The sequence below is a fragment of the Phaethon aethereus genome (genome assembly GCF_964289735.1).
Source record: "Phaethon aethereus genome assembly, chromosome: 5".
NCBI classification, from domain to species: domain Eukaryota; kingdom Metazoa; phylum Chordata; class Aves; order Phaethontiformes; family Phaethontidae; genus Phaethon; species Phaethon aethereus.
The window spans coordinates 3303295-3444073 of NC_138579.1; the positions used below are offsets into that span (position 1 = coordinate 3303295).

At 44.4% G+C, this 140779-nt stretch overlaps 8 protein-coding genes across 8 annotated transcripts in view; 5 read left to right on the plus strand and 3 right to left on the minus strand.

Moving 5' to 3' along the window:
• LRR1 (leucine rich repeat protein 1) overlaps positions 1-597 on the plus strand; it is a gene marked incomplete at both ends in the record, with an annotated part of 8236 nt that extends 7639 nt beyond the window's left edge. Inside the window, one exon of the mRNA XM_082000250.1 lies at positions 345-597. Coding sequence (XP_081856376.1) covers positions 345-597 — 253 coding nt within the window. The remainder of the gene's footprint in view (positions 1-344) is intronic.
• Positions 598-6746: 6149 nt separating this feature from the next.
• MGAT2 (alpha-1,6-mannosyl-glycoprotein 2-beta-N-acetylglucosaminyltransferase) lies at positions 6747-8057 on the plus strand (the record flags this gene model as incomplete). The annotated part of the gene is made up of 1 exon (XM_082000858.1): positions 6747-8057. One exon carries the CDS (start codon positions 6747-6749, stop codon positions 8055-8057), a length of 1311 nt encoding a protein of 436 aa, XP_081856984.1.
• A 2712-nt stretch (positions 8058-10769) lies between these two features.
• DNAAF2 (dynein axonemal assembly factor 2) lies at positions 10770-25587 on the minus strand (the record flags this gene model as incomplete). The annotated part of the gene is made up of 3 exons (XM_082000982.1): positions 23917-25587; positions 13505-13651; positions 10770-11342 (listed from the first exon to the last, which is right to left on the minus strand). Exons 1-3 carry the CDS (start codon positions 25555-25557, stop codon positions 10770-10772), a joined length of 2361 nt encoding a protein of 786 aa, XP_081857108.1. The 5' UTR covers positions 25558-25587.
• A 2057-nt stretch (positions 25588-27644) lies between these two features.
• Positions 27645-47459, minus strand: POLE2 (DNA polymerase epsilon 2, accessory subunit; the record flags this gene model as incomplete). Its single annotated transcript, XM_082000948.1, has 18 exons — positions 27645-27716; positions 27837-28013; positions 29795-29903; positions 30307-30384; positions 30482-30541; positions 31750-31804; positions 32004-32093; positions 34174-34346; positions 34936-35008; positions 36030-36075; positions 36463-36537; positions 37103-37186; positions 38371-38445; positions 40449-40542; positions 41753-41830; positions 42876-42951; positions 45256-45356; positions 47392-47459. 18 exons carry the CDS (start codon positions 47457-47459, stop codon positions 27645-27647), a joined length of 1584 nt encoding a protein of 527 aa, XP_081857074.1.
• A 3587-nt stretch (positions 47460-51046) lies between these two features.
• Positions 51047-79729, plus strand: KLHDC1 (kelch domain containing 1; the record flags this gene model as incomplete). Its single annotated transcript, XM_082001052.1, has 13 exons — positions 51047-51148; positions 54988-55058; positions 57635-57752; positions 58718-58836; positions 60650-60728; positions 61625-61708; positions 63749-63832; positions 69995-70053; positions 73834-73946; positions 74701-74773; positions 78969-79053; positions 79392-79444; positions 79555-79729. The coding sequence occupies 13 exons, from the start codon at positions 51047-51049 to the stop codon at positions 79727-79729; spliced, it is 1215 nt and encodes a 404-aa protein (XP_081857178.1).
• Positions 79730-82246: 2517 nt separating this feature from the next.
• KLHDC2 (kelch domain containing 2) lies at positions 82247-95293 on the plus strand (the record flags this gene model as incomplete). The annotated part of the gene is made up of 13 exons (XM_081999935.1): positions 82247-82962; positions 83822-83901; positions 84924-85041; positions 86503-86618; positions 88900-88981; positions 89074-89157; positions 91176-91256; positions 91334-91392; positions 91755-91864; positions 92332-92404; positions 93562-93649; positions 94835-94887; positions 95170-95293. The coding sequence occupies exons 1-13, from the start codon at positions 82807-82809 to the stop codon at positions 95291-95293; spliced, it is 1224 nt and encodes a 407-aa protein (XP_081856061.1). The 5' UTR covers positions 82247-82806.
• Positions 95294-96931: 1638 nt separating this feature from the next.
• Positions 96932-121594, minus strand: NEMF (nuclear export mediator factor; the record flags this gene model as incomplete). Its single annotated transcript, XM_082000983.1, has 33 exons — positions 96932-97062; positions 98183-98262; positions 98355-98398; positions 98496-98602; positions 99468-99500; positions 100132-100326; positions 100408-100485; positions 100810-100957; positions 101335-101384; positions 101470-101512; positions 102382-102631; positions 102777-102897; positions 103391-103449; positions 103837-103894; positions 104525-104637; positions 105371-105433; positions 105839-105942; positions 106581-106669; positions 107194-107257; positions 107741-107926; positions 109688-109896; positions 110277-110354; positions 110672-110734; positions 111798-111873; positions 111964-112034; positions 112570-112646; positions 113601-113687; positions 117921-117988; positions 118202-118350; positions 118436-118561; positions 119434-119536; positions 120187-120255; positions 121536-121594. The coding sequence occupies 33 exons, from the start codon at positions 121592-121594 to the stop codon at positions 96985-96987; spliced, it is 3198 nt and encodes a 1065-aa protein (XP_081857109.1). The 3' UTR covers positions 96932-96984.
• Positions 121595-137439: 15845 nt separating this feature from the next.
• On the plus strand, positions 137440-139469 carry ARF6 (ARF GTPase 6; the record flags this gene model as incomplete). The annotated part of the gene is made up of 1 exon (XM_082000797.1): positions 137440-139469. One exon carries the CDS (start codon positions 137440-137442, stop codon positions 137965-137967), a length of 528 nt encoding a protein of 175 aa, XP_081856923.1. The 3' UTR covers positions 137968-139469.
• Positions 139470-140779: the final 1310 nt, after the last annotated feature.

Consider the following 140779-nt stretch of genomic DNA (forward strand, 5'->3'; position numbering starts at 1 on the left):
TGTCTCATTATTTTTAATCTTTTTAATTCTCTATCTGTAATTCTCTATCACTGTGATACAGGCTGTTACAATTTGTGTGAACTCCCTGGTTCTTGTTGCAGTGTCTCCTGGAGTTTAGGCCCTTGGTACTAGGGGTCAGTAACATGGTTGCGTGTTTTCAGTGACTGTCTTGGAAAGTGGTGGTTAATTTCTAACCAGTCCAATATTGCAGGTGACAAAATTTAAGACTTGCCTTGTCTATGATCTCAGAAAGGTGTTTTTTCCAACTGGTGCATATGGCATGTCACTTGAGTGACATTGGTTAATTTTGTAGTGAAATCATACTTGCTCCTCTTATTCAACAGAATCCCTTATGGTTGTCATCTCCTTCCTTCTCACCTCTGTGAAGATCTGGAAGTGGCTAAAACATGCCAGTGTGGAAGTGCCTGTCTGAGCAGCTTCATTCAGATCACCGTGACCATGAATCTCCATCACGTAGCTCACACTGTGGTCCTTGTGGATAACATGGGAGGTACGGAAGCACCCATCCTCTCCTACTTCTGTTCTCTAGACTGCTATTCCCAGTTCCTGGATAGGTACCTGCAGAGTAACGGGTGACCATTAACGTGCAAAAACTCTGCCTGAAGTTCTGTCCAGTGACAGAGGAGCCTGAAATTGTTCTCTGCTTGTTACCCACATGTGCTGTCATAGGGCGTTTGCCACTGAGAGCAAATTGTCAGTCTTGCAGTGAGGGGGCACTGTCAGCCTGATCCGGTGGCCTGACTGTTCCTCCACCACTAGAGTCTCTCTTTGGTTGGAATAAAAAGTGATGCTTAGCTTGAATGAATCTTCCTTAGAATGTATTTTGCTTTCTTTTTCCTATTACTGTGACTTTGTTCAGAGTATCACGACAGTTTTCTTTGTTTCATGGCGTAAGTGGTCTCTTCTTGCTAGGAAAAGGAAGGCGAGCTTATATCAAGCTGCTTTGCTTACATACACTTGAGGCTCTGAACTCTGCCTACAGAAAATGACTGCATTGACTTTATCACTGGACTGGACTTTTCCTGACTTGTTTACTGTAGAGCAACTTGGTAGGCTGCTATGAGAAGAAATTACGGTGTGAGCAGTTCAAAACTGGTCATGTAATTCCAGGTGCTTCTTTTTAAAAAGTTCTGTTATAGCATTCTGACTCCAAGCGGGGACCAGCACTGCTGTTTTTTTTACCAGACCGAATGTTTTTGGTTTTATCTTTGTAATACAAGAAACGTCTTTTTCTAAATATGTGACCTAAACTTTGTTTCTTAACTCTCACATTTTAAAGATCCTTGAATTGTTCACTGTGTCAAATGATTAAATTTTGAAACCCTTCTATATACATGTGAACTGTGTTTTCTCTAATGAGTTTTTCATCCAGTGTATTCTAGGCATTAGCTCCTGGCCCTTTTTCTGGTGAAGATAACGAAATACTTGAGAGTATCGACACCTTTTTTTCATGTCTTCTCAGCTGGTCTGTGGCTGGGGTATTGAAACAGCATGGAACAAAAGTCCCTTGAGAAGTCTTTAGGCATCCCATGCCCTGGAACACATGATGGCTTGGAGGGAGCATGTTACACTTATTTTTGAAGCAGTGTTGACTGCCCAAGAGTGAATTACACATTTTGCATTTCTTCAGGTCATAGAAAAACACACTGCTGTGGCAATTATATGTAGTTTCAATGGGAGAACAAGACATCTGTAGTTACCGAGTGTAGAACGGATCTGAACAGGGCTTCAGGTGACAGCTAGATGCGATGTGCAGTGTGAGGAGCAACCTGAAAGGCGGCAGCACACTTTGGAAGAATGTACTGGCTTGCAGGTATCACTTAACATCTCCCACATGAGCACAACCTTAATCTATGTTTTAAAAATCATCAGTCTGAAACCATTTTACTAATCGGAGACATTCACAGCAGAAATAAATATAGAAGCACGCCTACTGAAGGGCTTTGCTCTGACAAGGCCAAGAGATGCATTTTCCTGAGGAAGAGGAACCTTTATTCTAGAAATACGAAGTGTCACTAGAACTTTCTGCAAATATCAAAATAACTCGACTGTGTTCTTTTCACACAGTATTTGTAGAACAGTAACTTTTAAGCAGTTACAGGAAGATTTGGATGAATCATTCCTTATATGTTGCTGTTCAGCTACAGAGAACTTGTGAAGGAGGAAACCAAGTGTGCCTGTTTACCTCCACACCGATCTTCAGAAAGCACTGCAGAGCTAACCCTGGGAGGTTTTAAATAGTCACATGCTAATGTTGTTGCAAAGGGAGAGAGATCTTGTCCCGATTGCAACAGCCTGAAGATTACTCATTTGGAAAAATAACCTTTTAGGTGGAGTGCATGATTAAGAGGAGGGATGTGGAGTAGACAGAGAAATTTGGCCTCCTGTGGGAGTCCTCAGGAATTCTGGATGCAGATGTGTGGGTGTCTATGCAATGGCCAAGAGCCTTCCAGGGGAGCCAGCTGTGCTGGGCGGAGGAGGAAACCGCACCTGCGTGACCCAGGATGGGAGCAGCCTGCTAGTGAGGGGAAGGCTGTGAAGTCCTGTCCGAGCCCTACTGTGCTGGGAGGAGGGATCAGCTGGGCGGTTAAAGGCCAATATGAAGAGGAGTGCAACCTCCCTCGGCGTGCAAAGGAGGCTGTGAACTGTGGGAAAGGGCTTCTTGTGGAGGAATACTTTGCTGTCAGCTCTGCATGTACTGCTGCGAGTTTTTTTTTAAATCCCATGTGTGTATACTGAAAGTTGTCACCAAAACTGACTCGTCTTCCCTTAATCCCCTGAAATTACAGCAGCTGACACAGCATCGAGGAGGGTGGTAGGCTGCTGGAGCCCTGTTCTGCAGTTCTTCCCCAGCCATTGCTGCTTTAGTACCAGATCACCTTCTAGCAACGCAGCGACGTACCCAGCATGCTGTGATCTTGCCGTCTCCACAGAGGTCAAATGTACAGAGGAGCTTTCTAAACTCCCTGCTTTCCCACCTTCCAACAAAAGATGAAGAAAAGGGAAGTCTTGTGCAGCCAAGCAGAGGAGTCTACAATATCCTTAAGTTCCCTTGGGAATCCTTTCCAGCCAAATTCATTTTCTCAGCATCTTGCAATCCTCACAAACAAGCTCTCTCCTTGCTGCAAAGCGTTTCTGTCTCAGTAGGGTGAATTTCTCCGATTGCAGCTCCACCAGACAGCAAGGTGCTTGATGAGTTAGTTGGGGTTTGGGTTTTGCTGTCTGCAGAGGGATGAGCCGCCGAGGCAGCTGCTGCAGGGCTCCGTGCCTGCGCTGGCTGCTGTCAGCCAGCCAAGAGGGTGGCGAAGGAGCCAAGAGCCAAAGCCGTTCTTCAGAGTTGGGTAAAGCCAGAGCAGAAATCGCCCCTTTCAGGAGTGTCTTCTCCAGCAGTTTGCCTTGCCTGCCAGCAAGACAACTGTGGTGTCTCTTAGTTCTCCTTCAGCTCCCTTCTCACCAGCGTGCTGGGCTCGTTTGGGGAAAAGGGCAATTAGCAGGTGTGGATACTGGTGTAGACAGCAAAAGACAGGCACAGTTCTGCTGTCTTATATTAGAAGTGCAGGAATGTGTGTGACCCAACTGCTGCATCTAAGGTTTTTCATAGAGAAAGTGTGACCGGGGAAAAATTCTCATAAGAAACTGTTCTACCTCATTTATCATACTTGTGGGGAACACTGCAGGGCTATTTGCGTGACGTTTCCTATTTTTAGCAATGTGATCCGACTGAATCAAAATGACTTTGTTGCAGAGCCCAGCCTCTCTCTTTTAAGGATTGTTCTTTTTTTTAATGCCTCTCTTGAAAGATCATTTGTGCCTGGGTGATTAAAAGTAATTTGCTGAGTTATGCAAAGCTCAGCTGTGGTCAGCAAAGGTCAAGCTGTGAAACTGTCATTAAAACGTGTCCTGAACAGAAGCTCCGGTCCCTTCTGTTAATGTTGTGCCCAAGAAGTTTAGTGTTTGCCTCGGACAGTGCAGAGTTGAATACTTGTGGGGCTTAGTCTCATCGGATTAAAGGAACCAATGGCTCTCGCCCGGAATTTGAGGACGCTGTCTAACGCGAGACGCTTTTAATCGCAATTGAAACCTGTACTTAACCCATCTCATTGGGGGGAAAAAGCCTTGACAGCAGATCTCTATTTGATACTCCTGAATGCTGCTGCAAGTTGGGCTAGCAGCAGAATGGATCATTCTTTAATTGGACTGATTTTGCTGTGCTGATGCCACTTTGCATTATCCACGCGCTTTGCGATCTTTAATGTGTTTATCCGTACGCTGTCTGTGTGATAAGGAAACTGTTCCCCCAACTGGACAGTGTTTCAGTCACCCAAGTTTTAGCCACAGCTATGCAAGATGTTAAATCTGGCTCTCTGGAGTGGAGGCCACCTTCTTGGGGCAAGAAATACTTAAAATTATGGAAGTAGGTATTGATGTTAACCCAGGCTAAAAAAAAAAAAAATACACTGTGTGTATCAGTACCACCCTGGGCAGGAGGAGGAGGTGGTAGGAGCCTCCTGAAAACAGCATTTTGGTGCCTGAAAGGGATGAGGTGCAGTAGAGACCCTCATAAACATAAAACCTGGGGCAGCTCTGCAGCCCAGGGCAGAGTGCTTGTGAAACACGGGGCCGCTGCTGTGGGCAGATGGAGATGGTCAGAAATTCCCAATGTGATACGGGTGGGCCATGCCAGTGCTGCAGTTTGCTCCGCAGCCGCGACGGGTCCAGGGCCTCCTGGAAACCCGTGCTGGGGCTGCCAGGCACGCCCCCCCCCCCCCCCCCCGCCCGGCTTGGGGATGGTTGTCAGGTTTGTAAAGCTTTTGGAAGGAAAAGTGGCACGATTGCTGCGAGCGCAAAGTGGAGCCATGGCGGGTAGAGCTGTCTTCCTCCTGCAGGTCCCAAGGATGCGCGTGGGGGACGGTATCTGACCCTCAGCGCCACGCCATGGCACATTGCACGAAATTGTCACCAAATTTTGCAACTGGCCCGTACCCACCGAGGAGAGGGGCTGAGATTAACGTATGAAATTACAAGAGTAATTCTTGCAGTTATTTTTAATTGTAGAATTATTTTATTATAGATTATTCCTCTAATTCTAGAATGGTTGTCTTATGATAAATTAATCTAATTCTGGGAGGATTGTCGTTTTATATTCTTGTAATTCTAGAATTATTATGGATTATTCTTGCAAATCTAGAATTATTATGGATTATTCTTGCAATGCTGTAATTTTCTTGCATCTTTGCAATTCTAGAATTACGTTCTTATATGCTTGCAAATCTAGAATAAATTTATTCTTGCAATCCTAGAATTAATTTCTTATTCTTGCAATCCTAGAATTTCTTATTCTTGCCATTCTAGTATTTTATTCTCTTATTCTTTCAAATCGAGAATGATTTTATCTTACCCTTGCGAACTTGTAATTATTTTACCTCATTCTTGCAATTCTAGTGTGATTTTTTAAAAAACTTATTCTCACAAATCTAGAATAATTCTCTTGTATTCTTGCAATTCCAGATTACTCGCTTCTTACATATTATTCTCGCAAATCTAGAATAATTTATTCTTGCAATCCTACAATGAACTTCACTCATTCTTGCAATCCTAGAACTACTTATTCTTGCCATTTTAGAATTGTTTAATGTTGTTGCTGCAAATCTAGAATGATTTTGTCTTATTCTTGCAATTCTAGAATTGTTTTCTTACATTATTCATGGTATTATAGAGCTATTGTATTCCTGCTATTCTAGAGGTTTGGGGTAGGTTTTTTTAATGTATTCTTCTTGTTATTCTGTAACTTCTAGAATTGTTTTCTTGTGTTCTTGCCATTCTAGAATTTTTCTTGTTTTTGTTTTCTTGTATTCTTGAAATTCTAGAGTTACTTTATTCTTGTACATCATTCTTGCCAATCTAGAATAAATTTATTCCTTCAATCCTAGAATGAACTTACCTCATTCTTGCAACCCTAGAATTGCTTATTCTTGCCCTTACAGAATGAATTTCTTATTCTTGCTTTTCTGGAATGATTTCCTTACATGTTATTCCTGCAAATCTAGAATTACTTTCTTTTCTTGTATACTGTTTTCTTGCAGAACTATTCGATCACCTTCTCACCGCTCTAATAGGTAATTTTACTTTATTTTAGGTAGAAAAAATAGAAACTTAGTAATTAGGAAAAATTAGACATTTTAGTAATTAGAAAATTACTCTAAACTAAAATTACCTTTTAGTCTTCCACACCTAGAAGGATTTTGTTCTTACCCTCCTTGCAACTCCACAACCCTTTACCCAGGCCCAACGCGCCCACCGCCCCCCGTACCTCCACTTCTCCTCCCCCCCCGCACCTACAACCCCCTCTGCCTAATTACTAACACCGCCAGCCCCCCAATTACCGCTGACCAATCAACGTGCACTTTTACAAAGCAAAAGCGGGGGAAGGGAGGCCGGGGCCGGGAGGCGGGCGAGGCTGCGGGCCGGGATCTCGAGCCCGTCCCGCAGTCTCGCCCGCCTCCCGGCTGAGATGATGGCGGAAGCCGGCGGTGAGTGACGGCTCTGACGACCAATAGAACGGCGGCGGCGCTGACACCGGCGCCCTATGGCGTGCGGCGACGTGGGCGCGTAGGGTGGCGGCAGCGCGCGCGCGCTGCCTGCGGGAGGAGAAGGCAGTGGCGGCGGCGGCGGCGGCGGCGGCGGGGAGGGCGGCGGGAGAACGGCGGCCGCCGCCGCCGGGAAGGATGCGGCTGCGGATCTACAAGCGGAAGGTGTTGCTGCTGGCGTTGGCGCTGGCAGTTTGCGCGTTGGCGCTGTGGGGAAGCGGCGGCGGGCGGAGGCGGCAGCAGCAGCGGGGCGGTACCGGTACCACCGGAGAGCCACCGCGGGTCAGCGAACCGCCGCCGCGCCGCCCCGTCGCTAACGCCTCGGCTGTATCTCTAGCACCGCCGCTGCTCACCGAGAACGGGACGCTGAGTTACCGCTCGCTCGTTTACCGGTTGAACTTTGACCAGCCGGTGCGGAACGCCGGGCGCTTCCCGGTGCGGTCCGCCGCCGACGTGGTGCTGGTGGTGCAGGTGCACGATCGAGCCGAGCACCTGCGGTTGCTGCTGGAGTCGCTGCGGCGGGCGGCGGGAGTGGAGAACGTGCTGCTGGTGTTGAGCCACGACCTGTGGGCCGAGGAGCTCAACCGGTTGGCGGCACGCGTGGACTTCTGCCCCGTCCTGCAGGTCTTCTTCCCCTTCAGCATCCAGCTCTACCCCCGCGAGTTCCCCGGCCACGACCCACGCGACTGTCCCCGCGACGTGGGCAAGGCAGCGGCCCTGCGCCTGGGCTGCATCAACGCCGAGTACCCCGACTCCTTCGGGCACTACCGTGAAGCTCGCTTCTCCCAAACCAAGCACCACTGGTGGTGGAAGCTGCATTTCGTCTGGGAGCGGGTACGGGCGCTGCGGGAGCACACCGGGCCTGTCCTTTTCCTGGAGGAGGACCACTACCTGGCGCCCGACTTCTACCACGTCCTCAAAAAGCTCTGGGCCCTGCGTGAGCGGGAGTGCCCCGAGTGCCAGATCGTCTCCCTGGGCACCTACAGCCCCGTCCGCGGCGGCTTCGCGGGCCGCGCCGACAAGGTGGAGATGAAGACGTGGAAGTCCACTGAGCACAACATGGGCATGGCCTTCGGCAGAGACACCTACCAGAAGCTCATCGAGTGCACGGATGCCTTCTGTACCTATGATGACTACAACTGGGACTGGACTCTGCAGCACTTGACTGTCTCTTGTCTTCCAAAGTTCTGGAAAGTGCTGGTTCCCGAAATCCCCAGGATTTTTCACACGGGGGACTGTGGCATGCACCACAAGAAATCCTGCAGACCGTCCAGCCAGAGTGCCAAAATCGACTCTCTCTTGAACAGCAACCAACAGTACCTGTTTCCCGAAACGATGAGTGTCAGTAAAAGGTACTCTATGGCACCCCTTTCCCCTCATGTGAAAAACGGAGGGTGGGGAGATATTAGGGACCACGAACTCTGTAAGAGTTACCGCAGACTTCAGTGAGGATCGTTCTCGCAGCCTTTTTCTTTTTGAGTTGTTCCATACTGTCTTTTACAGGCACACACGTGTATAAAAAGCATTTATGAGTTGGTTTCTGCTTTAATATGAATAAACATTCTTGTAAAAGGTGTCCCAAAATAGTAATCTTTCATGTTCGGCAACCATGTTCTGGAAACGGGCTACTTGCTGCCACCGGGCCGCGCAGAGCAGCATGGCAGGCCCGCTGCAGAAAGTGACCACTGCCACGTTTACTGGGAGGAAGAGAAAACTTGTATTTAAGTGCATCTTTTCTGGTGCTTACAGTGGTCTGCTGTGGGGTCTTTCCCCCATCAGGGGCAGAGCGGTGCTGCCCATGCACCGCGCTGGGGGTGGTGAGGAGCCAGTGAGGGGGACCGAGCCCTCCCGAGCTCCGGCCCCAGTGGGAGCCGGGCTCCACACGCTGCCGCTGCAGCGCTACCGGAACCCCCCCACCCCCTGGGGTCACCTCATGCCTGATACCTGCGGTTTGGTTGCAATATGTTGATGAATATATGAAGGAAAAAAAAATATCTAAAAATCATTGTTTTTACTACAATGTAGATAAATATACGATTTTTTTAGTTCTGCCAAAATAAAATTCAGTTGTTTTGTAATACCAGTGAAGTTCTTGATTCTCACAAAAAGATGATGTCATCTTGTGTTACTAGAAAGTCAGGACCAGGGCGGGGGGGGGGGGGGGGGGCGTGCCTTTAATCCAGAGGGCTGAACACATGCAGTCACCCGTTCTAGTAGTGTGCGTTTAACTTCATTAAATTTTTAATGATACACACTAATTGAGGCAGAACAGAGTAACAAATGCATGGCAAGACACCTCTTTTGTTTGGATCAAAAAAAAGTTTGCTTTCAAATTAGTCAGCTGTGTAAAGTGACCAGTAAAAAAAAATAGTGCTATATAATGGAAACACGCTGAACTGGAGCTGAAAGCCATGAATGGGAGATAGCAGAGCCCTTCATTAACATCAAATGCTTCCTCGCCAGTTTTAAGTCTAAAGGGCTGGCAGCTGTAACAGCACTCCACTCTGAAGCACAACTGGTAGTAGTTGCACCTAAGCAGCTTTTTGTAGAACAGAGAGGTACGCTAAAGAAATAAAACACTATGCTAAGGTGACAGACATGCAATATTTAGAGGTAGATTCCATGCCGAGAGATTTCGGGGGAGGGAAGCATTTTTTTAATTAGAGAAAATGGGGTTGGTGCTCTTAGGACTCCGGCTACAACAGTTACTTGTGAATGTACAGGCCTGTAGCAAAGCTTTCCTTTTACTGCCATTTGTCACCTACTTTACAGGTTGCTAATACATTGGTTAAATGTTCATTTGAGAGCATGCCAAGTTCTGTGAAATACTTTTAAGTAACATGCAGATGTTTATTTTGACCACCATAAGATGCCTTTTTTTTTCCCCAGGGGTAATTTAACCACCATGATTTTGTACCAGCTTTGGTACTTGCTACCTTTGTGTAGTTTGACAGAGGCAGGGCTGATGCTGCAAAAGCTGAGCCTGTGCTTCAGCCCTTCGCTACCTCCCACAAGGAGCTGTGTGACCATGACAGAGCTGATCAGGGTTAAACTGAACCCGGCAAACCACTCATCCTCCTTCACCTGGGTTGGTGGTGTGCTGCTGTAGAGGGCAGGGCAGATGCTTTTGGCAGCTTATGGCTTCCGCTGAACTTGTAAAAGTAAAGCTTACACCACGTACCCCGCACTGCAAGCACTCGCATTTAACGTAGAAATGTAAGAGTAGCTCCAGAGCAGCTGTGAAACAAGTCACATTTAACCTTCTTCTAAATCATAGAATGGCTTGGAAGGGACCTAAGCACGTTTGTGTCTTGTACAACTCAAAAGAAAACAGAAGTTATTTCAGAAGCAGTGAGAAAGGGAACTGAAAGTTTATTATTATTAGATACATTCTTTTGGTTATCACGCTCCAGAGAGAGGGACCAGCAAACAGCTGAACCTCATGGGGAACTGTTTTTGAAAAGCAAACCTAATCTGGATAAAGTAAATCCATTTTACAAATTGTAAATACTTAGTAGCAGACATGCAACAAGAGAGGATGTTTTTATTGTGCAATTGAATTTGTTCAGTTGACAGACTGGGGTATGTTTGGATGCTGTGTTCTGAAGTAATGTACTAGGATGGAATACATGGTATAAATGTTGATTATTTCTAAGAGACTAATTAGAACTTCCCCATGCAATTAGAAATTTCATTTGATTGCTAAAAAACAGTGCAAGTGTAATCCTGCAATTATCACAAAATGAAAGGTTTGAAAAATTATGAATACTGCTCATTTCTAGGTGGACTGAACACAGCCATTCCTGAGGGAGCCATTAGAAAAAGGATATATACAAATACTCCCTGTAATGTAGCAAGAGACTAAGAAAGTTATGTAAACAATAAAGATGCATTTTCTTCTATGAGCTCAGATTCACCCTCAACTTGTACTTACTTACAATCCTTCTTGTAAGTAAAACTATTTGAGCCCATACATGTGATTAGAAAACTCAGACCTGTTAACTTCAAAAGTTATTAACAACATCCGTATTCTAAGTTGACATGTAAACAACACAGTTTTAGTTGGAACCTGTTTTCTACTCTTATCCCTGAAGTCATAAACCAGCACATGGAAGTCATGGTAAGCATCAAACAACAGAAGGAAATCCTAAAATAATTAAGTTAGTCCAATTCATACAGCAAAGAATTCTGAAACGTGACCAGGCAGCGCGTTACGTGATCCCTAACGATCTGCATGCTCCCATCCTGAGTGTTCACTTCTTGGAGAACTGGGGAGGCTGCTCTGCTGTCCGAGCTGCGCTGGCTACCCAGGGCCAACACCGTAGGCTCAGCCGCTTCATCCCCTTCCGCTTTCGCCTGCCCCTCCAGCAGAAGGCCTGCTTGTTCTTCAGAGTCTGCAGCCCCAGCCATTGTGCCTACTGTGACAGCACTTTCTAAATCTGGTTCCTTTCCCCTAGATTTGCCAGGAATTGCTGAACTGGTGTCAGAAGGTTCATGCTGCAAACAATGCTGTGAACTACAACCTACTTTTCCTATTGTTTCAGCTGTTGCAAAAGACGTGGAAGTTTTGTTGGTTTCTGTAGCATGTTCTCCTTCAACCGTGTCAGCTGGGGTACAGCTTGCTTCTGCCTTTGTTTGGGGGTAGTCGCCGTTTGTCTTTTCAGCGGCGAGATCTCCTCCTGAGCCGCTAAGTGTTTCTTTTCCATCCCGTTCAGAATGGACTGCTTCCTGCGGCTGTCAAGAAAATAAATGAATTGTTTTATAGTTGGAATAGACTGGGCACACAAAACTGCTGTAAAGACAGGCCAGAACACTTGTTTCTCCAACATCTACTTCCAGAAAGCCAAGTCAGTACGGTGCTGAGGTTTTCCTGATCTTGTACCGCACGTGGGAATGAGTGGCAGGGAGGTTGTTTGCCTCCCGAGGGTTTCCTCTGCAATAGGAAATGCTGCTGGGCAGCTGCCAAGTGGCCACAGCCTCCATCGCAACTAACAACGGGGAAGACCAGCAATTCACCACACCCAGGCTGTTTTCTAGAACTCAGAGGCCACAAAAATCAGCCAAGGGATCTAAACTCTCATTGCAAGAAGTGTGCTTTAACCTTGCAATTAGGGAAATTACCATCCTGTCATATGTGAAAGGTGTAACTGGTAAGTAAGCGGTCTTTCTCAATCGGCCTAAGTGAGTTAAATCCAGGAATTGCTGCAGTTTGCCTCAGGAGAGTATGAACTGTGAGACCCAGTGCTGTCTAAATAGCAGTTACCCAGTTCCACCATTATCTATTGACTGCTTTAGAAAAAAACAGCTGGTAACTCATATGTGCCTATCAGTTCATAGTCAGGATCAGGCAGGCACCTGTCCAGGAGCAGCTGGCTTCATGGATTCAAAGACTGAGTCGCTCTCTCAGGCACCCAGCGCTCTCTGTCCCTCAAACCACTGCTCACTCCAGCAAGAAATAAAAGAAACACCAGTAAGTCCTTCCCACCACTGGATGATTCTCCCACATGAATGTGTGAGTGATTTAAGACATTTTAGCTTCCCTTTCTGAGGCACAAAAACATCCACATTTGCTCTCCAACAACCTGGATTTAAATTTTATATACAATTCACACTAGCTACAAAAGTTAAGCCTATCAAGTAATGCTGGAGCCACTATCCTTAGGGTAAACTCCTCAGTCCTCCAGCACAGTTCCAGAGGTCGCATGCTTCCTCCAAACTTGCTTTCCAAGAAGCCATCTACACACTAACTATATCTGCAGTCTCCGATTTGTGGCCACAGAAGTAACCTGATTGTCCCTGCATATTACCTTTCCACGCTTCCTTTAAGTAAAGTTTTAAATGAAATTCTGATCCAGCGTCTACCAAGAAACCCCAGTCGGTTTGGGTGCTTTACCTCACATTTTCCTCTTTACAAAACTAACATTTTGTTTTCTTCATCTGTCCATCTCCTACTTTGCAAAGGAAGGTCATTTTAATCCTGTGGCAGACCTCAGAAACAGACTACCTTGCATCCTTTCTATAGACAGGCGACTGAGGAAGAAGAGTAGCCTGAAAGAGACCTTAAACATTACAAGCAGTGAATCTGAGACCAGTGTTTAACATGAATAGTCCCGTGTTTAATTATCTACACAATAGGAAACCACCAAGTATTCGAACACGGACCAGACAAATTGCTCAAGGTTTTTTCTATCTGTGTGACAAAGCAGAGAGTGTGAAGCAGTGGCCATGACCAAGCACCCTCTGTCCATCTGGAGGAGCCCTTTCCGATTCCCGCTCTCAGCAGCCAGGTTCTTTGCCTCTCTACTCCCTCCTGACCCCAAGTCCCTCCAGGTAAGTCCACTTCTGGACCAAACACCTGGAAAGATGTCTGTACAAAAGACTGCATGCTTTAACCGTGGGCTCCAGTACATGAACCCAAACTTTTGGGTATTTGAAGGATGTGGATTATCCACTACTTTATTCTGGTTTTGTTCTGATGACACCTGCCATGATTTGCTTGCAGCACGTTGTCATAGCTCTGACCCAAAAGCACTTGGGGTCCCTCTGAATGAGGGGTACTAGGTAGTTACTTAGTCATTTTTTTCTTTTAATACCAGTGAGAAATTTAGTGTGTGCATGCCACGGAGAAAGCACCATCTTTAATGATTATATCACAGTTCTGCATCTTCCCAGTGAAATACAGGGGGGTTCAATCCCTTGGTCACATTAAATGGCACAAATGTGAACCTGTGTTTCCAAAAACTGACATTTATACTCACAAATACACCCTATTCCATGGTTTCCTCTGCTATATCAAGACAAAACAGGAACAAAGCTGTTTCAGTGAGATTTGATACAATCTTGCTGAAGTACATAATTCAGTCAGCAATAGGTACTACTGCCAGAGAGATCCTTACCTTCAACATGATTTGAATTCTGTCCTCAGTAACATCAAGCACTTCAATTAACGGCTGACTTTCCAGTGCCGACTGGGAGCAAAAGGAAGGGCATAAAACAGTGCCTAGAAATGCATCAACGTTTTCTTCACTGATAAACAATCTTTCCTAAAGAAAAGAAAGAGCTGGTTATGTTTTTTTCGTACTATACTTCAGCCTTACTGGAGCAAGAAAGTCACTCCAAACAAATCCAGGACACTGATTCACAACAGGCGAGTTTCACAGCACACTCGGGTCTCAATAAAGAAATTCTAAGTCAGACATTCGGAAGTAATGAGGTGGAATGAATTGAAGACCAGTGCTTAGCTTATTTCGATTTAAAGTACAATCTGCATCATACACAAAGATAAAAGAAACATGTTTTCTCTCTTCGACACATGACTAAAATACAGATTTAGATTCCCTCTGAGGAATGACTTGCACCAACATTGTTCCACTGTCCTCACCTGTCTGAACATCAGGAAGGTATTAGGCTTTTATGGATTTGTTTCACCGTTTTACTTTAGGAACATGCAAACACCTCTTTGGCCTGTCATCACAGTATCTTTGAACCCTCAGCCTTCAAGATCAGACCTTCTAAAGCGAAAGCTATGAAACATGCATGGCTATATCCGTTTCACATCCATCCACGGAGGCTTCTCAGATCTCTATTTAGGAAAGCGTAAACACCAGTTGGAAGAAACGGAGAGGTATCCACAGTTGAAGCTGACAGTCTGGGACATGTTTTGAGGCTGTTAATATGCAGTTCGCAAACAATGTGAAACACGTTGCTACAGGTTGAAAGATTTAAATCAGTTACAGGTAATTAAGGTCCTAAAATATATCCTGGAGGGGCTGTTTCGTAACAACTACAGAGCTTTCCCTGTCCTCATATTCTTCCTAAATCATCTGCTGTAGGCTGCAGGTAAGGACAGACATTGGCAGAATAAAAATGGTCTACACTGGAGGTCTATTCTTATGTTCTGTGAATTACCTTTCCTGTTTAACAATGAACTGTTTCATTGGAAATAGCAGGGAAAAGTTGCAAACCTTCTACTTTAAGTCATACTTTTAAATTTCTCGGTCCAGTTCTACCCTCTTGTCAACCTAATGAAAGTTAAATTCAATTATCACTGACATCTTGCAGACTGAGAAGCAAAAAGGCAATTCTGCACATTTTTTGCCCCCTGTGGATGTAGCCTTATGCACTGCCAGATGCCGCACTGTGTCTAAGGTACAAAATTTAACTGTCATCTTGAAAAAAAAATTCTGTATTGGAAAAATAAAACAGCGTGCTATTTTTTCACTATTTAAATTAGAAATCACACTGTGGAAAGTCGTAACATACCTATGGCTGGTTTGTCAAAACCATAGGACTGAATTCTTTTTCTATCTAGAAAGATTACAACCCAGGCGAACATCCAACATCGGATGCTGAGACCGTTTGTGGAAAAATTAAACTACAGCAGGGTTGCCCGACAGAAAACCGTTCAGTAACACACATACTTATTGCATTTTTGTATAGGAAGCCTAAAGTACTTATTCCCTCGTGTTGCTTCCTTTCTTGCCCGCCAGAGAGGGACCCTGCCAGTGCTTTAGGCTTGCAGAAATATTGTGCAGAGTTCAAGAGGAGGCATCAGAGTAAAGAAACAAGGCAGGGAGTACAGATGCAAAAATCTGTGTGGCACTGGAACTCCCACAAGCTCATGAACTAGATGACTGGCAAGGCCTTGGGCAGCACAGGGGATATGTTTCCACCTCCACAAGGTATCGCTTTGCCCACACAACACAGACAGAACAGCTCAACTTCCCTTCTGCGGGGTTTTCGGCATACTGCCGAGCGCGATGGCGGTTCAGCCCATCCTGGTAGCCTGCCTTTGCTTCCAAGGAAAGTGCAGCAAAGCACTCTCTGCTCCAGCACAACAACTCTCCTCACCCAGCTGAGAAATTTAAGCCACCTGCCAGTAATTCACCTTTAGCTGACACCTCCACTCCTTCACACTCCACATTTTCATTTTAAGAGCAAGAACATTTTCCTAAAAGCTGGAGGCTCACAATTTGAGTGAGGGTAAAAGAGAGACCATTGTTTGTTAGCGTTTTTCCTGCAAAATAACTGCTACAAGATCTCCGCATCTCAACACCCCCTTGGGAAACAAACCACCATGGGTTTTGGGTCTCAGCAATCTTGCTTCAATTCTCTGATATCTTCTGGACTGCTTATGACTGTGAGCAAGTCTCTTTGCCTCCATTTTTCTTATATAAAATGGGGAAAACAATCCTTTTTCCCCCTCTAAGCCTGCATTTGTTTTGTCTAGCAAGAGCATAAGTCTTTTGTGACAGGACTCTCCTACTGAGCATTCGTGCTCTTAAAGTTGGTGCCTGACCTTGTATACGTCCATAAGCAGCATAACAAAAAAAAGAAATCACAGGTACAGGAATCAAGAGAGCAGATGCCTGAAAACCCACCAGGTAATGGAAGGTTTTCTGTTGTGTCAAAATATAGCAAATCGCATCCTTAGATTGGTTTATCTGAAGCTACTTTAACCACGCCACTTGCAGACGCCGCAGAGCCGTTGCCTCCAAAGTCTGCGCCGTGGTGAAACTCCTGCCAGGCAGCAGCAAAGGGAGCACTCTGCGGCAGGGCTCAGCACCCGCCATCCCATGAATCACAGGAATGGCTTCACGGAGGTTATTTCTGAAATAGCAGGAGATGGTTTACATGCACCAAAGCAGAGATACATTGAAGAAAACTGGGAAGACCCTTAGGAGAGGAAGTGAGGTTGAGAGCGCTCCATACGGAACTCCCCAGATCAGGGGTGCGAATGCCAGCGCTGCCTACATGAATCATGGCTACGAGAACAGAGCGACAGCCGTTTATCCTCAATGCAAAGACAACTTTGCACGTCAGCAACAAAACAAATCTTTCTGAAGGTTTTCTCCCAGATTAAAAGCAAAATAATTTGATTTATTCACAGAAAATACTGTTAAAAAAAACTGAATGGAAGGTCTGTTGATCAGTACTTTACACGAGGATAAAAAGTAACTGCTCGTGATGATGTTCCTATCATTTTGACTAATTACTATAAAGCAGTTTTAGCAGGTTTCATACCAGCTCGACACCATATTCCCAGAGCACAACACTTATATTTCAAGTAAGTATTTAAAATCTTATCACAGCACTACCCAGTGGCCTGCCATAAATCACAGTACCTTGTGCTGTACGCACAAGCAATGCTGTTTGTTATCAATATAATGATTATCATTAGCCTGTTCAGACAGCCAGCAACTGTAATTCAGACTTTGCATTCACGGTGAGTATATGCTGAGGCACTTATATTACTGCATATCTTATCAAAGCACAGACCTTGGAAAAAAATGATTTATGAATTTATTTTAAAGCCCATTTGCTCTGGCTTGGAAAAGCAGCAGAGGACAACCATCTGCAGATGATTTCAATGACCCTGTAAAATAATTCTTCAGTTTAAACAGTTTATTTTCTGATATTTATGATACTCTTTTAGCAACTTAGAATTAAACTTGTTTTTCCCTGTGCATACTGTCATCTGCTGTTTGGTACACATTCGTTTTTTCCTGTGACTAAACTGAGACCAAATTAACATAAACGTTAGCAGGAATGACTTTGGTTTCTAGAACACTTCATCATTCGAAACCATCCTCGTATCGCACAGCACGGACAGTGCACAGCGGCAGTGGCTGCAACACCGGCAGACAGCGCACAAAGCTGGTGCCCCCATGGCCGCCCTTAACACTCACATAGTTTGTTCTGCATTGCTTTATCCAAACTCGTAGCCAGTTACCATCCAGAGTTACCTCCTACGCAGGCTGCAACTGTTTTAGAAGTGGGACTGATTTCAGGCTGAAATGATTTGCATGTCTTCTGTAATGAGAAGCTGATGCCAATATGAAAAAGGACTTGGATCTAGGGATCTCCTGGCCTCTGGGTTTGTAGGGTTCCATTGCAAACCAGCTCAGCACGCGAATGCGAAGCTTGAAGTTTTGGTGAATGAAAGTACTTGTACGGGGGGTGAAAACTTTTATAAAGTATTCATGGCTGCAAAGATTAAACAGCTCAAAAGCAGCTTTCATGAGGTTAATCAGTAGGTTAATAATGTTTCCTGACATAACTGTTTTGTGTAAGTATGTTATTCCCATAATGCAGCTGCCATTTAAAGGCTATTCAGAAATTAGTTTGTTTTATAGCAGAAGCAAACTAATTATGTGTCTTAATGTAGTTTGGGAAAGAGATTGCTTTGAAAAAAATCAAACAGTAAGTTTGTTCAGTGCTCCATTTCTGTCGTCCTCTGACCTCCCAAAAAACTTGCCAAGAGTCCTGAAACGCTGAGCACAGAATTAACTGAACCAAAAATAAAGCATAACAGTCCTAGTTTCTAGCATCATTTTCTAAGAAGTGACCCCTAATTATTACATTAACTCTTTATAGAAGCTTGGAAGTTGAAAATTATAACTCTGACTTTCAAAGAAAGTGTGTAACACAACTCAAAACAGCTTGGAAATAAGGGCAGACCCTACATTGCAGCAGTAAAGCTAGCTGGACTGCCCTAGCCAGCTGAGACCCAGCACTTCTGTTTGGGCTTGTGAGCATACCGCAGCATCCGTTCAGCTCTCCGGTACAGATTTCTCCCTGAAAGGTGGCATAGGCTTAAAACCTCAATGTGTCTTATACTTCCCAACACAGCTCTCTAGGTTTCGTGCTTGGTTGACTCTCAAACCAAGAAATAGATTTATCCACAAGAGCCCTAATTCTGAGATCACCGAGCACGAGGACAGCCCCAGCAAGGCCCCAGGCAGCGTGCCCACGGGAGCACATCTAGACCACAGCCTTTTCCACATGCTCCCAGTGCCGGGAGCAATATAGCTCTGCCACCTGCAGCTGCAGAAAGGTGACTTCTTTTCCAGAGAATATGTGGCCTCTCAGCAGCCCCACACCAGGCGTGTGTCCAGCGTGGCTGGAGGACATGGGATCTGCCTGAGCGTGATAGATCTGACAGCACAGACAAGACAAATACCATGTTCAATGAGATAATGAGACAATTAATTACAAAGACTGACAGTCCCTCTGTTGTAAAGACAACTAAAAATAATATTGTTCCCATGGGATTTTTGGGTAAACAGGTCATAGTGGGTGTTTGTCTTGGAGGACCTGCCCCACAGCATACCTGTTGCCAAAGCAGACTTAAGTGCAGGGGTTAGAAAACAACATGTGACAAGCGAGCAGAGGTCATAGGGCTTCAGCATTATTTACTGGCTGCGTTCTGCAGGAAAAAGCAACAAGAGCTTCAAATGGATCTCCTTCACAAGGTGCTGGTGGCTGTGCCAAGCAGAAAAATCACACCTCTTTTTTTTATGCTCAGTAACACACCTGTCTAAAACATCTTCCATGAAGGCATCAACATTCACACAAAAGTTAAGCAAAGCTCTCGTATCGCTATGCAATTTCCTTTTAGATACCTATGTTAAGTAACCCTCATGTTCATGCTTAGTTCAAACCATGAACTAATCAGGAATGTTTAGTATAATATTTTTCATACCATAAATGTTTAAAAACCATAATCTCACTGCATAGTAACGCAGAGGAAACATTGCTCCCTGCTGTTCTCTGAAGCCCTGTGGGGGTTTACATGAGTTAAATCTTAATCTTCTCCATATCAGAACATGGGCTTTTATTACCAAAGGGACAGGCTGACTGCAGCGATTCCCTCCCCGGTGAGGGGTACCCCACGAGGGAAGCACTGATCAGGAGAGTGAGCACACATTCTCTAAACAAACTCATTTCAGTCCACTGAGAAGGGCAGGAAGGGTGTGGATCAGCATGAAAGGGAATTATTACTTTAACGAATCTTTTTCTAATCACATGAAAATGAGTACATACGACCCAAAAACTGCAGGCAGAATTAATTATCTACCAAACATGTTTCACATGCTAGTATAACTGAGCCTCCAAGTCCCAGTAGTTCAGATACACCCACCAGAAAACCGTTTTTTATTTCTGTTAAGAATTGAGCATTTAACTCCAGGAGACCAGACATTAAAAGATGGTGCTTTACAAAGGCATGATTTCCATAATTTCCCAACTCCAGCTCTGCCGTAAACCAGGACATTCTGGGACATGTTCTTGGAAACCTTGCCTGGCAGGCTTACAAATTTTATTAATGGTTATTTAATTCTCAACCATTCTTTTTCATCATTTACTCCCCAGGCTCCGCTGTCTCAGAATGAAAGGGAACTCTCTGACGCAGGAGTTTCCTGGGCCTCAGCTCCAAGGATTTAAACAAACGGAAGTAAGAAATGTCAGAGGCATTAGTGGATGAGCTGCAATAAAGAGTAACAGATGGAGCACAGCCCACAGCTGGTCCTTCGAGGCAACGAGCAGAGGGTGAAGGCAACTTTCTCAGGTCACAAGTCTCTATTCCCCTGGAAAAACAGGGCCTGGAGTGAGCCCTGCAGAAAGACTAACACCGTGTGGTTTCTCATACAGTGATTGAGCCCAAGGGCAGTGACAAAAGGTAACTTTTAACCCCTAAAATATGGGACCCTGGTCCACAAAGTCCAAAGTCACAGGATCTTTATTTTTATATGATTTCTGCTCACCATAACAAGTGTGCAGACGTTATGGTTTAGCCAAGGAGCAAAACTACTCAGAGAAAGAGAAGCAATGGCTGCATCCGCTGATAAAAAGTTAGGGCTCAGAGTCAGCAGAAAGCTGACTACCTATTGTATGGGAAAGCGGTAAAACCAACACAACATCAAGAACTACCAAACAAAGGAATACTTGCAATGACACAGTTAAAGTCCAGGGAGGACTGTTGCACTCTAAAGACTTGCTGAAAATAAGCACTTGCTGGGGTGGGAATTCAGACTGCTCAGCATCTATGGAAACTGAGCTCTAAATAGATCATATTTCAGCACAGGGATTGAAACGTAACTGTGTACAAAAGGAAAACCAGTCCCTGAAATTCTGTTTCAAGAATGGTGTCCTAAGGACGAACTCAACTCATTTTTCTACCGATATCTGTATCAGACCAATTTCCAACAAGAAAAGAGGCCAGTGCGATAACAGGAACATCACAAGCATGCAAGGCAGGGCTCCACAATTACTGGCACCGTTATCGTACATGTTGATCTGGGCAGAGGCGCACAGGCAATCAAAATCAGGCAATCCACACTGCACTACATCATAGTCCAGAGACGAGGCTGCCGACGAGATGCATTCTGCTCATGCGGTGAACAATTATCATAACACATTTTCCCAGCTGTTTGGCAAGTTAATGGCAGACAACTGGTGAGAAAGGCTGAGAGAGTTGGGGTTGTTCAGCCTGGAGAAGAGAAGGCTCCAGGGAGACCTTATTGCAGCCTGCCAGGACTTAAAGGAGGCTGATAAGAAAGATGGGGACAGACTTTTTAGCAGGGCCTGCTGCAACAGGACAAGGGGTAATGGTTTTAAACTAAAAGAGGGCAGATTTCAACTAGGTATAAGGAAGATATTTTCCACAATGAGGCCCAGGTTGCCCACAGAGGTGGTAGATGCCCCATCCCTGGAACCATCCCAGGTCAGGTTGGATGGGGCTCTGAGCAACCTGCTCTAGTTGAAGATGTCCCTGCTCACTGCAGCGGGGTTGGACGAGATGACCTTTAAAGGTCCCTTCCAATCTAAACTGTTCTATGATTCTGTGAATTACGCAGGCAGTGTATCAAGGTACTGTAACAGCTACCGTAGCACAAGCTATCGCCAAGTTGGTCAGATTTCTGAAGTAACTAACCCAGTGAGGAATCTGTTCCGTGAAACAACACAGAAATCCTTGGTGTCCAGTAAGAAACAACTTCCCAGAAGACAGCAGAATAGGAGTATCGTATCTGTAAGAAACACTGGCCTCTACTTTTGCCACACACTTATCTTCTGGCAATGCTACTGTGGGAGAGGAGATTACAAACAAGCAGACATCAGCATGACTGGAAAGCACACCATAAAATTCCTGCTCGCCTAGGCCACTGAAAGCTCTCTAAAGTAATTAAATAGGGTGCTGCTACTGTGTATGTTCCTAAAACACTCTTCTATGACTGATGCAACTCCTTGCAGATCTCAATGCAAGAACCGTAACTCTGATTTATAGAAAGAGATTCAAAGCAGAAAAACAGCAGAGAAGACAGCAGACAAATTGAAGAAATCAACATAAGTAGAAGAGAAGCTACCACGAGCAAATAGTTAACGGACAGAAGACAGCATATAATAGTAGCTCTAATTAAATATTAATTTTTCTCACTTCACTCTGAGTGACTGCAGCTATCAGCCCTGGCACAGGCACCTTTGGGAAATAGAACAGTTAAAAAAAGCAAACAGAACAAATGACTTCAGATTATTTCAGCTGCTGCAATTTGCAGGGCCGTTATCCAAAAGGACTGCACCCCAGAAGAAATCAATCCTTTCTAGTCTGCGACATGAATGAGTGGCTGGGAGGCCTATGACTAATGCCAAATCTCCTCCTCCTACTCCACCCAAAACATTTTGCAATATATAATGAATTCAGCACATTCAAAGATTTTTTTTTAACTCAAAAAAAAGTAATATCGACCAAAATCCCATTACTGCATGCCATTTTAACAACTTTCAATCAAAAGATGTTCCCCCAAACATAATAAAGAATGCACATACCAAGCACTTTCAATCGTTAGACTGAAAGCAAAGCATGAAGAAACGTCCATCAATCACAGTACTAAAGAGATACTGCAGCAGAATTTCCTGTTCCCAAACTGAATTTTCAGGTATATCCCCATGTAGAGTCACGGAAAGCTGTTGTTTTCCCTAAAAAACCTGCACTTAGGTCTGTACACCGTAAGACAACAAGCAAGTGCAGACACCAAAACGCATGATTAAAGAGACGGATATTCAGAGTATCTGAAAAAGTGGATAAAATGCCTGTAGTTCCTACCCCACACCTTCTGTACCTATACAGAAAACAGGCAATAATTCGCACAATGGCTTATTTGACGTTACATCGGCACCCAGTACTTGATCGCACCAATTAACAGTAGTGCTGAACGTTTCATGGCCCCGCTTGCACAGACTTGCGGGCTCCTGCTCCAGTAAAAGTGAAGGAAATCCACTGCAAACAGTTCACTCTAGGTGTTCTCAATAAATTAATTTTCTTCGATACTTACCTGAAATAATCAGCTCCTCCTTCAGAGGAGCTATCACAGAAAAGGTATGCAGCCTGCTAAATGGGAAATAAAATGTGAAGATTCAGCGGCACAAATACTAACCAGATAAATCACTCTCAGAAGCATGAAGTATTTTCTGATTGTAGGGATGGAGCAATTAAGAGATTCCAAAACCATCATCCCAGTGGATATAATTTAAGCCTGCCCGCTTTCTGGACTTGCACTCCCATGGTACATGATCCAAACTGCAAAGGACTTTATTGTTCTAAAGACAAACTCCAAATCACATGGCTGAAAGGTTACACAAGAATTGTGCAGTCTTACTCCCTGCTCATGGTAAGTTATTTGAAACTCTGATCTTACAGAATAACATAGTTCTCTGGAAAACTTGTGTGAGTGCTTCTTGACAGCAAGAGGGCCCCAAGGTGAGCAATCCCTTTGCAGGGACACTGCCAGTTCTCAGCAGGCACTGTCAGCCAGATGCAGCAGGAGTGCCAACCTCCCTCGCTACAGGGAGCATCACTGCCTAACGACCCATAAAATAATAAAACATCTAAACTAGAATCATATTCAGACTGGTATGAAGATGAAGAAATACCCCAGCAAAATGGCAGTCAACCGCAGCTCACAGTTCCAGTTTGCTGTACTACTCTGGTTGAACTAATGGGTGTTCCCGTTGCTGTAAATAGGAGCTCTGTCCTGACCTACAGATACAGGTACACGCCACTCACATGTCTGCATTTCATGACACTATATACATGTGTGTATGTCTGGTGTATTACAAACATCTCCTTTCCTCATGTGAACAGGCTACAAGAACAATTTACATGGCTTTAAAAGCTAACGCTAAGGACACAGGGCAGGCTCTGTTTTCACTCATCATCAGAATTTCCCTCAGAAAAGAATTAGCACAGGAGGCAGAAGTCAGTTCAATTCCAAGGACAAAGATGTCAGCTCTGCGACATGACCTTCATACTGCTCCTACAAGACTAGCACTAACTAGGTCGTTCCACTCACATCCAGTAACCGAGAAGCGGTTTCCGTCACTACCAACATCTTCTGAACTCAGACAGAAAACCTAACAGCTCCCCGAGACATCATTCATAAATGAATCCCAACAGCAGACGTCACACACTGCAGCAAAGCGGTGGTACTCTGGGTAGCGTGACGCACCAACCCTGCCAGTTGGAAGCTGTTACCTGCAGAGTGGAGGCGTTGAGGCCGAAGCAGAACTTCTCCCAGAGCTCAGTGCTGCCGGGGGCCTTGGCGAGCCTGATTGCAGCGTTGTGGGCAGACACGCTAATGCTGGTCTCGGGGGATGCCAGCCTGTTTGCGGGAGGAAACTGTAAGAAGAGGGCATAGGCGCCAGCATCACTGGAAAAGCAGAGGCTGTAGTGGTTCTTGCCCATGTCTCCACTGATGCTCTGAGGCTGGATGCCGGGCACATGCAGAAGCAGGGTGAGGGAGGCCTCATCTTGCCGGCACTGAAAGGGAGGGCACACGGCGGCGTCAGGGCTGCCGGAGCCGCGGGGAAGAGCCATGTGGCCTGGGCTGCCGTCTGGGGCCGGGCTCTCTGGAGGGCACGGCGGGGTGTCCCCGCCGCCGAGGCCGGCACTCGGAGTGGGGGAGGAGGCGGCGGAGCGGGGCGGTGGCCTGTCGCCGCCCGCGGGTGGCTCGGCGGGGCACTGGGCGGGCTCCCCGCCGCCGCACGTGCTCTGGGCCGCCCCGCCGCCCGCCTCAGCCGCCGGCGGCTCTCCCAGCCTCTCCGTGCCGGGCTCGGCCTCCTCCAGCGGCTCCCCACCCAGGCCTAGCGGTTCCTGCGGGCCGGGCCGCGGCACCACGGGCAGCGTGACCAGGAGCTGCCGCTGGGCCTTGTTGAAGGCGGCGCGCCCGCGGCCCTCGTCCACGTCGTAAGGGAGGCGGAGGCGCAGGCGGTAGGCGGGACGCTGCGAATCGAGGCGCAGCTCTCGGCCGCGGATCTCCAGCGTGGCTTGGGCGGCGCAGCGCAGCAGCGGCAGCTCCACCGTCACCACCAGTTCCTGCGGTACGGGGCTGGGCGCCGAGTCGCGGCAGCACCGGTAGTCCTGCAAGTCCACGTAGGAGCGGTGCCGGATGCTCCAGCGCGGCGTGGTGGGGCCGGCGGGCCGGGCCGCGGCGGGGGCAGCGGGCGGCGGCGGTGCGGCGGCGGGCGGGAAGGGGAAGGGCGGCAGCGGGGAGTCGCTGTCGGCGGGCGGCGGTGGGGCGCCGCCGGGCAGCGGGGTGCGGATGACGGGCGCTTGCGGGACGCCCTTGTACTTGGTGCCGCGGAGCACAACGGCGTTGGCGCGGTCAAGCTGCACGGCGCAGTGGCGCTCCACGGCCTCCAGCGCCGTGTCGCTGAGCAGGCGGCGGAAACGGGCGCTGCGGGCGGCCAGGCGCAGCGCCGCCGGGTGAAAGACCACATCGTAGACCTGGCGGCGGCGGCCGCCGCAGCCCAGCTCCTCGCGGCCCGGCGCCAGGCTGTAGGGCAGGGCCCAGCGGTGGCCGCCGGGCTCGGCGCGGGTCTGCGGCGCCCCGACGTGCGGGTTGCTGCAGACGTTGAGGTAGCAGCGGCGGGAGCCGGCCTCGCTAGTGCGCAGCACGTAGCCCGCTGCGGGGTGAACGAAGCGCACCTCCATGCCGCGCTCCCGCTCCAGGGCCGCTACCTCCTCCTCGTACAGCCGTCGCTGCTCCGGGTCGGCTAGCTCCGCCGCGTATTCGGCGAACAGCGCCCGAAACTGCTCGTCGCGGAAGGCCCGCTGGAGCCGCTCTGCCTCTTCGGCGCTGAGCTCCAGCTCTTCCAGCCGCCCCACGCCCGCCATGGCTCCGGCCGGGCCGCTCTAGTTGCTGTGGAGACACCAAACAAGATGGCGCCTCCGGGCTAGCCGTGCTCGTTGCTATGGTGATAATAAACAAGATGGCGCCGCCGGCCCCTTCCGGCCAGTTGCTATGGAGACACCAAACAAGATGGCGAGCCTTCCCCCCCTGGTCTTCCTCAGACTTGAACCCTTTCCACTTCCGAGCCCTCAGTCCCGGCCCCGCTCAGCTTTCCCTTCCTTTTGCTTCAATGGCTTCGTGCTGGCTCTCAGCTCTTGCCCCTCTCTTCCACAGGGGTGGCTCTCCACCATGTCCTCCTCATCCCTCTGCAAGGCCTGTCCTCCCCACCCTGTCCCACATCTCTGAGCTGGCACTGCCTTCCCCTCCTAGCCCATGCCCGGGGAGCGCATTCAGAAGCGCTCGTGCGGTCTCTCCTGCGGTTTGTGTTTAGACCCTCAGCGCTTCAGCTCCCACCTCTTGTAGCTGGCTTCCACCCAGAGCCCATGGCCCTGTCTGTTCTACACCTCATTTGGGCACTTAGGTCGCATAGTTGCGATGCCCACAAGCGGCTGGAGCACATTTTTGCTTAATTTCATCAAAAAGGGACGAGGTTCACATGCCAACAGGCCACTCTCCGCTGTAAGACAAAGCAACTGCTGCTGCAGAAGTTAGCACTACCAGGCCCTGACTCTTTCCCACCTTCCTGAGTGCTCCTTCTGCAAGATTTTCTCCTCCCCCTCTTCTGCAGAAGTTTCGAAGGACCGTGTCCGTTCCCCTTACCGCTCCTCGCCCTGCCTAACAGTATCCGCAAACAGATTATACACTGCCATTAGTAAGTAACACCTCACATATCTCTAGACCTTTCCAGCCCTAAGAAAAACCCTAGCCCACATTTCCAGTATCTTCTGTGGATTAACTAGCTCTCAGTTTAACTCAGCATGGTCAAAGACAAAGTTCTCTCTATCTTTAACTTTTTAAAAAAGATATTTTGTGTTTGATATACATGCATTTGGTTCTTCCAGTTGCCCTATTTTATTACGCTTTTCCAATTAATCTTCACAGTGACTCTATTAGTTGTCTAAACACCAGTATCTTCTCCTGTAAAAGTTTATTTGTGTACAAAATACACCATTTTTGTCTTTGACATTTATTATAAACAGTAATATATCATAAAATCAATCCATCTAAAATGAGTGCTACAGCTGGCTTTGCAAAGGCTCACTCCCTTTTTGCAGTCTCACAGAAATTCAGAGACCCTGAAGCTTGCTGAAAATACAAAACAAAAACAGTATTTAGTTTTTTAAAAACTACTTCACAATAAATAACATATTCTATTTCTTGATTTATGAAACACTTGATAACGTTTTAAACTATTTAAAGACCTAAAGCATCTCATGGTACGATATTTTCTATATTCAAGTAAAGATTACATGGGTCGATCTATTAGCAATTCCCTCGGGGGGGGGGATTGTTATACACGCCTGTTTGAGAAAAACACAGGTTCTGCAACAAAGCGTGAAACTGAATCAAACAAGGTAAGTTTGCACTTTTCCCATTGGGTTGTATCATCATCATTTCAAACTGAGGCAAATTTTCACCAGAGCTCTTTAATACTTTTTGGTGTTGCAGCTGGCCTTTTTTCCAGTCACTGGAAGACCACAGTTGGAATGAATCAGTACAGATTTAAAATTCATTAAATCAAAGCATGAAAGTGGCTTCTGGGATCGATGATGATCACAAAGTGAATGAAGAATCATTCCTAAGTGTAATTAACCTATGTAACAAGCATCATCTCCAGAAACAAATCTGTTTCCCAACTGGGTCTCAATTATTGAAAATCATGTAGTACAGTCTGTCTTTCCTTTTACTTTTGGATCATGCTTCTCGTCATTGTTATTTGACTAATTTCTAAATTTATTATTTCAGTTCTAGGCATTTGTATTTCTTACACTGCCTAAGTATGAAGCGTAAGTCTATGTTAACTGCTAGAACACTGACATTCATTCTGTTTATATAATTGATTTTCTGTGTTCTACCTGATAATTAGAAAGTCAGCAAGTAAGAAGGTACTTCCTTTTAAAGGAGAATATGTTTACCTGTCTTCAACTGTCTTGTTGGAGGGGTAGAATACCTTGAATGAAAATCTACTTCTTGGAAACGAACCCTGTAAAGAAAAATGTATATACCACACCTGTGTAAGTAAAATACTGTACAAATAGTAAGAAACACACCTGAATGTGACCGCTTTCCCTTCTTATTTTGGTAAAGCATAAGGAAATCTTACAGGATTTATGCAAAGACAGTCAGTGTTGGTGACAGTGAATGGGTCGTATTTATCTGCAATGACGAGCATATCTGGCACAGGATATACCCTCAGGGAGTAGTCATAGGCCCAGTACACAGGGCTGACGTACAGCGGAAGTGGCGTCAGATGCCCCTGTGATAATATAGTCTTTACAAACTGCAAGATAAACATAAATAGTTAATTCGAACCATTTTCAACAAGTCAAACTCATTCCTGCAGACGCTAAAGCCCTGTTAATAAAGAAGCTTTGAACCTGGAAACGGTTTTTGTGTATCTAACTCCTCTGGCTATTAACGATTTCTAGAGTAAAAGAGCAACTCTCCTACAACAGTCAGCTGCTGGGTTTTTTGTTGTGGTGTTTGGGGTTTTTTTAATACACAAAATCCTTTCTAACATTTGAAGATGTCAAAACTACTTCATCAATCAGACTCTCCAACAAACTACAGAATCTGCCTACCTGTTCTTCTAACCCAGGAAGTACCAACACTGCCATAACTTCTGTTTTTCCCTGCCTCAGGGCTTTCCTCGCAGTCCAAGTTAACCACAAGACCCAAACTTAAACACAGTCTTTTCCCTGAACTGTGGAAATAATTTGATTCCCAAATTATTTCAATTCCCTTGGCTGTTCTGGGAGTTGCCCCGTTCCAGACACCAGCTGCCCCCTTTCATTTGCGCCCCTTCTTTTGCTTCATCTGGCAAATTCTAGCCAGGGTACTTTGGTTCCTGAAACTCTCTCCTCAAGTCCTTTGAAAGCTTTTATTATCTCTGATCAATTATGTAGCTGCCATTAGGCTCCATTTTTTCCAAAGGGTCAGAATCACTACAGTGACTTGGTGAAAGAATCTGCTGTTTGAAGAAAATTATGTATGAAGCATAGGCCCAGTTATTCCACAAATGCTGTACAAGGCCTAAAGTCAGTATTAATTCAGTCTAACAATAAAAAAATTTCTCTCTTCTCATTCATCTTTTTACACTGATAGCTTAATTAAAAAACTAGTGACAGAAAACACAGAGAAAAACTGAAGTATGCAAAAAGCAACCCAATACTCTTATCTGCAGAGTGTTGCAATACATAATTCTACATTTCCTTCATAATTCCCTCCCTTCCAAGAACGGGAAAGCCCTGTATGAGTACAGGTGAGTACAGGGAAATGATGGCTTGCAGTGTACACATACATGCATGCAAACGTGCACACCAAAAACAAGGTGCATCAGTGCCTGCAATCCCTATGTTCACAAAGAAACAGAGCACTCTCGTGATGGAGCAAAGGAAGAAAAAACTATAAGACGTTTCCCAGTCAAACAAACAAAAAAACTATAAAATAAACAGCAAGAGGCTCCATACGTCACTGCAATGAGCCAGTACTGCCTGGATCATTCTCATTCAATTATATCTGTAAGTTCCATCAACTCCTGCTGTGCATTCATTAACTAGAATCATAACTCAAGAGTGCTGTGGTGATGTATCAAAAGCAGGATTAAGACTTCAAGTGAGAAGGCAGAAGAAGCAGATGACCTTCTGGAAAAGTGACATGCTGCTTTTACTGCAAATGTCACTGGTTAATTGATCAAATCTTAAAAAAAAGATCACTTGTATTAAACTTTGCCTTTAGGAATCAATGTTTCTTGGTAAGACATTCATTGCTGGTGCACATACACCGAGAGTCAGCTGCTACAAAGTTCTGCGTTCAAGGGCACCTGCAAGTGGGACAGTCAGAATGACTCAATGCCATCAATCACTATCATGGTCTCAGTTATTTTACTCTCAAGATGAAAATTAAAGTAATAATACTAAATGTCTAGATCCTTCTTACAGTCCCTCTTGGTTACTCTTGCAATGTGTCATGAGAATGCAGATCAGAGCACTCTAAATGCAGACCTGCTGATTAAAAAAGAAGTCAAGGAGATCTCAGCAAGAAGTGCTGAGCACAACTCACATGGCTGGGAATATCCATGTTGCTGCTAGGGAAGCGGACACAGTTTCTGCACATTTTGTTTACCAAATCTTCACGAAAGATAATTATTTCTTGTGTGCAATATTGAATCCTAAATGGAAAATATTAATTAAATTAAATAAATTGAGGTGAAACTAAAAGATAGGGAGCTGCATTATAAAGTTGATCTCCCTCTGATACAGCAAAATGAAAAAGCACATTTCAATTAAAATACTACTTTCCCATCTTCTCTTCATTCTCTTCAGATTCAGAAAAAACATGATGCTTTTGATATTCGCTATCAAACTTTTAACACTATTTCCTTTCATCACTAATTCATGTATTAATGTATTTAAAACTAGTTACAATTAATGCGAGCGAGGAAGTTAATACTTCACAAATTTTGGAAAATTTGTCTTAAATTTTTCAATTTTTGAAAACTGCATCTGCACATAAATTAGTCATTCAGTAAAAAAAAAAAAAATAAATAAAATAGCAGTAAGTTACACTGTTACCTGCAAGGATTTGTGGTGAAAACTGAAAATGGCACCAACTGCCTAAATTCCTCAGTAATATTTTCAGCCAGGGGAGGTCTAAAATAAATAGCAACATATGTATCGATCAAGACTCTTACCATCTTTAACTATTTAACTCAAAATTCCAAAATTTGAAAAAGAGAAGCAAACTGACCTTGGTAAAATAGAACCAGGACCAGGGTCTTCAGGGCCAGGAACAAACACAAATCGACTACTGTAAAAAGTTCAACATATCACTTTTATACAAAATGATCCTGGAAGTACCTAAACATTGGTTATATACTGCTGTTACTCCACAGATGCGTGCAAATACCCTAGTCTGGGGGAAGAGATGACAGCTCTTCCTGGCCTTACAAACCATGTAAATCATAGCTAAGGCATAAGATACATAGCCACTCCTCACGAAAGTGGAAGAAACCTTAAAAACTGTTCACCATGCAACAGGGACTGACTGTGGGAAAGGAGACAGACCAGGTTGTGCAGCCTGGCTCAGGGCTCAGCAGTAATGGGCTCTAGGATCTCATACAGGGACCTCAGATAATCCAGCAGCGGCGGACCAAGAGAGCCCCACCGAGACACAGGACGGAGGATGAGTACAGGAGATACGCTTGCTGACATCTCACACAGAGCTTAAGAGCCACAGGCCATTCCTGCCTTTGGGGCCCATTCTAAGAAATAGCTCTACTTAGGAACTGCTGTTAGGAATTCAAAGATCAGAAGCCAGAAAGGACAAGCCTGGCTGCCTCCCTGTTCTACTTTCCTTGGTATACTCCAATCTCTGTAGAAGGGATTTAGTTCTCCAGGCCTGGAATGGGGCTCCCACAGAGTAGGGACACAAGAAGGGCTATATAAACAATTCCTTTGCAGGACTGTGTTGCTTTGGTTAGTTTTCAAACTAACAGCCATGGAGAACTGTGTATTCAAGGATGAAAAAGATAGAAGTGAGATGCCTCCATGTAGGCAGTGGTCATGTTTCAGATGACATTTTCTGGGGCTGGTACAAAAGGCCTGTAGGTGCTAATTATCAGCATCAAGACTTCAACATCAGTTTATAAAGCAATACTGCTTCAGCAGAACCCTGCTAATTTCAAAGGAATTCCAGGGAAAAAGGGCTCACCCAAATAGCACTTCTGGGGAAACATGAGCCATGTTTAATCCTCATGGAAAATGTTCCAGGGAAAGGGAGTTCCATCTTTGCTCACTCAACAGCAGCTTCCATGACCAAGCTATTTTAGATAAAATCAAAACCTTACGTTGCTCCCAAAACAAACTTACAGGCCTGTTAGAAGACCAGCTTGCTATCTGATCATAGCTGGCTCACCGTAATGAGAGAACATTGTACATGTTAGTTTCTTAAAGTAATTAAAGCAAACGTTTCACAAAATAAACAGATTTCCCTTTTCATAGCACTTTGCCGTATACCTTTTATGAATGCTGGGATATTCACATATAATATCTGCAAGAGCCTTCAAAGAACCTAGAGTCAGGAAAAAAAAAAATCTATGATACACCACCTGGTTAGACAATAAATACACATTATATCAATCACCCCTATACTTCAGTACATTAAAAAACGTGTCACTTAGAAAATAAGGGTTTCTTTTCTACTCTCTTCGTTTTGCCATCATTATTTTAATTTAATGTACATGTCCGACTGTATACAAAGACTTCCCTACCTTTGAGTGACTGAATTTGATTTTTTCCATACGGTGCAGATGAAAAATTCCCACAAAAAAAAAAGCAGGTTGGAGGTGCAGAGGAATAACCTGGGAAAAGAAAGTATCTGTGAGTATAACATCCATTCACTTCAGTATCTGTCTGTCATCATTCTGCCTCCAGTCCACTCTATGAAAGGCAGAAACAGAAACAGCACTTCAAACTCTGCTACTATTAATACACCTGAACTGTTTTCTTGATACTGGCTTTTGTTAGCTTAAAAAGGATGATGGCAATGTACAAATGTCACTTCAAAGGAGCCCTCTGTTATTTACAGACCCACTTCCAACAACATTGTTTGTGTGTATCCAACTAACTATTGACCCAGTCATATAATTACACAAAGTACAATTATACATATACAATAACACAATTTAAAAATGCATTCTTTCCTTAAAGAGAAAAATAGCGACTAGGTAGCAATGGATTACTATTAAACTCCATGCATCATTTCAATTCAAGGGCTCTACCAACATTTAATTCGCTCTTTGACATTATAAAGCTACAGTAGCTGAAATTGCCTGAGCATTTTAAGAATCTGATGAATCCTCTCAATATCACTGATCACCCAGAAACACAAGCTTTATAGCAAAGAGTGAAAAAAGAAACCCGATTCCCATCCCTAAAAGAAAAATAAAAGCATCTACTCAGGCATTCATCTCACACTCCATGTTACTCTCCATCTTTGCTAACACGCAGTAGTACCAGACTTGTATTTATTCACTATTTTTCCATCCAGTTGGTAAATAGGACAGAATTGTTTATACCAGAGAAATGTCTTAATGTTTTTTCCTTGCTATTCCACTCAGCTATTATTTTTAGTTTATAATTATGAAGCTTATTACTTGCCTATTGGAAAAAAGTCTCAAAATAGTAAATGCAATGTACGCATCTCTGTCAGTTGAGTTCCGTGTATTGACCTCACTGACCAAAGTCCCTTTATTACTTTAGCATATGCAATCCTAGGTCAAGCTCAGTTTGCTTCAAGGATCTTGCCAACTTTGATCAAGATAGTAAACTGATTTCGTAACTTGTGTTATAATTTGCATTCAATTTTCTTTAAGTGGTGAGTAGCAGTTTCCCACCCTTAATTTTATGTCACTTATTTTTAAGGTAGCCACCCTCTCACACTTCCATTCTACCTAAGACAGACAGGACAAGCTGTTCCAAAACTGCTCTGGAATACAAAGAAGCAATTCACTGATCTCACAGATGCTTGCTATCCAAATGTTGTCAACATTACTAATGTAATGATGCATGGAAGAAACAGTTTGTATTTTAACAGTAACTAACATTTTTGCATTGGTGGAACCAGAAAGTATTTGAGGGACTGCTGATCTCTGATGAAGTAAGAAGTTTTCTTTAAACTAAGCCTAGGAAGAGCTTTCATGAGCAAGGGAAACATTCTTGTCACAGCACGTAAAATGGCTACTGTCCAAAACAGTATTAGTACTAAGTGATTTACAAAAAGGAAGTGTCAGCTTGCAAAACTATAATACAATCCAATTTTTAAAGCTGTTAGAGAAAGATCCAAAAGAAATATAATAGCAACCATGAAATGCAAATAGCTGCCACTAAAATTAGAGTAAGACTCCAGTGGCTTTGGGCTTGGGTTCAGTGGGATCCTACAAAAAAAAATATGCAACAGATGGGCTTATTCTACCTTTCTCAAAATGGAAGTTCATCAAAAATGCACAACACAGTAATAACAGGACTCCTGAAAATTGTTGCCTGACTTTTTCATTTAAAAGTATACCTTTGAAAAAAGGCACAAACCACTGTCTTGCTGTTAGTTGTACACTGTCCAGCTTCCCCTGCCTGACAGGGATGCTCACATGAGCAACCACATCATGCTGAAGAGTTCTCAAAGCTAAATCAGCACAAAACTAATCCCCCAAAAAAGGCAATTAGTTTTCTACTGGGGTATTCCCTGAATTAGCTTACTGTGGGATCAGACTTCCCAGCCCATGCCAAGGAGGGGACAGAGCCACAGCTGGGGACCAAGGGCTACCTAGCCATCAGACTGCCTTGCTGCACACATCAGCTCCACCCACCAATGCTGCTGAGGACTAAGGAAAATGGTAAAAATTCTCTAAAACAAGGCTCAGAGTCAAAGCAGTTGTCACCTACCCGAAAACATAGTGTGAAGCTTTTCCAGTATTTCTGCTTGGTCCAGCCATACATCAGAAAGAAATACAAACATGGCATCTTCATTTTCATCCTCCAGCTGCTTTAGTTTTGCAGAAGCCTTTAGTGATGCTGAAGAAGGCCCTCCAAAGAAGTTTACATTCCCATAGAAGGCTCTACATCATTAAAATATTCAAGTTAGTTTGGTTTGTTTCCAAAATCGTTAGTAGTTTTGATTATGACTCATTTAAGCCATTTTAACTGTTGTTATTATTATGATGGGTAGCTCTGATGGTATCCATAATCATCTAGTACTTCATGGAGAAATAAATAAAGAGAAATGGCAGTCACCTAGATATAAAGCAGGGGCGCTGCTCTGCCACAATTTGACAGATAATTTCAGGGTAGTATTTATCCTGGGTTATTTCCCACATCTATTCTTTGAGCAACAAGGAATTTCTTATTACCATGTAATAGTTACCTAGTTTTGCAATTGAGAAGGGCTTAGATCTCAATTGTTATTAATATGCAGAACCCAATGGCCTTTGGAAGGCCTCTTCCGCTAATACAACAGGCTTTAGTACTGGTCCAAGTAGACCAGCAAGTCACAGAATTGCTTCCTTACAAATGTATTTATTTTGAAATATTTTCGGGAGTGCAAAGAATAGCAGACTTTAATGTCACAGAAATAATAAAATAACAATGTGCTTACTTAGAAACCCATAACAAAATATAGAGTGAGGCTGCCGAAAGTCAGTTTTATACCTAGTGGTAGCAGAAGGCTCAGTGGGCGGAAATCCAAAAGCGTTCACATGAAAAACTTCATCTTCATACCAACCTAAGAGATTTTTTGAACAACAAAATAACCTTTAGTTTTTCTAACAACATCATGCCCTAGACATTAGTCAGGCAGTTGGCAGCTGTGCCGCATAGCTAGTCCCAGCCTCCATCATTTCCTCTCTTGTGATAGCACCAGTCCCTGCACTGTTTAGTGGTGAACCAGACCAGGGAACTCTCTGGCTGAAAAACAGGCTGAGCAAGAAACCAACTATATTTTTACCCCAGTCACTTCTTTGAATGGATTTTCTGCACAGCCACATAAAGAACCTTCTCAACCCAACCGAGTAAGAATGTAGGGGAACAGGAATCATTTTTGCTGGCCCTGCCCCAGAAGAGTTTCCATCAAACTGCACCCTTTCCTGGGAACTGCCCCAGCTGTTAGAGGAACAGAAGTAATAGTGTGATACTTGTACCCAGTACCATTCTCGCTCTTGACTTCTTTTTAGTTTATTTCACAAATTTTAAACATAAAGTACATTATTAGAAAATAGAATGGGATTATGTATATTGCACTGAGTAACAGCCTACAAACAGAAATGTCCATCATTTTGCTTAAACATCTCCAAGGCTCCAAAACTGCAAGCCCTTACATCATCCTAATGAAAGGACTCACCAAAGCCCCTGAAGGACCAAAGCTTTGCCAACAGAAAGCAGCATTTTCAGATTGTTAAATTATACTGTCTGGCTATTCTAGTCTGTCTGCCTAATCTAGTCATATCCCCTCCACGCATGTTGGAGCCAGGCTAACTAAGGCCAATCCTCAAAGCTGCTACAGATACTCGCATCCCACCAACATCACTGAAAACCACACGTTTCACAGTGCTCTGTTCTGTGCCTACAGACCCCACAACCTAACAGGAAAGGCTTATGGCCAAAAATCTCAGTCACAAACACAGCTCGTGGTCAAACCTCATCAACGTGAGACTTGTCTGTTCAGCCACACCTGGCAGATGTGTAACTGGAGCAACAGCCATTAGCAGAATAACTTATCACAAGCTAAGAAAAATAGTCTGCTTTACCTTCTGCCAAAACAAAGCATGATTCAGTATATAAACCACTGTGGAACTGGTGCAGAAAGGTTAAGAAATATATTTTTCTTAGATCAGGACTCCTAAACTAGTTCTTTAGCCAAAGATTGCTTTCCAGCTGGTGTCATACATTTGGACACTACTGAAAGTTCATAGTAAGAGCCAGGCAATCACCTGGTAGCTGAGCAGGTAAGCTCATAAACAGCCTGCAAACAGGAACATGCTCTGCTTCCACTAGGAGGAACACTAACCTTGTCCTAACGGTCTCTGTGAAGGGGCACTGAGCTGCAGCGACCAAGTAATTCGAAAAGAAGAAAAAAAAAACAGAGCTGCAATTCTCAATACATAATTTCTAATGGTCAGTACTGATTTAATATTCAATCTGAAATTCTCCAGGACTGTAGGAAATTTCTTCAACTCTGACATCACAGAAAAAGGATATGGCTTTACTAAGGTCTAGCTGGACGACTCCTGTAGGGTCTTCTAGGAAAAATTTCCCCTAAAAAACAGTATTAATTAACAAAGCAAAAGATAGCCAAACACATAAATGCTTCAATCAGAAGCATCTATCAGTCAGTTTTCTAGAAATAATTTAGCCGTTTTTAATATTGTAAGCTTAGAACACACTGGCAGGACTGAAAACAATGCCATTTATAGTAAGTGTATCTTGGCATCTTCCCTTTGAGCTGCTGCAGTTTGGATTGCTGGTGCAGTCCTCCCTTAAAATCACAGTCCGATGCAATGGCAAGTCCAAACACAGTCATTGGAAGCACCAGCACTTCAAGAAGAGGCATGCCTAGAAAATGTAACTAGTTCTGGTTGCTGACATAAAGCATTACAAAATTCTGTAGTAAGGAGAGAAAGACATTTTCCTTCACAAACTAGCATGAACTGCTGTGGAAAAGTCTCTTCTTTGGGAATGGATCTTGCACCACTGACACTGATGGGAGTTCTGCCACTGACATATAATGACAGGATAAAGTGAGATATTGAAGCCTTCTCATTTTCTAATATAACACTGAATGAATGGTGACCTAGATACTCCACAATAAAAAGCAACCTACCTCCTTGAGCTGAGTTATCATCCCAAGCACAATCACTTCTCCCACTTTAGCCGTATTGCCCAGCAGAGTTTCTATTGTTTTAAGCTGGAACCAAAGGCAAAGAATCAAATAAGAATTAAATCAAGCTCTCCATATATCTATTCATAAGCAAGCAAGACAAAGCAGCACATGTTTTTACATAAATACACAAATGAGCTATGAGAGAATGCAGGCTCATTAGAAAAATCAGGAACACATTTCTGAACATCAAATGTAGCACAGTTTAGGAAAAGATTTCCAATAATGGCTGCTAGCATAAAGAATTGCTTAGTAAGTAAATATTTATTGTGATTACTTGCTTACAACTGGATTAAAACTGAAAAGAAGTGGCAATTTCTCCTCTTGCCTAAGAATGTCAATTGTAGTAACTGGATCCCCAGCACAATCCAATCTGAACCAAAGGGCCAGCCTTCACTCATACAGTACCACTAATTACTTTTATCAAAGAACCTTAGATGGATGACAGAGAATGCTGCAGAGTAATGCAGGTGACATCGCACAGCATGCTGTCTGCAGTTTCTGGACAAACTTATTTTGGTCTGTCAAGCTGCAGTTAAGAGCGATGATCCTACATTACCAGCATAAGCAATGTGTTTGCCACTGCTGACAGGGAGGACAGGAAGCAGCCAAGGGAGAAAGATGCCTGTAGAGCCTGGAAGGAAATACGGGCTGGACTCTGCTAAGGTCAGCTGTTTTTTTCTACATGACGGCGTGCTCTGAACTGGGAGAAGCAGGAAAGCTGAGCAAAGCAAAAGCTGTTATTTGGTACTCAGCGACACACAAACACACACATTCATCTTTTTAAAAAAGATGTAGGAACTACAAAATACAAGGGAGAGCATTTAATATGAGAAAGCTGAGATGGGAACAGAACAGACTAAAGTTATGACCTTACTAAATTATAAGTTTGTGAATTTAGTGCTTATGAAAGAAAGAAGCAGGGAAAATATCCCCAAGCAGAGGGAAGCCAAGTGTAATAAGCTGAATAGCTAATGTCCTTCCACCTCAGGAAGCCACATTTCTCTTGCTTTTCAGTGGCTTGGTCATCATGCTGATCTGAGCCAAATAACTGCATTTTTGACACACAGGCTAAAAATTATCAAAAATAACTCATTTCCATTGAATATCCCTATAGGATGTAAACCTAAGATGTCACTGGAGAACTATTACTGCATTAAGATTTAATGCAAGTACAGCTCCTGTTGCAAGAAAAAAACAGATTTTTTTACCTGGAATTTGCTCCTACTGTCATCAGGATGAGCAACAACTGCTGAAGGAGTAAACAACTCATGTCTATGAGTCCTCTGCAGAAATCAAAATTGAAGTAATCCAGTTTAAAAATAAATGAGCACTGTCAAAAACCCAGTTCATTACAACGACTATACAAAATACTTTTTAAAGTTCTCTTACTCTATTTTATCCATCAACGTTTAACTGGTTGAGCACAATCAGTTCTTTTGACAAGAATTTGCTTCTAAGAAACAGATGATCAGTAACACTGGAAAATAAAACTAAGACCAAAACGTAACAGCAAATCTGTAATGCTTTTAAAAGAAACTATTTCTGACTACCTGGAAGGAAGGGGTGAGAGAGCAAGGGAAGGTAAACTGTATTAAATGCTAACTATGTGGAAAAGAGCAGGTTATGTCTTCAGGACAGGGCCTATTAAAAGTAAGCACTTTTTTTTTTAATAACAGGAGCAAGCTACACTAACAGATAAACCACAGAGAACCTGAAGAAAATACATTGTAGAAATTTTCACTTCTTTCACTATTTTTCATGCAGTCTGAAAGCCTCCCCTTAAAACAAACCCATCACTACCAGCCCACGTAACACATGCAGTAATTCCTATCAGCAGCCCTCACCCATATAGTGACCCAACCTTCACTTTTCTGGAGGTCGGAAAGGAGTACAACTAAACACAAACCCTGCACAACAGAGAGTCTATGTGAAACCATCAGCAAAGAGGTGCGATAGCACAATACAGTCTACGAAAAGGAGGCTTCAGGATATACCCTATTGACACCTGCAGGCGCTTTTCACAGAAACCAACTGGTTTCACCAGCAGATTTCACCAACCCTGAACACTGTTTGCACAAACTAAAGTTTCTTCAGTTAATGGTTAACTGGTCTTGCAGGGTAAAGGTTCACAAATTGCACTACGCATACTCCTAGTGGCAGCAAATTCCCCAGAAGACAGAGAATTGTTGCCGCTTCAGGATATCTGACCTTGTGCACACAACTACTACATGGTCCAAAGGACAAGCAGCTCACGCAGGCAGCTGGGTGCGTCCCTGCTGCCTACGGGGCAGCACAGACAAAAAGCTGTGCTCACCGTCTGCCTGTGTCCAGGTGCTTCTCTCACACCTCGGGTCAGGGCTGCACAGAGGCAGTTAGGTCTGCACAGTACCTGCCAGCACCAAGTGGGATCCGTGCTGTGGATCAGCCCACTGCAGTTACTGCAGACACCTGAAAACCAACTATCAAGTCGCCTAATGACACTCACTCCCTATCCCATAACTGCTCCCGCTGGGATGCATAACAGAGGTAGGGCAGAACACAGCATGGTGTAAGCAGGCAGGTGACATGGGGCTGGATCCCAAATTATTGGCTAAGTGACAAAAAGGGAAGAACAGGGTTGTGACTCTGAGAATGATCAGAGAGCAAGTGCTGAGGGCTGACTCCTTCTAGTTGTGTGCACAGTCTGGTCCAGAGCCATGACCTACAGTAGCTACCATCACGGTGGTGCAGAGCAAGTCATGTTGGGAAGGAAACCCTGCTCTGAAGTTGCTTGCAACAGAAGACAAGATGCACACGCCAGCAAGAGATGACAAGGGCTGCTGGCTCTCACTGAGCATTTTGAGAACTGGAAACTGAGTAAATGAACTAAACCAGAAGCAAACTTCAATGCTTCAAGGATAGCCTGAACGAGAGCTTCCTGAAGCTTCAGGTTTGCATTATCTCAACAACCACTACATACAGTGACATGCTAACCAAATGTAGCACAGAGCCAAACTACAGGAGGGAAAAGAGCAAGACACACCTAAAAATACATAATCCGTTCTAAAAATACATAATTCCCTCTTACAACATGATGCTAAAATGCAGAAACACATGAATCCATCACGCTCTATGGTGACAATTGAGAAGACTGATAAACCTTAGTGCAGATCCTGTTCTTATTCAGATTTTGTCTAAATTGTAGCTCACAAAGCACCTCAACACAAAGCACTGTTGTACATGTAAGAATATAAAAATCAGAATTTTATTTGTGTATTTTGTTAAACAAAGGAAAACTTTTTCTGACCTGCTGTAAGATGGAGTAGCGTTCACGAAACAACTCCGCTTTATCTCTGGCAGTTCCAAATAAATTTGGTACAGGAAAGTTGGTCATTGACAGCCTACAAGAAGTTTAATACAATCAAGATTAAAAAAGGTACATTCCACACACAAAAATGACTTATTGATCTAACAGTTGTAGGAGGCTGCAAAAAGCTCTAACACTACTGCATAATTTATTTACTCAATGAGGAAGGTTTCTGCTAGGGATCCTGTGTTCCTGCATTTTGAAGGCTACATCCATTTAATTTCCCCCTAACTCGCAGGCCTTGAGATTTCTCTTTCCACCTGAATGGAACTCTGCAGAAATTGGTTTTTAAAAAAGCAGTTATGTCTTTCAAGTGGCAATGAACAAAAGTATTTTCTTCCTCTTGCTTAGCAGATTGTCTTCATGGAGTTCTCTGCTTCCAATAGCCTGGGAACCTAAAAAGTAGCACTGGAATAAAACTCCTACTGCAACCACACAGACTGCTTTTGCTACACTGGCAGTATCATGGACCAAGGCTAGAATATGAATTGCACATTACATGAAGGTCGCTGCAACCCCTCGCAAAGAACACCACTATCCATTCCTCAGCTAACACCACTTCAAGCTTTTTAAGTCTCTTTTTGGCTCAGCAGTCTGGGCTGCTTACTGTTAAAGGTAAATCTTTCAGCTAGCAAAATATTTACAACCAATTCCTCCAATTACTTCTTCCTTTCTCCAACCTCTGGAATCACCAGGTGCTCCTAATTTTATTTTTTTAGTGTTTGTAGCTCTCCTTAGAAATCCCCCAGGGCTTCAGGGAGTTGCGAGCTACAGTCCAAGAAATAAATACATGCAACAGACTGACCAAATTTATTTTTAAAAAATTAAACACCCAAATAAGGAAAAAAAAAAATATTAATGACATACGTCCTTAGCCTTACTGTCTCTTATTCACTAGATGCCATAAACATGGTTAGACATTTTACTATCTGATAAACACCAAAGTTACATAGCCAGTAACATCATAGGCAGCACAGAACACACTGCCACAGGAGATACATTTCAGTTTCATCCTACTGGACTAGGAAAAACCCAATAGCACATTTATTTATGAGCCAGCATTTATCATAGAATCTGACTAGCTTTTTAGAGACTAAGAAACCAAACTGTCTCATTTGCCCACTCAGGCTTGAAATAAGCAGACCCAAGCGGGAAAGATCAGAAAACAGACTTTTAACCATATAGAAACAGAGGCTTTTTTCTTAAAAAAAAAGTGGTTGAAACTTAAAATATGCAAGACTTACGGCAGAAACTTCTTTCTTTCTGAATTATAAATATAACGTGGAATATCAAAGGCTCCAATGATGTTGAAAACATTTTCTCTGAAATAAGAATACATTTACAACTTTATCTGAAGTGGATGAAACAAACAGTAACAAAACATATTGAATAAAATTGTATTAATTTTGTTCACTATGACCCTGTGTTATCACGATTTCTCCTGCATCACTCCCACAAAGCTTTGCCTTCAAGCTCTCTGCAACATAATTCAAGAGAGTTGTACAGGCTGGCCCTGCAATCTCTAGAGCTTTTCCCCCTCAGGACCCTAAACTGAGAATCTGTGCATACAGATTTCTCTTCACCTCTGGAGTGAACAATACATGACGTATATAAAGCAACACAAAAAAAAGTCACCTCAAACCATCTGCGTCATAAAGGTTCCAACAGCAAGGGGAGAAGTAAAAAAACAAATTTACTTCATATCAAGAAGCTGTTGGGATCACCGTATCCAACTGATATGCCCAGCAAAGTATTTATTTTCATGCTTTGCATTATGATGTCAGTACACAATGTAAACACTAGAGGAAACACATTCATCACAATCACAAAAGTTCTCAGAAGCTCAAGTAATTGTTCTCCACTTTGTTATCAGAGAGTGAAAATGAATCACAGTTTTAAAAAAACAGCCCTCCTATACAAAAAAGCAGAAATAAGCACCATGGAGAAAAACTTTTCCAAGTGCCGTCAGAAAAGAAGTATCTTATGAAAGGCACAAAAATAACCTTAGATAATTCTGAACTAGAGAATGTGAAATAAAGAAATTAACAGAAGCAACAAGTTCTCTCTGCATTGTAACTATTGGTTTATTTTACGGGTTAATATTCAACCTGTACCACACGTAACACATAAGCATTTTAATTCCAGAATGTCAGCATTATATTTAGAATCCCCTGGAGGCCTATCCATGAGAACAAATTTTCTAAGAAACATTACTAACCTTCAAAGACAGCAGCAGGAAGACAAAAGCACAAAGCAATTACTGCATGTGTAGCACTGCAGAAAATGCCTGACATTTATTTCCCAAGAAGAAATAACGGAATGCATACCAACTCCCATAAACCTCAAAAAAAAATAACGTCACCGTACATAGTTTCATCTGATGCCTGGCTACATTCCTGAACAGCTGCTTCCACTGCAGATTGTTCAATCATATTAGATGACACTGAAAAGAAAATTTTGAAGGATTAAAACTGCAACCTATGAAAAGTAGTAAGAAAGTAAGTAAGCAGTTCTTAAGTATGTCACAAAAAATGGTTCGGTCTTCTCACAGTAATATATTACAGAAATAAGCATATTTTCAGTAAGGTAATGAAACACGCTGTTTTCTCTTTAAATGGATCACTTCTTACCAGAAGGATACATCTTTAACAAAAAAATAACCCACACATACTGTGCCCACCATTAATTCACTAAACATGGAAAAGACGACAATTATAGTTTATGCAAAGCTGCCAAATATACTACAAATGTGTTAGAGCTGATCTTTCACATTCTGGAGGTTAATTTTTTTCCAGAACGTTATCATACGGATTGCTTTCATAAATAAGTATTCAAACAGTTTAACACAATTTTGGAAATAAGCACATTGTTGTCCTCATGGATTTAAACTGATAACTGAAATTAAAAAATATTTCTAAATGCTAATGTTTTGCTGAATTTAAAGGAAAGACCAATAAATGCATAAAAGGACTTGGTCAGCATTGCCAAGCCTAACTGCTGGGCTCCTGCAACATGAATCAACACATAAAAACCTGCCCTTGAGGTCCTTACTCGGGGCACAGGACTTAAAAATCACAATTCCTGTAAGGCAGTGATGAACAGCAGAGCAAAAGGGGCACTAAGGGAGCTAGCAGGAATCACAGAAGAGGCCAGCATGCCTGAACTGCATCTCCACCCCTAACCTCAAACAACTCACAGACATTAGCTGGACAATATGGGAATTTATAGCACAATATTCTGTCCTGGACAAAGACCAGTGTTGGCGAGCACACTGACTGCATGTACTACATTGGCCCTAGAGCTTCTAGTACAGATTCAAATTTGTTCAAAAATGCGGATGTATTAATTTATACCAGCAGGCTTTATGCTAGATCAGGACCAGTTCTTCAAACTGCTTTTACTCCCTGTTTGATCAGCTATTATCTGTTATCCCATGGCTAGAGTAAGAATACGAAGCTGTAACTTCTGTAGTCTCTGCTCTAGTCAAACTACAAAGCAAGCACGTGCCCACCCTTGATTTAATTTGGTTCAAAAACCTGGGAAGGTTTCCTGAACTCATCTAAGGCCTAGTATTTATTTTAGATCACATTTATACGGATTTGAATCGCCTCGGACAAAAACTGGAAGTGAGCCCAAGTTTCCTAGTTCTCATGAACTCTGATCAGTAAACACACATATATGTCAGGCATCAGTGCCACCTCCATCAGTCACGTTCTTTAACTAAAGGTGCTACAACTCCTATGTGTTGCGCTGTCAGACTGTCAGGTATATTTTGAGCTACCACCCCATGCCTTTCATGGCACTTAGGAGCAGGGGTGCTGGATCTGTGTACCTCAGGACATAGGTATACCTCCAGACAAAATACTCCTGCCAAGATGATGAAGTTTCAGGCATGCTCAGAACCAAATGGGTTGTGAGAATTTCACCAGCAAAAGCTCAGCTCTTTGAGTATCTCATGTTTTTACGGGATTTTCCAGGAGTTTTCTGGATTGCACTTTTGGACTTAGTAATTTACAGAGTTTGATGCAACTTCACACACCAAGCAGGTACAGCTTCTCCAGTGCTACGGTGCCCCAACTCTTATCAGCACCTTCTGCCCAGTGTTACTATCACGAGATCAAGCTGGCATAACAGAACACCAGCATCTGCCTTGCTGCTTCAGAGAACATCCAGGTGATGGTTAAACTCCATCCACAGTTGGTTTAAGTTAATACACTGGACCGTTACACCGGTGCACTGGCATCTCCCGCTCCACTTGGATGCGAGGGCAGTGATCTCTGAATGAAGGAATGCAATTCCTTCCTGCAGTCACAGCTAGACTCCTCAGACTACAGCTGTCAACAACCCTAACCCTTTTCTGGACCTGGACTACAGAATAACAATTTAATTAATTTCTCATTATTTCTTAGGTTTATTTTAATATTTAAAATTATAGCTTCAGATGCAAAGATGTCCACACAAACTCAGCCAGATGCTTAGCGTTGAAAAATTTCACTAGTCTTGGAAAAGTCAGGAGATACCAGGCTGTCAACTTTTTAAATGGCAAAACTATACTATCTTTTGCTGACATTACAAACTTCAGTATTTAACAAAACAAAATATCAACAAATACATTTATCTTGATCAACCCGGTAGACTAGAATGACACCTTAGTGCATATGCTGCCAGTAACTCTGTCGTTGTCTAAATAACATCAGAAGCACAAAATAAACTTAGCAGGCCTAAGAAAAAGAAATTGTTTACTTACAAGGCTGTTTTTCAACGGTGTCAATGACATTTTCAATTACATCGTCAAGTTCTACTTCACTGATGGACTGAAGAGCTTCGATAAGATACTTTAGAGCATCTCTAATTCCAACGGAGAAAGTCAGATCAAAAAGCAATTAGTATTCAATACAGTTTATACAAACTATGCCAATTTTGGCAGACATGCACATAACCACTAAACGGCTTGTGATTAAAAAAGTAGAAATAATTAGTACTGCATAAAACCGCACTAGTTTAAGTCAAAGAAAAAAATCATAAGGATTGAAAACATTGAGGATAAGAAGCAGGTACAGAGAACCTCATCTTCATACAATCCTAGAAAGACGCATGTCAGAAGGGACCTCTAAGGTCTCCTGATCCAGCTTTCCGCTCTAAAGCACAGGCCAGTCACACTGCTTACGGCGCTGTTCAGTCAAATTCTGAACATCTCCAAGGATGGAGATCTCACAGCCTCTCTCGGCCCTGTCCTGGTGCTTAACTACTCTCCCTGTGAACAACTTTTTCATAGGATTATAGAAAAGTCCAAATTAGAAAGGACCTCTGGAGACCACCTGGTCCAACCTTCTACTGAAAGCAGGGACTTAGATTATGTCATCCTGGCCCCATCAAGCCAAGTCTTGAGAATTTCCAGTGAAGAAGATTCCACTTCTCGAGCCAACCTACTCCAAAGTTTAATTGTTCTGACAGCGAAGACTTTAATTTTAAGCTTGTGCCCATTGCCTCTTGCCCTGTCACTGTGCATCCTTGAGAAGAAAGTACCTCTGTCTTCTCTATAACCACCTTTTAGGAAGGCTGGGATTAAAACCTCCTGAGCTTTCCCTTCCTGAGGCTGAAATAAACCCAAATTCTTCACATTTTTTCCACATCAGGGTTTTCTCCAACCCTCTAATCATCTTGGTGGTCCTCTGCTAGACCATCTCCATTTTTCTAATGTCTCTCTTGAACTAAGGGGACTAGAACTGGAAAAGTGGGATTTCTTCTGTTACTTGTGCTTGCTGCCTCTCACCCCTTCTCTGTGCACCGGCTCCTTCTCGCTAAGTCCCCATTAGGCAGCTGGATCATCGTCACCCTCTCTCCTGCAGACTGAGCAAACCCAGCTCTTCCTGCTTCCCTTAACACACCACGAGCTCCAGCCCATGACCACCTTAACAGTCCTCTGCAGGACCCGCTCCAGTTTATCAGTAACTCTGAGATTGGAGACATTTTAATTCTAAATAACAGGAGAATTAGAAAACCATTTCTTCACTCATCCTTAGACTACAGTCTCACAGTTAAAGATAACAATTTTCTTATTAACTTCATCTGTCAGACAATCAAAACTGGCATTTTGGTTAACAGCCTGACCTTCAAAATGTCTCAGTTCATTTAATGGTGGGAGTCAGGAGCTCTGAACTTGGACTCCTCACTAATGAAACTGCCAGGACATTGTCCAAAATAATCACATCCCATCCAGGCCAGAAACAAAATGGAGTGAATATTAACGCACAATCTTGAAAGGATATATGAGCAACAGAGCCCCAGGCACTCTTATAAATAGTGACACCTTCCACCGCAAGCAGAAATCACTTTTCTTTGACCTTGCAATCTCTAACTAATACATGTTATTATGTACCTTTGGAAATACCATTCCTTCCTCTAGTAAGAGATGCTGAACACAGAACTGGCAAGTGCAACTCGCGAAAGAGATCCCAGAGTTCTCAGGCACAAAAAACCCCAAAACATCCAGCACCACCATCAGGGAGGGTACCTGGGGGAGACCCAGGGCCTTTGGCACCACCTAAACCCACGGCAGGGGCTGCAGTGGGTCGGGTCATGGGTACAGATGGATGGAAGAGGCCCATGGCAGCAGGACAGGCGAAACAGGGACTCCGAAGGCCTCGGTGCGGGGGTGAGGAAGAGGAGGGAAAGGCGTTACCACATGCCCGAGGAGGCGATGCGGAGGGGTGCGGAGCTGCTCCCTGACCAAACGCCGCAACGCGAGACCCAGGGGTGGACCCCGAAAGCAAGAGGTAGAAGACCCCACACACACCAGGGGGCGAGGCGGGTACCGGCCCGGCGGCCCGGCCCGGGCAGCTCGTCCCGCCGCGCTCCCCGCCACCCTCCCGGCGCTACTCACGCCCGCAGCAGGAGCCCGCGCAGCCGGAACGCGGAGCCCAGCCGGCGCCGCAGCCGCTCCGGCTCCATGGCTGCCGCTTGGCGCCAAACGGCGCCGCACCGCCCTCGTCCTGCCCCGGGGCGGGCCGAGGCTCCGGGGCGGCCCCGCCGCGCCCCTTGGGGCTCCGCGTGGGGAAGTGGGGGCTCAGGTAGGCCCACTCGGGAGCGCGGCCTGGCTGACGACCCCCCGCCGGGTGCCTCGTGTTTTCCCACGTCCGGAAAGGAGGGATGGCTGCTGCATCGCGCACCCCGGCACCATTTTGTGCCATGCTTCCCACCAGAGTTAAGGCACAATTGTTTAGGGACTTTCACAACAAAAAAGCCAGGTAACACCAAGGACACCAAACACACTTGCTGTAGCTGACGCGAGTTACCCAATAAAATTACCCACGGCATTGTTTTGTTGCCTTACAGGCAACGTAGCTCACAATACTGCTGCCCCCTCTTCTTTCCTTGTGGGCCCAGCCGCAGGTTGCACGGCATCTCCAGCAGTCCAGAGTCTCTCCAGCTTCAGTTTTACCTGCCACAAACATCCATCAAATACATCCAGCTGTGAATCAGTCTTGCTTGGTACTCCTGTGACTAAGCCTTGTTTCCACCCGTTGACATCTTTACTCTGTTAGATGGCATGGGATGCTTCTTTCCCCTTTTTCACCTCTTCTCACTCCCGGATCAGTCTCTCGAAGGCTCACCAGCCCCGGATCAGGGCTGTTAGCAGCCTGCTGTAGTTCTGCAGTCGGCAGCTTAGTTGTATCATCTCTTTCGTAACTCTGCCTTGCCTTTAGGTACTGCGTCGCAGGACTCTCTGCTACCTAGAAGGGTACGCTGGGACCCTGGCCCTTTCCCTTAAGCTCCTATACACTGACTGTACCGGGGTGCCAAGTTTCCTAGGACAGCTCTCAGTAGCCTGAGAGTTAAGTATATGGTAAACTCTTAGTTCTTCAGTTCATCCCTACTCATGTGCCAGCACTGTCAGAGACCCCTTCCAGCTGGGTCTGTCTTGGCCAACAAGCACATGATGGTCTCCATGGCTGTTTTTACACATAACCAGGGAAATACTGTTGTACACAAATTTTCCTTTGTCCCTGAGCAGCTGAAGTCCATTGCTACATGCCGAGTCCCAGTATAGAGCACGACAAACAAATACGCTGCTCCTCATGCAGTTCCAGTCTTGTAGGGCAGCTGCCTTCTCTCCAGATAAAAAATGGTTGATACTTCATTCAAACACTCTGAGCCCTGCCTCTCAAAGTATGGCTTTATTCCACAGAAGGCTCACAAAGCAACTCTGAAAGAAAAGTTCCTTCATGAAAAAACTGCAGGGATATAAGGTCTATTTTCTATAGTCCATTCTCAACTGCAAATTTATAATCACTCCTCCTCATCTGGGAGCAAGCTCATGGGTGATGCTGCATCTGCTCTCTTTAGAGAAAAGCTACCATCTGACAGGTCTCAGCTATTTGGGCAGGAAGTATGATCCCTTTTTCATCTCAGGCATGCACCTAGCTGCAAATTATAAACCAAATCCTTACGTAAGTTATTCTATTTGCTAAGATTACCATTTATTATGCTTTAAAGAAAATCTGATTTTGACCATTCAGCTCATGTCTCACCTAAAGAAGGAATGTACACCTGCAGAAGGAATGTACCCCTCATCTAAAAAGAAACTAATTTTCTTTTAAGAGATGACCAAACGGGGAATATAAAGCATGTTCCTGCAGCATCCTGCTGTATTTGGGGTTCTGTTAGGTTGCCTAGAGCCTCCCACCAGAGATATAAAAGTATTCCAGCATGAGCTGTAGAATTCTGTTCCACTGAGCCATCTGTCTTGAGCTCTGGAAGCCATGCCCAGCTCTTTGTCTCCGCCACCTGCCGTGGCTTTGTTGGACATCACAGCGCTACAGACTCAGCACACGTGGCTTGAGGGCAGAGAGCCAGCTGAGACAGCCTAATGGTTCATGATCAGACAGCACATCTACCTCATGCCAAAGGTGAATCGACGGAATTGTTACACCAACCATGGCAAATATCTCGTTTTCATGTCTGTCACTGCTCCACTGGCAAAGCCACGGGCTGCTGACTTTGCACTGTTCCTAAGCTCCTGAGGCATCACATTGTAGCTCTACCTGACCTATAGATCTATATATCGAGTTTGCCTGTTACCCATGTTTTTCTTAAGTCTTCCAAATGCTTATTCCTGTCTTTTAACCATCATTCCAATGCATCATCATTACCTTTCTTCATTTTAATATTAGCAGTTATTGACAGGAATAATTAATGTCTTCCCTCCTAGATCCAACAAAGAAGTATATGTCCCACTTTCATAAGAAAATCTTTACAATTGCTTTTCAGTTGTAAGATGCTTTTATAAGATGCTAAAAGTGCTCATTTCTCACAGGCATCCATTCCAGCTGGATCCACAATTCAGCTGTGACTCACTGGGTTGTTGATCTAACAGTATAAGAGCTGGAAGAGCTATTGCTTTTCCCAGCCTGTTGTTTAAGGGCAGGCCAACGTATAGGAAAGACTATTTAGCGGTGGGGGTAACAGCAATTTGGATCCTTCAAATAATGAAATTTGTAGCTTGCGACATGATGGGAAGTGACCCATGGAGATCCCAACAATAGCATTATTCTGCTAGTTACCTCTAGCTCAGCACTGGCCCTAATACATAGGTCCTGCACAGCACCTCTGGTATTCTCCTCATGTGCTCTACCACACCGCAGTATGGAGCTTCTTGCTTCGTCTTCTTCCAGGCTGCAGGTCAGGGGACAGCATTCACAGGATGTTTCTCTCTGGGGCCAACAGTGTGAAGTCCTATACAATTGTTTTTATTAATACCAGCTACTATTTCATAGCTGCTTTCTGGCTGGAGCATGACTCTTCTCACCTTCAGAGAGACAGCCAGTTCTGCTGCAGTTGTCTTAAACCGCCCCCATGCTGACCTCTGCCTACAGACCCAGCTCTTCCACTCTTGTACTGGGTTTGTGTTCGGGTATCCTATTCTTAGTGCTTTTTTCCTCCTTTCACTCTCTTCATTCACAGATTTCTGCATGCGCTTATTAGGCCTTAAATCTCACACCGTTAACGTTTAGCATGCCTCACTGGGCCGACACTGTGTATTCTGGCCCACAGCAGGAGCCTGTACCCACACTGACAGAGCCCCTTCCAGGAGCACCGCAAGGACAAACCTCGCAAAGTGCATCCACAGGGCCACCTCCCTGACCCCCTCACAGACTGCACCCGGCAGCCCGTCGCCTGCTCCGCCTGCACCGCCGAGGGAGCCGCGGGCCCCGCCGGACAGCCCCGCGCCCGCCTCGAACCTCCGGCCAAGGAGCGACTACCGGCTCCACGCGCGGCCGCGGCGGCGGGGCAAAGGGGAGGCCACAGCAGCGGAGCCCGCTATAGCGGTGGGGCTAAGGGGAGGCCGCAGCGGCGGAGCTCGCTATAGCCCCTGCGCTGAGGGGAGGGTGACGCCCCACACTTTGGACCCTCCTCGCTTCCCGTCCGCCTGAGGGGAGCGACCGGCGGAGAGCCGCAGCCTCTCCCGGAGGAGGCGGTGGCGGGACGCGAACACTGAGGCAGGCGAGCTGCTTCCTCCTCCTCCTCCTCCTCACAAGATGGCGGCAGACTCCGCGGAGCAGTTCTGTGTGGCCGAGGAGCGGAGCGGCCACTGCGCCGTGGTGGACGGGAACTTTCTCTATGTGTGGGGGGGATACGTGGTAAGGCAGGAGGCGGCCGGAGGGCGCTGGGGCGAGGACGAGCGGCGGGGGAGGGGGGGGGGAGGGAAGCTGCGCAGCGGGGCGGCACGCCGCCGCATGGGGGGAGCCGGGCTGAGGAGCCCCGGGGTGGGGGGAAACGGAGCGGAGCGGACTCCCCCGCCGCCCCACCTTGCCCCGCGTCGCCCCCAGCCACCCCCTCAGCCGGCGTAGCCCCTCGGCGGGCCGGGAGCGGAGCGCTGTTTGCCTCAGCGCGGGCGCTGATTGGCTGTCGGGATAGCGCAGCGGCTGTTTTAAATGGCGGCGGCGGCGCCGCCACCGGCGGCCCATGTCGGGAGAGGGGCGCGGGCAGGACGAAGGGGGTTTCTCTCAGTGTTCTCCGCGCATCTGTTTGTCCCCTTTTTCCAAGCACAGGGTGCCCCTGACCGGCGCCCATAGCTGCCTGCTCCTCCGTTTTCAGCTGCCCCCATCACGGAACACGTGTGGGGAAGGGCTGGTGGAGCCGGTTTGCTTCCCCTACAAGTCCTACAGACTTGTGGTTCCTCTGTGCTCTGGGAGTGCTGCTCTCGTCTCCCTTCCTTTGTGGGGTGACGGCTATAATTTGTAGCTGTGTTTTTTCCACTGAGTAATTCGTGTTCTTGTTCCCGAGTCCCTGCATTTTTTACTTATTAGTAGTTGTAAGTTTATGTGCAGTGCGTTTTGCTCCCTCAGGAAGCAGTTCTGTCACTTCAAAAACAAGCTGGTTGGTTTTTTTTTAAATCGAAAGATCAGTACCAGTTCTGGCTTAAGTAAATCCTTGTGACTCTTAGCTCTGGATGAATGCTGTCCAAAAGAGAACTATGAATCATACACTGTTATATACAGCCAGTTCGTTTTATCCCCAGTGTCTGCATGTTCGCCTTAAAACGTGGACAGTGTTTGTGCTTGATATTATTCCTGGTCTTGCTCAGGTCAAAAATATGTTTCTATTAACATTTTCAGTTATCTATGTATGTTTTTCATAGGCTAAGGTAAACTTTCAAATGTGCAAAGCTTGTCCTTTTGAACTCAAGCAAAGAATTCTAGTTGGGGGCTCCTGGATTTAAACTTTAAAATAGATTTTAAGTTATGAATGTGTGCCATAGCAGAGGGAAGGACGTGTCTAGAGCTCTCGGGTACTAGTGGCTTAGTTGTCTCTTCCTGAAGTGTATTATAGTTTAGCTTCTGGAAATCGGAATGTTCCATTGTTTTAAAACTAAAAACGTTGGACTTAAAGATAGGCTAGAGCTGGGCAGCTTGTGGAATTTGAAGAGTTGCTCTGCTCCTGAGCTTGATATTCATTTCACCTGAAAAGGGTTGTGCTGCCGGTGACTACTGGTATACTGAAAATACAAACAGATACTACTGTTGTGCTGAAATACAAACCCTCAGCCGTGGTAGGAAGCAGGGCAGCAGGGTTTTGCTGTCTGGGTCACGCTGGCACGCCTTCTCTAGCCTATTGCATGGCCAGGCTTGCTCAATACTGAGCTGTAATGAAATGGAGGAACCTTCAGGAGCCTGTCAACTGTTCCCACAGCTTTTCTTCCCTTTGGGGGTCTTTGGTAGGTAGTGTTTCTTGTGACTGCAAGTCATTGTAGGGATTTGAATGCATATTTTGTAGCGTCAAGAAGTTAGCCACCTTCAGAATAAGCATATATTTAAGTAAAGTGAGCCATCTGTGATGTACAGGAAGATTTATTGTCCTTTTCTGGCTTTCAGATCCATAATACTCTGTATAACTAACACCTAAATCACTGGTAATACTTGGTAGTTCTCTGTGCTTTAGTCGTTAGAAAAGAAGGTTGGACTGGCTAGCACGGTGTTTTCAAAAGTTTTCTAATAAGGGATCCTGGGTTCACGGCACAGTCAAAACGGACAATATGTGTTAGGTTTAGCAGATAAACTTTGCAAACGTTTTTAGCAGTTTTACGTATTTGTGGAGAGTATTGTGAAAATCATTGTTATTCTGTAAAGAGCACTTTACACAGGTAAATCATTTTATGTTTTTACATGTTGATGGTGGACTACTGCCCAGCTAACTTATTTTTGGCATCGGTGTATTTGTTCAGAGCTGGTTCTGTAGCAAATGCTCAGCCTCTGAGCACTGATGTACTTAGATTAAATTGAGCAGACTTTTGCACTTTGTGAAAGCTGCGAGCTGCGTGTACCAGCAGAGCCTACCTTACGAAAGGTGCCTGGCAGGATAAACTGTACCAAACTTAGTGCGTAATGCCTGATTGGCAACTTTCAAGCTGAGAAGGTAATAATAAAGTATCATTTAAAGGCAAGTAATCAATATCAGTAATGAAATTGTTAATAATTAAATTTCAGGTTTGTATCTAACACCTTTTCCTCACATTCATTTAATTTTGATCTACTTTATTTTCTTTTTTTTTAATTTACTGACTCTGGCTGCTTGTTCCCTCACTGTCTTTCATTTCTTTCTAATGCCAAGATAATAATTAATGGTGTAGTTGTTACCCAGCCTGAGTGCTGCAATTGCATTCTTTTGGGCTTCCTGCTCCTGTTTGTTGTTCTTCCTCATCATTATTTCCCAAATTACTTTCTTTCTTTCTCACATGGCCTCTGTTTGGGAGTCTTCATAGATCTGTTTTCCACAGAGGAATTAATTTTCTCCTTCATGTTATGGCGCAGGCTAAGCTCTTTTATATTTGACGTTTTGTTCTTTCAAGTCTTTCCTTCAGCCACTGCAAGTAACTGTTCTTCTTGTGCTTTTTCAGTTACACTTTTCTCTATGTTTTTACATTATGCCAGGAGTTGCCTCCTAATTAAAAGTATCTCCCAAAACAAAAGATAACGAGTTTTAGTTCAGGAGCTTCAAATTTGGTCTGGTTTATGTTGTTACACGTCTTTCTTGGCAAAACATTAAGTTGGTAAATCTGTGCCTTTAATGAGTGGGCCTGAGGAATTAAGTTCCTTATTTTTAAAATGAGTACTTCTTTTTAACTTTCTGTTTAGTTGTTGAGTTCTTTACCCATCTACACAGCATGGCAAGGTCTCAGTTTCTGGAAAAGATAAAAAGGGGTTATGGAATGAGGAAGAAAATCCTTCATGTGAAGGAGAACTCTACTCCCCCCCACCAAAGATGCAAAAAGCTCCACAGAACAGCATTAATACTTTTATGTTCTATATTTGGAGGTATGAAGGCTAACAGTACAGAAAAATTTGCTCAGAGTGATCACATCAGTAGCTGAAAAAATATTTCCTTGAGTAACAGCATTTTAATAGAGGAGGGAATAATCTTTGATAGTCTCTCAAGAGTTTTTAATTTATTTTTTTTTAAATCCATGGTCATGTTGTGATACTTGTTGTTAGCAGTTGTGGATGCTTCCCAATGACTGAATTGTTCACCTATGCTATTTTCGTATTTTTATAAATTGGCTATTGAACTATATTCATAATGCTTTTTGAGTATTGAAACACTTCTCTCCCTTCCTTTGATACACCAAAGTTTTTTTTATAATCTTCACACCTTAAAATGAGTGATTAAAGATGCTATTACCAATCAACAAAGCCCAAAGACACCAGGAAATGCCTAGCACAGTATTTTTACTAGCTTCAAAAAATGAAAAACATCTTTTTTTATCTTCTAGTATAAAATGTAAAGTATTAGCGTTATTGAGCTGCCTGTTAAAAATTGTAATGATCAGGGCAATAATGCTGGGGTATGACTTGTGCTTTGGTAGATTATCTCCTTAAGATTATTCTGTGTTGCTAAGTAACATGATTTGGTATTTCATCTTAAAACTTACGGTGTATAATGCATAATTGATTTAACACTTGCAAATTTTTTTTTGTTTTAGTCAATTGAAGAAAATGAAGTGTATCTGCCTAATGATGAGCTTTGGATCTATGAAATGGATAGCGGGTTATGGTAAGCTGCATAATTTATATTTAATTAATATATAAAGTTGATCTTTGCATAATTTACAATTAGCTGTGGTGAAAAGACTTCAGTTACATGAGTTATTGGTCATACTTCCTGGAGTTTAAATAGCAGATGTTTAAAGACTGAAGAACAGACATATGTACTTGCAAAATAACTCTAGGAAACACGTTACTTCGTTAAATATAATTGTGGTTTTTTCAAGAGGATATTTGAAATGGTCAGCTTAAGGCTCTGTTGTTAAAACAGATGTATTTTATTTGGGCATTTATTTTGGCTTAGTTCTCCATACATTAACTTTTATGTTAAAAGGAATATTTAAACACTGGATATTTGGGTTCTTGATCTGTTTTCAATTATATATTTTTTGCTATTACTTAATTGTGTTCTCAGTGTATTTGCATAACTAACTCATAGCTAACCAGATCTTGCACATTATTAGCAATTTAATCTTTACATTTTATATTAATTGTGTTTACATACCGTATGTGGGGAGAGATAATAATGGCTCTTTTTAAAGTTTTCCAGTGGTTTCTATTACAATAATTGCGTTCACTCTGGTAAAGTAGTATCCATTTGGGCTTATATGTGTTTTCTGCCAGCTGTATTTCTAGTCTCCCACTTATTCATGTATTTCTTGCATACTCATATTCAAAGCAACAATTTGGAGGGAAAAGGGGAGGAGGGCTAGATTAGGAAGATGTCTTACAGTTCGTGTGAAGTTCCACATCTGTGTGGTCAAGTCACTGACTTTGAAAACAACCGTTTGCATACCGTTAGCTGTGAAGTTCTAGCAAGTCTTTTTTTATTTTTTTTAAGACTGTACCCTCCCTGAGACTGTGGTTTGCTGTCTGTTTCTTTTGGTGAAAGGGTTGTCTAAAGCAACCTCATACTCTCTCTTGGTTCTCACTCCGATGTCCCTATATCAGTTGTACTGGTCCAGCTGTTTATATGGTCACATGGGAAATTGGATCAGGAAAGTGATTTGGGTTAAATATAACTTTTTTTTTTTTCCCCCCGGGTTATTTTTAACCTGTATCCATTCTTGATCTCATTCAGTTTACAGCACAAACAGTTGCACACATACAACTGAGTGCACCGCATGACACAGATACAAGCAGGAATGAGAGAGCGAGAGCAGAGAAGGGGAAGGTGGGCTGGCCGGTGGCAATGCTGGTGCCGGAAGAAAGGCGTTTGGAAGCAGTGCCCTAAGTAGCTGTTAGTGAGCACCATTTTCCATAGGGACGGGCTACACACGCATCGTTCACATCTGGTGATTACGCATAAAAATCTTTTCCTTTTAATGGCTGCCTCTGGTTCTTTTAGGTTGAGTTAAGGTCAACCATCAGAACCCAAAGCTGTAAGAATCCTTTTCTTCTGTATAGCCACCAGGGATAAAAGATGAAGGTGTTTGATCTAGATGCGGATGTATCGAAGAAGGGAATGAATGGAAGTGACTGGGTCAACAAGTGTGGTGATACTAGACTTAGTAGAGAGAAAAAGTGGAATCAGGCTTTGATGGTGGGAGACCATGACTGTGGAGGGAGATTGGGCTAAGGACCCAGCTGGAAGGCACAGAGTCAAGTCAGGTGGAGAGCTGAGAACAATGAACGGGAACTGCAGGGGAAGGAAGCTTCAACCAGAAACCGTGGGGTGAAAGCAGATGAGATGTCGGCAGCAAAGCTGGGGCAAGGAGTTGGAGTGCCAGCACAGAGAGACTGGGATTTGGCTGCTAAATCTACAGAGACTGAAGGTGTGGCAACAAGGTGGAAATCCTCAACAAATTGCACGTCCTCTGTGCGTGGACATGTGAGAGGGAGATGCAGGTCCCTATCTTCTGTAGAAAATTGAGATCCTAGGAGAGCTGTTTTCGATGTGGAGTAATGATTCTAAGCCCAGTCTTGACCTAATGCTTGGCCTTATGAGTTCGGCAGAAGTTGAGTCTCGTCAGATAGTTGTATAGTGCTTAGGAGTGTCTGATGGTACAATTTGCATCACAGGAAGTTACTGGTTTGTCAGTGGGACCAGCAAGGAACAGGTTAGGAACTGCTGCTGGTGAAGAACAGAGAATTCATTGCTAAAATTGGCATTATTGTAGATTTTTTTTATTATGCTAAATACAGTGCAAAATGCAGTTTTAGGAGATTGGGTACCAAAAGTAGTGAGTACTTCTGACCTTTATTTCTACTTCTGCCTCAGTTTTCCATTTGTAAAATAACAGCGATACCATGTTCTCATCTCAGGAGTTCTTGGAGTTAATAGTATTTCCATATTTTGAATAATGAATGTTTCAGCTCTACTAATGCTCTTTTAATATGGGCTTCACCTTCAGAAAAATTGAGATGCTTCATAAACATATGCACAATATTCACATGAAAGTCCTTTTACACCACAGGACCCTGACTTCATGTATCAGCTATAGTTTGTAGTGCTAGTTATAGCCAAAACATTGCAACTGTATTTTTAGGTTTAAGTATAAAAATTAATACATCTGTTTTGGGTTTGTTAATTTTAGCAGGTTTGAAAGCAGCATTATAAGACTTAACGTATGTGCTAAATTGCAGGACAATGCACCTAATGGAAGGAGAGTTACCTACCTCCATGTCAGGAAGCTGTGGGGCAAGCATTAATGGGAAGCTGTACATTTTTGGTGGATTTGATGATAAAGGATACAGTAATCGGGTATTGTATTCTTTTCTTTCATAACATACTGTGTTTGAATGAATAATAATGCTGACCTTACTGTTTTGTCTGGTGTACTTTGCATTTAAATTAGAGAAATTCAAGGAAAAGCTTTATTTTTGTAGAAAAAGTGTACTTTTAAACTGACAAAAACCTAGTGTGGGGGTTTTTTTGATATTCAACTCCATATATTTTTCTGGGACTTTTCACTGACATAGCTTCAGAATGAGACCCATTACATAAAACTTTGTGAATTTATTTCTGAAAACTGCCAGTGCTTTCCCAATTGCCTTTTTTTTTTTTTTTTTCCAAATATGCTGGCAGCCATAATTGAAACTGATCTCAGAATATCACTTTTATTTTTGCTCTTTGATAGTGATTACCATTCTTACATAATCAAGTAATAATTAAAGTTAAAATACAGCTACGAGTTTTCCTTGTAACTGAAGTCTGGAGTAGCAAAGTAGAGGAAGTGAGCTGTTTTATTATTTAGTGTAAATGAAGTCAGAGTTCAGTCCCAACTAGAAAATAACTGAAATGGAGCCTGTAATCAGATATCAGTTTAGTACCCTGTTCACAAGCCTTGCTGATTTTTGTGCAGTTACTGAGTTAGGTTAGGCAGAACTACTGACTGTTCTGCCACTAGAATTGAACGGAGAGCTGTTTGTCTTGCAGAAGTTTTTTGCAAGGCTTCAGTTGACTCTGGAAGGAGCAGGATATTAGTGTTCTGGTCTGGCTGAGTGAAGGAAGGAAACTGCTAATTCTCATGCTTTTTATGTTCTTGTATATCAGATTCTTCCTATATATTGCTACATATTGTGAACTTCACCGTTAGTTCCTTCTTTTTAAAAAATTTTTCTTAAGGAATTAGTGTATTCTGGGGGTGGTGGGCTGTTTCTGGCTGGTGATTTGTACTGGATTCTTTGACATCATTTATACTGAAAATGTCATTTTTTTCTTTTAAGCTGTATTATGTTAATTTGCGAACAAAAAATGGAGCCTATAGGTGGAAAAAAATTACAAATTTTAAAGGTCAACCTCCTACACCACGTGACAAGCTTTCCTGCTGGGTGTATAAGGACAGGTAACACATTAAGAATATTTAATACGTGTTAATTGCAGAGAAGTAGTACTATAAAGTGAAGAGAACACAGGTTTGGGATTCATGAAACTCTAATTCTTAGCTTGACTTGCTAAGGGATTTTGTGTAACTCTCCTAACAGCTTTTTACCAGAGTTTTCTCACATGTGAGCTGAATAAATGGTAAGTATAAACCCACTTTAGGAGAGGGTTGGGAAATTTAGTGAAAGTTTCTGGAATGCCTTTGAGACTCTAGATGAAAATTATTATGCAAATACTACTTATAGTTTTAATTTTAACACGTTAAAAAATCAGTATAAAAATGAATTTTTCTTTTTTACACTACGTAAGCATTAAATTGTTACCTGCAATAAAATATATTTAGTATATTTGCAAGGATTTTAATAGCTTACAAATGCTGACAGTTGCAAAGGCATTTCAACGAGTATCTTTATTTTCTAAGAACCAAGTCAGCCTAGATATTTGTGTGGTAAAACTTACTAAGTGTACTTAGAAAAATTACTTAGCTAAAAATAAGTAGTTCAGATTTTGTGTTTATTATGGAAAGTGTCTGGATATTGTGGCGTATGTTGTCACAAGAAAGTGACATGTCAGGGATTTGTTATACAAGTTATCGTAAACAAGTAAGAATATGATACACAGTGAACACTGTATATCAGTGAATATATGAATACATAGAATTCATATATCAGTGAATATATGAATACATAGAATGTAAATGATTTATCTGTTTCTGGACTCCACATTTAAAGAGGTTTTGCATAAACTGTATAGTGCCTCTCAGTGCTGTATCTTGGTTTTGTAATTCTAGTTTAACTGCAAGATATAATTACATATATTTGAACAACTTCTTTGTAGCTGTTAATACAAGATGATTCAAAACTAAATTAATCCAGAGTATCATGTAACTGAGAAAATTACTTATTTTAGGTGGCAGAGTGTAACCTTTTCGTATAACAAAGCTATTCAGGGACAAGCTATGCACCTTTTCAGACGTATACCTTAAAATTTCACAAGATGTGAATTTGCAGATCAGGATGTCTTGGTGTATTGCACAATGCTTTCAGTAACTCTGTTTCCCTAGGAATGTCAGTCTGGAATGACCTTCACCATCCCATCATTTCCTAAATTGCCTTCTCCCAAGATCACTAACAACTATACCAAATATCCTCAAATGTTGAAGTTAAACAAAACTTTAGGAACCATTACTTATGGATGGCCATTTCATGGGTGGAATATTAGGCTGGGAGGTGTGTAACAATACTTGCAATGCCATACGTTCAGTAGTGCTTAGTTGAAAGAATCTCTTTATAAGCTAGAGGAAGACTTTGTGGGTCACAGGCAGTCTGTGGGCTGAACCTTGGGAACGTTTGTTGTGAAAAGATGTCTACAGAAGGCTAAAAAATATAGCAGGAGCATAGGAATTTCAGTAGAATAGGGTAGGAATTCTGGCAGAAGCGTCTTGTGTATTACATGTTATTTTGAGACTCGTTTCTGAAAATGTGGCTGTGATGAGCTTGTGGATGGAGGAATCACGAATAGGGACTTTGAGGTATCTTGAACCTCCTTCCTTGCTTCTGCGGATTTCTGTCAGGCTTGTGGAGGAGTGTAACAATATTACCATCATCTTCGTAAGGTTTTCTGTGTAATTAGGTGCAATATGAAATATTTTCATTTGTTTATATTAATAGTACAGTAGGCAATCCAAAATTTGAAATTAATTATTACAGCTTATTCGTTTGAATGTTATTTACAAAACAGATAACTGAACTTATTTTTTGTTGTTACTCTTTTAGGCTAATTTATTTTGGTGGCTATGGCTGTAGGAAGCATAACGAACTGAGTGATTGTTTTGATGTCCATGATGCATTTTGGGTAAGAGATTTGTCACAATTCAGAGTGATTTGTCCTTTCTAATTGTCAAAACATGATCTTTTATACTATACTCAGTAAGTATGAAAATCTGTCTGATTTTTCTTTTATTTGTAGCATCAGCAGAAATGCAAATTAGAATCTTCTACTTAGATTTGGAATTTCAGATACGTCAGGTTGGGAGCAGTGGGTCTTCAGTGTATTCCAAGTACCCAGTACTAGGCTTTGAGTGCAATGAAACAAAATGCTGTCAAAGCAGGAACAAAGGCAGTATTTTAAATATGAAACTCGCAGGAAATTTTAGAATTTATTTCCTTGAAGTAATGATAGAGAATTTATACTTCACACGTCTAACTGACAAATACTTTCAGTTAATTTCTTTAATTTGTTATCCAGAGTAAATGCCGTTACTTTAAGATGCCTGCATTACCTAGTGTCCTATAATGATTTCTTCCAGCTAATAGAAAGGAGGAGACTGATTAGAGTATTTAATGACAGGAATTAAGAAGAAATAGATATGTATTTAAGGGAGTATAGATCCTTACTTCAAATGCTAAATACTGACTTACAGAAATGTATTACTTTGTACAATCTATTTATTTCTCAGTATATTCCACTCAGAAGGTAGAATTTGTCTACTGCAGTGACTGATGTTGGAGCCCAAAGCCCATTTTCAAAAGTGTCATCAGCCCTAACATTCCTGAATGCTGTTGACCTTCAACTAGACCTGAGCTGCTGCATCATTATTAAAAATATTAACATATGTTTTTTTCAATAAAATTCCGTATTTTAGTTTACTTTATGTTTTGTTAGTTCACTTCTGGGTTTCTATCCTTTAATAAGCACAAAGATTTTTAAAAATAATTTTATTCTATTTTATTTTTTAACTTCTTTTTTAGGAAGGACAGATATTCTGGGGATGGCATAATGATGTTCATGTTTTTGATACAACCACACAAACTTGGTCTCAACCAGCAATTAGAGTGAGTGTTTTTTAGTCTTGTCTTTTGACACAATTGTGATTTTACTGCATTTTGAATAGTTATTGTACTCTAGAAATTGATGTTGGGAAAAGTAATTTGAATATGCTTAGTATTGCTCAGGCTTATAACATTAAACAGGAGGCTACTCAATGCATCTGAAATGTAGAAAACTTGAAACTGATATGAATTTTTTTTTCCCGGAGGATGTTATTAGACTGATGATTTTTCTATAATGTGATTCTGATGCAAAAAAAAAACATTGTAAGCTTCAGAGAGGTATTAGAAAGAAGATGATACAGTATTCTGTATCTAGGGGATAATTCTGGGATAAAGCTTTGTATTCAAGCTTTAAGACAACTGTTGGGAATATAAAATATACTGGCAGTATAATAAAATCCAGTAATTTTATGGATATTTCCAGCTTCATTACTGGAAAGACAAAGCACTGGAATACTCCAGAAAACCATTTAGTAGGAATATCAGGGTGATGCTGAGGAACGGAGTGTGGAGGTGTTTTGGTGGCTCCTCACAAAGCAAGTTTGGGTCCTGCAGAATGGGTTATGGAGGTGATACTGACATTGGGTGTCTTTGTAGGCCCTGCCAGGGCTTTGGGTATGAAACGGTTTCGTGGCTGGAGCACAGCCATTAACCTGGGCCAGCTCTGAATTCATCCTGTGTCGCACCTAGCAAAGGCCGCCTGGAACGAAGCGAAGGTCTTCGGGGGAGCATGTGGTAGAAACACATGAATGGTTTTAATGGTGCCAAACCGAGGCTAACGAACCTCGTTTATCTGAACTGTTTTGATGTGAAGCCGTTTGGTTGACTGTGTCTGTGTATAACCAATCTGCAGTGTGGATAACCTGTCACAGATAACTGAGTTGACCACGTGAGAGATTAAGGTCTGCCTGGGGATTTCTGATGGTAAAGCTGATGGTCCTTCCTTTCCCCCCTTTCGTAAAGCTGATGGTCAGTGTGAAGGATGGTATATCGGGCTGAAAAAACAACAGTGGTCTTGAAATCTAGTCTCTTGATTCGCTATTCAGCTTTTACAGACTTGAAGGCAAGGGGAGAAGTAATAAACTCGCTGTATGCTAGTTTAGGTCATCAGGTTTTCTTTGTGAAGTAAAGATCCCTGCTTAGTATGCAAGGGTTATACTCAAACTCATTAGTTTGAGCATTGTGTATATGGAGTTGCTGTATTCCCTTCAAGAGTTAATGTTAAATCTTTTGAACAAGTATCTCCCAGTCATGCTATATTGTTAGAATAAACAGGTCAGGTATTCTTCAGCAAATACGTTATTTTAAGTCTTCCAAAGGAGCATGTATACTTACTTTCCCGGTAAAATAGTAATGCACACATTTCTATTTATTGATATTAATATGATAGTATACTATAAAGGTTCATAAAATCCTGGTGAGTTTACATAAGAACTCAGAAGTTTATTGTAATGCGTGTTTGGCACTATTTTATGGACTTTATAGGATGTTCTAAAATTCCTGTAAAACTAAACACAAAAAATTAAATTACCATTGAAAAGTAAAAGCCAATTTTGCTATCTTTATTTCTGATTTACACAAGAAATACTTTTTGGCATGTGGCTATTGGATGTAATATCAAATTTTAAGATCTGATTTCCAGAGATTTTTGTACCAGTGATGGTTTGCACTTTGGAAGAATAAAGCTGCACAGGACATACTAACGATAACTGATGTGTTACTGTAATTTTCTGCTTGGGGATTAAAGATAAATTAATTGAATTTCACTTAAGTAAAGCAATGATAAATCAGACCGACAGGTAATACATTAAACATTAGCTACTGAGGGAACTCAATTAAAGCTGTCCTTGGCAAATATGTGTATCTTCTAATGTCTGTGGAGTCTTGGACATGACTACAAATTATTTCCTTTTAAAGTTGCAGTTCTGTCAGCATACTGATGCGTATTGGCCATACTTTTGCAATCTCTGTGTTACTGACTTGCCAATATCCTTGGCTGGCACTTTGATGATGTTCTGAAGGATCTTATTTTGTTTCTTTCAGGGTGGAGATCCACCTCAGCCTCGAGCAGCTCATACCTGTGCTGTGCTGGGAAATAAAGGTTACATCTTTGGAGGACGAGTGCTGGTTAGTGTTTAAAATTAAAACATTTTATTGGCAGTAATATTATTTTCTTGGCAGTTTTTCTTTTTTTATAGCAACGTATTTTTGTAGTAGAAAAAAGTCCAAAATGTCTTCAGTCTAACCCGTATGTTAGGGGCGTTGAATCCAGGATGTTTCTTTTCTGTAGTAAATGCAAATGTTTATAGATGAACAAAAATAGTTGATGTGTGCATAACCTCTGTAGGAGACGGTTCTTTGAGAATGGAGCAAAAGCAAGCCTGATGATAGACCAGGTTTAAATAAATGATGAGATGCTAGCATTTGGTACTTGCTACAGCTTAGCAGATTTATACATCAAACCTGCTGGCTTTTTTTCCCTTTTTCACTTAATGAAATGCTAGAAAGTAGTAAATATAACTGGGATTTTAGCTTGTGCTTTCCTCCCCTCACTAAAGAAAGAGGAAATGTGTAAGAACAGTCAGTTAACATATCTCTCATACCCTGATGTTTACCTTCTGGGAAAGTGAAGTTTAGAATAGCTGTTGGGATACAGTATTTTATATTTACAGTTGCAACATGTGGTTCTGAATAGTAGGAAATAACAGATTTCAGTTGGCTTTGTAATTTAAACTTCTGTCATTTTTACACATAAGTGACTGAAATACAGATGTCTGGAAGAGCAGCATGTGATTATAATGTATGGATACAAAGGCATTAGTCTTCGTACATTCAAGCTGGTACAGGATGCTGCAGCAGATTATCTGATAGCACAGGCCACTGCAAGCACAGGTCATTCCAGTCCTGTTAAGCCTCTCCTCTGCTCTCTGAATGTCAGTTTTGCAGTCTCAGTCTTTACTTTTAGCATGCTCTGTGCCCTTGGCACAGAGTATGTGAAGCACACCGCAGAGATCGCTGTTAACAGCTTTATTCTATGCATACAATATAAGCTCTTTACTGCAAGAGCAAGGCTTGTATTTGCTTTCTTGACAGTTGATCTAAGACTGTACCATTTAATACACTGTGGGAGGATCTTAAATCTATTGTCCCTTAGGTAATAGTCAAAGGCAGCGTAAGAACTCTCTGTATAGGATGTAACCAGTGCATATTTAAATCAAGGCTAGATTCTTGCTATATAATCTTAACTCTTCCTAGCAATTTTTAACTTAAAAAACCAAAAAAACCCAAAACAAGACAAAAACCCCACAAAAAAACCCCAAAAACTCCAAACAAAACCAAACCGAAAAAACCCAAACTCTTATAGGCATTATCGCCCTGGTTGTCTGTACCTAATAAACTTGAAGCCACCATTGGTAAGCAAGGAGATCTTAAAACCTCTCAGCAACACACTTAATTTTTCTAGTACTACTCAGAGGAGATCTTCTTTTCAGTTTTTTTCTGCTGAAGCATTAATGTAAGCATTTAAGCCTGGCGCAGCAAGCCAATAAAAAAAGAAAACATATTCCTGTCTTATGTCTGATAATAAGCATGGTAGTAGGTAGTCTTAACTAATGCAGGCTCCCCTATCGTTTGTAAATTTTTTGCAAGGATAATTTCTTTATGGGCTGGAAAGCGTACCAATGCTTTTTAGAACTGTTGCAAAAGCATAGGGAAGATAATATTTTTCAAGGTCTCTGTATGAGCTGGAGTTTATCAAGAATGTGAGAAACAGATTCTGTAAGGCAAGTAAAAAAACCTCCTAATTTAAGTTACTGTGTATTCTTCCTTTTTTTTTTAAGTGTTTAGCTCTTTTTAGCTACAGCTAATATAAAGCCTTTAATCATATTCGGCTAAAGGATGGACTTGATGCTTTCTATCTCTACTACTATAAAAAGTAACAATGAAAAAGCTTTTGAAAGCCCTCGGTGCTGTGTTTCTATAGTTTTGTTTTATGAAAGAGAAGGAATTAAATGTTGATTGGAAATGCCCTACAATGAACATGTGCCAACTTCATCCTGGAAAGCTGCCATAACCTAAAGTTATGTATTCTCAAGTACTTGCAAGTAAAACAGTGTAAAATTGCACTTTGTTCCCTATCCCTTGTTTTCCATGCTGTAAAAGCTGTACTCTAATGCAGTGTTCTTCTCAGGGAAAGTCTACAGTTCTGTTACAAAATGGCTTACTCCTGCTTGCTCAGACAGAAACCAGACATACAGATCAAGGCAGGTTCAGAATGGCCACACAACATCCAGCCAGTTTTTCAGCTTGAATTGCCTCCCCCAGCTGCAGGAAAAGTTTTTACATAAGTACCTTTTCAGAGCAGTCAGAAAAGAAAGTAACCAAAACTGATCCTGTTTATTCTTGCCATTCTGCACTATGTGTTTCGTGGCCTTTCATACAGGCTCAGGATATCTGGAACTGTTGCTAAAGCCCCACCTCTTGACTGAGAGAGAACTGCATGCAGTAGCCTCCAGAGCTGTAGGTTCGGACAAACTTGATTTGCAAATAACTAAGGAAATAAAGGGAAATGAAAGACATTGAAAAAGTATCTACTCTTACTTGAGTCTTGTGTGTCAGGATTAGCTATGCCAGGCTAAGTGAGCCCTGTGCCTCTGCTATGGACTTGGTCTTTCATGTCTGCTGTATAAATGAAATCTTGCTAACACCAGCTGAACTGAATCCCGCTCCTCATTTAGCAAGCCTGCAGACATGAGAGGGAAAGAAACCTAGGTGTGAAGAAGTAGACATGCAGCTCAGGACCTTCTGGCCTACCATTTATTTCTGAACATTTTCCCAGCCTTCAAAGCTTTGCTCCCTCTGGCTTTGTGTTAGCAAGGGCTGTCTCTGTGTGCTGCAGAGGCCTTCACACCAGAAACAGAATGGCATTGAGCATTGTGTCCAAGCTAGTTCGGGTTGCTGTGCTGTGCCTGTTGCAACTGAACTGCTTTGTAACTCAAGCTAGGATTCTCATGCAGCCTTTGCAAGTGAAATTATTGGTAAACTGGAGCTCGCCTGTCAGTTCTCCACCGTGCTGTTGCATGATTAGATATGGCCTAAGAGGACACATCCTCTGGCTTCTATTTAACTCTGACTATTTGACTGCAGGATTCAGAAATACAAGAAGGCTCTGATCTGAAAAGGTTTTTCTCTTCCACAGGTAGCATCAGCTTCCTTAATAACCATTTGCTAAATTTCAGTGAAACCACTTGGGAACAATGTCAGAGAAGAGTGAAATTTTTGGAAAGCTATATTTAATTTTGTAGGAGAGCAGGAAGTGTAACTTTCACCTTAGTGATACTCTGTTATTGATTCACTTTCTATCCTAGAAGTAAATGGAAGGGACTTTACAAAGGTTAGGGAACATTCAGTGGGACTTGAAGAATTAATGTGAGTCATGAAACAGGAAAGGAAAGCTAAAGACATCAGAAAAACACTGCATTTCCTGACAACAGGAGTAACTCCTCCCCAAAGGATGAAGTCTTGCTTTTCTCCATAAATTAAGGAGCAAATACGGGGTTGCTCTGCTCCTCCTTCTCCTTCTAGTTCACCATAATACAAATCTTCCCAGGGAAAAGGCTCTACAAGGAACCAGAAAGGGCCAGGAAGTGTCATGAGGCTTCTCCTATTCATCTTTCTGGGAGGAAAGGGCACCTTTTTCCAAACTTGGAGCTAGAACTGGTAAAAGAAGATGATGATGGTCAAAATCAATTGTACCAGGAATCATTTGAAAACAGGCTCAGAAGTATTATGTGGACTCTGTTCCTCCAGGTAAGCCCCTGAAAAAAACAGAAATGGGAGAAAGTGGGAAGGAAGGAGAGTTAGCCCAAAAGTTGATGCAAGTCACGTGTTTGATTTACTTGGAAAGTTTTCATGTAAAGAATGATGAAGTAATAAAATAAAACAAAGTCTTTCCAGCAGCTCCTCACACATCTGATGCCTTAATGTATGCATGTTTATATTTCCTGTTATCCTTTCTGTCACTGAAGATCAGAAGAGACATTGGACCGCAGTCCTTCTCTTACAAAGATTTGAGCTGCAATAGCTGTTCGATTGTAAACCTCAGCATGGGGAGCTGCAGAGAGTTTACTGTAACAGCAGCGAGCTGTAAATATGTCTCCCTTAATGCCTTTCATCATGCTAGAAAGCTAATCCTGAGACAAAGCAGATCCTGGTTAATGTTTACTGGGCTGCAAATAAATGAACATGCCATAGATAAGTAGGATGTCTAAGGAGTTCTTGTAGCTCAAAGGGAAATGCAAACCCTCTTTTGAGGCTTGATGCTTTTAAGCCAATTAAGAATCATTTTAGGATTATCAGCTAAATGATTAAATATAGTAGGTAGCATTTAGAAATACATGAGAAACTGCAAGAAAACTTTGCATGTGGAAAGTGATAATACTATAACCTGACTGCGTGCTTTACAGTTCCCCAAGTAAGGGTCAGGTAGGCAGGTGTTTTCATTTGTTAAAGGACTGAATCTTAGACATAAATGTCCAACTGATGCTGTGTTTTGAATTCAAAATGAGGTTGATGTAATTATGCATCTGTCAATCTGTTGAATCATGAGAATGTAAAGATTATAATACATTGATTTCCCAGGGACCAAGAAACTGAAAACTGCTCCATCTTCTGCCTAATGCCTAGGAAAGGAAAGTCAGCGAGGAGGTCTTGAACAGCATCTTCTTGAAACTCTAATTTCCAACATAACAGCAACTTTCTTTCTTCCCTTTCTTTAATAGATGTCCTCCATATCGAGCTGTGTTATTCCAAGATGATTAAATATTTTTAGTTTCAGTGGCCAGGATGTTGCTTTTTCCCCACCCTACCCCCAAGTGTCTAGCTGCGTACAAGTACAGCAGAAGATACTTAGTAATTGCATTTTGCTTTCTGCTTGTATAATTTGTTCCTCATCTCCTCCAAAGCAGGAAACTGAGTAGACTTGTCATGGAAGACAGATCTGTTCCACTAGCTGTCAGTTGGACCACACTTTATTGTTATATTCACCCTCTTGAGGGAATAAAGTTTCTCAGGCAATGCACAAAAGCCTTCGCATTCTGCTTTTCTTTAGCCCATTGGCCTCTCTGAAGGCGTTTCCAAAATGCTAGTTAACATTCTCTTCCCTAGGACAGAAAAGGGCTAGCATGTACATGATCAGAGGAGGCCATAGCTATCCCGAAAACCTTGCTGTTTCTGGAAATACCCTGAGAGACTTTCCGTAGCTCTGATGGACAGCTTTGGAAGCCTCTCAAACTCACTAACTGGCTGAGTTCTCAGGGGTAAAACTACTCCTATTCTGACTTAAATGACAAGTCTAGTTTCTGCCTCAAAGGATCTGCAAGCTGGAGAAAGGCTTATTCTAATAGATCTATGGACTACCCTAGGAGAAAAGAAATTGTAAGGTAAGGCAAGATATATTTCCCTACTTTTCAGATACTGTTTTGTAGTACCTAGGGGAATCACAAATACCAGTCAAGTGTATTGCGAGCCATTGAAAATATTGCTACAATCTAAAGCAAAGAAATTATTTCTTATATTCTCCCCTCCCTCCCCGCTTTATGTTTCTAAAGCAATTACTGTCTTCATCTTAAAACACAGGCAGGTATGCAAGTGTATTGATTTCCCATTGTTCTCATTGATACATTTTATTACTTTTATGGCAAATGCTAAAGGGTCATAAAAGCTTGTTGTTGCTAGTTGTAGGTTTGTGAAAGGGCTTGCCTTCCGGGAAAAGAGAGAAATACACAGATGTGATGAACTTTTTGTGGGATGTCAAGTACTGAGTACAGTACCTACTGGAATATTTCAAGGAATAAGTGACCAGGCAGGAGGATGTATAGTTCTGATCAGAATGCAATCAAAAAAAAAGAAAGGAAACTCTACGTAGAGTTTTACACCTTCTGCGATTACCTACCATGAATTTTATGGATGAAAATCGAATACATTTGCAGGCACTGAATATCACATAGTTCTTCACTATTAAACTACTATCAAAAGCTCAAATTGGCCCTATACTGCCGTTGCATTACTGTGAATATTCCTGACAGGTAGTTTTCCAAGAGTTGCATGCATTTTTTGAGAAGCAACGCTTTTCATCTGCCACATAATACAGTGTTGTTTTAAAGCACATGGGTACAGTTTTCTTCAAAATATTGTTACTTGGAATATTCTGTCCTGGCAAGGCCTCAGTGAAATACTTTGCTCATTGTTTTCTTAATATAACACAACTGGGATTTTGTTTATTTGTTTTAGCAAACTAGAATGAATGATTTGCACTGCCTGAATTTAGACACTTGGACTTGGTCTGGAAGGTAGGTTTCTCTCTATAACACTTAAAGTTGAATGTAGCAGATTGAAACATATTGTTAAATAGTTCCAGTGCTAATTTTGTAGCTTTTCCAAGAGGAGAATGGGAGTTTGGGGACTACTTTAACAGCTGCTATATTGTGATTTCAATTTAATTTAATTTGATAGTCGTTACTAAGCTTTTTCTGTTCTGCACCAAAGCGTTGATGATGCTATTTTAAGCACAGCATGTAGTGATTTAACATCCTAATTTTCAAGATGGGTGCATTTATCCATATGGAATTTTAGTTTTGATGTCTTTTTGAGTACTGTTTTTACTATCTATATTTGGCTTATTATGGGTACAGATTGGGGAAAGACCTTTCCCCGCTCCAAGATAAGCATCTTAACCATTTAAAAAAAAAATCAAGTAAAAGCATGACCTAAATATTTCAATTTTAAACTAAATCAGGTATTAGTATACTTCCAAAGATTTGTTTGTTTGCATATAGCATTTATGATAGTGCCTATTCCATGTGTAGAATCGGTGGATAATATCGTTAGCTGGTGGGCAAACCAGGAGATAAACAGTAACTGATGGGTGATAACCACTGTTCTGTTCCTACTCTCAAGGTAACCTAATAGTAATTTCATAAAAGACCATGAAATACACCTTTCATGAGTATGTATCAGTACTGATCCTGCTCCAGGGCTTTATGTGCTTCAAGTACCTACGGTGGGCATCTTTAATCACCTGTGACTGCTGATCTGATCCTGCACCACGTGTGTTCCTCTGCCCCCTGAGCCGAGAGCAAAGCGAGGGAGTAGACGCAATCCTCCATCCGTTCCTGCTTGCTGCTGATGGCAGCAGGATGAAGTCTCACAGTGTCCTTTCAAAAAAAAACCTTCTCTTTGAAGATTTCTTTCATTAGCACTTATGATTAACTTATCAGTTTAATTTCCCTTTTTTCTTTGCCAGTTGTTTTAAAATTAACAATGTTCTAACTAAATGATAGCATTGTCCCTCTTTGAGTGTGAACTTTACCTCTGAGTGGATTGATTATTCAGATTATTGCTTTAGCTGCTTGCTTTTTGTTGTTGCATGAGCATGAGTTGCTGTTTGGCTTGCTTTTTATTGCTTTAAGAAAGGAAACCTGTGACAGCTGAGTGACAGGTCAATGAGAGGAATTTCAAGCCTTGAAGGAGGGATGTCAATGCCAAAGTTCTGTCTAAGTCCTCATCAGAGAGTGTTCCCTTTTGTTTGGCATTTGAAAGCTAATATTGAAGGTTTTCTGAAGTGTTTTCTGTTCTTGACCTGAATACAGCGGGCTGATTTTACATACAGGCATCCTTAGACTAAGGATGGTAATATTAAATGGAGCCATTCCTAAAAACTGAAGATTGTTCCAATACTCAATTATTTCTATATCGTGATCCAAGAAAGCTCACCAGGCTTACTTATGATTTAGTATAGACTCTGATCATTATAAATTTAGGAGCCTAGTGTCCAGCCGTTCTGTAACACCTCTGCAAAGAGTCTTTGAGAGACTGAAAAAAGAGATTTAAGATATTAGAAAAAAAAAAGAATCTTTGCAGAGTGTCTGCTGCTGTGGAGACACCCCGCAGGAGGTAAAGCGTTCATATTTACTCATATCTAGAGGGGTAATTAAAGGCCGGTCTTATAGGAGGCTTCACAGGCCTGAGTGCTCTTCTTTGATTGCCATGTGAATTATCACCAAATGAGACTCAAGGTTGTAACACAGATTAAAAAGTTTGGCTGTCTGAATGCTGCTGACCAAGACAACTTGACTGCAGGTGTTTGAAGTTCTTCTGTAAAGTACAGATCTCCCAGCGAGGAGGACTTGGTTTGTACAGTCGTACGTTCAAATTCATTTATTGGGCATCCTCTCCTAAAAGAAAAATTCCAAATGCAGTGATGAATTTATTTAAAGCCCCATGGCTTTTCATTAGCCAGTCATGTCAAGTTTTTTTTTTTTCCTTATTCAACTCTGTGCAGGTTTCTTAAGTAATTGCTTAATATTAACCTATTAATCCAGGAATATCTTCCAGTATGAGATTCCAATATTTACGTAAGTTGCCACTACCCAGAGGTTACCTTGCCTCCCCTGAGCTCTGCTGACCTGATATTCAAAATGTTCAATATTACGTTATTTCTGTTACTGTGATAATTTTTTGGATCAGTAGCATGAAGGTTTGAAACGTTATCACCTCTGAGTATCTGGTATATATTTTTCTAAACGTCAGAGCCTGTTGTATCTCAGCACAGTCTGTCTCTTTTTCCAATTTTAGAAGAATCTTATACAAGAGTTGAGCAAAGCAGGCGCTCAAACGTGGTGACTTGGCTTCAACTTCAGTGCCAAATTTAGCAGGACAGTTTTGCAATCACTGTTTAATTAGCTATGATTCTTCAGTCCTTGCTTCCAGATGGAGAACTTCTTAGCAGTCACCAGTAGTGAAATTCCTCTAACTAAACTGCAGATGCGTGTTTTACTCGCCCTAGGCCTTCTCTGTGCTCAGTTCAGAGAAATAGGCACTTCTTGGGCACGAGCCAACAACTGCGAAGGTAGACATCTAAAATAAGTCACGAGTTGTGCTCTTCAAGGACCTGTTTCTCTTCATTGACTCTAAAGGAACTATAGATGACTGTGTCTGCACTGTTCATGTTGTAGATTGAGCACACATATGTGTATATTACACTCACCTCACTTTAGCCAAGTGGGGGGGGTGTGGAAAGTAACGTTTTTTTTGAGTGCTAGTCTACCTGGATTGAACATTCCTTCCTTCCCCACCCTGGACAGTCTCCGACTAAGATTCTGACCCCGCAAGAGAGCTTACAGGTGTTTGCATCTGCTTTTTCCATCATCTTTCCAAAATGAGGACATCCTGAGTGCGGTGGCCTAGATTCTTTGTGTGTAACATTAGGTACTCTACAACAGAAGTCTCCTGTTAGTATCAAGCTACTAGGTGGGCTGATGCCCTCTGGAGGTCCTTACTCTACTGGCTCTGTTGGGGTCCTCCTGGGACAACTGCACACCTAAGTGCCTAAACGAAGATGATGTGAATTCAGGCCACCCACTATAGGTAATTTGTTATGTTCAGGTTCTTTACTGTTCAGACTCTCATCTGAAGCATACCTAACTGTGCGGCTAAAAGGAAATCAATATAAAATCGATTTTTTTGTAACATGAACAGTTTTTTGGAATAGTAAACGTACATCTCTTTTATACTTAGAAATTCCACTTTTTACTAAAATTTATCCCAAAGTTTGGGTGACCCACCATTGTGTTAAAAGGCACAATGGTTGAAGAGGTAGTAGCCTTTGGTTAAAAGGTAAAGCCACAAGCCTTGTATCACTTAAGATCATTTTCCTAGGAGTAGAGAGACTTTAGCCCCTCAGGATTCAGTAAATTTTATCTCCCCGCATCTGTTTACCTACATGTACTGTGCAGTTTATTTGAATATATAGTCCCTTCTTTGCTGTCTGAAGTGCCTTCAGTTGTGTGTTGTCACAGGCTTGGTGATCTTAAGAAAACAAACAAAATAACAATCGATGCTTTTGTCATTACATTTGATAATTACTGATTGTTCAGAGAACAGTTACTACAAGAAATTACTTTAGATTTGAACACTGCTCTTCTGGAGAGTAAATACAGATTGTCTAAGTGCAGCTTTTTCACTGGGAAGATATCCAAGCTTGTTCTAGGACAAATTACCTATTAAATTTTCTGGCAGGTTAATTTTCAGCATTCTTTGAAATTCTGTTTTTGTTTATTTGTTTCACCAAGAATTAATATCAGTGGAGAGAAACCAAAGGATCGATCCTGGCACACGTTGACTCCAATAGGAGATGACAGACTTTTTCTTTTTGGTGGCCTAAGCTCTGATAATGTTCCTTTAAGTAAGTAATTTAAAGATTATAATTCTATTGTACACTTTAGTACTAACCTTGTGTAGTATACACATTTGTTGTCTTTCTCAAACAACTTAGACCTAAATCTTGTTACAGAATTATCACGGCACTTGAGTATTTCTCTAGCTATCTTACAATTCTTATAGAAATATAGGAGCACATTGTGTGGTACAGTGAGAACGTATGATAATGAACCTTTCATCAAACTGTCTATCATCTAAAGAATAAAGGCAAGAGTTTCACGCGTTTTGCTGTGAACAAGAGGCAACTTTTGATATCCACAGCAATTGCAGGAAGAAGATACAAATAACAATGTCAACCTAATGTAGATTTTTGGATGAATAACAAATCACAGCTACAAAATCTTAAATGGGAAGTAGGATAATCCTATACTGAGTTCTTTTCTAGAAAAGGCAACTTAATTTCACATTTTTTCATTAAAATAGTGAAAGTAGTTTTGACTGTCACAGACGTATTTCAGTGGGAGGTGGTGATTTTTCTCAGTATGTCCAAAAGAAGAAAAGTAAGTGTATTTTAATTCCAGGCTTCAGTGCAGTGAGCTTTTTGTGACTGAATGATTAAGTTAAATTACAAAGACTGAAAAGATGCAAGGTAATATAGTGAAGATATTACTGTTACCTTAATATAATGTGCTCTTAGAACTCTTAGAGCTTTTTGTATAAATCAGAAAGGTAATACTTTGTCCCAAGAAAAAGTACTAATACATGTTCTTATATTGTAGGTGATGGCTGGATTCACAGCATTACAACAAATGGATGGAAGCAGCTTACCCATTTGCCTAAGAGTAGGCCTAGGTATACAAAAATAAATAATGTTTGCTGAAATTTAGGCATTTTTAAAAATTAAGTGATTTTAAATTATTGAAGAGTATATTTAAACTACATTATAAGAATATTTTAGAAGTTTAATGCAGCATGATTGAATAGTTTGCTTTACTACCTTACGTTCCTTCATACCTGATACAGCATTATTACTGTCTATATTTGTTATAATTGATGCTTACTTGCAGTAAAAAATTTTTTTGTGGTGAAGGATCTGGGTGTCCAACTAACCTAGTGTTCCATAGCCAAACTGTTTTTATATAAGAAAATGTGTATCACATAACTTTTGAGGAATTAATAACCTATGAGAATAAAAAAAGTTGATGAATGTTGATACGTTATTAGAAACGTGGGGAAGACAATCATGAAAATGTTGATGCACCTTTCAGAGTTCAAAAGTATTATAAAATACTTTGGGTTTCTTTTTTCACTGAGCAGAAGCAGCTAATTATGATTACAGTTTTGGAAAACTGAATTTAGTACTAAACAGCACAGTAAATGACTGTGGAGTTTTGTTATTTCGAGGACTTAACTGCCAACCAAAAAGGACCTAGTTCTCGAATATGTATTGTTCATACTGGTAACAGTACAGGCTTTTCCAGACTCTGTTCCCCTTCCCTCTCTAGTTTAAGACTACAGAAAGGGAGAGATTCTTTCTGGCTAAAGAAAGCAAGTTTCGTGTTCTGAACCAGAAGCTGCCACTGAAAACAGGTGCTTGCTGTATCAGAGCACAGACTTTTTTTTAACACAGTGTTTGAAGCATTCTCTGTATTTATCATGTGAATACTATGGAATTGATTTGCTGTAGATAGTAAATACTCAGTTTTTCATGGAATTCATTCTATACATTCACCCAGGTACTCTCAGCACAATTTTATATCCTCCTTTTAGCATGGTGTACAATTCTGGTCTGGCAGTTGCATGCTTCCTGCCTTACATTCTATTTTCTATTACTGAAATATCTTTACCTCAATTAATTTTCTTCCTGTTTTATTCTATTCTAGGGTGTCTTCTAAATATAACAGCATTGTTAGACCAAGTTTTCTGCTTTCTTGTATTTCAAAATCTTTCAAGCCCAAATAAACTTATACCTTAGCTTCATAGAATATTTTCTTTTTACGATTAGCGAACTGATCTGTGAAGGGACTGATGACTGCCTTAAATAACAAAGCACATCGTCTGCCTTTGTGTTCAGTTCTTTACGTGGAAAGTCTCATAAAAGTTAACTGCCCAAGTGGACTGCCTCGCCTTGTGTAATTATTTTTACTGGTGCATCATGAAAAAAGATCAGGAAGGGACAGAATGTGCTTTTTCTATGGGCAGCAGCCTAGGGAGCTGCAGCTGAGCCTTTACTCTGCCATTAAGCTGGAATAACATTTGTGCTTCGGGTGGCAGTAGGTCTGGCTGTTAGGAACCTGTGATCTTCAGTCCCAAGTGCTTTTCAGGCAATTCAAGGGCAAGTCCCGTACTGGGCTACAAAGTGGAACTGTCACTTGGCTGTGCTGGCAGAGAGGCTGTTGAGCAAGCCACCTTCCTTGCTGCAGCAGAAGCCCCAAAGAGGGTTCCTGAAGTTGACACCGCTAAATTTGCTGGGGACCGTACTGCATGCGCAGCCCAGACCCTCCTAAGAGAACAGAGCTTTTGGGTCACATGCTGACAAGTCTCAGAGTTCCCTCAAGGTCAGATGTGTCCTATGGTTCTCCACCACCTGAAGACTTTGGTATGCAGCTTGTAGGCTGAGGATAGTTGCCTTTCATTGACCTAATTCTTTATTGAAGTAAATTATCTCCCCCCTTCAAAAAAAAAAAAAAATTCAATAACCTGTTTCTAGGAAGTCCTGGAAACATGGAGGAGAGGAGCCATACCAAAAGCCTGGCTATATATTGAACTAGTTTGAGTGTGAAGTATTTACTTGTACCATAATTGTATCCCTGTTCTTATAGAGGATTACTGCAGGTACTCTGCAGCTGAAAAAGGTTTAAGTCAGTTCTATTGCTCGTATGACTTTACAGCAGGACTTAAAATGTACACGTGTACTTCTTTTATATATTTCTATTATTTTATAATAATACACAGCATATCACACATGGATTAGTGTATTGTCTTGATGCTTCTGCAGAATTGATGCCCTCCTGAAATTCTGTAAAGCATAATTTCCTTCAACCTTCATTTTTAGTAATTTCTAAAAAAATACTGTCTTCCAGGTTATAGGTCCGTGATTCTGTATTGGTAGAAAATATTTTTCTTCTTTCTGTCCATCAATTGTACTTTAGCTAACATTTTGCATGCCAGGTTAAAATAGAGAAAAAATTGGTATGTTTAACTTACAGATTCCCAGCGTTTTCATTACAATGTAATTCTGTTATTCTAGCTAGAAGAGCTGTGTAAAAAGGTTTCATCAATGCAGCATTTGTATAATTTAAATAACATGCTTTATTAGAATGTTTAGGTCATAAGTTAGAGCAGCTGTGAGAGGACATAAACTCAGTCTGTAGAAAAAGCATCAGGTTGCGGGCTAGGATGTCAACAAAGTCAAGGCAGGAAAGGCTTCCCAGTGTTCTTCGGTGATGAAGTCCAGGCCAGAGTTTTCGTAATGCAGATAAGGCAGAGACAGATCTATCTACAGGTATGAGGAAGAGAAAAGGTGGGATACAGTTTAGCCTAAGGAGAACGGTGAATAATTACTGATGTCACTGGAGTAAGAAAGTGAGAACTTTTGCATGAACGTTCTAGTGGTGCATGTTATTTTGGTTAAGTAGATTTAAAGGGCCAGAGCTCTGTGGTGATAATCATCTTGTGATATTTACATCAGTGGTGATACACCAGTAGAAAAATTATAGATTTTGATCCGCTAATAATAAAAAGTAAATCTAGCAAGGTGTAGCTGCTGAAGTAGCAGCATCTTTGTTAAAGCAAGATTATACAAGTCAGGTTTTGGTTTGGTTTGGTTTTATACCACGTGCTTTTATATGCACAACACAAACCTTATTTGTGGGCATGATGTAAGTAACTGACACCCAGAAAATGGTCCCCAGGAATCTTTGGGGGAAGTGTAAAACAGAAACAGGATAACTTGTGTTCCGAAGCTCTCATCCTAGTGTTCAGGGATAAGAGTCTGTAACCAAAAGCCCCACAATGTTAAAGCCATTAGAATTGTAGTTATGAATTAAAGAAATAGTGGAAATTTTAAAAAGAATAACAATGGAAAAGAAATGCTGTTCTTGGCAAAAGCTTATTTTGTATAGTTAATTTGGGTTTCAAAAAATTTTCCGCTATAGTGTTTTGTTGAAGTAGTGATAAATAAGACAAAGCACATATAACTAGAGTACAGAAAAGTCAAATAATGTCAAAAATACATTGGTCTGTATGAAATATAATCATTCAGCAAAATTCTCATGAGATGGATAGTCACATTGCTCTCTCCTTTTACATTCTTAAGGAAATGAGTAATACTGTATTTTAAAGCATTATTTCTTACCTCTGAAGACTTTTGAAATAATTTTTTTGTCTTGATTTTCTAAGAAGTAAGGGTTATATTATCATGCTCTGTGCATGCGTGGCTGCCTCTTCTGCCCGTGTACATTATGAATCAATTGATGCATTTCAGTAATATTTGAGGAAAAAAATAGGAAGCTCAGAGATATTAAGTCCCAACATACTCTGTGCAAATAAATGGCCAAACAGAAGAGAGACTGGTAATCGCCTTGCTCCCGTGAGCGTTCGGTGCTTATTCTCCATTCTTCCCTGAGAATGGAAGGTCTGCCTTGAGACACAGGTTGATAAAGAACAGGCTTTATTGTTTCTGCAGCTCACAGAGCAACTTGTAAAATATGCTATTTAAAATTGTAAAATTCTGCTGGGTAAGTAGTGAGGCCAGTAAGACTTCAAAGCTCTGTGTGTAAGTAGTGGAATCACAGGATTAGAAAAGTGACCTTTCCATTTTAGTTAAAAGGAATTTATATCCTTATAGCAAAAGAATCTTTGAAAAAGGAGCTTGAATATGAAGCATGGAGGAGAGTCTATGGGAGGTGAAGAGGTTAATATACAAGCAAACTTACTGCTTCTCTTAAACCTTTAAAAACATTTAGTTTTTAGATGTGTTTTGCTGGTAACACACAACTGGTTGTTGTTACTTGGTCACCAATTCTATCTCTAATTTTATTTCTAGATTGTGGCATACAGCCTGCCTTGGAAAAGAAGGAGAAGTGATGGTGTTTGGTGGAAGCAAAGATGACTTGCATTTCATGGACACGGTCAGTAAACTGAGTAATAAAATCCTATCACTATGATATTTAAAACTGAAATAAAATAAAGTTAATACAATTGATATTTGATATTTTTGAGTTAATTCATAACGTGCTGTTACAAGATGTGACCTTGGGTGTTCTTGGAAAGAATTTAGGAGGGTTTTTTCCTTGCTAGGCTCATAAAAAGGAATTTGTTATTCAGATTCTTTATAAATAATTATCTAAGTATTCTCAGTTTTAAATTATGCATGTGGTAATAAATGTTACATTAATCTAGAAAATAGCAGTATTTCTGAGATAAGCTGTTTGTCATTTTAATGGTTCTTTTTTTTTCTGTTGGTCAGGGCCACTGCAGTGATTTGTTGATATTTCAGACGCAACCTTATTCACTCCTCAGGTGAGTCTAGTGTAAATCGATATGGCACCATGCTTGTACACAAAGGTCTCTAGGTTATAGACTATTTACTTAAATCTTTCTCTCTTCTTTTTTTTTCTTCCCATCTTCAGGTTGTGTCTTGACTGCATTGGTAAAAATGCAACTCTCTTAAAGAATCAAATACCATGCTTGCCATCCAAACTTTTGCAGCAGGTGCTGAAAAAAATAACCTTCTGGGCTGCAGCTAACCACCGTCAAGAGAAAAAAGCTGAAACGGAAAGACAAAGTCAACTAAATACCACATGAACAATGGCAACAAAACAGTTGAACACTTTGGTTTATTGACGGCGTACGAGCAGTCTTTTGTTAGTGAACTTTACTAATGCTACAGAACTGTATGTTAAGCTGAGTTTCTAAGTGAAGTTTGAGAACAAAGAAATCCTTTTTATGGATTTCTCTTTTGTTTCCCGCATTATAGAAAACTGATAAAACTTCATTTGTATATATTGTTAACTTCCGCTGTTGTGGTCTTAATGGGACAGTCCATACAACTTGTTCTTTTTTGAAGGTGACAAATGATACAAAATGTTTTCAGTTGGATAAGAGATGGCTTAAGTCTAAAATCTTACTACAGCCTTATCACATCAGCCTTTCTGAAAAGGTAAAATTAGTTCAACACAGTATCTTTGGAAGATTCATGCTTGTCAGTCTTGAAAAAGGTAACTAATTTCCTAACACCACTGAATCTTATTGTTTGATTCCACCAGACTCTTGTCATCTGGCTGGCTGGTCCAATGATGGAGCCAGATGTCTTAGTCAAAGTAGGAAAAACCGGTAAGCTGACCGTGGAACTTGAAGAAAAAGCTGCAGTGAGCTGCGTTACTGTTTGTATAGGAAAGCTTACATGCAGTTCATGATACAGTTTTACTATGTTTCTGTAATTGAGTCCTTTTTGAAATAGGTTGTATATTGTATTTTGGATGTGTAAAGTTTATATTTAATTCTGGTTTAAAAAAATGCTTATTTATTGTTTAAAAAGAGCATATGTAGTACTTGCTATTTTTCTGTTTCAATTATTTGGTTAACAGGAGCACAGTCATTAAAATTTTATAGAGAGTTGAATCGGGACTGATTTTGCCTAGTTTTTGCCGCCTTTTCGATCTGCAAAGCATCCTTAAGCAGGGAGAGGAGTTTTTTGGAGCAAATCTGTATCATAAAGGGAAGTTTTGCGAGTGGGTGTAATTTTGTACGTGCTGAACCTGGGCAGTCAGTACGAGTTTGGTGGCTTTACTGAAGTGAGGAGTTGTCACCGCTCGGTTAACGCGGTTTTCTCCCGACAAAGAAATACCCGAAGCCTCGGCCCGTCCCGTGGTTTCCGTCTGGGGGCCGGAGCTGCCGCTGACACGGCCCCGCTCCCCCGAGGCACGGCCCGTGACTGCGCTGTGGCTCAGCCCGGCGGGCACCGCGCCCCGCCCCTGCGCCGGCCCTCACCCCTGCCAAGCCACCGGCGCTGGGGGCCCCGCGGCGGCCCCGGCCCCCCGCCGCGGCGGGGCGGGACGGCGCCTGCGCGGCGCTGCCGGAAGCGGCCGCCCGCGGCGGATGTTGACGCCGCGCGGCCCGCCGAGCTGAGGGACGGAGGGGGCGGCCGCGGCGTCCGGCCCGCAGACCCGCGCCGCGGTAGGACCCGGGGGTCGGAGGGGAGGCGGGTCGGTCAGGGGCGTCGGGGGGACTTTGGGGCGCGGGTCTGGGCGCCGAGGCGGCGCGGGGGGACTGAGCGGGGGTGGGGGGAGGCCGGAGCGGGGAGGGGGCTGCGCGCCGTGGGGCTCAAAGCTTGACAGCAAGCGGGAAGGGCCGGGGGTTTGTTAACGGGTCCGGCAAGTGCGGTGATGGCGCATTGCTCAGGGCAGTGCGGCTGCCGCGCAGGTTGGGTCCCGTCTTACGGGTCTGTCTCGACAGGTAAAATTTATCGCGACTGCCTCGGCACGGGAGGAGACAGGGTGTGGGGGGGATGTGGGCAGGCCGGGTAGAGCCATGGAGGGCTTGGGAATTGCCGGGACTTGTGAGAAGTGGACGGGACTGAAGAATGACTAAAGGGGAATGGTTGTCGTGTGCGTCTTGGTTTGTTAAAAAAATTACAATAAAACCGCTTACTAGCCGGGAGAAGACAGTAAAAATCCGGTTAACTTGAAGCAGACGGATTTCATTGAGGTGTGGGTAAGGCTTTCTAATTTATAGCCTAATCAGAACTCAGAAATAAACCACCGAGGGTAGTAGTGTAGTGTCTCCATCACTGGAGTGATTCAAATGAGGGGAAGATCTGTCAGGAGTGGCGTAGCTGTCAAGTGTGCGAGTGCGGGGTTTGAGTCTCGTTAAGGTCGTTTTTGCTTCTCTGGCTTTGCCTGGTTGCACAAAGCCATTGCTTGCACTCTCCAACTTCCCTGACCTTTTGATCCGTGTCTGAAAGTCTCTGTGTGGTGACGGTTTCAACTCACAGCTGTAGGAAAGCTAAAAGCAGAAGGGGACTTGGGACTGGCTTCTAAGTGGAAGGCAGCTCTGGCTTTTCAGGAGTCCTGCTCCATTACAGACTGAGGCAGGGCGTGCGAGCACCTTCCCCATGACCTGGCAGGGCTGACTTCAGCATCTCCTCCTGATTTGATTCCTCCCACTGTCGGGGCTTTGAATTACCAGTGACCCCAGTGACAGCGTGGCCCTGGGGCTCCTTGCCCAGCAAAACCCTGGCTTGGAGGCTGCTCCTACCCCTAAGCTGCACAGGGCTCAGGAGCCGAAGGCTGGATGCACGTAGCAGTTGTCTTTCCAGGACAATCTGGGTTTTGACCTTCTCCCTGCCACCATAATTTGGACCAAGGGACTTTGTTTTGTGGGTGGGTTTTTTTTGTTGTGGTGGTGTTGGTGTTGTTGTTGTTGTTGTTTTAACATAGATAACATATCCTATATTTAACAGCTATAGGAAAACATGTGCGGGAGACCCGGCTTAGGCAGCCCAAAGGGACCTTGCCTGAAAAGGTGCAGGAGTCTTCAGTTTTGTGAAAACTGTACTGTAGGCAAAGCTTTCAAATCTATTCCCCTGTGGCTTGGTTATTTGGTCATCAATTAATTTATTTATAGATAAGTGTGGTTTTGTTTTTTTTTTTTAAAAGAGACATTGGCTTAAATTGGCAACTGAAACGATTAGAAATCACACAAAACTGAGGAATCCCCATCTGAAACTTTCTTGACTGATGGGATAACTTCTTCCACTGAAACATCATTGTGAAAGAACCAACAGTGTGTAGTTTCTCCGTTTTTTTCCTCTGGTGGTTTCCCCTGATGGTTTTCAAAGCTCCATACTATGTGTTATTCTGTGCACGTAGCACTGTATCGATATGGCCGATGATAATGAAGACCTGCAGGCAGATGAAGAGCTCCCGGCTCCAGCTGAGGACAGCTTTGAGCAGCTGGAGAACGATAGCCCTGCTGAGCGCAGCGGGCACGTGGCGGTCACTGATGGACGCTGCATGTACGTCTGGGGAGGCTATAAGGTACGCTGCTCTCCTTGTTAAGCAAGCCTTCTGCCACCCGTGGTGCTGGTAATTACGTCCCATCAGTTTGGGAGCGACTCTGTGAAATTATCCCTCCCCCAGAAAAGAAAAGCTCCAGTTATCAAATTGGAATATGACATTTTAAGAATTTTGAAATATTGAAATAAATCCTGAGCGTTAAATGCAGATCTTGGCAAACAGATAACTTTTGTGGGATGCAGGGTGTTGTTTGCCTTTGTCAACTCACGTGTCTGTTGGAAAAGAAGGAAATACTGTCTGATTTGAAATGCGCACCGTGCAAAATGGTGCTTTTATTTACAGCATTATCAGCACAGCTATATATTGCATATTAATGATCACGGGTTGGTTATTTGTCACACTGGGGTATGCGTGTACTGCAGACAGAACCACGTCATTTTACAATTTTGACAGGAATGAAGATGAATTGTCAATGAACTCGGTAAATAAATTGGTAGCTCAAGACAAAGCTTTTGGTGTGTTGTTCCGCTGGTGTGATGCAGGGGGTGGGGGAACTAAAAAGGAGATCTTGGCTCATTTATGCCTCCTAGATATCCTGCTTGGGCTATGAAAAGGAGGTTTAACTTCTATTTACCCCAGTCTCTGGCTCTGCAGAGTCAGACCAGTCTCTGGTCCCCCGCAGAAGCTAAAATAGGCTAATAGCTGCTCTCCGAGGGCTGCTGCACAGGTGAGAGGCGCAGGAGCGCAGCAGGCACTGCTCCTGCTGTGTTCTGTTCTGTGATTAGATCTCTGAGGGGGTGTAAACATTCTCAGGAGTCTGTAATTCAGTGTGGCAAGCATCCTTGTGACGTTGCTTTTTCTTTTCTCACCTGTTCTGCAGAATGCCCAAGTTAGGGGATTTTACGACTTCTATCTGCCTAGAGATGAAATATGGATCTACAACATGGAAACTGGAAGATGGTACGGTAAATAATTAACTTAGTTGTTGTTTTGGGAGGAAAAAAAAGAGATAAATTCTTAAATTGGCATAGAAAGCATGCTGAGGGTCTGTGAACAGAGAGAATTCCCTGATCTCTATCAAACTGTTGCATAAATGTGTGAAATATTTCCCAAATATTTCTTTTTTTCTGTGAAAAGAAGAAATATGTTTTCATAGGGTAAAGTAGGAGAGGCAGCTTGGACAGGCAGCCCATACAGGAGTATGCGATCAACAGTGTGAAGTGTTTGGGGATTCCTGGTATAGGATATAGCACCTGAAAATTGTATTTGTGCCACTTTTGATTACAGTGGTACATTGGTGGGGGAACCTGTACTGAATTTTTTATTTGTTGTCCTTTTAAGAAGTTGGTTTTAAATGTTGATGCAGCCAAAGAAACTACTGTGTCATCTTAGATCACTGGGAGCCTGGAAGTTGTGAGAAACCTGCGTGCCTGATAGTGCGAGACGAGGGAATCCAGCGCTCCACAGCTCCGTAGCTACCTTGGGCCTGGCGCTGCGAAGCCAAGTCCCCTGAGCGCTTAGCAGAAAGTGCCACTTCAGCAGTGCTTCCAGTCCTCATTGTGGTTAGGGACAGCCTGGGACATGGGCTGGAAACTCATCTTTGTGGTTATAATGTTTACAAACATTAAAAATCCAGTAGCAACATAGAAACCTTCAGTTTAGACAGGTACATCCTCTTTGCCTGAGGATCTTTCTGAGGATTTTGAACGTGAAAGGCGTACCAAACTCCTGAACTGGGCAGACAGGATTCCTCCCCCACAAAACACGTATTAATTAAATTGCCTTTTCCCCACGCCCCTCTGTCATACCAGGTTAGTGTTGTAAATTGTTCAACCTGCAAAGGTGTGAAGAACTCATAACTGAATGGTCCACAGTGACCTATTGTCATTAAAAACATACTGGTAATGCTATAAAATTCCACTCTGGATAAAATAATTTTTGTTCATTTTCATCAGATAAAATATTTTAAACTGTTCTTTTAGGAAGAAGAGTAAAACAGAGGGAGATGTTCCACCTTCCATGTCTGGAAGTTGTGCCGTGTGTGTAGACAGGGTGGTGTACCTCTTTGGAGGACATCATGCACGTGGCAATACGAACAAGGTTAGTAATCTAAAGGTAAACCCCTCCTCACAAAGAAGTTTCCCCTCATTAGCTTTTGTTCACATTTTTTATAAACTAGAGGTGGCCTTTTCAGTTAATTAAAATCTGTCCAAAGCAAGAAGTGTATAATCTTAACAACTCAGGAGACATGAGTCCCTGCTCACTGCAAGGAGGTTGGACTAGATGACCTTTAAAGGTCCCTTCCAACCCAAAGATTCTATGATTCTGTTTTCTTCTGAATGACTGGACAGGTTGGATCTCATTTCAGAGCTTAAACGTTAATAACAGGGCATGCTGAGTGTGTATCGTCACTGTGTCCTCCATGGCTTCTGCAGCATAATATTTTAATCTACTGACTATTACTGCTAGTTCTTGGAAGCAGATAACCAGCTTTCTCATCCTGTCAGCGGCTTCCCCAGATGCGAACTAACTGAAACCGTGTTCTTTTTGTGCTTGCCTAAGAAGTTTTGACTAACAAAATACGGTGCTTACCACTTGGATTATTTTTCCAAGTGAAAAAATGATTTTTCCAGGTGACTAGCTGGCTGACTTTTACCAGTTCAGTGTATTAATTTTTCTGCAACAGGTCAGCTAACACGATGTTTGTAGAACAGGTCAGCCTTCAGCTCTGCATCGTTTCACATGATGATTGTACTCCGGTAGCTTTACACCGCTGAAGAAACACCGCGACCTATTATTTGTTTTGGTTGCGGTTGTTCCTGTGCAATTCACCCTGTAAAAATTGTATTGCATTGGTGCCTTTGAGTTTGCTTCTTTTGAAGGATGGGATTTTCCAGAGTTCACTGAAATAATATCAGGAGGTGATTTGTAACTGCTCTGCAGGTGTTTGAACTATTATTCTTCTCTGGAGTCTCTGATAATATTTTTTGACATTCTGAAGCGTGGCTTAAATGTAACAGTTTTGGCCTTGCTCTTAAATATAAACTGAAAGTAGCTTGGTGCAATGCTTGCAAAGAGTCTGAAGCAGATGACATTTACAATGTGTGACTTGCTTCCTTCCTGCTGCAGTGTTCTTACTTTTCAGTTAGTGTATATATGTGTATCAGCTATTTCTCTCCATGTAAAACGATGTAACACACAGAGAAGGGATGATACTGTAAAAAAAGTACTTTTTTAGACCAGATTTTTTTTTTATTGTAAGACAGTTGCTACTTTGTGCACACCTTCATTGTATCCCATGTCAGCTTTTGGATAGTAAAACTCAGTGTCTGTAGTCCTGTTACTTCTGTAAAAGGTGTTTGGGGCTTGAGTCTGCAAAAAGATAAGGATCTTTGGATCCATATTTTGTTCCATGTGTTGTCAGTGCTCTGTGCAGCTAGGATAAGAACTTTAAATTTATTTCTGTACCAATACATGCTAATTAGAAATTAATATTTTAACGTTAGTCAGATTTAAGCTTTAAGCTGTGTGGGTAAAAAAAAATCTTTTTATTTTCTACAGTTCTACATGTTAAATTCCAGATCCACGGACAAAGTGCTGCAGTGGGTCAGAGTAGAGTGTCAGGGGGTACCCCCTTCATCAAAGGACAAACTTGGCGTTTGGGTTTACAAAAACAAGTAAGGCTCCAGCAACGAAGTCAGCACAGCTATCGTTGCGCGTGTGTTTGCTTTTAATCACCTGTGGTCTTGTCACTGTTGTGTCTTTTTGTCTGAATAAGAGCTGCAGAAGGACTTTTTGCCTGCAGCACATACATGCTTCAGGAAGATGCTGGATTTCTTCCTCAGCCAGCCTTTTAAAACTGTTCCATCCTTTAACGGTTGATGAGCGAAAAACCTCACTCGCAATTTCGGTATATGTAAGCTGCAAAGTATCTGTGTGAGTCACAGTCCAAAACGTAGGCTCATTAGAGGCAAATCTTCCATGGTGCGTTCTCGGTACCTCGCTTTAAAGACACTGCGTTGTGGTTGCTTATATCAGCGTCATTACTCTTGGCAGTTGTGTCTGGAATTATTCTTCGCAGAAGCCTGTTCTAGGATTTCCCCTATCACGCAAAATGAAGTCTTTTGGTCATGCCTTGTGGGACAGCTTGCATTTCTTTGATAGTTGAAGAGCAGGAAGCCATGTCAATCTTAAAATTACGTGTGGCTTTTTCAGCGAGGCACGTGCTTAATTTGGTGTGTTTTGTGCTGGTTGCACAAAACCAGGAATGTGTTAGATGAGCTACTGTTGATGTTATCAGATTTAATGTGTTGGGAGAGTGTCCCAGAGATGCCAGAAGGCCTTTTGGCACTGCAAACTTTGGAAAAGAAGAGGAAGACAAGGAGAAAGCGTTGAGCTTCCCCCATTTAGTTAGTGTAGTGCTAGTCCCCTAAGCAGGGAGCTGTGTGGTGAGATCATTCCAGCCTTCTGGCACTGGAGGATAGACTGAGGAAAGCCCCTGTTGTAGGTAGGTGGTTTCCTGCTTCCACAAGCTTGCCGTATCCCAGCTGCTCAGGCGGTTGGGGATGGAAGTGAATTTTCTTGGGGTGGTCAGGGGCTTTTGGCTCTCTTCTTGGAGGATCTGCCCAGGGCTGGTTTCTCAGAAAGTTCCTGTCTCCCAGAGAACAGAACTCTAAAATGCTCTGGCACAGGTGACAGCTCACGTGGCCGGAATTGTCCCCTCGCAGGAGAAGCTGGAAAGGCTGATCCCCGCAGAGCAGGGCTCTCTCTGCAGGCTGCGGGCCAGGCGCCCGGCGTGGGCAGTGCTGCTGGGTGCATGATGCCGGGGGCTGAGGAGGTCTGATGTGAATGTGGCAGTCAGGGGCCTCTAGTTCTCCTTTGGTCACAACTGGCAAGGGTTACACGTTCTTACTGTCTTGTCACGTCAGGGTAGGGGTTTAAGCTGTTACCTAAAAGCTTGTGCTGCTTTGTCCATTACACGGAGAGAGAGCTCATTGTTACGATATTTGCTGTGTGATTTGCTGCAGAAACTCACGAAAGAGAGGAAATTGCCCGTGGTGCTGCTTTTCAGATTCTTGATATGGAGAAAAAGCTTGTTGTTAGAATACTTGATGTGATCAGTTTAGATGTAAACCTGTGCAAGACTGGAGGTGTAGGTGTTTAGTTAGGTGGTGTAGATTGCTTTCTGTTACTTCATAATTCAATAAGAATTTCTGTCAAAACCATGCCATTAGTTTCTAATATGTTCTAAAACCCAAACATAAAATTTAAAGGTATATCGCATTTTAAAAAACAAAAGAACAGTAAAAACAGATGAGTGACAGCTCATAGTAACAGTTCTTCGGGCTTTGAAACAAAATGCAGCAAGTACAAAGGAAAATGTCTTTCACCCCCCAGAACTAAAAACTTCCCAGGCAGCTTCATTGGTAGAGGGTCTGCTCCATGTAGCGTCCCTTGGTCTCCTGCCCTGCCTAGCACACCTCTCCACAGTGACCATGCCCCAGTTGCAGTGCTTTCCCTTTGCTTCTCACAGGAGTGTCTGTGAACATTTTGGGCTTAGGGAAAACGGGCAGAGGGCTTGGAAAGGGTGGAGGAGGGAAAATGAAGGAATAAACACCTGTAGCTGCTGTGTGGGAGCCCTGGTAGCGAAGGCGGAAGCGCAGCGACCAGGCAGCAGGCCTGGTAGCTTCACACATTTGGAACTGGTGCAAAGCTTGGAAGCCTGAGGCCTGGGAAACAGCTACAGAGGGATTTAGTGTGGGTGGTAGGGTCGATTAGGCAAGGGATGGGGCCCCACACCTGGAAAACTTGCACTGTAGACATAGTGGAAGTAATGAAGCCAAAGGAGCTTCCCTGGTTTTTGTGTCTTCTGTTTGAGCACAGCCTTTACAGAACTTTAATTTGTAGCAACAGATGAGATAGCATTTCTAATAGATCTTGATGCATGCTTTGTTTCAGGCTAATATTTTTTGGAGGCTATGGTTATTTTCCTGAAGGGAAACAACGGGGGACTTTTGAATTTGATGAAACCTCTTTTTGGGTAAGTAAGTAAACCTTGAAACAATTTCTATTTAAACTTCAGTATTTGGTTAGTGCTTATTAAAACTTGTTGCTTATTTAATATTTTTAAAGAATTCAGGTCTTCCTAGAGGATGGAATGACCATGTGCATGTTCTGGACACGGAAACTTTTACTTGGAGCCAGCCTATAACTACGGTAATTATTAGTCTTATGTCAGTTAATTAAGTTACATTAAGTAGCATCTCTTGTAGCATCCTATGAAAATAAGCATGACTCTGGTAGGCCTGGCCTCACTGCTTTAATTTGTGTCAAGTTAGAGGAGGGCACTGATAAAATGGCCTCCTTGCGTAGCTGTGCGGGGTCTGTCCCAGCAGCAGTGGCTCTGGGCCGCAGATGTTCCGACTGCCTGGCTGTGTGGCTCGGTTAACTTGCAGCGTGAAGCTGTCTTAACCTGTTGTATCTCATGGGTGGTCCTATCTCTAATCGGTAACTCCCTGGCATTATTTTAGAAGATGTGGTTAACTGCAAGCAAGAGGCATGGAAATTCACCCAAAATACGTTTTTCTAGTTTCCTGCTCCACCCTGCAGCCTTGTTTAGATGTCACCACTCTTGAACTGCCAAGTGTTTAGTTGTCGGGTGCTCTGTGATCCTGCCTTCTTCGGGATATAAACCAGTGCCTAAATGCCAGGAGTTAGAAAAGATGGAAGAGCTCTCTGAAATACCTGGTGCTAGCTAGCAGGAGGACGTGAGAAATGCCTTGCACGGTCATGAGGCTGGGAGTCCACAAATGGACCGTGTGGAGCTGATCTTGTCTCCGTGGTGCTTGCTAAGTTTGCTTTCTCCATGGGACAAATCATGGGCCGCCCGCTCTAGCTGTGGCTGGCGGGAAGCACTGCGTCTGCAGCACTGCTGGTTCCTGCCGTTCTGGCTTCCCTCCTGGGACACGCAGGCTGATCCAGCCAGGGGAGGAAGCCTGGCCAGGAGCTAAGCTTAGGACTGTGTGACCAGGGCGCTCTCCCTTCTTCCGCTTCTGGGCAAGCTGTCTTAATTCCCTGTGCCCTGCTGTCTTGCCAGCAAAGTGTGACTGTTCATTTCTCTTCTATATATGGACTCAGTGAGGTGTCATTAGCTTGTGTTTGCAATCTTACCTACAACACGCTTGGTAGAATTAGCCTTGGAAACATCTCCTCAAAATAAAAATTACCTGCTGCCTATTCAGTAGCGTTCTTGAGGCCATTTAAACTGAATTCAAACCACTTATTTACCTAGGTTCTCTCCCCTCTCTAAAAACAGGGAACTTGCTTTTTATTTTGATCTTCCTCCATCTTTTATCCTGTTGACTTGCTTGCTCTCACACTTCAGTGGCATGGAGCTCAGGGAAACGAAACGTATGGTTTCCTGTCATCCTCACTGTAATGTGACGGTTTGGTACGCCTCACCTTGGGTGCTGGATTGTGGTCACAACCAAATGAAATGCTCCATAATTGCAAATATACACCATTTGCAAGTATTCAGGAACAGGCAAATGGAGCGATATTGCCACAGAATTGGAGGAAATTAAATCTGAGATAAGTAACTCCTTATACAGATTACCAAAGAATTTCTTTGTCTTACTACATACAGACCTCAAGTATTTCAGAAGTAACTCAGGAAAAATACCATTTAATGATTTACTGTGTCATTGTCTCATTTACCATCCGAGGTCCCTTGTGACTGTCTGAACCCTCTTCTAAAAGCAAAATTTATACCTTGACACTTAAAGAGGGAGGGAAAAAATAATCCATTTTTAATGAGTTTTCTGATCTTCCATCCATCAAAAAAAATCAAGTTTCTGCACACAGAATGACTTACTGGATGTTTTTTCACTCTCTGTTCCTTGTTGGCCTTAAATCTGACTTTAGTTCAGCCTTTCTTCTCCTCGCGTGACTGACTTGTGGAGCTGTGAGACCTTGCTTTGCCTTGGGTGCGATGTCCAGGTGAGCTCTCCTGGGAGAGGAGAGGAGCCGGGCCCTGCCCCGCTGTGTCTTCTGTTGCCCCGCGCCTCCCAGGGTGCCTGGCACGGCCGTAGCCGTGCTGCTTCATGTGCGCAACGGGCGTCTTCAGCCCCGCTCCTCTTCGCTTCATCTACTGCGGGTTTCTGGTGAAATGACGTTTTCTTTCTTGTGTTAATGTATCGAATAAACTTACCTTATTTCACATTTTCTTTTCGCAGGGTAAAACTCCGTCACCACGAGCAGCTCACGCCTGCGCTACAGTTGGGAACAGAGGCTACGTGTTTGGTGGCAGATACAGAGTAAGCCCCAACCCAATTTAATGATATGTTATTGAAACCTGAACGGAGTATTTCAGCCATGGTCTGCTTTATTGTAGGAGTCCAGGATGAACGATCTTTACTATCTGAATCTGGATACGTGGGAGTGGAATGAAATGTAGGTACTAAAACTTGAGTTCTTTTGTTTGTGAAGCAGTATGAAGATGCCATTCTTACTTCTCATCGTTCTAGTGAAACTTTGTAAACTCCAGCAAGTAAACAAAGTAAACAAGTCAGTTGTCGAGTAGAACTGATCCTCCTGATCAGTTGCTAACTCTTGCTGTCAGGCTTTTTTAGGTATTGACACGACTAAAATTCTTTTACTGTGCCTAAAGAAGTTAAACTTGCTGTTGGGTCATGAGCTATGCATGGTATGAAGCTGCAGCCCTCAAATATCTGAAAAATAATCAGAGCAGAAAAGAGCAGCAGTATGTTATTGTAGTGCATATTGTAATTTACAGTGCTTTTATTGAAATACAGAATCACGCAAGGCATTTGCCCAGTTGGCCGGTCGTGGCATTCTTTAACACCAATTTCCTCAGATCACCTCTTTCTCTTTGGAGGATTCACCACAGACAAGCAGCCATTAAGTAAGTCGCTCCAAAAGGATTTTGTGTTGTCTTTGTGTTCTTAAGCTGTTGTGCACAGAAGCTTGAGTTATTGCCTAGTCACCTTAAATGCTTTCTAAATTCCTTCCATGCACTTGTGATCCAACTCTTTATGGTCAACAGCTAATTTCACAGAGTAGGAGTCACTGAGTGTGTTGAGACACTATTATTTATAGAAATTAATTGCTCTAAAAATGTATCTAATGCAAATTGCAGTTAGTAAGAGCTTTACAGTTCACCATCTTTCCCTTCTGACTTCACTACCATAAACCATTATTAAATGCCTGTTTTCAAACAGACAGCCCAAAGTTTCATAGAGTTTTTTCCTAAAAACTTGATTTATTTAAGAACAAAAATGGACTGTGTTACACCAGACTACATGTGTATTGCTGCAAATGTGAAAGAACTAACAGAATGCTGTTTGTGTTTGGGGTTTTGCTTGTTTTCAGGTGACGCTTGGATTTATTGTATCAGCAAGAATGAGTGGATACAGTTTGAGCATAACTATTCTGAAAAACCAAGGTATGGGAGACACTTCCCTGGAAACTCGCAAAAAAAGAGTGAGGAAGCTTTTCATGTCAGCTGTCAGACAGAGGACACACATTCCTCTTTGCAGCACTCCTTTTTCTTAGCAATACAATACTAGTGCTGGCTTCTGCCTCAGAAATGCAGGTGTATCGGACGTGCGCACAAAAAGCAAGACGAATACCACTGTAGGGCTGATGCTGGAGGTAGCGGATAGCTGAGTGTTTGTGAAACGGCAGGAAACATGGGGATTGAGGGTTTGATCTCCTGGCTGCAGAGGCCTCTGATCTGCGAGGGCCAGCACAAGAGCTAACTGGAACCCGGGAGTTCTTGCTCTGCCAGAAAACTGGACACAGGCAGGTGTCACTGTTTTTGAGCATCCTCGCTGGTGGCTAATTCTGTGCACACCTGGATATTTTTATCTTCCTGATGAGTAAATTAGAGATGATGACCTGCAATTTAAAAGCATCAAAACTACCGTGATGCATGTATATGGCATTGAAAACACTTGTGTCGTGAGTTACTGTGGGCCATCTTGTTTGGGGAAGTGTTCTGGTGGAGGTTAAATGAGTAAAGCAGCGATGCTTCCTGGCCTGCCCAGTCTGGCCTTGCCCTTGCTGCTGGTGGGGATGAGGAGGGGTCTGTCTTCCTGGGGCAGTGACAAGGCTGAGCTGGTGCCCCCCACTTCCCCTGCCCCCTTTGGAGCAGCAGGACAGTGGCACGGTGTTGCTGAACGTGTGTGTGAGACGAGTTGTTTCCCCAAGCCTTAGGAGAGCAATACAGAATCTGACTGATGGTTCATTCACTCTTTTCACTCAAGGGGGACATGAAGGTAAAGTTTGTGCAAGCAGATCACAACGGCCGTTCTCCAGAAGCGACAGGGCCGTGGGTTTCACACGTGCCTGCACATGCGGGGAGCGTGCAGCGAGCCCCACAGCCCTGCTTGAACCCAGACACCTTTCATGGCCCTTGGTTTGCTGACCAGTTTTCTTTCTCTTGAGCATAAACTCCTGTTCAAGTAGTCACGTCTCACGTCTACAGTGTACTGTTGGAAGGGCAAACTTGCATGTGTTAACTTCAAATACAAATCTCAAACATGCATTATTGGGTGGGGTGTTTTTTTGGTTTAATGCAGTGCTGACTTCTGTTTCTAGGTTGTGGCATACCGCTTGTGCAAGCGAAGAGGGAGAGGTGATCGTCTTCGGGGGCTGTGCCAACAACTTGCTTGCCCATTCTAAAGCCGTAAGTTTATTTCAAGCTTTCCCTTCCTGTGCAGCCCGGCCCTTCCTGCAGGAGCCGTGGTGTCTTAGCACTCCAGTGAGTGTGAAATGCTGGTGGTCAGCAGTATGATCTCGTGAGGGCTGACAAAGGTGCATAAACAAAGCTCGAAGGGGAAATGCTTTGCTGCTTTTCTGAAAACCAGGTCATTATTCATTATTTAAACAAACTATGACTTACTTTCCCTCACACGTGTGTTTCACTTAGAGCCTGTCCTTATCTCCTAACTACTTTGCCCAGTGCTTCTCACGGGGGTGTTTTCAGAGAGCTCTTCCCCCGAGTAACTTCTTCCCTGTGGTGCTTACAGAGAGGCCTGGTGAGACCAGGCAGAATGGAGAGGGGCTCTTCAGCCAGGACGAGGTGTCCCGAGGCCTGTAGAAACAGCAGTTGGCTGGAAAGGGAGACTGGGAAGAAGGGTGCCAGCACCTTCTAGTGTAAGAGCCAGTGGGCGTCAGCTGGAACGGGCGAGTGGCAAACAAGAGTGGTGCAACAGTTCTTTGTGCGCCAGCAGCTCTGCTCTGGCAGATAACGTGTTGATGTGCGTTCAAGGAGCAGGCGTAAACATTTTTAGAAAAACCACCATCAACGGCTGAGTCTGATATAGTCCCCGTGTCCAGAGTCCCTCGGTGCAGAGCCCTTAAGACTTGGAAACTGCTCGCAGGTGGTGTTCCCTTCTCTGCCCCCGAGCAGGGGCGTTGGCCAGGCTCGGAGCTGGGACGTGGGGCTCACAGGGCACCCCCTTACGCACTTGTGCCGACTGTAGCTTCTAGCCCTGCCAGACCGGGGCTCCAGCCCAGGGCTCTGCCTGAGAGCACAGGCAAAGCGAGTGAGCCTGGCCCCTTCCTGCACCCGGTCCCTAACAGCCATTTGTATGAAGTGGCACTAGAGCTGTTTTTTTGGTTCACCTGTCGTTCCCTGAGCTCCTGTAACTTCCCACGCTGTAGGATTTGGAGAGCAATGCTGCATTCAGTTTGCCTGCTTGCCTTTGTGATTTACACGAAGTCTGGTCTATGCCCCACCATCAGCCCCTCCAGCCCCCAGAGCTGTGCCGTTTGTGTGAGCCTTGGCTGGTTTGGCTCCTGCTGTAATAACGTGAATTCACATAACCGAGCTGCTTCTCTCTCTGTCTCTCCCCCTCCCCACCCACAGGCTCACAGTAATGAAATACTTGTGTTTTCTCTACAACCAAGATCTCTTGTAAGGTAAGAAAGCAAGACTTCCACATTATTTGCATCTCTATCTCAGACAATTAGTGCAGGGTTACTGCCAGACCTGTTTCTATGTTCCTAAAATACTTGAAAACATTTATTCCCCTAAAGAACAGCAGCCAATTATGAGAGGATAGAGCAAGATTCCTTTCAGCAGCCTGCATTTGGCACCGACGATGAGAACAAGCCCTCACTAATTAGCTGCAAAGAATGAGCTTACCTTGCAGCCCTTGTTCAAAACCGCGCTAACACCGGCCGTGTTTCCCTCTCCCCAAGGCTGTGCCTCGAAGCAGTCATTTGCTTTAAGGAGATGCTGGCCAGTTCCTGGAATTGCCTCCCCAAGCACTTGCTGCACAGCGTCAATCAGCGGTTTGGAAGCAACAACACCTCAGGCTCCTGAGCCCCCCGCCACCAGCCGCCATCTCTGAATGAGCTGTGCCTGGATGAGCAGTTCTAAGAAGATGTAATAATTTTACCCAGCGTGGCCAACGTTAAACTTGTATAGGTTAAATATCCGTATCGTTGTAGGTAGTTGCTTCTTGCCTTTTAAGTTGCATGTGAATGGCCTAGAGAGAACCTATTTTTGTGTAAAGAAGTTTGCAATAAATGTATTTAATGCAAGTGGAGATGTATCCTGTGCTTGAGCTAGAACTAGTTCTGGGTTTGTCCGCCTTGAAGTACATGCAAGGGCCAGCCCCCAGCGAGAAGATGGAGCGTGCACGTGTGGAAACACTTGTGGAGTCCCCAGTCAAGGACCTGAGGACTCGGTGGCTGTGCAGGCAATACTGAGGCGCACTGTAACTATTTGAGTGTCGCTTTAGTCTAGGCTGAAGATTGCTGTGGCGGGGGAGCAGTCCTGTTTTAGTCTACTGCGTTAGGAAACCGTCTGCTTAACATTTTGCCACAAATGCTTAAGGTCAGAGAAATGGGATTTGGAAATTGTACATTGTCAGGGTAGATGAACTGTCGTAAACCTTCAGATGTTAAAGCATCACTACTCTCTGCTTGTTTGTAGTTTGGTTTTTTTGGGGAACTCTTTTATGTTGTGGAACTTCAGTTGTGAACCTTAGGGAGCAGATATTCTGCCCTGACACCTGTAACTGAAAGTGCTTGAGCCTGTTAGCAGCTGTGGAGCTCACCTACAACCAGAACAGCCGGAGGAGCCACAGAGGATGTCAGCTTGGTGGAGATACCCTGAAAAGTGGCTGTGGGAGGGGTGGGTGCCTGCTGTCCCTGACTCAGCGCTGTCAGCAGCCCCAGCAGGTGACATCGGGGACAAGGAACAGGCTGTGCTACTGTGGGGAATGGGTGAAAGCATGTTTAAGCTGTCTTCAAAAAAAATAATTAAAAACTTTGACTTCTAGAACAAAATAATGCCTGTATGGTAATTCCTGCGCCGGTTTCTTTTGTAACCTTTAGCTACAGTTCGGGGCGGTGAGAGCCGAGCTGTGGTGTTGCTTCTCTCTGGGGATTGTGCTGATACAGCACACAGGGTTTATTCTGAGTCTGCAGCTCGTCTGCCCTGCACATTCCTCGCCTCCACAGGGGTAATAATTATGCAGCACAGTTGGGCTGCGCTGGTGGGAGCAGGAGCTCTGGAGGGCGAGAGCTGGAACTGTGCTTTGCATCTCCTGCTGGCCAATGGCATATTTGAGGAAAAATAAAATTCTGCCTTTTCTCAAGTGAAGCATTTTAAACCAAAGCACTCCTACTAGAAACCCCAGCCCCCCTCAGAGGAAAGCGGCGGGTATTGGGAAGAAACAACATCACAAGAGTTTTGCCGCAGCAAATTCAGGCCCACCTTTGCCCAGCAGTGTGGGGAACGAGTGCTTGGCTCCAGTGTTCAGAGCCTTGGGGAACGAACAGCAGGAGATCGCATCACTGACCAAATGCCAGCAATTTAATTGCATATCTTTATGCTATTTGTATCATAGAGTCCATCTAAACCACGATGCAGGAACTGGTCCTCATCTGCCAGCTACCATGGAAGCTAAATCCTGTCACATCAACAGCAGTCTGGGTCGGTCGGTCTGTCCTCATCCGCAGGTGCTGGATTCTGGCAGTTCGGTGGTGAGAAATGCAAATACTGACTCACTTCTTTTTCCTGTTCAGGAGATGAGGTGCAGATACTTTCACTTTACCAGGAATATTTCTTGACAGATCGGTATCCTACGAAACATTAAAGATGAGAAAAGGAACATGATGGAAAAGCATTTACTGACATCTTCCAGTAGTGTGTCCCAGTCTGCTGGCAGGGACTGGGGTGCCCATTTCTGCCAGCTTTCCCCCAAACAAGGCTGTCATCAGGCTTCTGCTCTCACGCCATGTTTTATTAACGAAAGACTGACTGACTTAATGGTTTTCTGTGCAGCTTCCACACATCAGCTCGATTCAGATGGGCTGGCTGGGCCAGCGATTCCCTGGGCACTACCTGTTCGCTTCAAGATCATTAACCATTAATGGCATTTTTCAGGCAGGGTGCCACAAAAAGTCAACGTGAAGTCTGCTGCTATTCAGTTTTTCTGATCAGTGAACTACTGCAGGCCAACAAGCAGCTGCCACAGAGCAGTCTAGGCTGCCTGATAAAGGGGGATCACTGGTGTGAAATGAGAAATAAGGACAAAGTCACGACAGGCAGTGCAGGAGGACCGAGGGGCTGCGGTGTGAACAGCTGACGGAGCCAGGGAGGAGAGCACGGCAAGGGAGGAGAGCACAGCAAGGAAGCAGCTCTCTCCCCGGTACCAGATATGGGAGTGCTGCAGACTGATGGTGCCAATTTGAGATGGAAATGGCAAGAGAGTAGAAGAAAACTGCATTGGGCGGGCTCAGACCTGCCTGAGCAGAGAGACCACACGTTCACCTGGCCCGTAGTAAGCACCTTGTAGGTGGAGAGGGGCAGGCGAAAGCCGGCATGAGCAGCACAGCAGGGCGCTGCCTCAGCCCAGCTGTACTCCCAGCGGAAGTATCTGCCCTTTCCAAACGCTGCCCGTGGGAGTGGGAATTTCCCCTCCCAAAATGAGAGGACTTTTTGGAAGATAATGCTTTTGTCAGATACATTACTTTAGATCAAGAGAGACACAATACAGAAAGCTAAGGCCCAATTTCTAACTATTCTTTCCAGCCTAAGCAGTACCTCTGCCCCAGCAGTACTGACAAAGACAACACTGCTAAAAAGGAAGCAATAGCGCACTTGGTTTTGGAAGTATTTACCCCCAAAATGGCACTAGCAGGCGTTCTGCTGCTTGCTGTTACATTTGTACAACAGAAACTATATAGAAAAACTAGTCACCTTTACACTGCGGAACAGGTCTTTTTCTCTTGCGCTAGCTTCTTTGGATTGCATAAAATTATGCAAAGCAATCTTTGCAGCTGTAAAAACACAGGAAAGAAACAGTATGTAAAAACGTGTTGGCTTCAGTAGGTAGAGCACTGAAAAGGATTCAAGTGCTTTAATACAGTACCTTTTCCCTTCTTTTGGGTGCCTGGAGTGAGCTTGACTTTATACCTTTCAAAAGAAAAGGTTTCTGTAAGTAGCACACAGGCTCCTGCCGGCCAGCGCAGGCTGCTGCCAGACCCTTCCCACAGAAAGAACTGCAACTTACTTATAGTTTGTCATGGCTGTGTAGGGAGCACAGATGGGAACAGCAAAGAGCAGAATATCCTCAGGGTGCGGCTGGCCCGTCAGGGAGTCCAGCAATGCCTCGCCTTCCTGAACGGGCAAAGGAGCTTCACTGTGAAACCAGACAGCGTCTCTCCAGCCCCCAGCTACCGGTTTCACCCGTGGCAGAGGCTGAAGGGTTCTCCCCCTCCAGCTGAGCTACAAGAGCCACTGCAATGCCACAGGTACTGTGTGTCAGATCTCGTGATGGGGCTACCGAAACGTACTGAATTCAGCTTTATCACTCACTTCACTGGCACGGAATTACCAAGCTATGATTCGTAACTGACCATCTTCGATTACTAAAATCACATCATTTGAAACAGGATGGATTTAGTTTTAAATGACCCAAACAGGATGCCCAAATGTAGTTAGAACTTCACAGGGTAACCAAAAGCTTCCCCCTCCAGACAACCGTTATCCTCCTTCATTAAAGAATTTAAAGAAAGCAACTTATTTCCAGCCTTGAGCAACACCCACAGCCTGTAATTATCAGAAACTTTGAAGCAATTTTATATGTAAATAAACTTCTAAAGAGCAATTTGCATTGCATCGTATTGTGCCACCCTCCACCCCAGAGCCACCAGTACTTGGGGGGTGCAAACACCTCCAGAGGCAAAGGCAAGGGACAAACTTCCATTTAGCCAGCCCCTAGTTTCTGTAGGGGATGGACGAGATAAGCAGGGTAGAAAGAAAAAAGAGGTTACATTTCTTTTTTAAATAGGGGACTTTAACAGCAGAGCCATAGCCTTCTGGTGCACATGCCCCAGCCCCAGCCTGCGCCTCTGGTCCTACTCACAGGCAGCTGCGTGCTGCAGTGGGGCCTGCCAGGAATAAAGCAGGAATAATTCCTATTTGAGCAGGAATAAAGCCTTCTCCTCAGCCCTTAATCGGAGCTTCAAAGACGAGCGTTTACCTCAGCTCCTGGCTGATCCTGGTCTTGCTCCTCCTGCACACACAAACAAAGGAGACATCAGAGCTGAAATGAGCACACAACTGTTTTTTTTCTCCCCCAGCCCCCAGAGAAAATAGATTCTTTTATCAGCAGTACACAGAAAGCCACATCCTCACTGCAAAGAGAATTTAACTTATTTTAAAGCAAAGGTAAGAAGAGCACTTCTATGTGGGTGAGAGGGGGAATATTTCTTTCAAAACTCCGATTTGCTTGGCACACGCCAAGCTGGGAGGAGAGAGATGGGCTGTGATTCAGAGATACTGACTCACAACAACAGACCTGGAGAGCACTCAGTTATGATTCAGCTGCACCGAGTGGGAGGTATTGACTTAACTGGATCCTCATCAGCGTGGTGGGGCTCGGTACTCCTCCGAGCCCTCGTCCTGGCTGTGCTGGGAACGCAGCATACACATAGATTGCTGCAGGGTTTTTTGCTGCTTCTTGAAACGAACAGGCTCCCAGAGTCATGGCATTAGGCACAGTGTTCTCCACAGTGCCCCAAAACCAGCAAGAGCTGCTCAGCCTCCCTGGCAGAACAGAGCTACACAGTGCCAGGAGAGTCACGGTAGAGGGTGAGAAGGGACAGACAGATGGACAGCAGAGGAGAGGCGAGCGTGCTGCTCACCTTCTCATCCTGCTGCTCCTCCAGGGCTGGGTCCTGCGACTCGTGCAGCAGGACTCCTGCTGGGAGCATCTCCTTGCCCCCTCCAGCACCACGATGCACAGCCTTGGGTTTCTGCTGTTGCTTCTTTGCTGGCTCTTCTTTTGTCTTCCCCTTTTTCCCTTTCTTCCCTTTCTCCTCCTTGTTTGACCCTGCAGACTGTGGTTACACACAGAGGTGGTCAGAGCCAGCGACCCAAGCAACTGTGCCACAGGGGAAGGCAGAACCAATCTCACTCACCCCCAGCAGCTTCATGATGAGCTCCCGGTCCTCCTCATCCTGGTCCTTGTACTTCTCCTTCATCTTCTTCATTTTACTCTGCAGAAGAGAAAACACCAACAGCTTTAGAAACAATGACTTTTGCAGAGTTTTGCATCCACAGACAAACACCTAGATGCTGATCCCACATGCACTTTCCTTCCAGGTCTCCTGAACCTCTTTCAGAGCAGTTCACCAGTAACCTGTGGTTTCGGCAAGAAAAGCATAGTGTGCTCAATGCTAACAGACCAGCAGCATCATCCTGAAACCTCCAAGAGCCTAAAACTATCAGGCAGCCACGGACGTCTGACAGAAACCTGGCATTTCTGTCCACACTTCACATGGCAATGGCGCAACCCATGGGTAAACGTGGTCCCTGCCTACCTTCTGGCCCCGCTTGATGGGCTGAGGGGCTGGCACACCCTTATTGGTGTTGGGAGCAGGGGGAGGCTGTGTCTCCGACTCTCTCTGCTTCTCTTCAGGCAGCTCCAAGTTCTCAGAGTCACTTTGCTGCTTCTTTTTCTTCATTTCTCTAAGGAAAACGATCACTTGATGCACCATGCCTTGTTGCGACAAGAGAGGCTGCTGCTCTCCTGCCAGCGTTACCACCCTGCTTCCCTGCCACAGGGCTATGGGGGAACCTGAGGCATGCACATTGGAAGTAACCCCTCCTCAGTAAAGCCTCTCGAGCCCACAGGCACACAAGAAACTGTTTGTTCACAACCAGGACTCCCGAAGGACACGAGCAGCTGCCATCCCACAGGCGGGACCCACACGGGAAATGCAGGACAGACAATGGGCATGGACCAGCCCAGATTGGGAGGCTGCAAGTCATGCCCTGCACCCAAGTCCTGGAGAGGGGGCGGGGAGGAGGCACTCACCTCACTGCAAACACAAAGAGGCTCTCACCTTCTCTCCTTGGCAGACAGATGCCTTCGCCCCTGGGACTTGCTGTCACTCTAAGAAGTGAAACACAGTTAGAGAACACCATGTCCAGCAGCAGTTCACACTGCTCTTTGCCAAACATCTGAGCTGGTAGCTTACCAAGTTGGGTTCTTCCTCTTTGGGGAGGATTTTCTGCAGCGATCTGTGGGGAGACCAAAATGGAGCTCATCAACAGGCGTAGAGCAGCTCAACCACGGATGCATTACCATAGCCCAGACATTGGCTAATTTGGTTGCATCACTTTCAGCTTTCTAGTTCTTGAAAATCCCAGCTTTGGTGAATGGAAAAGGGCAGCAATACCGGGATGCAGTTTACAAAACAAGTCTTCAGATCTCTGCCAGCTTGTCTCACGCACACACACAAACAAGCAACAAAGCCTGGGTACAGTACACGCTAAAGGAACCTTCGATGCTCTGCTTCCCATGCACATGGGAACATTCCCATGCTCAGCTGTGGTACTCCCTGCAGAGCTGTCCGTTTCCACCCACTCAATCTTGTCTCCTTGCACCCTCTAAGGAGTGTCATTTCCAGGAACAACAGGGAGATGAGCTCATGTTGCAGCCAAATGCAGAGCAGTAATTCAGCACCAGCTTAGCAGAGCAGAAACAACTCACCAGTTTCTCAGGTCTGAACAGCTCTGAAAAGAAAACAGGAGCAGCCATCTCCTGAAGCGCAAAATCAGTGTGTGCTGGTCAAGGAATGCGTAGGCCAAAATAGGGAATAGCAGAGATGAGAGAGACAGATACCCCCATGTGCATGCCTTTGGAGGGGGCTCCAAAGCAAGCAGCCCCCAAAGAAGAGCCATGCAGAAAAATGGCAGGGAATGGTACACAGCATGGCAGTATTTCCACAGTACAGGCTTGCTGCCCTGCACTCTGGCAGCCTGCAGAGCTGAGCAGTGAAAGAAGTGATGGCAACTCATCACAGCCCTTGTCTTGACAGCATTTTAACAGTATGGAGATCCTCAGAAGTTCCCCCATTGCCGATAAGCGCAGCTGCTTCTTCACTTACCTTTGAGACTGAAGATGCGACAGGTCGATTGTTGTATCTGGGTAATTTACCTCTTCCTCCTTCACTTCACTCTTTGACTCTGGATGTTCCGCTTCATCTTCAGATTCTCCATCATCCTCTTCAGAGTCACCCTCTGGTGCAGGAACATCAGCAACGCCTTCATCACGATTACTCTCAGACATGGCTTCCACATCTTCTGGTGCTTCCTGACACTCTGCTTTTTCCTCTTCACTACTGCTGTCTCCTCCTTCTGAGGCACACAGGTGAGGAAAAAACTCAGTTCACATTAGAAACACCAAACCAACCCACAACACAGTGCAGGGAACTAAATGCCAAACCCCAGATGGTCCCGTCTGCCAGCAGTGCACACAGCACCCCGGTCACATCCACTGTACCTAACAGCTCTACTTCTTCAGACACCAGTTCACTGGCACCACTGGAAACCGTTTCCAGATCCTCATCCTGTACTTTGATCTTCCTTTCTTCTCGGTGTCTCCAAACACAGCTTTCATCCACCTAACAAAAGAGGCACCTTTACATTAAGCCAGTACCAGCACCAGTGATCTTTGCTAGCCCATTCAGAGAGCACCTGACTCAGCTTTATTCTTTCCCTTTGAACATTTTGCCATTCAAAAGGCAAGAAAACTAAACGAGCACACTGAAACCCAAGTCTGACAACCTAGAAGGTACAGCTAGTGAGGAGACACACATAGCTGCACAACCAGCAGCCTCCCTAAACATGCATATGCTTCAAACAGAGCTGGTATAAAAATCTAGCAGAGATAGTAATGTTCACAGTGTCTGTTTGTTTTAAATGGAGACAGTGCAAACTGGGAAAAAATGGCAATGAAAGCAGAGTAATCTTCAGCCAGTAGCATTTTATGGGATTTGTCCCAGTGGGAAAAGAAGTAACTGGGAATGAACTGATAAGCAAGAACCAGAAAATAAGCCTCCTACAGCTCAAACCAAATTACAAAAGCCAGCAGGAGCTGCACGGAGAAAGCAGTACCTTAAACAAGAAGCTAAAGCCCATCATCAGATATGAAGGTGGAAGAAAATTCTTCTTCCCTGAAAAACAAAGGCAGATACTCATGAGGAGGTTTAACAGCTACGTTAATGTAATACATGATGTATTTTCAAAATTCATTTTTATTAGAGGCTTCAGGCTACCAAAAAATTACACTGGGGCTTGTTCTCTCTCTTGGATGACAACAGAACAGAAGAAACTCAAAAGCAGCTTAGCTAATGATCTTCTGCCCAGGGCCTCAGCTAGAAATGCTGCTGCAGCTGCCTGATATTCAGTCTAAACCACTCAGGACAGATTTTCAGGAGAAAAGCAGAATCTGTTGGCTGCCACAGTGAGGGGGCAGCTCAGGTGGCTGCCACTGCAGGACAGCACAACATTTTCAGACAAAATGCCGAAAGTCAAGTTCACGCTGTTCCTTTGTGTCTCACCTCGGATCATGAAGCTTCCAGTAGTGAGGTATTCTCCTGTAGGTGCAGTTTTAGAAACCTAAAAAAAATCATGATATACTATAAAGAGTATCTGTCATAGAAGGACAGCGCTGTGTAATAACAGCAACATTAAAGCAAACTGCATTTTAACTTATGGGAACAGTTTGCAGAAGGACTCTGTTTCCAAGGGGTTCTTCCTGTCCTTTGTAGGGTATCTTCCTAAGAGATGTTTCAATTCAATCACACTGGCACTATGTTTTAGAAGTCCCGTGTGAGTAACTGGGTTATTCAGGAAATAAGAACACTAAAGGCACTGTGACCTTCAGTTTAATGTAATCTGTCCGCCCTTACCCTTGAGTGGATTGGAAGCACAGCAAGATTGTAGTTAATACACAAGCTAGAAGTCCAACTGAAAAAAAAGAAAACTTACTTTTCAATAAAAGTCCTTTCCCTCTGTTAGTAAGAAGCCAAGCCTGCAGCACATCCTCTGTCATGTGCATGTCATATCAGAGGTTACCCCTCCACCCCCGGCCCTAAGAGTGGCACAGCCAGGGAGAACCCACAAGGAACAGTATCAGAGAACAGAAGTTTCACCCACATCTACCAGTTCTCACACAGAGACACTTTGTCTGCAGTTGCACACCAATTCCTTCAGATGTCTGCAAAGCTCATGCACGAGTGTCCTTACCTGGTTGTGGGAGACCCACCATGCACTGGTGACAACACGGGCATCCCAGGCAGCGCTATAACACAAGGCCATTGTGCCTGCCTCTGTCAGGGTTCGTGGAGGGATCGGTTCACCTACAAAGTAACACCCTACACATCAGTGAATGAGATCCGTGCATAACAGATTAAATTCTCCAACTTCCACACGCACCCTAATCCAGTGTGTGAGCTTTCCAGGGGCTCTGGGCAGAGACAACACAACCTGGCTAAGCTTGAAGGCAGTATGACAGCATCAGCAGCTGCTCCTCACAGCTCCCTAACAGAAGCTGAAGGCAGCTGTGCCACTGCTCCTTCCTCAGCCCCGCAAGGGAGCAGTAACCGTGCTCCTCACAACACAAGGCCAACTTCTACCACCTCCCAGGAACGGGGCACAGGCAGGGTTTGCCCAGCTGGTCTCCCATGAGATCCATCCCACCACGTTAACACTTCTCTGCTGAGATCAGCACCCTCCCTCGGCACCCGAACTGCTTATGCCACCAACCGAAGTCTCAGCAGGACTCCAGTCCCTGCGGCCAGTAACTAATGCTTCTCTCTGCGAGCACGTCTCCATTGCTCCTTCCCACCAGGAGCTCAACTGAGCAATTGCAAGCAGTCAGTCGTGGCTGGGAAGCAGCAGCAGCCAGTGACAACCTGATCTTGGAAGGACTGATGCCTCTCACATCCTGAGGGAAACGTCTGCTGGAGCTGTGTACCACTGTAAGGGGGAAGGGAGCTCACCAGGCTGGGCTCAGACACGCAGTGCAGAGACTGCCAGTTCACAGTGCCCCCAGACTTCTAAAAGTCCTTGCACCAGCCGCACACAAGGTACCTGATGGGTTCTTGATCACACAGCTTGTGGCTCCATGCAGATCGGCATGCACGTATATGTCCCCTGGAAAAGAAGCAACTCAAATCAGTCGCACATGTGGTAACTATACAGACCACTCAAGCTAAGATGAAGGTTTCTAACATTAGCTGGAAAGGAGCAGGATTGGAAGAGGATACAGAAGCCTTTTAGTCCATCCCAGGGAAAATCAACTCCTTTGCTCCTGACAGGAGTCCACCCAACCTATTCATAACCCACAGTGCTGGAGGCTCCAGTCTGCCACAGCAGACCCCCCAGCACTCCATGGACAACACACACACAGTCTCCAGGACTCACCATCACCAAAGTCCCCTTTTACCCAAGACTCAACTTCAGAACAAACCAGACAGACCTTCCCATATCATTCTTTTACAAGTACAAAATTGGAAAATAAGAGAGGAACCAATACATTCCGCTTAATCAGACTCTCACCTGGTTTAAGATACCGCTTTACAATCAGCTCATTCTGCTGTTGATCTCTTCCAGCAATAATAAGGTAATTCTCAGAACTAATGAACCACAAGAACTTCTCAAACCTGCCAAATTACATCAAGCCATTGTGTAAAAAATGCCTGGAACTAACAGAACATCACAAACTCTAAGAATACCCATCTTGGCATCTACTCCTTACAAAAGGCACTGCAAATAGTTTCACACCCATCCACGTGCCTGGGGCATAAAAACAAGGCACAGTACAAATATAACATCACTGCCAACGATATTTTGAGATGAAACAAGTACCATCACCACAAAGTCCAGCTGCCTCCTATTTATTTTTATTTTCATAATTCAGTTGTTAGACTATAAAAAGATTTGGGGTTTTATTTGGTTTTTTGTTGTTGCTTTTTTTTAAAATGTACTGTTACTATTTCACAGAGCTGCCAGAAAGTAGCAGTGAAGTTCCCTGTTTTTACTAAGACCATATTCCTAGCTGTGTTAAAAGCAAAAAACTACAAGTCCATGTCCACTGAAAGGAACTTTCCCAGGCAAAGGCACTAACAGGATCAGGCCACCACCTTCAAGGAGCAATTGTAAGATGACTCAGCATAAATTGTAGTGCTTCAAAATCACATTAGCTCCACTTCTAAGCTAGCGAAAATTCAGCCTGACACAGTCATTCTAAATTTGCACACATCCACAGTACATTAGATAACGACAATGAAACTGTACTTGCCAATAGACCTTTCTTGCTTTCTGAATGGTGGTAACTGTCTGAACTTCCCTCAACGTCTGCTTCGTCTTCTTCTCGGCCGATTTAAATGCCTATTTAGACAGAAAGCGTGATTCGAATCCACCAGCACAGGAATCACAAAGTTTCTAAATGAACAGTAGGAAAGTTGGTAGGAAATTTCTCTGAACTTTTTCAGAGTGCAGGCTCCACATACTGCTGTTCACAGGCCTGCATTCCCCTCACGCACATGTGAAATAGCTGCCCTAAAATCCTCATAAATCTCCACCCCGGATAGCTGCCCCCTGAGAAGATTATCAGCTCTTTGACTGTACAGATTTCCACTGATTTTCCACTCCTGCCTCCATAAGTACTGGTCAACATCGCCATCAAGCACCTGTCTTATGTGTTCGCAATGCTACTGGTGGAAAGCAGGTTATACAGCAGGGATCTGCAATCCTCTGTTCAGTCAGCTTAAGAGCCAAGAATGAAACAACCCTGGTTGGTTGTTTTCACCTTTCATGTCTCATTAGGACTACAGAGACCAAGTTAGGATTTTCCACTGATCAGTGACAGGGACTGTGCTTTTAAGTATCTTCTAAAAACAAAGAAAAAATACCTTTTCTGCAGCTTCTACTGTCTTCTGAGTTTTCTTAGCTGCATGTCTTTTGTGATCATAATACCTGCAAAACACAAGTTTGTTTGTATCTGAAATCTCAGCACATGCACTCATTTTTAGAATGTACTTATCACAGTTCTCTACATTTGCCATTAGCATTCACTTTTGAGATTTTTTTTTTAGCCCAGTTCTTCAGCTTAGTTTTCACCTGAGAAAAGCAGCCAGATGAAGTCAGTCCCGTCCTCGACAGAGCACTGTGTTGGGGTTAATGTGTGGCAAAAGTAGCCATTTTGTTCTATGTGTCACTGTGCAGAACTGTACTCAAAATTAAATTAATGTGATAGCTAGAGACTAGCCGCTATGCAACAGTAAGATACTTGGTTTTGGACCAAGAAAACACATGTCTTCAAGCTCAGGGCAAGCTACCCATTTCAATTTCTAACTTTTAACAAGATATACACAGAGCTCTTCCTATGACATTATCACTAACAACTGCAAGCATACAGAAACTTCTACTACCAAAGCGCACGTTTACTGTAAAGCTTACTTTTTGGCATTGGCATATGCAGACAAACTGAGATCAACATCAACTAATGACGGTTTGTTTTTCTGAGGTTTCTTCAGCTGTTTGTTTTTATTCTTTTTCTTTTTTCCCTTTGGTTCTTCTGTTTCTTCTTTCTCTAAATCAGCATCCTCCTCTTCCTCTTCCTCTTCAGATAATACATATGGGTTTCTAAAAACACATGACATCATATGATTAAGTGAACTGGTTATTTTTTAGCCTTTCACTCTTCTATTCTCTCATGAAGACTGGCAATGGCCTAAGGAACCCTTAAACCATTTTCCCTGTGCAGCTGCAGGAAGGCCCCAGGATGCCTTACATGCAAACTCGTTTATGTCTTGGTCTCAGCCAAAGTTTGGGGAGAAAAAAGAAAACAAAAGCAGAAGATAAAGAGCCCAAATTTTCCAATCCAAGAAAGTAATGTTTTCCAAGGCAACTTCTCCTATCAAAAGACATGCATCCATGCTATCAACCTAAAGAAAAATCTAGACTTAAAATGAAGAACAGTTCCAAAAATCTACTTTAATAAAGTAAAACACAAGACATTCTATGTGTGATCACCACATGAAAAGAGAAGAGTTACATCATCGTGCTGACTCATTGAACAGGACAGCAACATGCTGGTTTAAAACCTCAAAAAATATCTGCTACACTGTTTTCAAAGAGGTATGCTGAGCACACACTAGCTGGATTTGTATTTGCTTCTCGCCAGGACATTAAATCCTGCTTGATACAGCTGTACTAAGTCTGTGTAGCAAAAGGTGGTGAAGCAGCACAAAATAATGCTCTTCATAAAGGAAAATACATCTCCGTAGTCCTTTGTACTAAGGATGCACGATTCAACACTTGGTGGACTGACTGAACAGTTTGACCAGCAAAGTGATCACTACTCACTACAAAAACAGATGGAGAGGAGAGACTGATGACACAGTTGCCAACACAGAACTCACTCCTGAAAACAGGTTTATTCTATACATTAACATTTCTGAAAATGAGGTAACTAAAAAATTCATAAATTAACTTTGCCATATTACAGCTCTCATACCAGAAGTTCATAGAATCATAGAATCATTAAGGTTGGAAAAGACCTTTAAGGTCATCAAGTCCAACCATCAACTCAACACCACCATGCCCACTAAACCATGCCTCGAAGTGCCACGTCTACGTGTTCTTTGAACACTTCCAGTGATGGTGACTCCAACCACCTCCCTGGGCAGCCTGTTCCAATGTTTGACCACTCTTTCAGTAAAGAAATTTTTCCTAATCTCCAATCTAAACCTCCCCTGGCGCAACTTGAGGCCATTTCCTTTCGTTCTATCGCTAGTTACCTGGGAGAAGAGGCAATACAGTTCTAGCTATAAAAAAGAAATTCTCACTTTTTTATTTCTAGCATCCCGATACAGTGTCAGATAAGGTTTTTAAAGACACTCCAAATACTGCCCCACTGCTAGTTCTCTCATCAGGACTTCTACGAGAACCAGCATCAAAACTTGCAGCTCACAACATCCGCAGTCTTGAACCATCAGCCTTTCACTGGACTGCCTTAGCCGTCAGCAGCATCGAAACGGGCAGGATCTCACGTGAATTTTAGATGAAAGAAGAGTAAACCACAGAGAGTTAACTGCTGACTGACAGACTGGAACTTTGAGCCTATACTGCTTTAGGACACCTTCCAATGGTTTAGAATATAGTCAGACAGACTCTAAAAATAATAAAATAAATGCTACTACAGTAACCACATCACTATTATTTTTGAAAGCAAAAAAGAAGGTATCCCCCTCTGCTCACAGAACTATGTTCTCTTCATGCTGCTATAAGAAAAACTGAACAGTTTAAATACCAACGTACAAGCTAAAATGATACCAGTTTTCTATACAGCTCACATGGTCAGTCCTACTTGTATTCAGTACAGGTGATCTGCAATGCACTCACCTCAGCAGCATTGTGATGTGATTCGTCTGAAGCTTTAATTCTTTGATTGCACTTGCAACGGGGTCTCCCTGCGCTTGAGCTTCTTTCACGATCGCTCCGATCTCTGTCCAGTCTATCTGGTTGGCTAATGCACTACGGACCACCTGGATGGCTCGGTCGACAATCTCCAAGTTCATTTCTATAAGCTCTCCTTTTATCTTATCGGCTTCCTTAAGGAAAGAAAAAAGTTTATACCCATTGAAGCTAAACACACACTCAGCAATAGTTTAAAAAAAAAAAAAAGTAGTAGTTAATATTGAGATAAAATCCAAGAATGGCATTTGAAGTGATCACATAGGACAACAGCCAATTTGACTCTTGCAAGCAGAGTGGCACAAGGAAGTTTTGGCAAGAGAGGGACAAAGCACTCACAAGGGAGCAGAGTCCCACTGGGCAGGCCTAGGCTCCATGAAGGGTGCTCAGGGTGCTCAGTGACAACGGAAGGCTTCACTTTGGCATCTAACCCTGACCATAGCAATGCAGACCAGCAGGTACAACTCTTCAAGAAACTTTATGTATCTTCTTGGTTAAACAAACCCCTCAGTCTTACCTGAGCTTGCTGAAGAGCTTCTAGTCTGTGCTCATGATCCCTACGGACATTTTCAAGCTTCTTCAATGCCTCTTTTTCCTTTCAAAAATAAGAAAGATTGAAAAATATATATGCAAATGGCATCCTACCACCTAATCACTGCAAGACATTCAATAGGGCATTCCAGCACAGAAAAATACAATAGCGTTAAGAGATGCAGAGTCTCCAAAGTATTTTTGTTAATTCTGTTACTTGTACTCCAAGCAGAACCAACCCGTCCCTGACCACCACTGACTCAGCATTTCCATGGCAAAAATAAGAAATGACACCTCCCTCACGTAGGCTACAAGAACCAAATGAAGCATCTGAAGCTCAGAGAGCCACCTCAGCTGCCTCACTCTTGGATGAGTGCATACCTGCTGCAATGCTTTCAGATCAATTTTTTGTCCCTCCAGCTTGGAGTAGAACTCATCTGCAGCCTGCAAGAGAAAATCAGTTTTAAGAATTTCCAAGCTGCACTAACTTATACCAGCAACAAGCAGGCAAGAGGAGGTTCCGCTCAAGAGAGGTGGCTGCAAAGCACTAGAAGAGGAGACAGATGCTAAAACAGGGTTCAGTAACTTCCTCCATTTTACCTTCACATGCGATCGGTTCAGCAAGACACTCAAGGATATGCCTCACTGCAAACCAGGGGCAGTGCACAAGTAAATAAGTGGCCAAACTATGGCCCACATTTTTTGCTAAGAAATGATGAAAATGAAGCTGCTGTCTGACTCAGTGTGCTCTTCAGATTAAATGACGCAGTGATCGACCCGTCTGCCCTGAATTCCTGCTGCTTCAATAGGTCAGTTAAAAAAAAACAAACACAAAAAACCTAGAAAGTATGCCTAAGAACTGCTCCTGGTGTTCCAGCTGCCAGCCACTGTGCTTAAAACAAAAGAGGAGGAAGGTTTTAGGCTGCTTAGAATATCAGTGCTGTGAAGGAGATGACAGAAATTCAGCCAAGAAGCAGGGTAGGAAAGTGAAATGGGAATTCTGGAGATCAAGGTCAGGAACAACATGCAGTTAATGATTTCAAGTATTAAAGAGTCAAGGACCAGGAAGGACAACACTCAAGGAAATACTAAATCGGGTGCCTGAAGCTTTCAAAATAGTCACTGGAAAAGTATAAATGTGATGACTCCGATGACTGCTTGCCTCCAGCGGTAACTCAGCATCTGAACTCTCCACTAACAAAATGTTTGACCAGAACTGGTAACAGCCTCCTCCCTTACAGGTTCAATACACACCTCCGTGTACACATGCCACATGTCGTATTTCAGCTATGGGATCTAACTGAGTTAATAAAGACAATGCTGCTCAGCAGTAACCTAAAGGCCCTGTTTTAGTTGGCCTTTTCTGAATAGAATATTTATCCATAAAATTAATCATCTCTTCCAAGGTCTATGTTTTCACTGACAACTTCTTCAGTATATTTTAATTACTCTTTTTAGCATCAGTCAATTAAAGCACTTAAGTACAGTATCAGCAAAAGCACTGTACCTTATTGAATGAGTCAAATTCCAAGTACGGACATTTTGAATGTTGAGAAAACAAGAAAGGATGAAATTCCTCATATCTGTAAAATACACATTTGGTATTATCACCTGAAAACTAATTTATGTTATGCAGACTAGTAGAAAAAGAAATAAATACTTCAAGTATTTACGTGTAGATATCTTCTGCTGGTTTATCTGGTTCCAGACTTGGTTTTTTCTCCCTTTTCTGGATAATATAACCCTAAAAGAATACATAAATATGTCATCAGTGTTTGTCTTTGAAAAGCATCCCCCTTATCTTGGCAAAGCAGCAAGTTTTAGGTGCTAACCTACTGATAGCATGAGATAGTAAATCATTCTAGCAGAGAGCCCTTGTGGCAGAAGCAATGTGATTGACTGAGTAAAGCCCTGACCGCTTGCTTGTCTTCACTCCAACTTCTTCCAGAAAAAATGGTGAACTCTTACAAACCTCAGGACTATCCTACAGCTTATCACATAAATGCACAGTTTCTGTGCAGAACAGTGTTACCTGCTATTAAAGCACGAGTGCAATTCTCATAGGGCCTACATAACCTGCTTGTAAATTATTTAATTGCTGCACATCCAGTGCAAGGAAGCAATTTTTATTCCCCATCACTACCTGGAGCCCAAGCTCACAGGATAAAATCTGTAGCTGATAACACCAGGAACAAGCATGTGCTGAACAATACCTGCCTACCAGTTCAATTCTGCAATTCCTGCATAACCAATAACCAAGTTGCCCAATGGAGACCCACCTTTCCATTGAAGTTGTCAGTTAGTGTCATATATTCTTCTGCTTTCTCTAAAGCAGTAAGCACTTTCTCAACATTTTCTAAAGAGAGAGGGGGGAGGAGAGGAATATTTTAAAACACCTAGAACAGAAAGATATCTTTATATAAACACAACAGAACAGCAAATCAACAAAAGGTCCAGGCAACTGCTCTTCCATTTAAATGCCTGAAGCAACCTGTCCAACCTAACCACGCTAAGTAGGATCCTAGCATGTCTCAAAAATAAAATAGCAGATATCCTTTACCCCTGGTGCCTCACTACAGCAGTTACTGTTCATTTTAAACAGGAACTTCAGCATGCATTTTACATTTGGGGAATTTTTAATTTAGAAAAATCTATATAGGTACTTCTAAGAAATAATAATTCAAGTTTCAGGAAAAAAAAAGACCACACAAATGCTAGCAATTTATTAAAATAAAACTACAGAGGCAAAGCATAAACCAGTAGCTGTGAGAAGTTATTTGTTTATTACAAAGTTGATTTATTATAGCATCATAATGCAGTAGGAAGTAAAAAATCCTTTTGATTTATGTCAAATATAAATCACACAGGAAAAATAAGACTACAGAAAAATCTATTCTGACTTTAACACTCAAATCCATCATTTCCCAATAAATGTAAAGCTGCTACTTTATCAAATTCCCACTGTGTTTGCTATAGATAAAGGAAGACTTTGATGATAACTCTTCTAATGCAGGATCCTTGTAAAACATCCCTTTACTTAGCCAGAATTCACCTGATGTGTAAGGTGGTTTTATAATGAGATACCATTTAGACTATAGGAGGAGCCTGATCTTTTATCTCCAATATATGCACAATTCAAGAGTTTTAATGTGAACACAGCTGGTCCCCAACCTAAAAACATTAAAACATATATCCATATGGCCAGAACTACAGGCTTGAAGATGACTTGTCTCTTTGGAAAAAAATACTACACAGGCATAAAAATTACTATATATGTAGTACAGCCTTTAAAATATTATTTACTACATACCTTTACTTTCCATATGCTGATCTATTTTGACATAACCAGAAAATCCAGCTTCTATAAGGCAATGCTCAATGAGAGTGGCTCCGTAAGCTGTTAAAAAAAGAAGAATCATCTGTGGAAACATTCACAATAAAATTTGTATTTACACTGAAATTACAAGAAGTGTTTTAACAAGGTATGGATGTGAAACTACAGTCAATCCTTAGAGAGGATGGGAATAGCAAGGGAATTGTGGTCCCCAATTCAGGAGGCAGAGCCCAGAAAGAGCAGGTAATCGAGACTCCTGCGGTGACTCTCTCAGAAACGCTCACTGCTGGGCAGAGCAGCTGGGTCTCAGCTCACAGTTGGTGAGTTCTTACAAACTTAAGGATGCTTAGGTTCATCTGGAACTGGGAAAGGTCTAGCACAGAATAGGATATACAGGAAGGATGGGCTTCGTATTGGCCAAAATGAATGAAACCTTTACATTTAAAAAGGCGTAGGAAAGTTCTGAACTGAAGAGTGTAGGAAACCCAACAAGAGTGGCAAAATGCCTGGCTTGGGATAAGGTATTCCAAAGGGTGAAGCCATACAAACTCTGTAGCTTCAAATGAAGAACTAGGAAAAAAACAGCAAGGCCATATGTGAAACACGAGTGACAAATGACAGATGCAGCTCCATTTGAACAGGGTGCAGAGAAGTAGCAAATGAAAACAGATATACATGCTGCTACAAAGGTGCTTAAAGACAAGATGGGGCCACGGAAAACCAGGTTTAACTTAGAACACTGAGAACAAGCGAAACAGAAACATGGAGCAAGGAAGACAACCACTGGGACAGTGCAGCATCAAGCTTAGAATGATGCAGGTGACCTCAGAGTGGGTGAGCAGGATGTTAAGAGTCCAATCAAATTAAGATGATAACCACTTGAAAAAAGACCCAGCACAATCCCATGGGAATGAAAACCCAGGCCTACATCTTGTACATACGGTATTAGGGCTACTATAATGATCACCCTAATGTGCAAAGGGACAGCCAAGAGATTGCGAAAGCAGGACACAGAACAGCTAAATCAGGTTTCAATCATCCCAGCCTGGCTGGATAGATGTCATGTCATAGTACAAGGCTGACACTAAAATTTACCCAAATCCATCCCAGCACAACAAAAGCCCAAGACATCTCCTACAGGCATTCACAGCTCAAAAAGGAAGATTACATAAAGCAAGGCAGCTTCTTAGAAGGAAAGAAATTAAGACAATCAATAAAAGGCAATGCCTGCAGGCTATTTAGAGATGCTATTTTGGAGATTCAGAACAAATGCATATCACTTATTAGACAGTGTGTCATAAAAATCCAAGGAAGGCTGACATGACTAAACATCAGGTTAGGAGAAATTGTTAAAAGTAAAAAGTTATCCGAAGTTCTGCCCCTTGTGGAAAATGGGAGACCAAACTCTGGCAGGTGAATTTAAAACACAGCAACATTGGCCAAAATTAATCTTGAGAAAATCTGAAGAAAAAAAAACCCTATCAGGATTAATAATAAAGCCTTTTCCAGATACATCATAAGCACGAAGCCTGCCAGAATCAGTAGGTTCAAGAAACAATCAAGACGCAAAAGGAACACTCAGGTATGACAAGAGCAGGAAAATTAATGTCCTGAGTTTCATTCATAGCGTAGGGGCACAGGGAAGCTCGGGCTGGAACATTTCACTGCAGGCAGTATGTCAGAAAATCTGCCTCAAATCCAGTTGTCAGAAGAGGTGATGGATCCCACAGACAAAACAAGCAGCACCAAATCCTCAGGATCATGTGGTACTCAGCCAGGCATTTAAAACAACTCAGGATGGAGATGCCAGACTGTTAACTGTAGCCTGCAATGTCCCTCTTGCCTGTAGCAGCAGAGGCACAAGGAGGTTAATGCACCGGCAATTTTAAAAAGGGACTAGAAAACTATCAACTCTTTTTAGCCTAAAGACTAAAACTAGCAGTGAGCTTTGCACTAGACACAGAAGAGCCAGCAGTTTTGTATTTTGCGTCATAACTCTCCAAGACAGTTAAAAAGCACAAAGACAAAGGAGGTCCAATAGATATGGTCTACTTGGATTTCCAGAAAGCATTTAGCAAAGCTCACCCCAAAGCTCTCAGAGAAAACAAGCTGCCACTGGATAATGGGATAGCCCCTGCCTGGATTAGAAAGTGGCTGAAAAACAGGAAACAGGGAGGAGGTATAAACTGTCAGCTCGCAGGGAGGGGAGGAAAGCGGAGCTCTACAGGGCCCTTACTCTAGAGCCTGCACTGATCAGCATACACCTAACTGAGCCGGGAAGGGGGAACAAAGGGCAAGGGGCAAAGCCTACTGATGAAACACAATTCGTCTAAGCAACAAAGACAACAGCCAGCTGTGAAGAACTGGAGAAGAACGAGCAATAGTGAGTGATTAGACAAAGAACTGACATAAGATCACTGTAAAACAACAGAAAACAATCTACATGAGGAAAGACTATCCTATTTATGCATATGTCCAACAGATCATTCCTATTTGGGAGCAAGACCTAACAACAGATGGTCCTGTGGAAACAATAAGCTCAATTGTCAGCAAACACAAAAGAGTCAAGCTGTGTGTTGGGAATTTTTAGGAAAGGAATCATGAACAGAACAAGGGAAATCATGCCACAGGATAAATCCGTGGTGCACTTCCACTGTGAATGTTATGTACACTTTTACTTACCCCTTTTCAAAACAGGTAAAGCTAGAAAAGGTACAGAGAAGGACAACAAGAACCATCATAGGCTTGGAACAGATTATGTACAAGGAAAGACTAGGTAGGCTATGCAGTAGGCTGGTTAGCCTAGAAATGACCGAGACTTACAAAATGTGTGGTGTGGAGTTGATAAATAGGCAGCAACTGTTCACCTTCTCTTCAAATCCAATACTAGGGCTCAAGTAAAACTGGTGAGATGAGCTCCAGAACAAAAAAAAGAGGTGACTTCATGTGACATGGAAGCAACTCCTCACCACAAAAACACCATGGATGCCAGAAGTTCATACAGGTTCAAAAAGAGATTTGGTAAATAAACATGGAAGGAAAATCCAACCCAACCTACGAAAAACAAAGATGCCTGCTGACCAGTCATGGGAAGTCTGTAAAACATAAAGACTGCTGGGACTGAAAGACTCTTCCAGGAAAGTATCAGTGTGCCTGTTAGGGCTGCAGGGTAATGACAGGGGGTGACCAGGCGCTGGCCCAAGGTTAAGCTAACAGCATACGATGTGAGGAACTACAGGGCACTATGTGAGAAACCACTGGATACGACAGTTACCAACATGAAAAGTGGCAAAAATTAGGGAAGCAGCAGGAGGGATGGCCAGGTTTCCCAGGTGGTTAAGGAAGAGTGCGGCAAGAAACAGCCAAGACTCACACGGTAACTGAAGGGAAGAATTGTGGATGTTTTACAGAGTGGCGCATTGCCAGGCCAGCCATGCCTCAGTAATCAGATCAGTAACACTATATAAGGCCAAGGTTACCCAGAGAACAGTATGAGAAATATCAAATTTGGGTATGGATATAGAAAAACTAGGACCAATTGGGGAAAGTAATTAGCAGCAGGTTGGTTGTTTAGGAGGAGACCAGGGTGGACAAAAAGAGGGACAAGGGTGGTAAAAAAGAAAAGCAAGACATGGGGAAAGTAACACTCAGGTCTGCAAATCACATGCTTTGAGCTGTTCAGGGGTATCCACCAGACAATCCTGTGCTTGATCAGCACCGCCAAATCAGGAGCATAAATCAAACTTGTTCCGACCACGTCATGCAAGGCAAATTTGCTTCTGTGGTCAGGAAAACTGAGGCACAGTGTGCTTTGTCCAGCTACCAGAGAACACCCAAATGGACATTATCAAGCATCTTGGTATTACCACATTGGTCCTTGCTCCAGGACTGGCAGCAGTGACATACTCCAATCACTTCCTAACAAGATCCTTCCCCTGACTGTACCATTACATCTCCTATTCAGTACTACTAAACACAAGACACTGGACAAAACGCATCAAGTCAGAGCTCCAGCAGAGCTACTCTCAGGTCCTCATCACTGCAGGATTACAGCAAGGTTCATCTGTTTGTGCAGTTGGCTTGGAATCAAAAAAATCTACTCTGTTTTCAAAGGCTTAGGGTTTTCATTGTTTTTCCAAACATACATAATAGCAGACTGTCATGAACAACATCCAAAAAAACCACTGCTTGAAGTTGTTCTAATTTTGAGCATCATCTAAACGTAACGCGTGTTGACCTCATTTCATTTTCTAATTAATCCAAATTACTTTTTTCTAATGAATCACAATTACTTACGAAGATGCGGGTTAAGAACCCTCTTCAGTTGTTCCCCTTTGGGTGCATTTGATATTATTTCAGTTAACCTGCAAAAGATAATGGAGAGTTGTCATTCCAAAGAATATTGGGATTTAAGACTACATTGTATTACTTAGAAGCTACAAAACATTTTCAGTTTTAAAAAAAGAAGTGCCAAATGGCCTGTAAGATGCGAAAAGACTACCCAAAGGCATGCTGCCTTTCACAGTTGTGGGTAATTTGGGTTTATTCCAATACATACACCATCTAAAAGCAATTACCTTTCCAAGGTTGGCAGCGGTGCAGGCGCTTTTGCACTGTTGACTGGGTATCGTTCCCGAACCGCAAATCTGACATCATCCGCTTCATCCATGCGAAACCTCAGAATGTTTAAAATGACGTATTCGTGGTCTGTCAGGACAATGTTACCCTGTGAGCACACCACAGGGGACCATCAGCAAAGGCCATACTCACATGCTGGCTTACAGAGGACACGTTTGGAGCTTTGCACTCACCCTGTCATACAGCTCAATGATCAGGTGATAAGCAGCTTCATCGCTTCCAAACTGGAAGTCCACAATTCTGTCTATACCCAGCTGTTTTACACTGACAAGTCTTCTGGTCTTTAAATGCTTACGGCACTGTCAATAATGGAGAAAATGTCTGTGAGATGATGCACACAGACCTGCTTGTGACATTTTACAATGAAATACATTCTTAGCTATAGATCCCTCCTGTGACACTGACCACTTCTTACTTAATACAAATACCGTAAGGGTAAAAATGCTAATCTTGGTAACACAGACACAAGACAGGTCTTGGCAAAATAGTACCTTGATATTTATAGTTAATGTAACAAATCCAGATTTTTAACATTAAGCCATTTTTGCCATTCAAAACTGGTATTTGTTTAGCTCAACAAGTGAGCTAAATTCAAAGGGTTTATTTTACAAAGAGAACTGGGATTAATCCTGCATCCATATATGACGTGGAAAGCCACTCCAGAGAATCTTTGCCGAGTCATTTCAATGAGGCTGCATCCAGAGGTGGTGGGCTAAGCAGACCTGCATGCGTCAGCACTCAGGTTGCATCCCTGCAGATCTACCTGCAGAAACACAGCCTAACAGCTTGCAGCAAGATCTGAACCCTCCAAGTCCAGCAGGACTCTATTAACATAGGGTGCTGTGTCCAGGGCCTAAAAATTTGGACAACCCAGGTGGAATGACAAGGACTTTGCTGGAGTAAAATTCCAAAAGGTCTGAGTATCCCAGAAAATGTCCAGCAGGTTATTATTAGTCTTCATAAATTTAAATTTTCATTGTTTCAGGCACTGAACATCAACAACGTTGACCCCAGGTCCACACTTGCTCTTCCCTTGTTTTCAGTCACCTGCTGGATCAGGATCCACCAGGCAAATCCTTCAACTATTTTCTTCTGTCTCCAAGGACAGAACATAAATATTGCTTTCTGATATCCAGCCACCTTATTAAAAAGAAATTATAGGTTAGTTTACCTTCATTGCAAAGCCAGACGGCATCATGTTTTTCGGCCACTCAAACTCCGTCGTGTGAATGCGTATACCAGATTCAAGCAGCAGCGTAGCTTTGCAGTCTGGTCTGTTAACAAAATAAAGACTCACCACTTGGCACATGAGCAGCCCTCCCAATACCACATGCCAGTTTGCACTGGAATGAGACCAAAGCACCACAAACCAGCGGCACGCCATCTACAGAAAGCACTGTTGCCAAAACTGGTAATGCCTATCAAATAGTGCTGCTGACAGTGAAAGGACATCCACTTTTTAAGTTTACAAACAATGTGGCCAAGCAAAATGCTTGGCAAGCAATGGAGTTAAAAATTGTCCAAGACAAGTGGAGGCAAGCAGACGAGGTCCATCTCAGACACCACTGGAGTGGTCAGGTTAGTGACATGACATGAGCCCTACCACACATTTGGCCTAGGCTTGCTTACTTACACTTACAACACTTACTAAGTGTTGCTCTGTATTCCTCCAACTCCTCCCTTCCCTCCCCACAAAAAGAAACAATGACAACTGTGTGTTTTTACACTAAAATCTTTGGCCTTTTGCTTATTTTCTACAGTATTCCACACTTCATATGCTATTTCCCAAGAACTTCCTGGGTAAAAATTACTGCATTTTATATCAAAGAACAACAGAATTTCACTGAAAACTAGTCAGAAAAGCCACACACTTGTCAACAGAAATGTACAGTAACAGCATAAAGAAATTTCAAGAAGTTCTTACTTTTGAAGGCGAATAAGATACGTCTTATTATCCACATCATAAACATTGTTTACTCTCATTCCCAATAAGCTGTCAAAAAGAAAATACGTGCTTTGGACAATACGATACACAAACCATACAAGTATCTGAAAAAGTCCCAGTGATAATTAAAATATACAGAAGTGCAAGTTATGATAAATTACCAAGCAGTAACTGAAGAGGCAGCAAAGGAAGATTAATAGAATGAGCTGGAAGCTGAACAACCAAAAGATGGAGAAAAGGATAAAGTGCAAAAAGCAAGAACACCACTGCGGACACCCCAGCTGCAACCAGACAGCTTCTGGATCTCCAGCACAGGATGGAGGCCAGGCTGCCAGTTCCTGCAAGCATTTCTCTTTGTGTCAGGGACATAAAATTGACTGGAGCACTTTGCTCCTCTGGGCTACCTTCTGCATCACGGGTAGCCCTTTGCCAGCATGGAGGACTAGTATTCCCAATACAAGCACAGAAATGAACGGGGAGGGGGTAGGGTGTGTCAGTCTCGTCACCATTTTGTTCAGCGTGGAGCCAAATATGCAGAATGCCCTGGACACCAGAAGAGTAGGAGACCTCCATGGGGCATGGATGTCAGGAGCATTAGAACTTCCCAGCTGGATGGGAGAGCATATGACAGACAGTAGGACCTTCCCCACACAAACAGGAAAGGGAGAGCACTCAACTGCTCCCCAAGGAGAAGCTGGGGGACAGGACCAGGACAACGAGGGGTTGCTCAAGAGCACCAAGCCTTCCCTCAGGGTGTGACAGAGGAGGCAGAGAGGACTCACTGCTCTGTGGCAGGAAGATTGTGCTGGGGGCCACTCGGGCAGCATCAGACAGGCCCTGTGCTGCCCCATAGTGCCGCAGCACACGGCAGAGAGAGGCAGCCCACCACCCAGCACAGCGTGGGGCCGGGCTCCCCACAGGGGCCACGCAGTCCATGTGTACAGATGGTGGAATCACCCCAGAACGGGACAGTGCAAAACTGCATCGTCCACTGGGGAGGGCTGCGCGCAGTACGATGGCAACCTGATCAGCGCAGTGCGGGGCAGGACACCGCGGAGGAGCAGAGCGCGGGCGTGCGCGGAGCCCTCACAGCTCTGCGCCATGAGGAGCCGGGCTGCCGACGAGGGCCAGAGCCGTCCCACAGAGCCCCGGTGCCATGGCGAGGCGGGGGCAGCCGGGCCAGGGGGCGGGGGCAGCCGAGCCGGGCCCCACTGAGGGGAGAGCGGCGCTACCGACCGGGCCGGGCCCCGCTCCTCAGAGCCCAACCGGGCCGGGGCGGGTCCCGCGCCAGGGGGCAGCCCGGGAGTGGGGGGGCGAGGGGGCGGTACCTCTGCCGGAGCTCGGCGAGCGCCGCGCGGATATCGACGGTGCTGAAGCGGGACTTCATGGCGCCGCCGCCCGCTGCGACCCACAGGGCCCCCGGCCGCCCCGCCGCGCGCCCCGCGCCTGCGCCAACGCCCGCTACGGGTCGCGCCCCGCACCAAGTCTCTTCGCTCCGCGGCCGCGCGCTCTCCGCCTCCCGCGCATGCGTCGAGCCGCGGACGGGGGGCGGGGAGAGACAGCGGGCTGCGGCCGCGCCGGCGGGGGCCGGCAGGAGGCGGTAGCGTGCGGGGGTGCGGCGGGGCAAAAGTCGTGTGCCGGGGGCAAAAGGTGTGCGGGTCGCGGGCAAAAGGAGCCCGCGTCTCTCTGTGTTGCCCAGGCTACGCTGCAGTGGCTATTCACAGGCGCGATCCCGCTACTAACCGGCACGGGAGCTTTGACCTGCTCCGTCTCCGACCTGGGCCGGTTCACCCCTCCTTAGTCAACCTGGTGTGCCCCGGCTCCCCGGGGCTCACCATATTGATGCCGGTCTTAGCGCGGACGCCCGCTCGGCATAGCGCACTGCAGCCCAGAACTCCTGGGCTCAAGCGATCCGGCGGGCTCAGCCTCCCGAGTAGCTGGGACTACAGGCACGCGCCACCGCGCCCGGCGCTCACCACCCTGCCACAAACCTCAATTCCTCGTTTCTTGCACGATTTGGGGTTTGCTGCCAGTGCTTCACGGTGGGATCCAGCTGGGGGCCAGCAGAGGATCAGGGGGGCATCTCTTCGATGAAGGAATTTCTTTAAAAGAGCGTTTCTGGGCCCCCTCCCTCCTTTTGGAAACATCTGTTCCCCACCCCCCCACCCCCCCCACCTTCCTCTCTCTTTGCCTGCAGAAGGCCCCTATGAGAGGTGGTCACTGCTCATCTGTCCTGGCCGGGATTCCCCGGTGTGCTGGTGCTGCTCATGCCTCAGCGTTAACAGATCCTGACGCCTCGCTGCCCCGTTTTCCCCACACAAAAGGAAACTGGGTCCCGCTCTCCCACCCGGGCTGTGCTACAGGGACTGTTCACAGGCGCCATCCCGCTGATGATGGCACGGGAGCTTTGACCTTCTCCGTCTCCAACCTGGGCCGGTTCACCCCTCCTTAGGGGAGCTGGTGGCCCCCAGCTCCCCGAGGACCACCATATCCATGCCGGCCTTAGCGTGGACGCCCCCTCAGCACAGCAGCCCAGAACCCCCAGGCTCAAGCCATCCACCAGTTTCAGCCTCCCCGGCGCTTGGATTACAGGCACAAGCCACCGTGCCCGGCTATTTTTCAGGATTTCGCAGGTTCCTTGACATCCATCTTGTGCAGGCTCTGCCTGGCCACACAGTAGTGGTGGGGAACTGAGGGACCATCCTTGGGCTGCTTATATTTTATGTTTAAAAATGTGTGGATGGATTAACAGGGAAGACAGATTTCTGAGCACAAGGTGGTTTAAGCAGCTGAGAAGGCCCAGACTTCTCATTTTGAGCCAGAAGAGGCACATCGTGATGCTCTGTTTTCATTTTAAGCCAAGTGAGGCTCTATCTCCAGGACAGCTCAGTACGCTTCATTTACTGAAAAGCAGATAAGAGATGTCCTGCTCCCTGCTTTGAAATACTCCTTATAAGAAAGGCTTCTTGATTCACCAGTGTTTTCCTAAGAGTGCAAAGCTCAGAGCTGAGGACACAAATGAGCTGTGACAGTAAATACCCGATGGAGCAGACTAATGAGACACTCCCGAGAGCTGGAGCCCCAGCTCAGTCTGGAGCGATCTGCCTAAGCCGGCAGTGGCTGAGGGATGCTTACTGACTCGCGGGTATGCAGGGTCTCTGAGCCAGAAACACGATGGGAAATTCTGCTGCCCATCCTTTACCTAAGGATTTACTTACTTTGTAGTTAGACCTATTGGGATCCCAAAGGTTTGGCTAGGTCCTGTGCTGTGGCCTTTCATGGCTGCAAGAAATCAGAACACACGCCACCAAAACATGAGCACAGCAAGGCTGGGGCAGCATCTTCAGGTTGAACATCCATGGGAGGTGCTTTTGCTTTTCCCCAGTATTACTTCACCCTTCTGTGATTGCTCCCTGGCACAGACAGTGGTGCTGGAGCTGACAAGCACAGGGTTGTATGGGGAAAAGGTGCCAAAAGAGGCTGGGTCCCGCTCTCTTACCCAGGCTGTGCTACAGGGACTGTTCACAGGCGCGATCCCACTACTGACCGGCACGGGAGCTTTGACCTGCTCCGTCTCCGACCTGGGCCGGTTCACCCCTCCTTAAGCGACCTGGTGGCCCACAGCTCCCTGAGGACCACCATATCGATGCCGGCCTTAGCGCGGACGCCCGCTCAGCACAGCTCGCTGCAGCCCAGAACCCCCGGGCTCAAGCCGTCCACCAGCCTCAGCCTCCCCGGCGCTTGGATTACAGGCACAAGCCACCGTGCCCGGCTGGCTGCAGCTCCTGCCGCCTCTGCTCTCCAGCGCTCGGAGACCAGCTCCTCCAGCCTCGCCGTGGCAGCCAGGAACTCGGGCAGCTGGATGCATTAATGCTTCAGCAACACAGTGGAAACGGGGGAGAAGGAGCATCGAATACAGGAAGCAAAATTCAGCTCTTCACTTGAAGATTCAACACAATACTTTACTTTAGAAAGGCCAAGTTAAGCTGTTGTAGGCTGGAAAATTAAGTTCGTGATCCTGCTCTGGGATGTGTCCGGTGACAGCTCAGAAGGATTTGCTGAGGAGAGTCTAAAAGGCAACCTATTTGCTGCAGTGAATACTTGCAGATGTAATGAAGTGTTTTGATTCTCAGAGAAGGGTATAAAAGTCATAAAAATTTAATGCAAGGAATAAAATGCAGAAGCTTCTTGCTTTTATCCATTCACTGCTGCAATAGACAGCTGTCTAGAAATACTTTCACAGAGTATTCACAGAAGATCTCACTTGATATCTTCACTCTCTGTTTTGCCTCTCTTGGAGGCCAGTCCAAGAGAGCTCCCCCAGACATCTCATGAGGGTAACTCTGCAGCTGGCCGGGGCTGCAGATGCTGAAGGCCCCCCTCCTTTCTCTGGCTCTGTGGAGTCCTGGGGCTGCGAGGAAAGCTTAGAGCCAATGTGCTCAGATAGCCGAGGCAGCTTTTGGTCTAATCCAGAAGTGTAGACTGCACTGCCACTTTCCTAGCAGCACAAGCTAAAGCTGATCCCAAACCGTGGACTGCCATGGCCAAAATGGCCTTTTTTTTTTTTTTTTCCACATCTCCAGATACACGTTATTTCTTCAGGCATGCTGAGCACTAGCCTCGGGGATCTCTGGTGGGTGCGAACATGCACAGTAGAACAGGGGTCCTCAGACCATCATGTCTACCCACAAAAGCCATGCAGACCACCTCTGAGGGCAACAACCATCCCTGACTCCACGCCAGCTGGGAGGAGAGTGGAACCAGCTGCAGAGACCGCAAACACTGCTGGTGGGAGAGCACCACCAGCCCAGCCAGAGCCTCCCACTGCTGCCTCCACCTCCACAGGTCCCCTCCAGGCTCTCCCCACCAAGGCTGTTGCTGATGCTGTGCACAGACCAGCCTGCAGCTGGCTTAGCCCTGAGCAAAGGGCTAAAGACACCCAAGGATGGTGTCTTTGCAGTGCATTTCTTAAGTGCAGAGGTCAAGGCACGGGTGTACCTCCTGCCCAAGCAGGGATGTGCCTCCGTTCCAGGCATGGACATACCTCCTCCTCAAGGCACAGGCACACCTCCTGCCCAAGGTCAGACCCACCAGCAGCCCCTCAGGAGGTATCCAAGCATTTCTCCCAGACTGCCTGACTCAAGTTAGTAGACCAAAGTCCAGGGCTAAAGTACACACAGGGCAATCCCACCTCAGAAAAGGCAAACAAGATCTTCCCCAGTGCTGCACAAGCCTGAAGTCCTTAAGGATGTCAGTGCTGCATAGGAGAGAGGGACGTCTTGTTCTGGGCTCCTATCGTCTACTTAAGGAAGAGCTGTCAGTGACAGCTGGAGTTTTGGTTAAAGGCATTAGGATAATGACTTAGGGGTCACGGGCACGAGGAGATGTAGGCCTGACATCCACAAATAGGGGAGAAAGGCAAGCCACCTACACAGAAATAACACTGAGCGCAGAGCCGGGCATCCCACTCCCATCCCCTCCTTCTACCAGTAACACGGGGACAGTTTCTTCCTGTCACAAATACACAAATTTTCCATCACGTGAAAAAACGTAGCGTGAATCAAGATAGCAGGGGTGTGGAACTACCTGTTTTGTCTGAGAAAATCTGATGGGAACAAGCTTGCCAGACAGAGAAGAGAGGAGGCACAGCAAGGACACACATACAGAGTCCTGACAGCGGTGCGGGCCTGCTAGCACAGACATGTGCCCTGGTGCGGCTCCCGGCCACCAAAGCAACACCTGAAATAAAAAAATGAGGCCACTCAGAGCTGGGGAGACCTTGGTTGTGCGGCTCTGATCTCAGGGGGAAGCTCTGCCCTTGGTGCTCATCTGACAGCCGGTTGCTGCATCTTTCTCAGCAGGAGCAGCCGCTCCGTGCTCCTGCTGAGCTCCCCCACGCACAGGAGCTGCGGCTTTGTGCAAAGCGGGGTAAGCTGGGCTCCAGCCTCCTAAAGAACCGGCTTTGGGATCCTACTGAGCTCCAACACTCCATCCCTCATGAGGTCCAGGCAATGCTTGCACTGTGTCTGGACCAGAGACCCTTTCCCTTACAGAAAAAAAGCCCTTGGAAACTGTCTGAAAAAAACCCTCTGCATTAGTGTGGATGCAGAATACAGCAGATTTCTGCTGGCCCGCAGTGCTGACTGCAAAGCATCCCCACCCTGAGCTTCTCAGGCATCCCTGTTTCATTGCCAGGCTTTAGAAGACACCAGGACAGCTCCTAACACCTGGGCATCATCAATAGCCTGGCCTGGAATCCAAAAACCTCCGGTGCAGGTCTGCATGGGGTCAGCCAGCACATCCATCCAAGTCCTGGATGTCATTGGTGTATCTCCTGCATTGTTGCTGCTGGGAAATATGGGATGTGAAAATGCAAAAATTAGAGATGGAATGAAAAGCCTTACAAATTATTTTTACTTTTGTTAAGGCTTCATGATTTTTTCAGGCTGATATTGTTATGGTTGTGATTCAGGATTTTGGCATATGGAAATCTGGTCAGGCAGTATCCCCCACCTACATTTCCTCTGTCTGCTCCTGAAAATAACCTGTGAAAGGCAAAGCCAGCTTGTTTGCCAATAGTAACTGCAAAGGCATTTTGATGTACTTAAGATACAAAACAAACCCAAACAGCCTGGAGGACAAACTTTTTCCTGCTCGGAGGCCACTTTGGAAGAGCTGTTCCCTATTCCCACAGGAGGCTGGAAGAATTCCAGGGAGACCAGGACAGGGCTTTCTCCTGACAAGAAACATGGGATTTCTAGTGATTCTTCAGAGTCCTCATTACACCATTTCAGCACACACACAGGCTAATAGAAATCTGCTGCACCCAGAATACTCTACAACACCCCCTTCCCACCTCTATTTCTTCCCTAACGCTGTTACATTATCGTTATGGGAAGAGCCCAAGGATCTGTTTAATGCTACGCTGCCACTAAAGCAGGTTGAGTTTCCTGGCCAAGCCCAGCTGTGGTTGCACAAACACAGACATCGCAGTATCGCAGGAAATAAGGCTGAGACGCCCATGGGGGACCATCTCCACCACTCCCTGCCTACAGGCTGGAGTGACCACAACCAGTTGCTCACAGAAGGTGCTTCTCTAACCTGACTCACCCCAACAGAGGACACTTGGCCCATTGTATCAGATATCTCGATGATAAGAAATCTACCAGTGGAATGTAATTGTAATATCAAGGATATCATTCGTTTTCACAACAGAAGAATTTATCTAACACAGATACTAAAAGCAAAGCATTATTATATTCCCCTTTCCTTCCTTGGAAAGCCACAAAGGTCTTTGAAAGTTCAGTGCAACAGAGTATTTTCCCATCTTCCTCTGCCAAAAGAGGAGAGAAAAGCAAGCAAGGATAAGCCGCACCATATTAAAGTAGGTTTGGTCTGATAATCCAAACTGATTGGGAGGGTAAATTATATTCAGAGAGATAAAAAAAAAGTGGGGTATCGATCCTTTTCCTTGAGATTGCTTATTCCGCCATGATGGCTATTACATAAAGTTGAAGGTGTATCATTTTCGTTCACCACTTTCTGGTGACAGCACTCGGATCACTGGTGGAGGACAGAACATGCAAACAGAGTCTTCAAACATGAAAAACAACAGATGCAAACCTTGGTACCTGCAACCACGCATAAGTTCCTTACAGAGAAAGAAAGGATAAGGAACAGGCTGCCCTGCAGCCAGGCCCAGGTGAGATAGATATTTGCTCTTTTTCCCCAGGCTTTAACCCATAATCACTTTATAGCCAGAATTGCTTTTTACTTGCTGTGCTGTAAATCCATACTGGCATAGAACAGACACTCCATCCAGTGACACAATGTCAGCCAGTGCTTACTTTTACAATATTTAACTTCTGCAGGCTACCCAGTAACTTGCAGGGTGCTGCCAAGGACCCGAGAAGGTTTTTAATTCTTAAGCAGGTATGAGAAACTGAACCCCTTCTGAGAGGTCACATTTTTCAGGTAATCTAGAACATGTTCAGGTATTGTAAATGCTTTTGTTAGGTATTTGACCTTGAAAATCAACCAGCAACATCAGAACCTATGCTGTATCGAGTATATATAGTGCATAAGGTGTACTTCTTTCCCCTAGGGGTGGTTACAGGGTGAAGATTTGTATCAGTTTTCTGCAGGCTGAGCACTGAGACTAAGAGTCAGTTTTGCTCAGACAATCACACTTCACCTTTGATGACACATTTCCATGCCACAGTTACTTAAGTAGCTGTCTTAAAAATAAGAACCTGTCTTTCAAAACATCTCGTGCTGGGACAAATTCACATTTTAATGGCTGGTGACACAAGCTATGTTATCTCCTGGCTCTCCGAAGTAAGACAGAGTAACTCTGCAGGGACATAGCAGTAGGGGTCCTCAGACAATGAAGCCTTCACTTGCTTTACTAAAATTCTGCCATTTACATTCTGCTTCCTGTTTACTGTCCCTTCTGTTCACTTACGGAAACTAATGTGACTCTACATATTTCAAAAGTAGGTGGTGCTCTCTCACCAGCTTCTCACCCATTCTCTGCAGGATTGGCAAATGTGAGCTACAAGGATTGACATGCACTGAGTTTACTAGTGACTAATTTGATATCTTAACTATTGAAAGTGCTGAGTTCTCAAATGTCTTTCTGCTATATATCATCCTAAAGAGCAGTAATAATTATTTTAAAAACACATGCCAAACCATGTAAAATCTTACTCTGGTGCACAGACCATACAGACAGAAAGTCTTCCTGAAGGGCAGGGAGGATCCTCATGAATAAAGCCCAGCGCAGGTGAAGAAGCATTTGCCTGAGTGGATCCTGCTTCTCTTCTTGGCATGTAGCCACATCCCCACGTCCTCAATTAAGTTTTGAATTTCCTATGTGTAGTGCAGCATATCGCTTCTCTTTGTCAAGTTTTTAGACTTGGATGATGGCAAGATCAACTCTGGAGGCTTTCGGCAGGTCACACAGTGGCAGCTGAAGAATACAGCACTGTGCTCCAGCTCAGGGCTGGTCCAAGCCGAAAAGCACTGATCAGCAGCCGAGGCAGCAGTGGGATTGCTCAGGGAGCTATGGGAGTGCTCAGCCTGTCCCCACCTCAGCTGCCAAGGACAGGACACACAGCTGCTAAAGGCTCAGGGACCCGTGGGACAAAGACAGTTGAGCAGAAGCTGCCAACCACAGCCTGGAGCAGCATGGCTCATCTCGGCCACAGGCCCGCCCAGGGTAGGGCACGCACCAGGAAAGAAGCAGGCCCATGCTGGCGAAGGGATAACACAGATTGGAGCACCCTCTCGTTTGCCGATATCAAGCACGGGCACGCAGAAACCCTGCGGGGAGAGGAGCAGCTCAGGAAATGGCACTGCCGCTTAGTCAGCAGAAGGCTCCGTTGCATGGAGAGCAGCTCCTCAACAGCTCCAGTGCAAGAGCAGCTGCTGTCTCCCTGAAACCAGCTTTCCGCCTTGGCATGCATGTAAGTATTTCACAGGTCCCATTGCTTCCAGTTTATGGGGAGGGAAAGGAGAGAAGGAGCTCAGGAAAAACAGAACAGCCCAGCTGTCTGCCAGGTGAAATGGGCAAAGCCAAACCTGGCCAAGCCCCATCTGCAGACAGTCCCCAAGGATAAGGGACAATACAGTCACGAAGAAACCTAAAAAAGCCATGATTCAGGAGGAGAGACCCAAGGAACAGTACATCTGGTGCAAAACAGAGGGAGAAGATGATAGAAAAGGTACTACCCCACTCCACAGTTACTCATTTCAGTTTGGGCCTCATGATACCCACCGGTGGGTGGGACAGCACTGCAGCATGGCCGTCCCCTCCTGCAGCCCAGACAGACAAGAGTCCCAGATGCCATTCAGTGTTTCACCAGCTATGCTGGGCGCTGACATACTTAATGCTTGAGATCCATGTTCCCCAACTGGTGGATCCCAGGAGAAAGCACCAAAGTCTCAGCTATTAGAAAGAAAAGCAGAAAAGCCTCGCATATAGTTGCACCCTCCCCTTAACACTTTACACAGTCAGAACAGAAACTCCAGGATGAGAGTCATTTCCTGAAACCAGAAAATGCTGCTCTGAGGCCAGCGGGTAGAGTAGAGCAATCAATGCCTGCACATGGGCAAAGGCAGTACTTTAAAGCTCCTGACAACTCCATTCCCAACTATTTTGGTCAAGACCTGTGGTCTTGTACTACTGCTGCCTAATTTAATAAATTGCCGCTCGTGTTCACCAGCATGGAAATGGCCAAGTAGAAACCCACTAACATCTACATCCTGACGTTAATTTTAGCCCTGCTCAGCAGTAAAATCTATTTAGATAAATTTCCCATGCTAGTGAGAGGAGACCGAACTGGCTGTATCCAGCAGGATCACCACAGCTTGCTGTAAATTCCATGCCAGTACAGCACTTAGCTGCATTATCTGCTGCTTTAAACATGGGAGTATGAGCTTTGGCACTGCCTGATGCATGCAGGGACAGTCATGAGCCCTGGTGTCAGCAGACTGTACCCCCGGCACAGCCTGCACGCGCTTATTAGGAGAGGCCATGGAGGGTATGTTTTCCTTGGCATCCTCCCTCTTTGCTCGCTGCATGAAAGGGCCAGGCTTCCTCGGAAACTCTTATTGTCAACCCCTTAATAATTCTGTAGTCTAGGAAATCCCATTCTTCCAGATTTTAAAGACACCAAACAATTTCCCCTTTGCCATTCCAAGGGGGATTGCTTTGCATGTGCCACATAATTGCAAAAATATGTCTGTCATAAAAATTAAGTCAAAATTTTGTATTTTTGAAGGGAGAGAAGGATATGGTGAAGTCAGTCTTGCATACGTAATCCCAAGTGAAAGCATGCCTTTGGTCTCTGAAAGCTGTGCAGTCCAGAAAGTGACCTGACCTCTCTGAAGACTGACCCCGAAGTAACCGCAGCACATTTTGCTGGTTTTGTGTCCCCACGTCTGCTCCGTCAGCTCAGAAGCAACTACCAACACCAGCTTGCTTTACCCTTGCCTTCCTCCCCACAGGCCCGGCCAGCAGGAATTGGGCGGGCAGCCCCCTGCTCCAGCATGCCAGGCCTGGAGGACCAGCCTCGTACTGCTCACGTGTACCGGCCTCACTGGCGCATCATCGGCAGCGCGGGGTTGCGACATGTCATGCCTGTGAAACCGGCCAAACGCGTGTCTGCGATGTATGTATGGCGGGTGCTGCTCTGCGCTGCACGGGGCGTGCTGGGGCACTGCTTCTGGGGAAGGTGGGCGAGGACTGTGGCCAGGTACGTGAATGCTGCCCTTCCGTCGTTGGCCACAGCTTGAATTTCACTGATCTGAATTATAGGGAGTGCCCAAGACAACAAGGAGCCATAAACCTGATGACACTGTGCATCATAGAATCATAAAATGGTTTCGGTTGGAAGGGACCGAGTCCAGTCGCCAAGGTGAGCAGCTCCAGTGCCGGCATGATCCGCAGCAGAGTGCTCCAGTGTGGTCCACAGCGCGGTTCTCAAAGCAGGAGAACCTCCAGGGGAGCTGAGAGCGCCACCGGGAACCCGCAGCTCTGGCCACAGCGGCTGAGAAAGACCTGGGCAGGGCCAGGAGTAACAGTGGCCAAGCCCCTCATCACATACAAGAAGCCACTCGGGAGCATCAGCGATGAGGAGTGTCACCAACGGGGCGGGAAAACAGGGCACGGCGTGGCAGTTCGTGCAGAAGGGCGCACGGGAAGGGCGCTGAAGCTTTGCCAGCTCAACCAGAGAGCAATGGTATCCACCAGCAGAAAGCCATGGCCTCTCTAAGCTCTGCACCCGCCATGACTGACGCAGCTTCCCAGACAGAGCCCCGGTGGGAATGGCTGCCACCCAGGTGTCGGGCTGCAGGCTGTGCCCTGCTCTTACGGCAGCAGTGAGCAGAGCTGCAGGAGGTGCGCCCGGGGAGAGGAGCTCCTCCGCCTAGTGATGGAGCTCGAGGAGGAGGTGACTAGGTTGAGGAGTATCAGGGAGCGCCAGAGAGAGACTACTGGAATCGCATCCTACCTACCTACTCTGGGAGAGGCCCAACAGGCAGACAGGACGTGCGATACAGAGGATTCCCTATCTCCGCCTGGTTGAACACGGTGACTTAAGGGATAGTGGGCAATGGCGACAAGTTCCTGACTGGCACAGGAGGCACATCTGCTCTGTGACCACCCCACCTTCCCTAGCATAATAGGTACGAGGCTCTGCAAGAGGAACCGAACAATAATGAGGATGATGGTTCATCTAGCTTGGAGGTGTCACTAAAGTTAAGTCAGCCTACGCCCTGTGTCAAAACTGCTTCCATGAAGTAAAAAAAGACAGGTCATTGTCATAGGAAGCTCCCTTCTGAAGGGAACAGAAGGCCAAATATGCAGACTGGACCCACTTTCTTAAGGAAGTCTGCTGCCTCCCTGGGGCCTGGGTTAAAAACATAAAGAGAAAGCTTCCTACTGTGGTAGGGCCCTCAGATTTTTATCCATTATTGATTTTTCAGGTAGGCAGCGATGAAGTTGCAACAAGAAGCCCAAGGGCAATCAAGAGAGACTTCAGAGCCTTGGGACGACTGGTTAAGGGATCAGGAGCACAAGTAGTGTTCTCTGTCCTTCCAGTTGCAGGGAATGATGAGAGAAGCAATAGGAAGAGCCAGCAGATCAATACATGGCTCTGAGCCTCGTGCCACTAGCAGAATTTTAGGTTTTTTGATCATGGGTTTGTCTACATGACAGCAGGCCTGCTGGCAACGGGTGGGGTAAGCCTGTCTCAAAGCGGGGAAAGGATCTTTGCACAGGAGTTAGCAGGGCTCACTGAAAGAGCTTTAAACTAGATTTGAAGGGGGAAAGGAATAAAACCAGGCTCACTAGAGATAAGCCTGGGGGTGGCATGCCAATGTTTGAGGGACGGCGTGCTAGCAAGGTCCTTCAGTCTGCTGTCTCAGTGGAGATAGGGGATGGATATCCATGCAGCAGCAAAGACATAAGGATTATTGACGTGTTAGAAACCAGGGAAGCTCCTGAGAATGGTCACATAGGAGTTAGAGCTTCTCCCCCACAAAAAGTGGCGGGATCAATAGCCCAGCTGAAGTGCATCTATGCCAATGCATGCAGCATGGACAACAAACAGGAGGAGGTAGAAGCCATTGTGAAGCAGGAAAATTATGATATAGCTGCCATCATGGAAACATGGTGGGAAGACTCGCACAACTGAGTGCTGCAATGGATGGCTATAAACTCTTCAGAAGGGATAGACAAGGAACGAGAGGCAGTGGGACAGCCCTATATATTAGGGAGTGTTTTGATTGTCTAGGGCTTGATGATGGTGATGGTACGGTTGAGTATTTATGTGTAAGAATCAGGGGAAAGGCCAACAAGGCAGGTATCATGGTGGGAGTCTGTTATAGACCACCCAACCAGGATGAAGAGGCAAACAAAATATTCTATAAGCAGCTGCGAAAAGTCTCACAATCACTAGCCCTTGTTCTCATGAGGGACTTCAATTTACTAGATGTCTGCTGGAATACAGTACAGTGGAGAGGAACCAGTCTAGGAGGTTCCTGGAGTGTGTAGAAGAGAACTTCCTGACACAGCTGGTGAGTGAGCCAACTCGGGAAGGTGGCCCCCTAGTTGGAGGACCTGTTGTTTCTGAACAGAGAAGGATTTGTGGGTGATGTGATGGTTGGAGGCTGTCTTGGGCATAGCGATCACAAAATGATAGAGTTTTCGATTCTCAAGAGAAAGAAGGGGATCAGCAGAACTGATACCTTGGACTTCCAGATGGCAGACTTTGGCCACTTTAGGAGACTTGATAGAGTCCCTTGGGAGGCAGTCCTGAAGGGCGAAGGAGCCCAGGAAGGCTGGGCATTCTTCAAGAAGGAAGTCTTAAAGGTGCAGGAGCAGGCGGTCCCCATGTGCTGAAAGATGAGCCAGCCTAGCTGAACTGAGAGCTTTGGCTGGAACTCGGGGAAAAAAGAGAGTTTATGACCTTTTGTAGAAGGGGCAGACAACTCAGGAGGACTACAAAGATGTTGTGAGGTTATGCAGAGAGAAAATTAGTAAGGCCAAAGGCCAAAAAGAACTTAGTCTGGCTACTGCCATAAAAGACAATTAAAAATGTTTCTATTAATACACTAGCAATAAAAGGAGAGCTAAGGACAATCTCCATCCTTTATTGGTTGCAGGGGGAAACATAGTGACAAAGGATAAGGAAAAGGCTCAGGTGCTCAGTGCCTTCTTTGCCTCAGTCTTTAATAGTAAGACCAGTTGTTCTCAGGGTACCCAGCCCACTAAACTGAAAGACAGGGATGGGGAGCAGAATGGAGCACCCATAATCCATGGGGAAATGGTTAACCACCTGCTACACCACTTAGACACACACAAATCTATGGGGCTGGATGGGATCCACCCAAGAGTACTGAGGGGGCTGGTGGAAGCGCTCACCACTTTCCATCATTTATCAGCAGTCCTGGCTCACCAGGGAGGTCCTGGTTGACTGGAGGTTAGCAAATGTGATGCCCATCTACAAGAAGGGCTGGAAGGAGGATCCGGGGAACTATAGGCCTGTCAGCCTGACCTCGGCGCCGGGGAAGGTTATGGAGCAGATCATCTGGGGTGCCATCATGGCACATATGGGACAACCAGGTGATCAGGCCCATTCAGTATGGGTCTATGAAAGGCAGGTCCTGCCTGACTTACCTGATCTCTTTCTATGACAAGGTGATCCGCTTAGCAGATGAGGGAAAGGCTATGGGTGTTGTCTGCCTAGACTCCAGTAAAGCCTTTGACACTGTTTCCCACAGCGTTCTCCTGGAGAAACTGGCTGCTTGTGGCTTGGACAGCTGTATGCTTTGCTGGGTAAAAAACTGGCTGGATGGCCAGACCCAAAGAGTTGTGGTGAATGGAGCTAAATCCAGCTGGTGGCCGGTCACAAGTGGTGTTCCCCAGGGCTCAGTATTGAACTGAAACTACCTGAAAGGAGGTTGTAGTGAGGTGGGTGTCAGTCTCTTCTCCCAAGTAACAAGTGACAGGACAAGAGGAAATGGCCTCAAGTTGCACCAGGGGAGGTCTAGATTGGGTATTAGGAAAAATTTCTTCACCAAAAGAGTTGTCAAGTGTTGGAAGAGGCTGCCCAGGGAAGTGGTAGAGTCACCATCCCTGGGGGTATTTAAATGTGGTGCGTAGGGACATGGTTTAGTGGTGGACTCAGCAGTGCTGGGTTAACGGTTGGACTCAATGATCTTACAGGTCTTTTCCAACCTAAATGATTCCATAACCTTTTAAAGGCCATCTAGTCCAACCCCCCTTGCAATGAGCAGGGGCATCTTAAAGTAGACCAGGTTGCTCAGAGCCCCGTCCAACCTGACCTGGGATGCTTCCAGGGATGAGGCATCTACCACCTCTCTGGGCAACCTGGGCCAGGGTTTCACCACCCTTATCGTAAAAAAACACCAGCATCCTAAGATGGGGTTTAGTTTTACATAGGGGAGGCTTTTTTCAGAGGCCTCTGGTGAGGGCCCTCCCCAGCAGGTCACAGGTATGGCGGCAGGACCCCTCCAAGTTACCTGCCCACCTGGGTCCCCACCTCCTGCTGCACTACTCCTGCCAACTGCCCTACCCTTCATCATCTCCATGCTGCCCAGAGGGTTACTCAGGACCTAATACAACACCAAGGCCACAGCTGCACTCAGGTCAGGCGAGAGGGGCCCTCCTGGGCACAGTGCAACCCACCACGGGCAGGGCCACAGGCAGGGTTTGAGCTTCCCGAGGCTGACACCTTCCACCCAGCTTTCTGCTTCCATCGGCAGATGGCCATCATGGCCTCATGGGCTGGCAGGACATGCCAGCTGGCTGGAGGGTACCTCCGGGGATTGCTCAGGACAGCCTGACGCCCCAGCCCAGTGGCAGCACCACATTCCATCTGCTTCCACACCCCAAAGCCCTGAGGCCTTAAGCCCTCAGAACTCAGGACGCCCCCCTCACCCTTCTCCTCCCTGAGGACATGTAGCCACAGCGGAGTGGCTGTGACCGGTGGCCGCCCTGCCCCGGGCCCAACGCCAGCCGGCGGGGCAGCCTGCCTAAAGGACCTGAGCTCCGCCAACGGCCCCCAGGCCGGGGCCTGGTCCTTTAAGACGCGCCCCTAGAGTCCTCCGCGTGTTCTTGCTGACGTGTGATCGCGTGGCGCCTCTCCCCATCGAGGCCACACCCCCTCACTCATCCGCATGCGCAGTCCTGGCCTCAGGAGCCCGGCCCTGCCCCACCCTGGTGCGGCCTGTGTTCCGCGCAGGCGCAGCTCGGAGGAAGCAGAGCCCCCGCCCCTGTTGCGGGGGAGGCGGGACTGGGATGGCGCACGCGCGCCGCGCCTCCCGGGCAAACTGGTGGGATGCCCCCGCCCTTCTGCTCCGGGCCGCGCCGCCGGCGCATGCTCCGTTCCACGCGAGAGGGGCGGGGCTTCGGCCGTCGCCGTCGCGCAGGCGTAGTCCCCGCCCGAGGCCGCGCGGGAAGCGGGATGGCGCGCGCTGCCCTGGGCGGAAGGGGGCGGGGTGCGGTTCTCCGCGCCCCCTGCCCCGCCCTCCCGGCGGCCGCCGGCAGCGCATGCGCAAATGGCCGCGGCGGCGGGTGGCGCCTCTGCGCGGCCCGGCGGGCGGGGCGGGGGCGCTGCGCGCAGGCGCGGTGGTGGCGGAGGGGAAGTGAGGCGGGCTGGCGCGGCGCCTTTTCCGGCGGTGCTGGCTGAGGGAGCGGCGCGGAGTGGAGCCGGCCCTGAGCCCGCGGGCGGCCCTGAGGTAACTGCCGGCGGCCCGTCTCCTTCCTCGCCTGCTCGCCGCGCCGCCCTGTCTCACGCTTTCTCCGTCCCTTTGCAGGCAGGACGTGGAGCCGCCGCCCCTGAGCCGGCATCCATGAGCTGAGGCGCCGGGGCGGGAGCCAAGGCAGGAGCCGGGCGGAGCCGCCGCCTCAGGCCCGGCGGAGGAGCGGAGCGCGGTACGGCCTCTCTTCCCGCGGTGCCCGGGCCGTACCGCCAGGCTTCCCCTCATCCTCCTTCCACCCCACCCCCCCCGCCCCGCTTCTTCCGCAGCCGCCTCATGCGCGGCCGGTGCTGAGCCCCGCCTGCCCTTGCCCCGACACCGTCTCCGGCCGGCCGGCCCCACTCCGCTTCAGCCCCCGCCCCGCGCGGGCTGCTCGGGTGGGTCGGCGCTTGTCCCTCCGCTCCCCCCACCCCGGAGGCGCCGGGCCCCTTGGATGCCGCCGAGATGGGGAAGGTGCTGTCCAAGATCTTCGGCAACAAGGAGATGCGGATCCTGATGCTGGGTCTGGACGCGGCTGGTAAAACCACCATCCTGTACAAACTAAAGCTGGGCCAGTCCGTCACCACCATCCCCACCGTCGGCTTCAACGTGGAGACGGTTACTTACAAAAACGTCAAGTTCAACGTGTGGGATGTCGGGGGCCAGGACAAGATCCGTCCTCTCTGGAGGCACTACTACACGGGCACGCAAGGGTTGATCTTTGTGGTGGACTGCGCCGATCGCGACCGCATCGACGAGGCCCGCCAGGAGCTCCACCGCATTATCAACGACAGGGAGATGCGGGACGCCATCATCCTTATCTTCGCCAACAAGCAGGACCTGCCGGATGCCATGAAACCCCATGAAATCCAGGAGAAACTGGGCCTGACCCGAATCAGGGATAGGAATTGGTACGTGCAGCCCTCCTGTGCTACTACAGGGGATGGACTCTATGAAGGGCTGACATGGTTAACGTCCAATTATAAATCCTAATGAGTGAATAACTATTTAGTCTACAAAGAATTAAAGAAAAAAAAAAAACCCACATGGCTTTCCGGAAGAATGATTCTCTACTGAAAAGTAAGACAAAAGCATCCATAGGATTATGATCACCTTTCTCCAGTTACAACCCTTTCCTTCTGCACACTTGACTGGATTCCTGTTTTAACTCTTCTTGCTTGGCGTTAGGATGCTCTAATCTCCGAATGTGACATGAACACAAGCACTAGATGCTATGGCAGACTTCCAGCAAACAGGGGAAAGACACATTGTAGACTTGCTAAGTAACTTTTTTTTTTTTTCCTCTTGATAGCCCTTAAGATGGTTTGATTTATTTTGGGGGATGGTTGGGGGAGGGGTACCATTTTCAGTGTATGCTTTCTGGTTCTACTTTTTTGATTATATTTTTTTTTCTTCTGTCACTTGCTGTAGATTGCTACTTTTTTGCATTCATGCAGAATATGTTGATAGGTCTACTTCATCTAGTAAACTGAAAATTATTGCTTAAAATCAAACTGCAGTCTGTCTTTTTATATTAAGGACTTTTTTTAAAGTTCTGTTAATCTGTAACTAAATAGTGACTTTCAGTCTGTCTTCATATCTCAGACTAATAACGAAATGAATACTTGCCTACAGTGGCAGATAGTGAGAATACCATTGTAACATGTTCAAAGTGCATATCAGGCGTAATGTTAACTAGGTAATGTAAGAACCGCTTTGAAATGTCAGCTGTGAAGTTCTGAACCATACATCATGCATGAGAAGGGATGCAAATAAGTTCCCCATACTACATAGCAACCATATAGCAAATAAGACATGAATGATGTAATAGTTCCAGGATAGATACTGTTCAGTTTTTGTCTTGCATTGCAAACTTAAAAACTGCAGCTAAACAGCATTTACTACTCCTGTCAGTCTCCAGTTCAATGCAAGATAGGTTTTTTCCAGAAAACGCAGCAATAACGCGTAAGCATTGCAACAAGTTTTACTTTAAATCAGAGATGTTTAGGCAAAAATCTAACACTGACTTGCCTGTCTTGCGATCGAGACAAATTGCTTTAAATCTCAAGACAGTTGAAGACATCTAAATCTTAAAAGTCTTTCTGATTCTTTCTGACGTACATGTAGTGGAGAAGGAAAACTTTTTTTTTTTTCTTTTCCATTTTGTAGACTTCCAAAGGGGCAAGTTCCGCGCTAAGCTTTAACTGAGCTTGGTAATTCTGACATCTGAATAATAGCCATTTTGAGGAAATCACTTATTGGTTTAGTTTTCCAGGACTCAACTGAACTCATGCAAGCAGTTGCAGTCTTCGCCATCTGTCTCGGTAGCCGGTTGTTGCTGTAGTCCTGTAGGAGGGGAGCGATGTTGGATGTCTGAAGCCCATTGAGTAACTACTAATGAGAGCGGGGAGGAGAGAGAGAGAGTATACGACTATGAATGTAAACTTCCATAATTAGTTCTTAAAGGGCAAGCAGCTCGTTTGCTGTATCACAGTTTGCAGGTGTGACTGGCAAAAATAAACCAACCCACCCAGAACAAGTATTAGTATGAAAACTCAATCAAGTATTAATGCTGAGTGCAAAAAACATTAAAGCAGCTGGTTCTTATTCAGCCTTAAGGATTAACTTCAGATTTCCTCAAGGGGTTAAACTCTATTGGGGAATTCTAGGAATGTATGCTACAAAACCAGAAGAAAATGTCTTTTTTTTGTTGTTGTTGGGGTTTTTTTCCCCCACAAGGATATGAGTTTTACATGAAATTGGGGGCATTACACTATATTTCTGCAGTGGTGACTCTGCATGCTAAGTACATTGTATATGGAGCTCTTACCAAAGATGTACGGAAAGATAAAAATACTGAATTCACTTCTGCAGTTGAATGCTTTGGACCACTTAAGTTCCCCTTAGAATATGGTTCCAAAAGACTTACCTTGATGTGGTTTGCAAATGGGACTGAATGGGTTCTTGATGCTAGAAGATAGAGCATTGACTGACTAAGCCTTCCTAAGTTAAAGAGAGTCTGCAAAAGCTTAATGTAGAATAACTCTTAAATCTCAACTCTAAAGAAGAGGACGTGAGATCTTTTTTTTCACTCAAGGATTTTTGCCATTGGAATATCATTGCTCTATTTTCTAGCCACTTTTTTTTTTTTCCTGTTGATGTAACTGAACAAGTAGTGTGGTGGTATAAAGACTAAAACCACAAGAATATGATTTCTGTTTTCTTCTGGAGCATAAATAAAATAGCCAAGCACAAAGTAAATGCCTAAACTGGAAAACTTGAAGCTCTATTAACGGTTCTTGAACTTTCTTAAATCTATCTCAGTCAACATGAAAACTTCAACAACTTCATTTTTCATCTAAGTTGATTTAATGTGTTTTTTCTTCAAGTGCTGGGGCAGACTTCTTTGCTAGACTTTGCATTAAGTTGAATTCACAATTTTGTATTTCCTTAGTAACTTTGTTATTCTGTTTTTGTAGGTGAAAGGAAACTGATTATGCTTCTGAATTTTTTTTTTAATGTCTTTTGGGGGGGGAGAAAAAGTTACTGAAACATGTGGCAGAGACGTCAAAAATAAATGGCTATTGCTACTGAAAAAAACACAAAGGTTTCACTTTTAACATGTCCTTTATAAGATTGTAGCTGAACCTCACCACGAACTAGTGGCCATCAGGCAGTAAACGCAGCCTGTAGGATAAAGTGGCAATCTGTAAGAAATCCTATGATTTAAAAACTAATCTGGAGTTTAAGTGCATCAATTTGTGTTCATGTGAATTTATGGAGTAAGTTTTGAATGGCGTTAATC